The sequence below is a fragment of the Rhinoraja longicauda genome, chromosome 17, assembly GCF_053455715.1.
Source record: "Rhinoraja longicauda isolate Sanriku21f chromosome 17, sRhiLon1.1, whole genome shotgun sequence".
Taxonomy (NCBI): domain Eukaryota; kingdom Metazoa; phylum Chordata; class Chondrichthyes; order Rajiformes; family Arhynchobatidae; genus Rhinoraja; species Rhinoraja longicauda.
In genome coordinates, this window is record NC_135969.1 from 46,480,364 (window position 1) to 46,597,006 (window position 116,643).

At 44.9% G+C, this 116,643-nt stretch overlaps 2 protein-coding genes across 4 annotated transcripts in view; both read left to right on the top strand.

Moving 5' to 3' along the window:
* The first annotated feature begins 2,735 nt into the window (after positions 1 to 2,735).
* On the top strand, positions 2,736 to 65,004 carry LOC144601977 (protein bicaudal D homolog 2-like). 2 transcript variants are annotated; one of them, XM_078414653.1, is made up of 8 exons: positions 2,736 to 3,211; positions 25,674 to 25,886; positions 46,634 to 46,786; positions 48,585 to 49,031; positions 49,392 to 50,423; positions 50,796 to 50,947; positions 57,048 to 57,075; positions 60,358 to 60,499. In XM_078414653.1, the coding sequence occupies exons 1-8, from the start codon at positions 3,017 to 3,019 to the stop codon at positions 60,364 to 60,366; spliced, it is 2,229 nt and encodes a 742-aa protein (XP_078270779.1). In that variant the 5' UTR covers positions 2,736 to 3,016; the 3' UTR covers positions 60,367 to 60,499. The 2 variants fall into 2 exon arrangements, with proteins under 2 accessions (XP_078270779.1, XP_078270778.1); XM_078414652.1 differs by lacking the exon at positions 57,048 to 57,075 and having other exon boundaries at positions 2,738 to 3,211; positions 60,358 to 65,004.
* A 19,275-nt stretch (positions 65,005 to 84,279) lies between these two features.
* The window catches only part of LOC144601978 (FYVE, RhoGEF and PH domain-containing protein 3-like), a 143,149-nt gene continuing 110,785 nt past the window's right edge, over positions 84,280 to 116,643 (top strand). For both annotated transcript variants that reach the window (XM_078414654.1, XM_078414655.1), the window contains exon 1: positions 84,280 to 84,511. In XM_078414654.1, coding sequence (XP_078270780.1) covers positions 84,439 to 84,511 — 73 coding nt within the window. In that variant the 5' untranslated portion in view covers positions 84,280 to 84,438. The remainder of the gene's footprint in view (positions 84,512 to 116,643) is intronic.

Sequence of the window (116,643 nt, forward strand, 5' to 3'; positions counted from 1 at the left end):
CGTGTCCAACCCCTTAATAATCTTATACGTTTCGATAAGATCTCCTCTCATCTTTCTAAATTCCAGTGTATACAAGCCTATTCGCTCCAGTCTTTCAACATATGATAGTCCCGCCATTCCGGGAATTAACCTAGTAAACCTACGCTGCACGCCCTCAATAGCAAGAATATCCTTCCTCAAATTTGGAGACCAAAACTGCACACAGTACTCCAGGTGCGGTCTCACTAGGGCCCTGTACAACTGCAGAAGGACCTCTTTGCTCCTATACTCAACTCCTCTTCAGTATTAGGAACATTCCATTGGCTTTCTTCACTGCCTGCTGTACCTGCATACTTACTTTCAGTGACTGATGCAAGAGGACACCCAGATCTCGTTGTACGTCCCCTGTTCCTAACTTGACACCATTCAGATAATACTCAGCCTTCCTATTCTTACCACCAAAGTGGATAACCTCACACTTATCCACATTAAACTGCATCTGCCATGCATCCGCCCACTCACACAACCTGTCCAAGTCACCCTGCAACCTCATAGCATCTTCCTCACAGTTCACACTACCACCCAGCTTTGTATCATCTGCAAATTTGCTAATGGTACTTTTAATCCCTTCATCCAAGTCATTAATGTATATGTCAGGGGGGCGGGACACCAGTGCTCTCTTTCTTCTTAATGATGTTCCAAACAGTTGATTTTGGTAAGCTTAAGGTTTGGCTGATGTCTCTAACAATTTTATTCTTGTTTTTCAGTCACATAATGGCTTATTTGATTTTCATTGGCACATCTTTGGTCGTCATGTTGATAAGCAGCTAAAAAGTTTCCAAAGGTGATGGAAAGGCTGGAGGAAAGACTAGGTGCTGAGAGCTCTCTTATACCTGCATTAAGGAGGTATTTAAACATACTTGAGCAATTACAAACACCTGTGAAGTCATGTGTCCCTAACATTATGGTGCCCTGAAAAGGGGGGACCATGTATAAACACAGCTGTAATTTCTACATGGTGAAACCAAAATGTATAAAAATGGCCTTTATTAAAATCTGACAATGTGCACTTTAGCCTCAAGTGATGTTTTCTATTACAAATCTCAAATTGTGGAGTACAGAGGCAAATAAATAAATGATGCGTCTTTATCCCAAATATTATGTAAATTTAAGGTGAGAGGGGGAAGATTGAAAGGGACTTAAGGGGCCTACTTTTCACATCGAGGTTGGTGAGTATGTGGAATGAGCGGCCATAGAAAGTGGTAGAGATGGGTACAAATATAACATTTAAAGGTTTGGATAGGAAAGGTTTGGAGTGATATGGGCCATGCGCAAACAAGTGGAACTAGCTCGGTTAGGCAACTTGGTCAGCAGAGACAAGTTGGGGCAAGCAGCCTATGCCTTCAGTACCTGGAACTGTACATCAGTTCACATTTATAGATTCAGGAGGGGGGGGGGGAATAAAGTTTATATGTCAGCAAATATTATTAATGTAATCAATAAATTAAATTGATTGCAGAAAACCATTTGGGAAACTTTTAGTATTCAGATGTGTTAATAGTCAAGACGTTTGTAATTTAAATGATAAGCAATTTGAGTAAAGTAATTTATTTTTGGTATATACTGTGTTGTCTGGTTTTAAATTTTTGCATTATTTTAAAAAAACTATTTATTCTGACAAAAAAATATTGACCATTGTACAAGGATGACAATGCTAAATATTACCTAATTGAAAGCCCAACATGTTTCATACTTCAAATTCAGAATTATTGCACTATCATGTTTTTCAAGAATAATAGTGATGTAAATACTTGGAAATGGGCATCAGTTATTTTTGTTTTAAAGTCATGGTTATACTGCATGGAAACAAGCCTTTCAGCCCTACTTGTCCATTTTGATCAAGATGACCCATCCAAGCCAGTCCCACCTGCCCGCTTTTGGCCCATATCCTGCTAAACCTTTCCTATCCATGTACTCACCCGTCTTTTTATAGTACCTGCCTCAACTACCTCCTCTGGCAGCTCGTTCCAAATATCCACCATCTTCTGAAGGGAAAATCTGTCCTTGGATTCCGATTACATCTTTCCCCTCTCACCTTAAACCAATGTCCTCTGGTTCTGGATTTCCCCTGCTTTTGGTAAACGTTTTAGTGGATGTCAATTGGTGCAACAGTCACACATCGGCGTGGGGCGGGTATGGGGGAGGAGGATGCTCATTTCCACCTCCTTTGTGTCAGAATCACCTGCTAATGTGGCGTTAAACGGCCTCCTGTGTGGTCTCCAGCGAAGCCTGGCACACTGCAGCGGGAACATCAGCTCCGCACCCACACAATCTGCAGTTCCCTCCTGGACTCCGGCCTATTTCACTGAATTCCACCTCCAGGTGCCATGTCCATGAGCTTTCTTTCAGCAGGTTACAGTCCATGGGCTGCTGAGTCGGTGACAAATATTAACGTACAACAGTTCCGATGAATATTGAGGTTTTCGAGCGGGAAGTGAGGGAGCGCCCTGTGGGTGTGAGGGAGCGCCCCATATGGGTGTGAGGGAGCGTCCCACTGGTGTGAGGGAGCACCCCACAGCTGTGGGTGTGAGGGAGCGTCCCGCTGGTGTGAGGGAGCACCCCACAGCTGTGGGGGTGAGGGAGCGGTTCCCGGAGCGTCCGTTGGCAGAGAGGATGGCGCGCAGCAGTTTGAACGTGTGGCAGTTGAAGCGCGCGCCCAGGCCCCGCACATCCCCTCACTGCAAGCCGAGGCGCGGGCACGAGCAGCAGCCGAGGCGCGGGCACGAGCCGGGTGAGTGAAAAGAGGAGAAGCGCGCCGCAAGGGCGGGCGTGGGGTGGCGTTCCTCGCCCAGCCCCTTCCATTGTGTCTCCTCCTCCTCCGCCTGACGTGGGTCAGAGCTGAGCTGAGCCGAGTGGCCATGGTGGAGGGCGAGCGGCGCTCTGAGGCGGCTGGCCGGGCGACGCTCTGAGGCGGCTGACGGCGGCCCCCGGAGCCCGGCCCCGCTGAGCACGAAGGCAGGCGGGCAGGAGGGCCAGCATGGAGGGCGAGCAGCAGCTCCTCACTGAGGTGGAGCGGCTGAACCGCGAGCTGAGCGAGACGACGGAGGAGAAGATGCAGGCGGCTGAGTATGGGCTGGTGGTGCTGGAGGAGAAGCAGGCGCTCAAGCTGCAGTATGACGAGCTGGAGAGCGAGTACGAGACGGTCCGCCAGGAGCTGGAGCAGCTGCGAGAGGTGAGGCTTCTCCGCAAGAACAAAGAGTCATTGGCATTTAAGGGTCTCGACCCGAAACGTCACCCATTCCTTCTCTCCAGGTGCTGGCTCGAATGGCCTACTCCTGCACCTATTTTCTATGTTTTCTCTCCAGAGATGCTGCTTGTCCCGCTGAGTTACTCCAGCATTTTGTGTCTGTCTTCGGTCTAAACCAGCATCTGCAGTTCCTTCCTACACAAACAGGAATGCATTGAGCTGATCTCGCCAGGGCTGGTGTCCACCCGCAAACGAACGCCCAGCCCTTGACACAATCCGCAGCTTGCTAATAGCTCACATCCTCCAATCCCCCGCTACAACTGGGGGTGGTGGGTGGGTGGGTGGGGGAGAGGCATTTGTCCTGGACTTTGTCTTTCATTCCTTTGATCTCTATCTGGGATCCACCAGCATATCCCCGGGAGGCACATCCCCTCCCGTCTGCCATTACGAGATGACGAACAACTGCCATATCTCCACCCCCCTCCTGTTCAAAAATGTTGGCTGTACATTGACTTGAGTTTGTTGAGGGAAGGGCTTTGTCGGGATTTTTTTATTCACACGCAATGCCGAATGTCAATTTTAACACTTGACGTAGTAAAACAAAAAGCAAAACTATTATTGTGCCATGGGTATAATGTTCGGTCTAAACCAGCATACGCAGTCCCTTATCTATTCCAATAGATATATCCAGATGAAGGCAGACAATATATTCTGCAGCTATGCTGTAATTAGTCATTTGGAAATTCTTGAATACTGTGACTCATCTTGACTTCCACTCGAGAAAACATTGCGCTTTCTGGCGCCTGCGTCAAGCATGTTGGATTAATTTAGGAAAATCATGGGCTTGGATTGACCCTATTGCCACACGTGGTATATCAACGCAGCCCTATTGTATACTGCAATAAACAAATTTAAGTGAAATAACATTCATAGTTTATTTTGCTTTGAACTGATTATCCACTTTCATTTTTATCTTGGAGGAAGTAAACAAATTTGAATAAGAGAATTATCTGCAGAACAGGGAAATCTCTTTGCATTGTCTGCTCAGTCCTAAACTAAATAGTTTTAAACAATACACTTGAAATGTGCATTTTAGAAACATAGAAAATAGGTGCAGGAGTAGGCCATTCAGCCCTTCGAGCCAGCACCGCCATTCAATATGATCATGGCTGATCATCCAAAATCAGCACCCCATTCCTGCTATTTCCCCATATCCTTTGATTCTGTTATCCTGAAGATCTATATCTAACTCTCTTGAAAACATCCAGTAAATTGGCCTCCACTGCTTTATGTGGCAGAGAATTCCACAAATTCACAACTCTCTGGGTGAAAAAGCTTTTCCACATCTCGGTCCGAAATGGCCTACCACTTATTGTTAAACTGTGACCCCTGGTTCTGGACTCCCCTAACATCAGGAACATTTTTTCCTGCATCTAACCTGTCCAATCCCTTAAAAAAATGTATATGTTTCTATAAGATCCCCTCTCATCCTTCTAAATTCCAGTGAAAACAAGCCCAGTCGACCCATTCTTTCATCACATGTCAATCCAGCCATCCTGGGAATTAACCTGGTGAACCTACGCTTCACTCTCTCAATAGCAACAATGTCCTTCCTCAAATTAGGAGACCAAAACTGCACACAATACTCCAGGTGTGGTCTCATTGGGGCCCTGCACAACTGCAGTAGGACCTCCTTGCTCCTACACTCAAATCCTCTTGCAATGAAAGACAAAAGACAATAGGTGCAGGAGTAGGCCATTCAGCCCTTCGAGCCAGCACCGCCATTCAATGCGATCATGGCTGATCACTCTCAATCAGTACCCCGTTCCTGCCTTCTCCCCATACCCCCTCACTCCGCTATCCTTAAGAGCTCTATCCAGCTCTCTCTTGAAAGCATCCAACGAACTGGCCTCCACTGCCTTCTGAGGCAGAGAATTCCACACCTTCACCACTCTGACTGAAAAAGTTCTTCCTCATCTCCGTTCTAAATGGCCTACCCCTTATTCTTAAACTGTGGCCCCTTGTTCTGGACTCCCCCAACATTGGGAACATGTTTCCTGCCTCTAATGTGTCCAATCCCCTAATTATCTTATATGTTTAAATAAGATCCCCCCTCATCCTTCTAAATTCCAGTGTATACAAGCCTAATTGCTCCAGCCTTTCAACATACGACAGTCCCGCCATTCCGGGAATTAACCTAGTGAACCTACGCTGCACGCCCTCAATAGCAAGAATATCCTTCCTCAAATTTGGAGACCAAAACTGCACACAGTACTCCAGGTGCGGTCTCACCAGGGCCCGGTACAACTGTAGAAGGACCTCTTTGCTCCTATACTCAACTCCTCTTGTTATGAAGGCCAACATTCCATTGGCTTTCTTCACTGCCTGTTGTACCTGCATGCTTCCTTTCAGTGACTGATGCACTAGGACACCCAGATCTCGTTGAACATCCCCTCTTCCTAACTTGACACCATTCAGATAATAATCTGCCTTTCTATTCTTACTTCCAAAGTGAATAACCTCACACTTTTCTACATTAAACTGCATCGGCCATGTATCCGCCCACTCACACAACCTGTCCAAGTCACCCTGCAGCCTTATTGCATCTTCCTCACAATTCACACTACCCCCAGCTTAGTTTCATCTGCAAATTTGCTAATGGTACTTTTAATCCCTTCATCTAAGTCATTAATGTATATCGTAAATAGCTGGGGTCCCAGCACCGAACCTTGCGGTACCCCACTGGTCACTGCCTGCCATTCCGAAAGGGACCTATTTATCCCCACTCTTTGCTTTCTGTCTGTCAACCAATTTTCTATCCATGTCAGTACCCTACCCCCAATACCATGTGCTCTAATTTTGCCCACTAATCTCCTATGTGGGACCTTGTCGAAGGCTTTCTGAAAATGCCATCAGCTTTCTTCACTACCTGCTGTACCTGCATGCTTACTTTCAGTGACTGATGTACAAGGACACCCAGGTCTTGTTGCACCTCCCCTTTTCCTAACCTGACACTATTCCGATAGTCTGAAGAAGGGTCTCGACCCGAAACGTCACCCATTCCTTCTCTCCCGAGATGCTGCCTGACCTGCTGAGTTACTCCAGCATTTTGTGAATAAATTGATTTGTACCAGCATCTGCAGTTATTTTCTTATACTATTCCGATAATATTCTGCCTTTCTGTACTCCAGCACTTTGTCTTTTTTAGAAAAACAGATGATGTTTCAGATGAATGACCTTTGACAAACCTTGGGAGGTCAAATGTTAGGGGAAAGCATACTGTTAATGGCCAGTCCCCTAACATCTGAGGGATTTTGGTCCATAGCTCCCTGAAAGTGGCAACACATGTATATAGCGGTAATGAAGGCATAGAGTATGTTTGCTGCCATTGGTGGGGGCATTGCGTATAAGAGTCAGTAAGTCATGATGCAGCTTTGCAGGACTTTAGGCCAAATTTGGAGTATTGCATAAAGTTCTAGCCACCCCATTACAGGAAGAATGTGGAGGCTTTGGAGATGGTGCAAAGCAGGAATGGGGTACTGATTTTGGATGATCAGCCACAATTATATTGAAAGGCGGTGCTGACTCAAAGGGCCGAATGGCCAACTCCTGTACCTATTTTCTACGTTTCTATTGGAGGGTATTAGCAATAAGGAGAGGGCTTCAAGGGTGGACAAACTTGGATTGTTGCTTGTGGAAAGTCAGAGGCTGAAGGGAGACATGAAGGGAGACATCTCCCCAGGGTAGAAATATCAAAAACTAGAGGGCAGAGCATTAAGGTAAGCGGGGCAAAGTTTAAGGGAGAGGTGACAGGCAAGTCTTTTTTTACATAGAGGGTGGTAGGTGCCTTCAGGCACTGTGGTGGTGGAGGCAGATATAATAGTGGCATTCTAGAGGCTTTTAGATGGGCATGTGGATACTCAGGGAATGGAGGGGTTTGGGTCATGTGCAAGCAGATGAGATAAATTTAGCTTGGCATCATGTTTGGCACAGACATTGTGGGCTGAAGGGCATGTGCTCTATCTGTAACACCAATCAATTAAAAAAAACAATATTTAAGTAGATGGTATTGCATAGTTCTCTTAAAAGAATGTTTTGTCTGGATCTATGGAAATACTTTCTCTCTCCACAGATACTGCTTTACGTGCTGAGTATTTCCATTCTCTGATTTATACATCCTTGTTAATTTCAAATCCCTTCAATCCTTTGAGGAGTCAATCGGTTAAGTCGATACAGAAACAAGTGTTCTGAACTTAAAGAAAGGTAACTTTGAGGGTATGAGGCGTGAATTGTCCAAGATAGACTGGCGATTGATGCTGAAAGGGTTGACGGTGGACATGCAATGGAAGGCATTTAAAGGTCGCATGGATGAACTACAACAAGTGTTCATCCCAGTTTGGCAAAAGAACAAACCAGGAAAGGTAGTGCATCCGTGGCTAACAAGGGAAATCAAGGATAGTATTAAAACAAAAGATGAAGCATACAGATTAGCCAGAAAAAGTAGCATACCAGAGGACTGGGAGAAATTCAGAGTCCAGCAGAGGAGGACAAAGGGCTTAATTAGGAAAGGGAAAATAGATTATGAGGGAAAACTGGCAAGGAACATAAAAACAGACTGCAAAAGCTTTTATAGATATGTCAAGAGGAAAAGATTAGTTAAGGCAAATGTAGGTCCCTTGCAGTCGGAAACAGGTGAATTGATCATAGGGAACAAGGAGATGGCAGACCAATTGAACAAATATTTTGGTTCTGTCTTCACTAAGGAAGACATAAACCGTCTGCCGGAAATAGCGGGGGAATGGGGGTCTAATGAGATGGAGGAACTGAGGGAAATCCAGGTTAGTCGGGAAGTGGTGTTAGGTAAATTAAATGGATTAAAGGCAGATAAATCCCCAGGGCCAGATAGGCTGCATCCCAGAGTGCTTAAGGAAGTAGCCTCAGAAATAGTGGATGCATTAGTGATAATTTTTCAAAACTCTTTAGATTCTGGAGTAGTTCCTGAGGACTGGAGGGTAGCTAATGTAACCCCACTTTTTAAAAAGGGAGGGAGAGAGAAAACGGGGATTTATAGACCAGTTAGCCTAACATCGGTAGTGGGGAAAATGCTAGAGTCAGTTATTAAAGATGTGATAGCATTACATTTGGAAAGTGGTGATATCATCGGACAAAGTCAGCATGGATTTACCAAAGGCAAATCATGTCTGACGAATCTTATAGAATTTTTCGAGGAGGTAACTAGTAGAGTGGATAAGGGGGAACCAGTCGATGTGTTATATCTGGACATTCAGAAGGCCTTCGACAAGGTCCCACATAGGAGATTGGTGTACAAACTTAAAGCACACGGTATTGAGGGTTCAGTGTTGAGGTGGATAGAAAATTGGTTGGCGGACAGGAAGCAAAGAGTAGGAATAAACGGGTCCTTTTCGGAATGGCAGGCAGTGACTAGTGGGGTACCGCAAGGCTCAGTGCTGGGACCCCAGTTATTTACAGTGTATATTAATGATTTGGACGAGGGAATTGAATGCAACATCTCTAAGTTTGCGGATGACACGAAGCTGGGTGGCAGTGTTAGCTGCGAGGAGGATGCTAGGAGGCTGCAGAGTGACTTGGATAGATTAGGCGAGTGGGCAAATGCATGGCAGATGCAATATAATGTGGATAAATGTGAGGTTATCCACTTTGGCGGCAAGAACAGGAAAGCAGAGTATTACCTGAATGGTGACCGTTTGGGAGAAGGGGAGATGCAACGGGACCTGGGTGTCATGGTGCACCAGTCATTGAAAGCAAGCATGCAGGTGCAGCAGGCAGTGAAGAAAGCGAATGGTATGTTGGCATTCATAGCAAGAGGATTTGAGTTTAGGAGTAGGGAGGTTCTGCTGCAGTTGTACAGGGCCTTGGTGAGACCGCACCTGGAGTATTGTGTGCAGTTTTGGTCTCCTAACCTGAGGAAAGACGTTCTTGCCTTAGAGGGAGTACAGAGAAGGTTCACCAGATTGATCCCTGGGATGGCGGGACTTACATATGAGGAAAGACTGGATAGACTGGGCTTGTACTCGCTGGAATTTAGAAGACTGAGGGGGGATCTTATAGAAACATATAAAATTCTTAAGGGGTTGGAGAGGCTAGATGCGGGAAGATTGTTCCCGATGTTGGGGGAGTCCAGAACCAGGGGTCACAGCTTAAGGATAAGGGGGAAGTCTTTTAGGACCGAGATGAGAAAACATTTCTTCACACAGAGAGTGGTGAGTCTGTGGAATTCTCTGCCACAGAAGGTAGTTGAGGCCAGTTCATTGGCTATATTTAAGAGGGAGTTAGATGTGGCCCTTTTTGCTAAAGGGATCAGGGGGTATGGAGAGAAGGCAGGTACAGGCTACTGAGCTGAATGATCAGCCATGATCATATTGAATGGCTCGAAGGGCCGAATGGCCTACTCCTGCACCTATTTTCTATGTTTCTATGATACAATTATCCCTGTTCATTCAGGGACAATATATCATGCAGGAGGGTATTACACATCTTTTCAACTCTTGCCCCAACTTGAGGAAAAAGACTAGTCTGTCTTACAAATGACAGTGTGGTTTGTTGACATACCACAACAGTTTTTGCATCACCAACTTGCCTCTTTTCTTTTCCAAAGATGATTAATTTTGTTATTCATGTCGTATACTTTTATTTTTACAATATTTGAAATGTTTCAACTTTGAAAATGAAGAAAATTGCTGATTAAATGAATAATCAAGTTATAATAGTTACAGGATTTTTTTTCTGGTAACAAATGGGAGCTATCAACCTTTGTGTTGCTAAATTGTCTGTTTGAAGTTTGAAATTTATAATGCAAGTAATATTTTGAGGCAATGCAATATTTTATGACATGTTTGTGTCAACAATTGTTGATTTTATTAATGTTTGCAATTAGAAGTTGCAGTTTCTGACATGTCTGTGACATTTATAAGATCTCCAAGAAATGGATAAATGTATTGGGTTGCTAATATTTTCATCTGAAGAAGGTTCAAGACCTGAAACGTCACCCATTCCCTCTCTCCTATATGCTGCCTGACCTGCTGAGTTACTCCAGCATTTTGTGATACCTTTTCATCAAAAAATATCAGTTAAAAAAATGTCACTCCATAAGACTAGTTGAGGGGGGGGGGGGGGGGGGTTTATACTCTTCCCATATAACTGCCCGAGTGTATGCGATTATTGTAGTTGCTAACTCCTCATGGGAACAAATAGCAATCTTTTTGTAATTGGCATGTTGGAAATCCCTTTCTCTCTCATTAAAATGACAAAACGATTAAATGCTTCCTTTTTCCCCGGCATGTATTTGACCGTGGTATTCCATTCCAATTACTTGTTTACTTTCATTAACAATTACAAATTATTAAAAAAGTAAGTAGAGGCTGGGCTTAGTCTTGAAATAATTAGCCATTCAAAGTACTGTTTTATATCAGTATGTCAACATTGGTGATGTATTATCAGGTTGAATATATAAAAACATATCTGTGTAGTCAATGAAAACGAATGACACAAATATTGTCTCTGTAGCCTCATTACTTCAGAACAAATCGTGTTTAGTACTTCTACAGGAAAATGTTTGAGTACATTATGCAACTAGTTTGTGCCTGGTAATTCCCGTTTATTGGTTAAAACTGCATGCTTGGTATACATTGTTTGATTTTAAACAAAATGCCAAACATAAGAGGACGATTCAGCTGGAGAACACATAACTCTTGTAAAGCTTCTTTGCCAGATTCTGGAGTTTGCCAGGTTCTGTAAATTGTAAAGGAATTTGTTTTCAAGATATACAATAAGTTGTAAGCTCTTTTGCTCCGATTTTTTTTAAACTTCTGATAATTTTATTTTGTCTAATTGCTCAGATTTTTAAAAAGAAGCTTGCTAGTTGTCTGTCTTTGAAGCTTGCACTCACCTGAAGTGATTTCCTGGGCTCCCCTGTGGTTAAGGAAGGCACCAAGTCCTGGTTGAAGCTGCCATGCCCTTGTGGGATATCAGTGACGGGGAAGTGTACAACACATGAACAGGTCGTTTTGCTCCTGATGTCTGTGCTGACCTTGATGCCAATTTAAAATAATCCCATCTGCCTGCATGTAGTGAATCCGCATCTGCAGTTCCATGTCCCTCCATTCTTTGCAGGATTATACAGGAATATGATTATTTATGAAGGTCTCTGATATTCAGAAGCATTTAACAATATTGTTTAAACTTCATGGCTTAACAGTTAAAAAGGAGCACATAAAAAGACTTAACATTTAAATCAAAATACAATTGAGTTTTTTTTTGTTTTATTAAAATGCACGGGTCACTGGATGAGCAGTTCAATGGGCAAACTTCCCAATCTAAATGCTGGGAAATCTGTGGAACATTACATCCCATCCCATCCCAGGAATCCATGGGGGGGGGGGGGGGGGGGTCCCAATAATGGAAGTCACTTGCTCTGACAGTGATAGTTAAGGTGGAATCTCTTGAAATAATTACACTTGGCAGTCCTGGTTTCCTGGACAGTTACAGAGGTATCAGTAGCTCAGAGGGATGTTGTCAGCTTTCAAATGAAAGGAGTGAGGTGTTATTTCACCGTAGAAATATTTGATTACTGTTGCAGTGATTTACTTTTGTGCAATGCCTGTAATGTACAGTTATATCTCAAGTGCTTTAGTTGGGAGAAGAAAGCATTTGTTTAAAGTAAGGAATTTTAAGGAGAAATTCAGAGTCACAGATTTGTGGGGAAAATCCAAAGTTTGAAATCTAAATGTATAGCTAGAGGCATAATCACAAATGTTGGTTGGGGGATGGGAATTGAGGAATGCCCAAGAAGCCAGAATTAGAAGATTGCAGAACTCTTGAAGGAGGAGATTAGAGATATAAGAGATTAGAGGTATAATTTGGGGAAATTTGAAGATGAGAATTTTAAGATAATGGATTGGAATAGAATGCAGTTTAACAAGTGTGGTGGTTGACTGAGTAGGACTGGATGTAGATGGAGAGATGAAAAGAAGAGCAGAGGATGTCACATCAAGATACGCCACCAAAGACCTATTTTTCATGAAGTGGAGCACTTCATTTCAGTACTGTTTTCAGGGTGGTGCTTTGTGGATTGGGAGATATAACAAAATTAGTTCAAAGGTAGACACAAAATGCTGGAGTAACTCAGCGGGTCAGGCAGCATCTCTGGAGAGAAGGAGTGGGTGACATTTCAGTCTGAAGAAGGGTCTCGGCCCGGAACGTCACCCACTCCGTCTCTTCAGAGATGCTGCCTGACCCGCTGAGTTACTCCAGCATTTTGTGTCTACCTTCGATTTAAACCAGCATCTGCAGTTTTCTTTCCTAACAAAGTTAGTTTCTTATTCTCAAATGTGAAAATTACTTCCATTGTGTAAACTTCATTTTGGAGTTGTTTTATGAATTATATATATATATATGCATTTCATTTGTTATGTGAAGTTTTGTGTCTAAAATTGAACCAAATAAAATGTAACATAAAACAGGCTATCCTGCTGCTATTCAGCATTCTGATGAAGGGTCTTGACCAGAAACGTCATCTATTCCTTTTCTCCAGAGATGCTACCTGACCTGCTGAGTTACTCCAGCATAGAAACATAGAAAATAAGTGCAGAAGTCGGCCATTCAGCCTTTCGAGCCAGCACTGCCATTCAATATGATCATGGTTGATCATCCAAAATCAGTCCCCCGTTCCTGCTTTTTCCCCATATCCCTTGATTCCGTTTGCCCTAAGAACTAAATCTCTCTCTCTTGACAACATCCAGTGAATTGGCTTCCACTGCCTTCTGTGGCAGAGAATACCACAGATTCACAACTCTGGGTGAAAATGTTTTGTCCTCATCTCAGTCCCAAATGGCGACCCCTTATTCTTAAACTGTGATCCCTGGTTTTGGACTCTCCCAACACCGGCAACATTTTTCCTGCATGTAGCCTGTCCAATCCCGTAAGAGTTTTATATGTTTCTAAAAGATCTCCTCTACTCCTCTCATCCTTCTAAATTCCAGTGAATACAAGCCCAGTCGACCTGAACAGCAGGTTAATTGGGCACTTTAAATTGTCCCTTTATGTAGGTGACTGGTAGAATCTGAAGGAAGTTGATTGGAATGTGGGATATATAAAATGTAATTAGTATGAATGATGCTACACACTTGCCGGGCAGTTGGACTGTTTCCATGCTGTGTGACTTTATTCATTTTGTTAAAGACCTACATGGCCTTGACAAAAATTCTTCCTTTTATTTTCTAAAAAGAGGTGCTTGTGCATGTACAGCAACGTAACTGTGAGACTTTGGATTTCTTTTGTATACTTGCACAATTGTCACAATATAAATGCTGACTGAAGACATGAAAGTAGAAGCTAATTGTGAGTTGGAATCAAATCCTGATCAATAATGGGCCCATGAGTTGTTACTGAAAGTTTGATACAGATATTTCTTGAATTGGGTTAAAGAGGCTTGTTTATTTAAAAAAAAATTAAGGTCAAAATCTGTTGTGCAGATTCTACATTTAACTGATTAATGGAGTTATTTTATCTGATAATGAAAATAATATGCAATGTTATTTTCATCAAAGCAAATACTGGGAATACATTGTTTTCAATGCAATGTAGGGACAAAGTAAATCAAAAATGTATTTGTTTGGTTGACAAATCAAATGCTTCAGTTGATGGCTTCCTGTCTATATTAAATGGATTATGATATCTGCAAAGGTTCTTTAACCATCAGCCCTGGTCTACAAAACAACCACCTGACAATAAAAGGTTCACAATGAGACCACACCTGATGTAACATTCACAGTTTGCCATCCAGGAGGTTCTGAGATATGGATTACTGCTGCAGGCACCTTAAAATTCTAGAGAGATACCACCAATGCTTTCACTGTAAAATCCTTCAAAGCTACTAGCAAGATAGGTAATCCACTGTCGGTGTCTTCTTCCAGGCATAAATCCAGAGCATTGCAGTCCTAATTATATGGAGTAACTCTAGGCAAGGTGCAGTCTTTGGATCCTTGACACCGGCCTTCCAGACTCGTGTCCTATGTAGACAGGGGAAGATTTCTTGATTGTTTTAGAAGGCTTCTGAGTAAAAAAACATGAGAATCCCTGGTCTATGATCACTCAAAATGGAGTGGGATCATTTTGGACAAATAGGATTTGAGAGCCTTAAGCCTGTGTCAGGAACATAGAAGCCCAGTATAAATGCAAAGGAGTATATCGTCTCAGGCACACCCCGTCTATGGCAAAATCTGGAGAACATGTTGGCTTCATTGAGAGAACTGGAATGGAAGTAAATCATCCTCGATTGCCAGGGGTTGCTTTAGAAGGGACAATGAGGAATCTGCCAAATGTGTAATTTTTATAGAATGTGCAAAGAAAATGTAAATTTCCATATAATAGTGTTTTTTTAACTATTTTCATTCTGTTTATTAATTTTAATTTTGAGATATTTTTATACTATGATTTAAGTTGCTTAAATGTAAAATTTAAATTGAGTGAATACCTTGGGCCATAGTGATTTATAATGATTTACAATAATAAATTGTCTAGTTAGAGATCATGCTCTTGTCTATTTTGCCAATGTGTGGAAGAAATTAATAACTTATAATTTGTTGTGCTATTGGGATATCTTTCAAACATTTTATGATTAAATAGTTTAGTTTAGTGATACAGAGTGGAAGCAGGCCCTTTGGCCCACCGTGTCCGTGCCGACCAGCGATCCCCGCACATTAACACTATCCTACTCCCACTAGGGGACAATTTTTACATTTACCAATCCAATTAACCTACAAACCTGTATGTCTTTGGAGTGTGGGAGGAAACCGAAGATCTCGGAGAAAACCCACGCAGATCACGGGGAGAACGTACAAACTCCTTACAGACAGCACCCATAGTCAGGATCGAACCCGTGTCTCCGGTGCTATATTCGCTGTAAGGCAGCAACTCTACTGCTGCGCCACAGTGACCGCCCTTAATTTGGGAAGTGTGTAGAAATTCCAAGTAAAATATGCTATAAATGTTGCACCTACGAATTAGAAATTTGTTGTTCTATTAAGATTAATCATAAAATGCATCACTTATGTCACATGAAGTCACTGGCAGAACTGTACTTTGGATGACAATAGATCTTAATAGCTTTGACCTTTTGAGTTACTGTTCTATAAAAAATAAGGCATTCATTTGAATCAAAAAGCTAGAAAACTTAAACAGCTGGTCAGGAGAAGAAACGAAGGTTTCAGGAATTGACCCTTCTGATTAAGTATTTTTGGCATTTTCTGTGTTTTCAGATTTGCATCATCTGCAGTTTTATCTAGATTATTTGTCCGTTTGGTTGAGAATTTGTAGATGTGGATGTCCCTAGCACGATATTTATTTTCTGTCTAAAAATGGACGGGAGATATTGCCTTTGCAGTTAATATAGATCATGTAGATGTGGGTCTGGAATTTCATTCCCCAGATAAGGTGTCAGATTTCCTTCTCGGAGGGATGGTAGATGATTTTTTTTTGGACATTCTGGTAGTTTCAAGGTCACCAATAACACTTCTCAATAAAGATGTGGTACTTGGATATGGATTCCAATATATTAACAAATCTTTTATATTTTATGATTTAATTTAAATGTTAAGTATGCACAATCCTTTTCATTCTTTTGTTTTTACTTTACCTTTTAACTTCATTGTTGTTTATGTGTTCTGTTATCAAATGTCTTGCCAGGCGATTGCAAATTAAATCTCTTTATTAATATGAAAGAATTTTGAGTACATTTGAATTTCAAAGTAAAATATCTAGATTAAAATCTACAATGTACTGAATACTACTACATTCCGACTGAACAGAGCTTGGTTTCTGATCTGCATACTGATGAATGCAGCTTTTTGTATGCTTGGTGTTGGACATGCAAAACAGGTAGCAGCTGCATTTCCACAACATGAAGCTGAATAATTGCTATCTTACGTGCATGATCATGCCTTATGCTATAGTCAACTGTGGGGGAGGGAAAAGAAAATCAGCTGTCTGATGGGTGGTAACTCTCAGCTGGTGCGTTCATAATATTAGATGTACTGTAGTTCTGCCAAACGGTGTGTCTTTTGTAAACCTTTTCAGCTGCGTGTATCTCTGCCAATTGATCGTACAATTAACTCAAACTTTTAATTACAAAGGGACTGAATTATAGCTTAATCCTTTATTAATTCTCCAATAAAAAGGATGAATTATCATTCCACTAAAAGGATTCAGAATTTGGAACAATGTCCACACCAATAGTCGAATTTGAGTTGCAGTACTGGCAGCGTTCTTCAGAATGGTGATAAAATGTGAAAGTGGCATAAAGGGGTGTTGCATTTGCACTCTTGCTTTCATCCATTTATCTGTCCAGCTGATTTAAATTGGCTAACCCGAATCAAATACATACAGTTTGAAATGTTCACTCCTGTCTACATTTCTTGCATGACTTTGCAAAGTACAATTGGTAGCTAAAAAATTATGATCACAAAATATATAGGTGAATATGAATCCTGGATAAGTGAAACGTGATATGTTACTTTGTCTTGCTTATTAAAGATTGATTAAAGCAGTTTCTAGTACAGGCACCATCGCACATCCCATGTTACTAGGAATCAAACTGAGCTTTCTCTTTGGTATTGGAAGCCTGCAAAATTTTCATGGGACAAAAGATTAAAATTTTCTTGGATTTTGATACCTTATTGGATGTTGGTATTTTAAAGTAAATGCAGATGATTATTTTTGCTCCGCTATTTGCAGTTTAGATTTTTTTGCGTTATTTCCTCAAGGATTTTTCTTTTGTTTTGATACAAAGAGCCCTTGGGGTTGATTTGGGAAGTAATGTGAAGGAAGACCTACAGTATTGGAATACCTCTTGGATGCAGAGATGTGAATAAATCTCATCTGTCACAGCATTCCTCTGTGTAAAACACAGTTTAGATTTTGTTTGGCCTGGATTGCCTGCAGTCACATCTGTCCAGTTGTGAAGCAAAGAATTGATTCTTGGGGACTGGCAATAAACATGCAAATTATGCAAAGTGTTTAAAAGTGGAGAAGAGTTGCATTGGACTGATTGAGAGTTTGCTTGTAATGGCCTCTGCCTTGCACGTTCACAGTTGAAATTCCTTGGGGATTAAGCTTTTTGTTTCACATTGTAGATTAAAGTTCTTAATCTCATGCAAAATGTAGTTGAAAGGTACATACCAAAACCCTCAATAACTGGAGAATTCTTTGGTTTGCAAAGGAGCGCTAAAATGGTTCATCATTTTCATCTACACAGTGGAATAGCAATCAGCCACCAGGTTATTGAGCTTCAAATTTGTCCAGACAAAATGCACCCATTTTAAAGCAAGGGATACAAGAGGAGCCATTATCAGTCCGACCTCATCTCTAAACATTAAGGGAGCTAGTATTCTCATCTTTATCTGATTGACATTCATACATGGGATAGTAATCTAATGTGTTGGATAATAAGAGGACAGCACAGTGTTGTAGTGTATTGTAACTCTCTCATTTCTAACAACCTGGAGTTGGTGTGCTCTGTGCGGAGTTTGCACATTCTCCCTGTAATTGTGTGGATTTCCCCTGATGCATCGCATTCTTTAAACGTCCCAAAAAGTGGTTATTGCATTAATTAGCTGATGTAAGTGTGGAGAGGTAGTAGGAGAATGATGATGGTGTGAATGGGATTGTGTAGAAAGTACGTCACAGGGAATAAGAGGGGGGTTTCTGAGAGACAGCATGGAATTGTTGCATCAAGTCCCCATCCCACCCCGCCTTCTGTATTGTAATGAAGTATGATTAAATCTTATGACCTAAAGCAGTGCCCATAAACACCAGGGCCTCGCTATGCAATATGTTATAAAATGGATAAACCCCTAACATTTAAGATCTTTGCTTTGCGGCTTTACTGCTTTTTTCTGCAAATAACCTGTATACAATATTGGCAAGGAGCCCAGCAAAGAAAACTTCAATTTTTTCCACTGCATTTGTTTTGTTCATTTTTGATTCTTGTGTTCGCATAATCTGTCTTTAAAAAAAAAAGAAGATTGGCTGGTCTATAAAATATGATCTAAATCTTTAGGAAAGAACTGCAGATGCTGGTTTAAATCGAAGGTAGACACAAAATGCTGGAGTAACCCAGCGGGTCAGGCAGCATCTCTGGAGAGAAAGAATGGGTGACGTTTTGGGTCGAGACCCTTCTTCAGACTGATGTCAGGGGAGTGGGCGAGTCGGAGACAGTAAGACTGGTGGGAGAACTGGGAAGGGGGAGGGGATGGAGAGAGAGGGAAAGCAAGAGCTATTTGAAGTTAGAGAAGTCAATGTTCATACCGCTGGGATATAAGCTATCCAAACAAAATATGAGGTGCTGTTCCTCCAATTTGTGCTCGGCCTCTCTCTGACACTGGAGGAGGCCCAGGACAGAAAGGTCAGATTGGGAATGGGAGGGGGAGTTAAAGTGCTGGTCAGGTAGGTTAAGGCCGACTGGGCGGAGGTGTTCGGCAAAACGATCATCGAGCCTGCGCTTGGTCTCACCGATGTACAGTTACTTGTTCTGACAAAATCCTGTTTTTCACATTGCACTTAATTCAATTTTTCCTCAGCTGCTTCTTGCAAAAATATAAAATAATATTGCCTCAAATTAGTTTTGAATTGAATATTTTGGAATTATTTTCTGCCTTTGTCGTGTCCTTGAGTTGGGATTAAGCTAAAGCTGGGATACAACTTGATGCTGGGCTCTAGGCAGCAGCTCCTTAAATGATATTAATTTAGATTCACTAATCAGTGAAAGGAGTTCAAATAGTCAGTGTGCAGTTCTCCTTCCATGGAGCATCGCTTGCCTGTAGAGGCTCCGTAATTTGAACATGTTAATAGGATTGCGGATCCTAATTGTCTTCCTAGAGATAGGGTAATAAAGATGGCTGGAGAAAATGTCTGCCTGGGTTGAGATGGAAATTTCACCGTGTGTATATAAGCGCGTGGAGAAAAGTGGGTGGTATTGGGAGGGTTGGTAGGATTAGATGCAGGGAGTTTATCCAATGTCGGGACTTAAGGAAATTATATTTCCCTTTCTTCCTCCCCCCCCCCCCCCAGTCCATCAAGCCATAGTTTACTCTTTTGCGTTGTGGTATTGTATACCTTTTAACCACCTTTCCCAACCCGTTATGCTGCCTCCCCAGGGTCTTCCACACCACTTATTATCTTTCCATTTATGGTATATTCCCATTAGATTAAAACCGAGAACACCGCCTAACCTGCTGTGCATTTCCAGCATTGGTGAAACAATTAAGGTTTCATGTCCAGGATCCTTCATTTATGATGAAGGATCTGAGACGTGAAATATCATCTATTTCCAGCCTAACCCTGCTGAGTGTTAAATTCAATTCAATTCTATTTGCCCTTTTGTCTGCCCAGCTGACTTGATTAGTATATCTTCTAGCTATCTGAAACTTTCCACGATATGGCTGTTTTTAAAAATCTACAATCTTTATCATGTTTTTAGAACTTCCTTATATTGAGGTCTAAATTATTAATATATTGGACAAAAAAAGCCAAAATAGCAAACTATTTAGAACCCCATCGGATGACAGCAGTCCTGCCACAAAAAAAGAACCATTGATCATGACTATCTGCCAAGTCAGGTTTGAATGTAAAATTGTCTTGTTCTTTCTTGGATCCGATGGAAGGTTTTTACTTTTGATCAACCTACTGTATGGGACCCAGCTGAAATCCATGCGCACAGTAAAAACACTGCCCTCATCAATCCATTTGATCCAATTTTTATCTATGCTGTGATAGCTGGAGAATCATCTGAAAAATACTTTCCTTCTCACACATACACCATTGCTTTACGTTTCCCAAAAATCCAATCGCACATCACTAATCCTTAACATCATCTGAAAATGTCCTGAGTTCCAAGTGTGCAGATGACATCCAGCTCTAACCAACAGCGCTTGATCCAATGATTTGATTTGTCATGCTGCTCGTCTGATACCTAGTCCAGATGAGTATAAATTTCTGATAACTGATTCCCAGCCACTAACATTTTAACGGCAAACAAAATGAAGTGCTGGAGCAGCGCAGTAAGCAGGCAGCTTCTGTGGAGTGGAATGGGCAGACAACATTTTGGGTTAGGATACTAAATGCAGACTGAGAGACAGAAAATTTCCATCATATCTGTTGCACATCCTCATCTGTGCATGTGATCTTTTTGCCTTGCTATTTCAAGGTCAGCTGTTCTGATTTACATACTGTTTTCCATTAATTTAAACTTAGCCAGAACATTGCTGCTGTATGTTGACCTATTTCGCATCCTAATCAGCCTTGGTTCACCTTTGCAGCCTGAGCTCTGGTTGCCAGTTTGTCAATGCCCACTTTAGAATTCCCATCCTTGTTTTGAAATTTTCACTTAGCTCCCAGCCCCACTATCGCTTTCATTCACCATTAGTTCTGTGTTGTGCAGGAAGCAACTGCAGATGCTGGTTTAAACCGAAGATAGACACAAAAAGCTGGAATAACTCGGCGGGACAGGCAGCATTTCAGGAGAGAAGGAATGAGTGATGTTTTGGGTTGACCCTTCTTCTGTGTTCTTGCATATGCCTGATTTTGATTGCTTCTTAACTGACAACTGTCTAAATCATAAACTGCAATTTGCTCCCTAAACATCCCCCCTTTTTCTCTGCTTATCACCCAGATTCCTTAAAATATTTTTGACTGAATTTTTTTTTTGGTCTTGGCTTCCCTCATCATCTTAAGAACCTTAGTGTGGGATATAGTTTGTTAGTTTCTTCTGTGAAGTTCCTCAAATTTACTTAAGGTAGTATATATAAATATAGATTGAAGTGAGAGGTGGTAGTGAGAGAGCAATTTAGTTTTGTATGATCCATCAGGTGTGTTGAATCAGCTGGATCAGTAGATTTTGCTTTCAGGATGAATGGGGGCAGGTGGATAGGCAGTGGTTTTGGTTAGGGGGCCTTCACTTGTTATGCTTAATTTTGTAGGAAATGATAGGGTGGGTAGGAGGAACAAGAAACATTGTTTAAACAGGAGTATGAAAATCTGATTAGTGATTATTGACAGCATTTTCATTAATGGCTTGATGGATGCCCTTCGCCTAGTTTGATTAGTAATTTCTAATTGTGATCAGTGGCCTTCACTACTTAGCTATTGGATTCAGGAAATTGTCTCTGATCATGTGGATGTTGTCTATGACCAGACATTTGTAGTGTGATTGCTATAAAGGTTAGTAGCCTCCTTAGTAAATATGCAAAATATTTGGTGAGCCAAATGAACAACAAATTTGGTTTTGGTTTAGTTCATTGCTATGATGCAGTTGCTTTTGTATTTTTTGAGATCTTGGTTTGTTATGCTGTGGAATAAAATGGCTATTTTGTCATGTAGCGGTAAGAGAAAAAAATGCAAAAAGGACTTGTATCCTCAACTTTCTCCTTGTGGCTGGTGAGGTAAAAATAACTTCAGAGCAGAATAGGACGAGTACATAATGCAAAAAAGTAAGACTGGTATTTATATGTCATCTTTCATGGCTTTGGGAAGTCCCAACGTGGTCTGCATCCAATTAAACGCTTTGAAGTGTACTTAATTTTTCAAACCGAACTTTGTAATGCTAAGTTGTGTTCAACCATCTATTTCTGTATTATGACCTCCATGTAGTTTGTCTTTTTCCCTAGTTTAATGCAACATCCTATGAGTCATAATTGTAAAAAAAGGTCTTCCACTTCCTATGTTTTTCCTGTTTTGCATTGTGAGAGTTTGAATTCAAGATGAAAGAAATGTTTTATAGTTCATAGATTAATGGATCACTACAATTGATTAGGTATTACTGTGGTAACTTTGCAGTTATCAGTCTGTTGAAAAAGCTCTTAATTTCATTAACATTTCACCCCCACTTAATTATTAACAGGGCTGTGTTTTGAGCCCCATGCTCTACTCCCTATTCACACACGACTGTGTTCCTGCATTCGACACTAACACCATTGTCAAGTTTGAAGAAGACACAACGGTGATCTCTAAACACCACCTAGACCAAGGAGCTGATATCAACTTCTGTAGATCACACAACGGGGAATATGCTCCGATCTTTATCAATGGGGACAGTGTGGAGAGAGTGTCCAGCTTCAAGTTTCAAGGCACTCACATTTCGGGGGTTCTCACATGGTCCACTAACACCACTGTGCTGGTCAAGAAGGCACAGCAACGACTGTTCTACCTGAGAACACTGAAAAAGTCTGGTCTGCCCCAACAGCTGCTGACGACCTTCTACTGCTGCACCATAGAGAGCATCCTAACGCATGGCATCCCTGTGTGGTACCTCAGCTGCATGGAGGCAGAGAGGAGAGCTCTTCAGCGGGTAGTCCATAGAGCTCAGAAGACTATTGGAACACAGCAACCAGCCTTGAAGGACATCTACAACACACGATGCCTCAGAAAAGCCACCAGCATTCACAAAGACTCCTCACACCCCTGCAATAGTCCGTTCGAAATTCTACCATCGGGCAGACGCTACAAGGCCTTCTACGCCCGCACCTCCAGACTCAGGAACAGCTTCATCCCCAGGGCCATAGCTGCTATGAACCGGACCTGCTGAGCCGGATGGTCACATCGCACAGTGAACCGGCACAGACCTACTTGAACTTTATACTGTTTTAAATGTGTTTCTAATTTTGTTTCACTGGGTTGTATAAATTTATACTGATTAGCTAATTAATTTATTGTATCGTATGGAAGCCCCATTCCCAATCTCGTTGTACCCCTGTACAATGACAATAAAGATATATTGTATTGTATTATTGGTATCTCTCAAATTTAGAATGTCACTCGACCAAGTGGACCCGTTGGGCCCATTCCTCGTAGAGAGAAGGGGAGAGGGTATGACTGAGTGAGCCCTGGACCCAAAGCCTCTCCTGTATTGTAGCACCCTCTCCTCCCCCACCTCCCCTTTCCCCACGACCCCCCCTTTTCCCCACTCTCTCCCTCCCCATCTCCACTCTAACTCTCCCCCACCTCCCCTTTCCCCACGACCCCCCCTTTTCCCCACTCTCTCCTCCCCCCACCCCCCTTCTCTCCTCCCCACTGCCACTCTCACTCTCCCCCACCTCCCCTTTCCCCACCACCCCCCTTCCCCCCTTCCCCCCAACCCAACCTGCTGTCCCCTTCCTCAGTCCCACTCTCCCTCCCACCCCCACTCTCTCCACCTCCCACCCTCCCTGTCCCCCCACTTACTTTCCCGGAGCGGCGGACTACTGGAGACGGGCAGCGCTGCGGCAGCTGTGGCCTAGCCGAGCTGGGATTACTCGCGACAGTTGTGGGGGAGAGGAGAGGGGAGCCCCTGATTGCGGGCGGGCGGCTCCGCTAATGGAGTCCATCTTGTTTGTGCGAGTGAAGAGAGAGTCCGTGCGTGCCCTACGTCAGACGCACAGCAGTCCTTGGAAAAATGTGTTTAGAAAGGAGATTTTTGAACTTTAAAATGTCTGTTACTTAAAAAATAAGACCGATTTAAATAAAACTTGTTATAAAGAGTCTCCGCGAGAGAGGTGATTAGGTGGCGCAAAAATTGTGGCGCTATGGTTTACCGGTTTGGCAAAATCACAGAAATACATATATTTACATACGGATATATATATATACACACAAGATCTGAGTTTTAGCAGGATAGAAGATAGATAGATATTGTAGTTTTCCCATATGACTATATTTTCTATGAGTTAGATGGTTAGTGAATTAAAAATCAGAATATCATTATAGCACAGATAAAGGCCATGCAAATATTGCTGTGGGCATCTGGCTCATTAGAATAATTCAGTCAATTCTATTTCTCAGTTATTTCCCTGTGGCCCTATTTTTTCTCTCTTCATGTGGCTTTTCAGTTCTCTTTTGAAACCCTTGATTTGACGCGCATACCATAATAAGTGATTCTCTGAGTACAAGCTGTGTTTGTCGGTCTTGAACCAGCGACTAATTTGGAGTAGATCTCAGTTTCCTCTGTCTAAATCCACTGGCAGGTTATTCAGTTGTAAGGATATTGGATTTTTCCTTGTCAACTGAATTTTTTTAGACTTGATGGTGCATAATATAACGAAATGAGAAATAGATTAGGGCAGTGACTCGGCTCTGTTTGACATGGGTTTTCACTGTTATTGGCCCTGCTGTTCGTATCATAGCTTGGTACCATCATGAAGCAAAGGTAAAACGGATGAATTGCTGTGGGCAGATGGATTTGAGGAGGATGTTTTACAGATTTCTCTTGATTGACGATGTGGCTGAAGGTCTTGTAGAGCAGCAGTGCTGCTGTCTGCTATGTTCACACTGAAGCAACAGTTCAACCACTGAGAAGAGGATGTTGTGACGGGCCCTTGACTTGTCCAGTGATTGACTGACTGAAATGAGATGCGTCTGTAGTTACTAATTTTTCTCTTGTTTTTGCTGAGATGTATCTTGCTTCATTGATCATAATTTAAGTATGCATTTTTCTAATTCGCCTTTGAAGCATTGTGGAAAGTAACTGAAATAGTAATGCAACACATTAGTTTTATTTTCTGGAAATGCAGACAGTGAATGCATTTATATTAGATTAACGATCCATTTGCTTAAATAACCCAAGTTAATAAGATCTAATGTTTAGATCCTTAGCAATCTTTTTGAGTGTGACAATTTAATATTTTAGTTTCCGAAAGGTCCAGGTGGGCTTTGAAGGTCACATTACATACAGCAGCAGGAGGAATAAAGATGAGTAATAGTTGATAGACACAAAATGCTGGAGTAACTCAGCGGGACAGGCAGCATCTCTGGAGGGAAGAAATGGGTGACGTTTCGGGTCAAGACCTTTCAGACTGATGTCAGGGGAGTGGGTGGTACAGATATAAAATATAGTCAGAGACGGTAAGATTGGTCGGAGAACTGGGAAGGCGAGAGAGGGAAAACAAGGGTTGCTTGAAGTTAGAGGTCAATGTTCATACCACTGGGGTGTAAGCTGCCCAAGTGAAATATGAGGTGCTGTTCCTCCAATTTGTGCTGGGCCTCACTCTGCCAATGGAGGCCCAGCCCAGTGAGTCATAGTTGAATTGTGTTAATTCTATTTACATACATAATTCTGGACAACTTGTGTCTCAGCAATTCTGAATCTCTGAATAATAGCAATAATGCCACGTGATGTATTGTATTTGTGCTTCTCCCCATCTGCAGTTTAAAGTAATGAAAGCTTAGTAAATGAGCAGGAGCCTTGAATATATTGTACTGCAGATATGTATTAATTTCATAAAGCTGAAATTGTTTGTCCATGAATTCAAATGTGGTCATAATTCTGGACAATGTTTTTAATTGGCCTGTTTTATACACTGTGTGGTTAGTTAGATACAGATGATGTTTAATTCTGTTTATCAGCTCCTAAGATCATTGCCTTGTGTTTTATTTGTTCTTCTAGGCTTTTGGTCAGGCTTATAGTAACCAGAAAAAGGTGGCAGCTGATGGAGAGAGTCGTGAGGAGTCATTGATTCAAGAGTCTGCTTCCAAAGAAGCATATTATGTGGCCAAGATTCTGGAGTTACAGACCGAGCTGAAACAGATGAAAAATGTGCTCACCAATGCCCAGTCTGAAAATGACCATCTCGCTTCCATCACACAGCAGCTGAAGGAGGTAATAAAAAAGACTGATCTTATAACAAATCAACATTTCAACTTCTTGAATCATTTTTTCTGTGCATCGTTTCACCTTTATTTCCCTACTGCCTTGGATCTTCCCTACTCCCTTGAATGCAAGTCTTTGATAAGGTTAGAGTAGTCTGTACCATTCAAACCAGAAAAGTCACCCATTTGATTCTTAGATTTCTGCCTTGTTAACTAATCGTGATAGAAATGGCACAAAAAACACAAAAGATAAAAATGAGCTGGATTTTATTTATACAGACACAAAATTTGAAGTAAATAGTCAAACAAATGTTTGCTAGTTGCTGACAAAGCAAGTCCATTTTTGCTTGGACAAGCCAACATTATAATTGTTTAACAAGTTTAATTGTCCATTTATTTTAAATTCTTTCAAAAAATCCCCCGAGGAAGTGATATTGCATTGTGTAAAATTTTGCCCAGAGGCATAATTTGAAAAATCGTTAAACAGTGGTAAATAGTCATATTGTATTTAATTTTATGTTTGATTAGTGCTTTGATGAACAATGCCATTCTAGATGACAATGAATTTTGAATGAAAGGCCACTCAAAATAGTGTGAGACAAACAATTAAAATTATAGATTTAATGCTATCCAATATTGATTGGCAATAGGCTCAGCCTTCACATAGAAAATAGGTGCAGGAGTAGGCCATTCGGCCCTTCGAGCCTGCACCGCCATTCAATATGTTCATGGCTGATCATCCAGCTCAGTAACCCATACCTGCCTTCTCTCCATACCCCCCCCCGATCCCTTTAGCCACAAGGGCCACATCTAACTCCCTCACGTTCTTTGATTACTCCCTCTTGGTACTATGAGCATTCCAAACTGTTGGCGTTTGCATCTCAAGGGCAGGATAGTCGGTATTATGCTTTTATTCTTCGGAGGAATAAACACACATGCTCTCATACGTCGGTGTTGCTTTAACCGGAAGAGAAGACTTTTATTTTGTTTTCATATGCATTTTATATCTGGTACACCGGTAGTGACGTCAGTATAAGAACACATCTAAACAGTTTCGGTTTAACATCCAACACCCCCACTTGCTCTTATGCTGTGCATTACATTTAACAACATATACAACATAACTTAATCTGATTACATTCTCTGTATCACCACATTTTACACATTTACAGTGTTCAACCTTTCAAAAAAATAATAATTTTGTTGTTATGATTTTACACTCCAAACATATAATCCCTGAATTTCTCAGTTTTAAACTTTGTTGCAGGCTTAGTTAAGATATCTGCAACCATGTCTGCTGTTGGACAATACTCAATGATTACTTTCTTATCACTGAGTGCAGACCGAATGAAATAATACCTAATGTCGATATGTTTGCATCTTTGTCGGTTCACTGGGTTCTTTGATAAAGCAATCGCACCTTGATTGTCCTCAAAGATTTTCACTGGCTCGTACTGGCAATCTTTGTCCATTCCTTTCAATAGCTGCACAAGATACAAGCTCTCTTGTGTAGTAGCCGCCATTGCCATATATTCGGCTTCACATGTGGATAAGGCTACTGTCTGCTGTTTCTTGGGTTTCCATGAAATAACAGGCCCATTTTCAGACAAACTAAAACAATATCCTGTTGTGCTTCGCCTGTCGTTTTGATCTGCCGCCCAGTCAGCGTCACTGTATGCAACAAGTTTGAGTTTTTCCTCTCTTTTCTTGTAACACAGCTCCTGGTTTATAGTACCCTTTAAGTACCTCAACACATGTTTGGTAGTTATCTTATGTTGTTCTTTAGGCTCTGCTAGATATTGTGACAGTTTACTGACAATCCAGCTTAAATCAGGCCTTGTACATGTCATCACATATATCAAGCTGCCTACCACTTCCCTGTATTGTGTTGGATTAACAGGCTCATCATCATCATAAAAGTTTTGTTTCTGTTCACATGGAGTTAACCTTGTTTTACAGTCAGACATTCCAAACTTCTCCAGTATTTTTGCTATGTACCTCTTTTGGTTCATTTTTATTTCTCCCTCTGTCTGTGAAAAATCAATGCCTAGAAAATGTCTAAGTTTCCCAAGATCTTTCATCTTAAACTTTGCACTTAGCATTTCTTTCACACCATTGAGAGATTCTTTATCACTGGCAGCAATAATTAGGTCGTCAACCCACATGATCAGAATTATTCTCTCATTTTCAGTCTCTTTATTGTACACGCAGTGATCTGCTGGATTTTTTGCGAAACCATTTTTACTGAGATGATCATGCAGCATCTTGTTCCAGTTCCGTCCTGACTGTTTCAGTCCATACAGTGATTTGTTAAGTTTGCAGACCAGCTTTTTACCTGTGTCTGTTTTCACTTCAAATCCTTCAGGTTGTTCAATATACAGCTCACAATCAATTGGAGCATGTAGATAAGCTGTTTTCACATCCATCTGGTGTAATTCCAAATCGTACTGAGCTGCTAGCTGCATCAGACTGTGCACTGATGTCATGTTAGCTGTTGGGGAAAACGTCTCCTTGTAATCTATTCCTACTACTTGACTATACCCCTTTGCAACATACCTGGCTTTGTATGTCTCAGTCTTATCTGAAGATTCTTTTACTGCAAACACCCACTTCCCCCCCACTGCATTTTTGCCCTGTGGTATTGTGGTTAGAGTGTGTGTGTCATTTTCTTTGAGAGATTTGATTTCCTCCTTCATAGCTTTAGCCCAAATGTCAGATTTTGATGAGCTCATAGCTTCTTTGAAGGTTTGTGGAACATTATACATCACTCTGTAGCAGTAGTCTACATTTACATTTATCTGGTCACCCTCTTTTACTTTACACTCATAGTCTCGTAAGTACTGTGGGCTTTTCCTTTCTCTCAGGATAGCGTGTGCTCTGACTATTTTCACCCTGTCCAGTTTGAGTGTTGCTATCACTCTCAGTAGTATCCGTGTGAGACTTCAGTGTCACTTCTGGACTCTGATCAGTCACCTCTGCGTTCGGTCTGGGGGATGTTAATCTCTTCCCAGGATGGTCATCATCACTCATCTCCATATCTGTCTGAGTTTGGCATTCAGTTACACTTTTTGTTATGAACTTCACTAGTCTGTTTTTGAGAACTCGCCCTGTCTCTGGGTAGTAGACTAAGTATGCAGGGCTGTTTTTGTCATAACCTACAAAAATCCCTTTTTCACATCTTGAGTCTAACTTCTTTTTGACTTGTTTGTATGAGAAACAGACTGATCCAAACTTCTTCATTTTTGAAAGATTAGGCTTTCTGCCTGTCACCATGTAGTGTGGAGTCTGACCAACACGTTTGTTGTAGCATCTGTTGCGGATTACTGCAGCAGTCATTACAGCATATATCCACAATTCTTTCGGTAGGTTACTCTCGAGTAGCATGCACCTTGCCATTTCAAATAGCGTTCTCCAGTTTCTCTCAGCTGTCCCATTTTGATGGGGGGAGTAAGGTGCGGAGGTTTCATGCCTTATGGCATTTCTACTGAGCAATGATTGGAAATCTGCTGCTGTGAACTCTGCCATTATCAGATCTTATGCACTTAATTTTTCCATAGGGGGCCGCGTCCGCTATGAACTTTTCTGTAGCTTTTATAGTGTCACGTTTTGTTTTCAAGAAGTAAACAAACACTTCTGAGTAGTCATCTGTGAAAGTTTGTATGTATTTGTATCCATCTTTTGCTTCTGGCTCTATAGGGCCAGCCAAATCAGTATGCACTAACTCAAGTGCTTCTTTAGCCCTTACATCAAGTCAAGTCAAATTTATTTGTCACATACACATACTCGATGTGCAGTGAAATGAAAGTGGCAATGCCTGCGGGTTGTGCACAAAAAAAATCTGGCTCTCTGTTCCTGCTCTGTGCAAATTTGCCTTTTATACAGACCTCACAGTTGAGTTTGGACTTATCAACTTTACCTTTGATTTTCATGCCCTCTGTTACCCTCTCTAACTGTGATACATCATCATAGTTACAGTGACCAAGTATCTCGTGCCATGTTTGAATATCATAACACCCGTGACATCCGTCATTAGTTTTATGACTTAGTGTTTAGATAGTATAGTCTGTCGTACTCCTTAATGTCGAACTTGGTGCCGTTCTTGTGGATGAGCTTGTTGCTGCCTTGGCGAAAGATCACCGAAGCTCCGGTGGTCGTTGCTGCCTTGACAGAAGATGTCCTGTGGGAATGATGGGATGTACAACGCCTTTCTCAGCGTCGTCCTCACACGACGGCCCTCGCTGTCTCTCAGGTACACCTCTGCTTTGCCTTTCCTCTGTGCGACACCGCTCGTCCTTGTCCCATCAGCCAACTCGATGAAGTGTTTGGCGGGCTGGAAAGTCTCATCAAAGTTCTTAAACTTTTCAATGTCTGTGATTATGTGTGACGTTGTTGCGCCCGTGTCGACCGTAAGCCCTTTACGAGTCTCTTCACTTGCCTGCCAGTCATTTATTTTGAATGCAAATGTGTGGTCGTTGGAGTCGGATGCTTGTTTCATGTTGTCTCGCTTTTTCTTTCTGCAGTTTGCCTCCTTATGAGTGGGGCTCTTGCAAAAACTGCACCACTGTCTCTGTTCTTTACCGCTGCGCTCTCCGCTGCATTCCCACGCTTTGTGTCCCGCTAAATCTTTCAGTGCTCTCGTAGCTTCTCAACTTGGTCTTAAACTCACCAAAAGTTGTCTTCTCATCACCCTGTGTTATGTGGATGGCAAATGGCTTAAATGTCTCTGGCAAGCCTTTCAGAATCATGGCAATCAGCAGCCCGTCACTAAGAGTCTCTCCGGCTTTTCTTAGTGCTGTAATCGCCGTTTCTGCACGAATAATGTATTCTGTTACACTTTCGTTTATGGCCTTTTTCAGCGACGTCAGCTCGGTGTAGAGGCCGATCACTCGCGGCTTCCCTGTGTCCGCGTAATGGCTCCTCAGTACCTGCAACGCTTTTCTCCCGTCGTCCGCCGCTTCTCTCATAATGAGTGACAAACTTTTGTCGTCTAGCACTTGTATCAACTCGGCGTAGGCTTTTTCGTTTTTCTCGGCTTCCCCGTCGTCTTCTTCGTCGGTAGCCGGCTCGTACAGAATTGTTGACTTTAAGCCTTGTAGCCGCAGGTGGCCTAAAAACTTTGTTTCCCATAATTTGTAATTCTTTTCATCTCCGTCGAAGCATAATCTGTTCCATCGGCTTCCACCATCCCTCCTGGGCCCATAACCTGTTGGCGTTTGCATCTCAAGGGCAGGATAGTCGGTATTATGCTTTTATTCTTCGGAGGAATAAACACACATGCTCTCATACGTCGGTGTTGCTTTAACCGGAAGAGAAGACTTTTATTTTTTTTCATATGCATTTTATATCTGGTACACCGGTAGTGACGTCAGTATAAGAGCACATCTAAACAGTTTCGGTTTAACATCTAACACAAACAATGTATCCATAGACCCAGGTGAAGACACAGTGTCCCTTATCAGGTATTCCCCTCCAAATTAAACTACTGCACATTTTGCAAGTCATCAACTTGGAAACCAATCATGGTACCCCCAGATTCTTGTAATTTTGGAGCAAGAAGTGTCTATTTCCCTTCCAACTACACACGGCAAGGGTAGGGATGTTGACCTATTTATATTTCCAAAGATCTAACTAACCTTATTTTGATGGCAGAACATCAACTCATTCAGGATTATGCAGCTGTGGCGGACTAGACCACTCCTTGGGTCAGTCCGCTCGTTACGTGACGGACAGGCGAAAGGGGTTAAAAGCCAGACCAAGGGAAGGCGTTCCTCATCCCTTGGAGAACTACGCTGTGGGCAGGAGCTCACAGCCTAATAAAAGAATCTTACTAAACACTGCCTGGCGTCTTGCCTTTTCTCTGGCCTCCGCCAGGCCACTACATTGGTGACCTCGACGGACATCACACGTAGTGATGTCAAACGATAATGTGCAACCCGGTCCTGCCGACCTCGTGCAACCCGGTCCTGCCGCCCTCGGTCCTGCCGACCTCGAGGCCGTCTCCCTCAAACTCCCGACCCTGTGGACCGAAGAGCCTGAGGTCTGGTTTCAGCAGGCAGAGGCACAGTTTGCTGTGCGAGGGGTAACCGTCGACTTGACGAAGTACTTTTATGTCGTCGGCGCCCTGGACCAGGCGACAGCAAGGCGAGTAAAGCCTTACCTTAATGACCCCCCCGCGGATGACAAATATAAGGGCCTTAAAGAACTCCTTATCAGGAGGTTCGGCCTCAGCGACGCCGAGAGGGCAACTCGCGTTATGAGCCAGGGGGGGCTCGGGGACCGACGGCCGTCGGCCCTTCTGGAGGACATGCTCGCCCTTATGGGCAACCACCCGCCCTGTTTCTTATTCAAGCAGGCCTACCTGCGGCAGCTCCCGGTCGACCTCCGTTCTCAGCTCGCTGAGGACCCCTTCACCGACACGCAGCGGCTGGGCGAGCGCGCTGATCAAATCTGGATGTCCCGTCGGGAGGACCTGGAAGCCCTAGCCGTCTTTTCGGCGGCGTCGGAAGGCCAACAGCAAGCTGGGGCCGTCGTCGACCCCGTTTCAGGTCGACCCCGTTTCAGGGCGACCCCCGCGGCGAAATCCAGCCGCCATCAGGCACCCAGGTGCCGGCACGCCCTTCTCGCACGGCCCGCCGACAATTCAGCCAGACGCCACCAGAGGTCGCTGGTGGTCGGCCCAAGCAGCACCACCTCCAATACCGCTGGAGACCACCGGAGGTCGCTGGTGGGCATCCCAGTCTGCACCACCACCGGACACCAGCAAAGGCGGCTGGTGCTATTATCACCGTCGTTGGGGACCGAACGCCAAGCAATGTCGCCTACCCTGTGCCTTTCCGGGAAACGCGAGGGCCGGCCGTCAGTGATCCCTTCGGCGGCCGGCCAGATCCATCGTGTGTTCGCCCGGGATCGCCGCACCGGGGGTCGGTTCCTCGTCGACACTGGAGCAGAGGTGAGCGTCCTACCTCCTTCCACCGCCGATATCCATACGGGCAAACGCGGCCCCCTCCTCACTGCGGCTAACGGTAGCCCCATCAACACTTACGGGGTCTGCCAGCTCGCCCTTAACTTCGGCGACAGCTGGTTCACGTGGCGGTTCATCATTGCCGATGTTTCCCAGCCGCTGCTGGGCGCCGACTTCCTGCGGGCGCATTCCATGCTCGTGGATGTCAGGCGGCAGCGCCTGGTGCACTCCAGCACGCTGAGGCCGGTCTCCCCCAACGTCGGACACCTGTCGTCCGTGGATGCGACGTACGCGCGCATCCTGGCGGACTTCCCGGACATTGTGGAAACCCACTTCTCCTCCTCCGCTCCCAAGCACGGGGTGCAACATCACATCCCCACCACCGGGCCACCCGTGCACGCCCGAGCGCGGCGTCTCGCTCCAAACAAGCTCCGTCTAGCTCGAGAGGAGTTTCGTCAGATGGAGTCAATGGGCATCGTGCGCCTTTCCGATAGCCCGTGGGCGTCACCACTCCACTTGGTCCCCAAGGCGGACGGGGGTTGGCGACCGTGCGGGGACTATCGGCGCTTAAATGACGCGACCGTTCCCGACAGGTACCCGGTTCCGCACATCCAGGACTTTAATGCCCACCTGGCCGGAGCATCCGTGTTCTCCAAGGTGGACCTTGTGCGTGGATATAATCAAATCCCGGTCCACCCCGATGACATCCCCAAGACTGCCATCATCACCCCGTTCGGCCTAATCGAGTTCCTACGGATGCCGTTCGGGTTGAAGAACGCCGCACAGGCCTTCCAACGGCTTATGGACTGTGTGTGCAGTGGCCTGGAATTCGTCTTTGTGTACTTGGACGACGTACTCGTGGCCAGCCGCTCGAAGCAGGAGCACTGCACCCACCTCCGCCAGCTGTGTAAACGCCTCAGCGAGTACGGGTTGTCAATCAATACTTCCAAGTGCCGTTTTGGGGTGACGGCCATCGATTTCCTCGGCCATCGGGTGACCCCACAAGGGGTGGTACCTCTTCCGGACAGGGTCGAAGCTGTCCGCCGTTTCCCCCGACCGACCACTGTCAAGGGCCTGCAGGAATTCGCTGGGATGGTCTCGTTCTATCACCGCTTCCTGCCGTCGGTGGCCAGAACTATGCGCCCACTCTTCCACCTCATGGCTGGTCGCCGCAAGGAGGTCGAATGGGACGATGAAGCAGGAGCGGCCTTTGAGCAGGCTAAGGAGGCCCTAGCCAGGGCCACGATGCTCGTCCATCCTAAGGAGGATGCCCCAACCGCCCTTACCGTGGACGCTTCTGAGGTGGCGGTCGGTGCGGTGCTAGAGCAGCACATCGACGGGTGTTGGCGGCCACTCGCCTTCTTTAGCAGGCACCTCAGCGGGGCCCAACGGCATTACAGCGCGTTCGACCGGGAGCTCCTCGCCCTCTACCTCGCGGTACGCCACTTTCGGTACTTCCTAGAGGGGAGACCCTTCACCGCGTTCACAGACCACAAGCCACTCACCTTTGCGTTCGCCAAGGTTTCGGATCCGTGGTCTGCGCGGCAACAGAGACAATTGGCTTATGTGTTGGAATACACCACCTCAATTTGGTTCGTGGAGGGAAAAAACAACAGGGTGGCCGACGCCCTGTCTAGACCCGCGATCCACGCCGTCCTACAAATGGCCGGGGGGGATCGACTATTCCGCCCTAGCAGCCGCACAGCTGGGGGACGAGGAGATGGCCGCCTATCGTACAGCCGTGTCCGGCCTGCAGCTGGAGGACATTGTCTGTGGCCCCGGGGATACAACACTGTTGTGCGACACCTCCACTGGCCTGCTGCGGCCCATCGTCCCTGTCGTCTGGCGTCGCAGGGTATTCGAGGTGCTCCACGGGCTGTCTCACCCCTCCATTCGGGCGACGGTGGCCCTTGTATCCTCCCGTTTCATGTGGCACGGGCTGCGCAAGCAGGTCGCACACTGGGCACGCACCTGCATCCCGTGACAAACTTCAAAAATCCAGCGACACGTGCGTGCGCCTCTGCAAGAGTTTCGTGTCCCTCGGCAGCGCTTCGACCACATTCATGTGGACATCGTAGGGCCGCTGCCGCCGTCCCGGGGCATGACCCACCTCTTCACTGTGGTAGATCGCTTCACGCGGTGGCCGGAGGCAATTCCGCTGGCAGACACCTCGACGGCCACCTGCGCGCGGGCCTTGGCGGCGCACTGGATCGCCCGGTTCGGGGTGCCACTGGACATTACATCCGACCGGGGGCCACAGTTCACTTCGGAACTGTGGTCGGCCATGGCAAGACTCTTGGGTGTCAGCCTACACCACACTACGAACGGGTTGGTGGAACGCTTTCACCGCCAGCTGAAAGCTGCCCTGAAGACTCGGCTCACGGGCCCAGACTGGGTGGACGCCCTGCCGTGGGTTTTGCTGGGGATCCGCACCGCACCCAAGGAGGACTTGGCCTCCTCCTCCGCCGAGTTGGTGTACGGGGCCCCCTTGACGGTTCCCGGGGAGTTCATCCCACCAGCGCAGGGTCGAGTGGAGCAGCCTTCTGACGCCCTGCAACGTCTTCGGCAGACGGTGGGCAGGCTGGCACCTGTGCCCACGTCACGTCATGGGACATTCCAGCCACACGTCCCTGCCGCTCTGGAGGACTGCCAGTTTGTGTTCCTGCGCAGGGACGCACACCGATCACTTCTCCAGCGGCCGTACGAGGGCCCCTTCCGGGTCCTGCAACACGGCTCGGCCACATTCGTTCTGGACATGGGGGGGTCGCAGAGAGACTGTTTCGGTCGCACGGCTGAAGCCGGCACACGTGGACATTGATCGGCCGGTGCCGGTTGCACAGCCCCGCCCGCGCGGTCGCCCCCCGTCCAAGCTACCCCCTCCAGTGTCTGCTACGACCCCTCCACCTGTCGGTCAGTCGCCGGTCCCTGCGCCGGTCATGGTGCGCACCCGGGCTGGTCGCCTCGTGCGCCCTCCTGTCCGTTTTGTACCTCCGGTTCTTGGGGGGGGGGTCCTGTGGCGGATCAGACCACTCCTTGGGTCAGCCCCCTCGTTACGTGACGGACAGGCGAAAGGGGTTAAAAGCCAGACCAAGGGAAGGCGTTCCTCATCCCTTGGAGAACTACGCTGTGGGCAGGAGCTCACAGCCTAATAAAAGAATCTTACTAAACACTGCCTGGCGTCTTGCCTTTTCTCTGGCCTCCGCCAGGCCACTACACAGCAAACATAATCTTTGTTTTACATCAGCCAATGCAAGTGACAGCTTTGCTTCATATTTATTTTTTCCTCTTATTTGACAGTCAAAAATACAAGTATATCATAGAAGATAGACACCAAAAGCTGGAGTAACTCGGCGGGTCAGACAGCATCTCTGGAGAGAAGGAATGGGTGACTTTTCGGGTCGAGACTCTTCTTCAAGAAGACACGTCACCCATTAGTTACTCCAGCTTTTTGTGTCTTTCTTAGGTTTAAACCAGCATCTGCAATTCCTTCTTACAGTATTTCATAGAAGTACTTTCAGCTAAAATTCAACAATTGACCAAACAAAAATCAACATTGTATCAAGAGGTGTAGGAAGGAACTGCAGATGCTGGTTTAAACCGAAGATAGACACAAAAAGCTGGAGTAACTCAGCAGGACAGGCAGCATCTCTGGAGAGAAGGAATGGGTGCGTTTCGGGTCGAGACCCTTCTTCAGACTCTCCAGAGATACTGTCTGTCCGGCGGTTGTGGCACTGGAATGTGGGGGGGGGGGGGGGGGGGGGGGGGGGGGGAGGAAGAAGGGCGGGTTTTGTTTGTAGTTTGGTTACCTAAAATTGGAGAATTCAATGTTCATGTTCATACCATTATACAAACACACATCAACAGTTTGCACTGCCAGTAAGTTTTGGCTTTTTCTTGGGCAATTTCAGTAATTGAACCACCATCTGGTGACTTTTCAAGAAGATTACAATGAAGAAAAGATGGAATAAGGATCATCAGAACAATTAATCTAGTGTGATTCCAGGGGTTAATGTACATTCCAAAATGCTCAATAAAACAAAATAGATGGTTGAGTGTTTTATTGTTACATTTTCCAAAATTGAACAATGAAATTGTTACTAGGAGCCTGAGTCCGAACAGTTGGATCCAGGAGTATGAGTTTGTGTGTCATTTTGACAACTAATTAGTTTAAATTCAAATCATTAAATATATGTATTTTTTATAATTGTTGTTTTCTGTAATGATAATCATGAAACTTTCAAATTATCTGAGCTCATTGGGTCACTGATGTCTTTCAGGACAGACAATCTGTGGCCTTTATCCAACAGATGTGAGATTGTAGACTCCCTCGCCAATGTGGATAACTCCAACTGGGTCCTCACTTCAGGAACTATTAGCGATGGGCAATAAATATGGCTGTGCACGTTAAGTGAATGAATTTTTAAAAGGTCACAACCTAGTTTAATAGAAATCTTATAATCCAGGCAGTTTCAAAATAGAGATCATGTCAGAAATGTAGCATTGACATGTGTTGTGTTCACTCTGAAATTCGGTTACATTGACCTTGTTTACTAAAGCTGAGCCATATTTAGAGCATATGATTAATATATATAGAGGGGCGTGGCTGTGTTCTGCAGCTGCGGCTCACCGGCAGTCTCCGTTTTTTGTTGTGTTTTTTTGTCATTGTTGATGTTAAATGTACGTTTTGTTTTATTTTTAATTCTGTGTATGTAGGGGGGTGGTGGGGGGGTTGGGGGAAACCTTTTTTTAAATCTCCTCCTCAACGGAGATGCGACCTTTACCGTGTCGTATCTCCGTTCGCGCAACGGCCTAACATCGTGGAGTCGGCGGCCTCCAGCTGGGATCGACCTCGAAGACTCCGGTCGCAGGGCCTGGACTTACCATCTCGGAGGCTTCGGCCGTGGGCCCTGCAGACCGCAACATCGGGAGCTCGCAGGTCCCTGGCTGGCGACCGGCTTTTGGGAGTTCCAGCCGTAGCAGCTTCGACCACCCCGAAGCACGAGGCACGATCGACCCGCCCGCAGGCCCTTCATCACCCTGCGTGGCTCGGCCGCAGCACTTTACATCGCCCGGTGGGGGCTCAGGACTCTCATCGCCCTGCGTGGCTCGGCCGCGGCATTTTCCATCGCCCGGTGGGGGCTCAGGACTTTCATCGGCCTGCTCGGCTCGACCCTGGGACTTTCCATCGCCCGGTGGGGGCTTCAAGGGGTTGGGAGCCTCGACTGCCTCGTGGCGCCACGGGAGAAGAACGAGGAGGAGATAAGACTTTGCCTTCCATCACAGTGAGGGTATGCCTAGAGCAATCACTGTGATGGCTGTTTTGTGTAAAAAATTGTGTCTGTGTGTCTTGTGTTCTTTAATGTCTACTGCCGGACCCTGACGTGAGAGGACGCTGGCGTTGATTATTCGCCGCTTTTCCGTCAGGATAGTTTGTCTGTTTGTCTGTTTGTTTCTATGTTAATTGTATTTGTAAAGCGCTTTGTGCATGTGTTAAGGCGCTATATAAAATAAATATATTATTATTATTATTATATTTTCTCAAATGTCTTTTAAATATTTACAATGTTATAAGTTGATTAGGAATCAATATGCTTATACTAAAACAGTTATTTGGTTGCTTTCTAATCTTGATTACTTTTTGTATAGGCGTTTCATATGTTGATATTTGGTGAAATGTTCTATTTAGTTTTAATTCTGAAGAATCTGGCCAGCATGTTGACTGTTTCAACCCACGCTCAAGGAATTTATAGTTTTCTAACTGTAATGTTGATAATACTATGGGAATGAAAACTCCCAAAATACAGAAAAGCTTATTTGGAAATGAAAAAATGTTTCTTGATTGCTCAAACTTACTGTTTTGCTCATGTTATTTTGACCTGTGGAAAAGTACTCTCAAAATTAGTCACAATAGCACAGCTGGTGGAGCTGTTGCCTCACGGCACCAGAGACCCAGGTTCAACCCTGAGCTCAGGTGCTTCTGTGTGGAGTTTGCATGTTCACCCTGTGACCTCATGGATTTCCCCTGGGTGCTCTAGTTTCTTCCCACATCCCAAAGATGTGCAGGCTAATAAGTTAATTGGTCACTGTAAAAGTTGCCCCTAGATGTGTATGGAGTGGCCGAGTGAAGTGGGATAACATAGAACTAGTGTGTTGATGTGATCAATAGTCGGCATGGACTCACCGGGCCGAAGGGCCTGTTGCCATGTTGTGTTTGTCTACCGTCAAGCTAAACTATTTGTATTTGTCACACAGGAAATTGCTTTGCTCTCTGCAACAACCTCAATGTTTCTCTATCAATTTGTCTGACAAAGTCCAATTCTTATAATAAATGGCTCACGATATTCATTCTATCTGTAAATTAACATGTATTCATATACTTGCAGTAATATATATGCATTTAATTAGTTTGTCATCCTAAAACGTTTTTTATTGTACATTGGTATTTTAATTCTCATTGTAGAGCTGTCAGTTTTTTCTTTCCTTGATCCACAAGGAAGAATGAACTGAATCTGACTGTGGTTCAATTCAGTACAGCTGTGGCTAGAGATCAGCTGTCTGAAAAGAAATTATCTTTCAACCTTTATATTTAACTATACCCAAGTGTTCAAAGGTTTCAAAGATAGCTTAGATCAGCCCAAGTTGGCTCTTGATTCTCTTTCATTCCTCTTCTAGGGTACAATAATTTTGGTAAATGTTCCACAGCGAACAAAATGGGAACGACTTTTTTTGCAACCATCCAACTTGTGGCAGGAAAATAAACTATAGTTCTAAGACCTCCACAAGTGCGGTTCTCAAGGGGACGGGGGGGGGGGGGGGGGGGGGGGAATGCCCAGGGAAAACTAGGCAGCAAGCACGTAGCCTGTTGGTATTGTGAGATTTTTTGAAAGGCAACTTCAAAGTCAAGTTTTGTTATTCAGACAAGCATTACAGCACGTAATGTGGAATAGGAATACTTTATTGTCACATGTGACTAGGCACAGTGAGATTCTTTGCTTGCATACACAACGTATACAAATAGCAGCCACCTACAGCACTGACAAAGTTACAAAGCACGCCGGCTCCCCCTTTTGTCCCCCACCCCCCAACAGTTCCCCCACACCGGGTCCCCATTGTCCTTTGTCCCCTCCTTCCCCTATTGTCCATTGTCCTCCCCACACCCCCCTCAAGGCGGTCCCCCACGCCGGGTCCACCATTGTTCTTCCCCTCCCTCACGGTGGCCCGCCACACTCTCATCGACCGTCAGCCTGCGAGGCATCGTCCCCGCCGAGGCCCCATCATTGTGAGGCTTCACTGGTGTTGAAGCCCCACTTCATGCCTCCATGGTGCCGACCCGGGCCCCAGCCGCGGGCTCTGTTGGCTGCTTCGCCCGACCCGGGCTTCTACCCGTGACAATTGGTTTTAAAAAAATGTAAATCAGATTTTTAATTTTAGACTTCTAAGTCCAAAAGTACTTAAATATACTTTCCCCAAGAAAATCCTGCATAATGTAGGATTATATATTACTGCAAAGGGGATCCAGCACCCCCTGCTGCTATCACGAGAGTCAAAGTTTCCATTATTTATGTATGTGGATGCTTTTGAGAGGGGACCAGAGCTGTGGTAACCTTGATCCTCAGCTCTTTTCTTGTGGCTGGAAGTTATACACATCTCCCCTGACTATTGCGTTGTATGGCCCAATGCCACCATAAACTTTGTGATGTTTAATGACTTAACCCACGATTAATCGACCGTGTAGAAAACTGCTCAACTGTGTTAGCACTATAAAAGTCAGGACTAATCCTTTTGGCCTAATTACTGCCCAATCAGTTTGCTCTCAATAACAGTGAAGTGATAGAAGGTGTTGGTGACAATGTTATCTACTTGTCAATGTCAGCAATTCTTGCTATTGAGGGAGTGCAGTTTAGGTTCACCAGGTTAATTCCCAGGATGGCGGGACTGACATATGAGGAAAGAATGGGTTGACTAGGCTTGTATTAACTGGAATGTAGAAAGATGAGCGGGATTCATATAGAAACATAAAAGTCTTAAGGGATTGGACAGGCTAGATGAAGGAAAAATGTTTCTGATGTTGGGGGAGTCCAGAACCAGGGATCACAGTTTAAGAATAAGGGGTAGGCCATTTAGGACTGAGATGAGGAATAGACAATAGGTGCAGTAGTAGGCCATTCGGCCCTTTGAGCCAGCACCACCATTCAATGTGATCATGGCTGATCATTCTCAATTAGTACTCCGTTCCTGCCTTCTCCCCATACCCCCTGACTCGGCCATCCTTAAGAGCTCTATCTAGCTCTCTCTTGAATGCATTCAGAGAATTGGCCTCCACTGCCTTCTGCGACAGAGAATTCCACAGATTTACAACTCTGACTGAAAAAGTTTTTCCTCATCTCCGATCCAAATGGCCTGCCCCTTATTCTTAAACTGTGGCCTCATGTTCTGGACTCCCCCAACATTGGGAATATGTTTCCTGCCTCTAACGTGTCCAACCCCTTAATAATCTTATGTTTCGATAAGATCCCCTCTCATCCTTCTAAATTCCAATGTATACAAGCCTAGTCGCTCCAGTCTTTCAACATATGACAGTCCCGGCATTCCGGGAATTAACCTAATAAACCTACGCTGCACGCCCTCAATAGCAAGAACATCCTTCCTCAAATTTGGAGACCAAAACTGCACACAGTACTCCAGGTGCAGTCTCAATAGGGCCCTGTACAACTACAGAAGGACCTCTTTGCTCCTATACTCAACTCCTCTTGTTATGAAGGCCAACATTCCATTGGCTTTCTTGACTGCCTGCCTTACCTCCATGCTTCCTTTCAGTGACTGATGCACTAGGACACCCAAATCTCGTTGCACGTCCCCTTTTCCTAACTTGACACCATTCAGATAATAATCTGCCTTCCTATTCTTACCACCAAAGTAGATAACCTCACACTTATCCACATTAAACTGCATCTGCCATGCATCCGCCCACTCACACAACCTGTCCAAGTCTCCCTGCAACCTCATAGCATCTTCCTCACAGTTCACATTACCACCCAGCTTTGTATCATCTGCAAATTTGCTAATGGTACTTTTAATCCCTTCATCCAAGTCATTAATGTATATTGTAAATAGATGCGGTCCCAGCACCGAGCCTTGCGGTACCCCACTAGTCACTGCCTGCCATTCTGAAAGGGACCCATTTATCCCCACTCTTTGCTTTCTGTCTGCCAACCAATTTTCTATCCATGTCAGTACCCTACCCCCAATACCATGTGCTCTAATTTTGCCCACTAATCTCCTATGTGGGACCTTGTTGAAGGCTTTCTCCCCTGTCAATCTTACTAGTTACATCCTCAAAAAATTCCAGAAGATTAGTCAAGCATGATTTCCCCTTCGTAAATCCAAGCTGACTCAGAACGATCCTGTTACTGCTATCCAAATGCTCCGCAACTTCGTCTTTTATAATTGACTCCAGCATCTTCCCCACCACTGATGTTAGACTAACTGGTCTATAATTTCCTGTTTTCTCTCCCTCCTTTCTTAAAAAGTGGGATAACATTAGCTACCCTCCAATCCACAGGAACTGATCCTGAATCTATAGAACATTGGAAAATGATCACCAATGCGTCCACCAATTTCTAGTCACCTCCTTAAGTACCCTGGGATGCAGACCATCAGGCCCTGGGGATTTATCAGCCTTCAGTCCCATCAGTCTACCCAATACCATTTCCTGCCTAATGTGAATTTCCTTCAGTTCCTCCGTCACCTTAGGATCTCTGGCCACTAGAACATCTGGGAGATTGTTTGTATCTTCCTTAGTGAAGACAGATCCAGGTTCAAGTACCGGTTCAACTTGTCTGCCATTTCCTTGTTCCCCATAATAAATTCCCCTGCTTCTGTCTTCAAGGGACCCACATTTGCTTTGACTATTTTTTAACTCTTCACATACCTAAAAAAGCTTTTACTATCCTCCTTTATATTATTGGCTAGCTTACCCTCGTACCTCATCTTTTCTCCCCGTATTGCCTTTTTAGTTATCTTCTGTTGCTCTTTAAAAGAGTCCCAATCCTCTGGCTTCCCACTCTTCTTTGCTATGTTATACTTCTGCTCTTTTATTTTTATGCTGTCCTTGACTTTCCTTGTCAGCCACTGGTGCCTCTTACTCCCCTTAGAATCTTTCCTCCTCTTTCGGATAAATTGATCCTGCAACTTCTGCATTATTCCCAGGAATACCTGCCATTGCTGTTCCACCGTCTTTCCTGCTAGGGCTTCCTTCCAGTCAATTTTGGCCAGCTCATGCCTCTGTAATCCCCTTTGCTATACTGTAATACTGACACTTCCGATTTTACCTTCTCCTTCTCAATTTGTAGAGTAAAACTTTTCATATTATGATCACTGCCTCCTAATGGCTCTTTTACCTCGAGTCCCCTTATCAGATCAGGTTCATTACACAACACTAAATCCCAGAATTGCCTTCTCCCTAGTAGGCTCCAGTACAAGCTGTTCGAAGAATCCATCTCGGAGGCACTCCACAAACTCTCTTTCCTGGGGTCCATTACCAACCTGATTTTCCCAGTCTACCTGCATGTTGAAATCTCCCATAACCACCGTAGCATTACATTTGCAACATGCCACTTTTAGCTCTTGATTCAACTTGCATCCTATGTCGAGGCTATGTCGAGGTTTGGGGGCCTATAGATAACTCCCATTAGGGTCTTTTTACCCTTACAATTCCTCATTTTTATCCATACTGATTCTACATCTCCTGATTCTATGTCACCCCTTGCAAGGGAGTGAATATCATTCCTCACCAACAGAGCGACCCCACCCCCTCTGCCCACCTGTCTGTCTTTTCTAAACATTGTGTACCCCTGAATATTCAGTTCCCAGCCCTGGTCCTCTTGTAGCCATGTCTCAATGATTCCCACAACATCATACTTGCCAATGTCTAACTGAGCCTCAAGCTCATCCACTTTATTTGTTATACTTCGCGTATTTAAATACAACACTTTAACTTCGGTATTCACCTCCCCTCTCACACTGGTCACAATTGGCCCTGACCTTACTCTCTTATCCCATCTAGAACTTCCCTTCCCATTTATTCGGGAGTCCTTTGCAATTTCTCCTGTATTCGCTTCCCCTTTAATTCCATCTTTATATTCCCAATTTGTCAACCCCTCCCCCCCCCACGACTTAGTTTAAAGCCACACTTGTAGCACTAGCAAACCTGCCTGCCAGAATGTTGGTCCCCCTGCTGTTAAGGTGTAACCCGTCCCTTTTGTACAGGTCACCCCTACCCCAGAAGAGGTCCCAGTGGTCTAGAAATCTAAATCCCTGCTCCCTGCACCAGCCCCTCAGCCATACATTCATATCCCCGATCTCTCTGTTCCTGCCCTCACCAGCACGAGGTACAGGTAGCAGTCCAGAGATAACCACCCTCGACGTCCTACTTCTCAGTCTTCTTCCTAACTCTCTAAACTCACGATGCAGTATCTCCTTCCTTTTCCTCCTGACGTCGTTAGTGCCCATGTGCACGACTACTTCCGGTTGATCGCCTTCCCTCGCTAGGATGTCCTGAAGCCAGTCCGTGATGTCTTGAACCCTGGCACCAGGAAGGATACAGACCATCCTCAAGTCCAGCCTGTCGCCACAGAATTTACTGTCCGTACCTCTATGGCTCCTCCTGACTTCGGTCTCCCCGGTCGAGTCTCCTTGCCTGGATTAGAGCCACCAACCTGCCCATCACTCGGACTGGAAGCGTCTTCTGCCTGACAGCTCCCAAGAGGGTGCACCTGTTTGCAATAGGCACAGCCACCGGGGACTCCTGTAGTCTATGTTCACTCCCCTTTGAAACAGTCTCCCACCTTCGCTCGACCTGGACCCTTGGCGTGACAGCCTCATAGTAGGTCCTGTCCAGGAAACTCTCGCATTCCCGGATGGCCCAGAGGTCATCCAGCTGCTTTTCCAACTCCACCACACGTCCATTCAGGGGCTGCACCTGGACACTGTTCTTGCAGGTGTAGCTCCCAGAAGCTCCAGCGGTGTCCCCACCTTCCCACATCCTGCAGGAAACACTGCACCAACTTATCTACCATTACTTTAGTGTCTAAAAACAAATCAGGCTCAAAAACAAGTGTAACCTCCTCACCTCGCCGAAGACTCGCAGCCAAAGACTCGCACTTTTCTCACAGGGCACTTCCCTCGACAGGGCTGCACCCCTTGTGCAAGCCTTGTTTATATCAGTCACTAAATTGACTAATTGGCCAATTTACCAGACTTCTAATTTAATTGATCAGCCAATCCACGTACTCACTCCTATCCTGCCTTCCTCTGACGAGCTTGGAGGTATGCACTTCACTGATTGCCTGCTAGCTTCCCTTTGGCGCTCTTTTTAAACGGACTTTTACCTTCAATTAACACTTACTTTCTTTCAGGCAACGGTCGTCCTTGCTCCTGCTCTCCCGACCTTTACTGACTGACAACCTTTTCACCCAGAGAGTTGTGAATCTGTGGAATTCTCTGCCACAGAAGGCAGTGGAGGCCAATTCACTGGATGTTCTCAAGAGAGAGTTAGATTTAGCTCTGGGCTAATGGAATCAAGGGATATGGGGAAAAAGCAGGAATGGGGTACAGATTTTGGATGATCTGCCGTGTTCATATTGAATGGCGGCGCTGGCTCAAAGGGCCGAATGACCTACTCCTGCACCTATTTTCTATGTTTCTATCCATGTTTCCTTGTGACATAGATGGAAGCCCTTTGGCCCATTGAGTCCAATTCAGTTTACTGAGCAAACCCCTTCTCCCACTTAGATCATAAGTAATAGTAGAATTAGGCCATTCGGCCCATTAAGTGTACTCCGCCTTTCAATCATGGCTGATCTATCTCTCCCTCCTAACCCCATTCTCCTGCCTTCTCCCCATAACCTCTGACACCCATACTAATTAAGAAACCTATTGTCACAGTAGCCTATTCTCTCTACTTTCCCATCAATTCTAGCACCAGGCTACATCAGTTTCAGTCAGAGTTGTAAATCTGTGGAATTCAAGGATAGCGGAGTCAGGGGGTATGGGGAGAAGGCAGGAATGGGGTACTGATTGAGAATGATCAGCCATGATCACATTGAATGGTGGTGCTGGCTCGAAGGGCCGAATGGTCTACTCCTGCACCTATTGTCTATCAGGAGTAGATTTGTTGAGGACAATTAAAAATAATAATAATATATTCCTTTATTCGGCCCGCACCGGGGAAATTTACAGTGTTACAGCAGCAAAGTGGATAGCAAGAGATCATTCATTGTAAAGACAAGGATAAATTGTCATCAGTTACTGACCTGCACATTTTAAGTACGTGATAGGAAACCAGAACACCAGGAGATAATCAACATAGTCACAGACTCACAGTGAGAATGTGTAAGCTCCACCCAAACATACATTTGCACTAATTCTACATGACTCCCATTTTTATTCTCCACACATTCACATCAAATCCACCAAGATTCTATCACTCACCTATACAGAAAAGGCAATTAACGGCACTTTGTAGGATGAGAAAGTCATTGCTGAAGCAAAATGCACAGTAATGTTGGTGTTGTGTAAACAATGAAATTCTATCTGAATTGGTTGACATTAAAATATTTTAAACTGCTTTAGGGGTTGCATATATTTTACATTCATTGGACTTTCTTGAATAAGGATAAAGATTTAGTGTTTTAATTTAATGCACTACCACAATGAAGCTAGCATTTAGAATTGCCGTATGTGTTACAGGTTTTCAGATTGGCTAATGTCTGTCAATACATGTTTTTTGTTTCTAGAGCAATCAGGTTGTGGAGTTGCAAAGAAATCGCCTGCGTGATGATATTAAAGAATATAAATTTCGTGAAACAAGACTTCTGCAGGATTATTCTGAACTTGAAGAGGAAAATATCTCTCTTCAGAAACAAGTCTCGGTGCTTAAACAAAATCAGGTGAGTAATAAAATCTGTTCAGAATTCTGTATTGGAGCAGGTACAAAGGATTTGCAGAAATTGCTGAGAAGTTGTAGGGATCTTTATAACTTGGCTTGAAGCTCAGTTTTTCTACAAAAGTGAAGCATTGTGATAGGTGGTGGGATTACTTGATGTCTTAAAACAATGAAAACACAGGATTGAAATGCAATCATTTTCAATTTATAGACAAAGGGAAAAAAAACAAATTATGAATGCAAAATATTTGTATCAAAACTGATTTGGCGATGGAATCCACATGTAGGCTGAAAGCTATCCTGGAACACCGAAGTTGTGGACAGTCCAGTTCGGAGAGAGGAAAGGTTGGGAAAATAAATTTGAAGAAGGCTACAAAGTCAACAGGAAAGCCAGAGCTAATGTTTGAGAGGAAATTTGTACTCTGTATAGCTGGCATTAAATCATAATACAGCACAGGAATAGGCCCTTTGGGCTACAATGTCTGTGTTGAACATAATACCAGGATAAACTAATGTCATCTGCCTGAATATGATCCATAGCCCTCCATTCCCTATGTATGTCCTTGTAACAGGGCCCTAGTGAGACCGCACCTAGAGTACTGTATGCAGTTTTGGTCTCCAAATTTGAGGAAGGATATTCTTGCTATTGAGGATGTGCAGCGTAAGTTTACTAGGTTAATTCCTGGAATGGCGGGACTGTCATATGTTGAAAGACTGGAGCGACTAGGCTTGTATACACTGGAATTTAGAAGGATGAGAGGAGATCTTATCGAAACATATAAGATTATTAAGGGGTTGGATACGTTAGAGGCGGGAAACATGTTCCCAATGTTGGGGGAGTCCAGAACAAGGGGCCACAGTTTAAGAATAAGGTGTAGGCCATTTAGAACTGAGATGAGGAAAAACTTTTTCAGTCAGAGAGTTGTGAATCTGTGGAATTCTCTGCCTCAGAAGGCAGTGGAGGCCAATTCTCTGAATGCATTCAAGAGAGAGCTAGATAGAGCTCTTAAGGATAGCGGAGTCAGGGGATATGGGGAGAAGGCAGGAACGGGGTACTGATTGAGAATGATCAGCCATGATCACATTGAATGGCGGCGCTGGCTCGAAGGGCCGAATGGCCTCCTCCTGCACCCATTGTCTATTGTCTAAAAGACTCTTAAATGCCATTTTAATACCACTTAAAGGCAAGCTATATCCTCACGCACTTACATAAGTTATCTATTTGACGCATGCATAAAGGGAGCTGTTTGAGATGTGACAAGAGGCGAACCTGTTTGGAGACATTTGAACATGAAAGATGAGAACGGCTTCTTGAAGTCTGCAACACATGCAAGGACTTTGGCAGGAAAGGAGTGTTGGAGATGGGGTGGGAGTTTGTGAAGACTAGGGAATCAAGAACCTTTTTGAGGAGAGAAAGTCCAAGAAATAGGAACTTTGTGCTTCAAAATAAAACAATATTATGGACCAGAGCATTACCATGTTGTTTTTGTTTTGGATGAATTAAGAATTAAAAATAAAAGCAACATAAAACATAATTTGAAATGCACTTTTAAAACTCATTCGTATGCACCAAAAGAAGCTTTGTAGGTGCCATTTTTTCTGTTTCAACATTTAGTTAATGAATCTGTCAGTAGTTTAAGCAAAGAGGATGCATTTTGAGTTTGTCTATTTACCCTCGCGCCATAAAAAGTAAATTGGATATAAATGTGGGAAGAGTTTGTGAAAGTTCCATTTTACTGTTAATTTGTTTACCGGTGAAATACCGGTCAGGAAATGGAGTTAATGATCTTATTATGATGCAGGTTGAATTTGAAAGTCTGAAACATGAAATTAAAAGGCTTGAAGAAGAGACGGAGTTCCTTAACAGTCAGCTGGAAGATGCTATCAGACTAAAAGAAATAGCAGAACGGCAACTTGAAGAATCTTTGGAGACGCTGAAGAATGAGCGGGAGCAGAAGAATAACATGCGCAAAGAATTATCTCACTATATGAACATCAGTGATTCAATGTACACCAGCCAACTGAATATCTCTCTGGATGGATTGAAGTTTAGCGATGATTGTAATGAACCAAACAACGATGAACTAATTAATGGTTTTGAAAACGGCCTGACGAAATTGAATGGTGACAATAAGCTGTCCACTCCTAAGAAAAATGATCATTTCAAGCCAGCACCAAGCTTGGTGTCTGATTTACTAAGTGAGCTGAATTTATCTGAAATGCAGAAACTGAAACAGCAGCTGATGCAGGTATGTGACTTTCAGTTAATTATTAGTGACGAGCAGCTTTTTGGCACTTTTTATCATGCATGTGACTAGATCAAATTTAGAAATATTTCAACATCTTGTTTTCTACACAAAGCTTTTCTAGGTTAAGTATGGACAAGTAAATAACTGCCTTAGAATATTTTCACTGATTCGCGGAGGTGTCTGAGTGAACCTTTGGTTAAATTTATTTTTCTTGTTAAGTTCATTTCTGTGAGATATCTCTGTAATCGTCTAAATTATAACACAAAAGCAAAAGTATTTCATCTGTTGAGAACATTAAAGGTTGTGGTAGGGTTATAAATCTTTTTGTTTTCAATATTTTTTGATTATTTGCAATTTTAGGTGGAAAGGGATAAGACCACATTACTTACAACTCTCCAGGAGTCACAAAAGCAGCTGGAACATACAAGAGGTGCCTTGTCAGAACAGAATGAAAAGATCAACAGACTCACCGAGCATGTCAGTGCCATGAAGAAACTCCAGGCTAGTAAAGAACGACAGAGTGCACTTGATAATGAGAAAGAGCGAGACAGCCATGAAGATGGCGATTACTACGAGGTAGATATCAATGGCCCTGAGATTTTGGAGTGCAAGTACAAGGTGGCTATAGCTGATGTAAATGAACTTAAAGAAGAACTCAAAAACTTGAAGGCCACATACTCTGATAATGAGAATAAATATGAGAAAGAGAAGACCAGGAACGAAAGTGAAATCCAGTCCTTGACAGAGAAACTTGAAATACTAGAAAAAACTAATAAAGAAGAGCAGGAGCAGATTATCTGCCTGGAAAAGGAGCTGAAGAAAGTGAGTGAGGTAGCTGAAGGAACTCAAGGTAGCTTGACTGTGGCACAAGATGAACTGGTCACCTTCAGTGAAGAACTAGCAAATCTGTACAACCATGTTTGTATCTGCAACAACGAGACGCCCAACCGAGTAATACTGGATTACTTTAAAGAAGGTCACGATGTCCACAGCTGTTCAGAAGGTAAAGAGAGAAGATCTCCAGTTCTGCTTACCAAGGGCCTTTTCCCACGAGAGATGGGAAAAGTTGAAAATAACAACAGTGGAGACATTGTACCAGCTTCTGCTTCATCTTTGCCCTCACCTGTGTCTTGTTCTAGTGATCCACGCAAAGAACCAATGAATATTTACAACCTGATTGCTGTCATTCGTGACCAAATCAAGCATCTTCAGAAAGCAGTTGATAGATCAACAGAACTATCCAAACAACGTGCTGCTTCCCATGAACTGGGGGCAATGGCAGACAAAGACAAAGAAGTTTTTATGGATGAGATCTTGAAACTGAGGTCCTTGTTGAGTACCAAGAGAGAACAAATAGCAACGCTGAGAGCTGTGCTCAAAGCAAACAAGCAGGTAGATAAATCATTATTTTTAAGTAATATGTTAAAGTAATGGGTGGTGAACTGTAAGCCTCACGCATCTAATTCAAAATCAAGGATAAATATTAGTTGTTAGAATTGACCAGGTATTTGGATTATCAACAACTAATTTTAATCAGTTAGTTATCTATGTTATTACGCTTGCTAATTTTAGGTGTAAAATGAATAATCACGATAAATGTAGTAATAATATGCAGTTTTTGAATAGCTATTATAATTTACATAATACAAAGAACAGTGAGTCTTTACTGGGGTTTGACTGAATTATTCAGGATATATTGTTAGTTTAAGTAAAATATGCATCTAAGTTTCATCTTTCTAAGAGTAGAATAATGTTTATTTTCAGACTGCTGAAGTGGCCCTTTCAAATTTGAAGAGTAAATATGAAATTGAGAAATCCATGGTTACTGAGACAATTATGAAACTACGTAATGAGCTTAAAGCTTTAAAAGAGGACGCTGCTACCTTTTCATCTCTAAGAGCTATGTTTGCCACCAGGTAAAATTTACCTTAAATTTTTGTTTGAGACAATATTCAGCTTTTTCTATACGATGCAATCGAACTTTATTTATCCCAGGAGGGAAATTGGTCTGCCAATGGTCATAAAACACTTGTTTTACTTGTCTTATTTCCTATTCTGACATTTTATTGACAATTTGTAATTGTGTGTGCACACCTTGGGATTCGATTATCTAAACATGTACAGTTTTATTCTACTTTGTGATATTTAGAAAATGTTTCACTACATTTGCAACTTTAATAATAATTTACAAAAAGCCAAAAAGGACATGGTTACATTTATTTTATCATTTTCAATGACAGCTGGTTCCATCAACTTTATTTCATTTCATTTGTGATCCTCAATGTAGATCCTCTAGTGTATGCTACACTATACCCCCAAGGTAGAGCAACATCTTTAATTTGTCCAAAGGTTTATATTTGTTCATCCTCTGGACACCTAAGTGACCTTAAGTAACTATTAAACTGACAACTATTAAATTGATTCTAGATGAATTGGAAATATTTTACCAAGGCAGAGATTGACAGATTCTTGATTAGTCAGGGTGTGAAGGGTTGTGGGGAGAAGGCAGGAGAATGAGAGGGAAAGATAGATCAGCCATGATTGAATAGCAGTGTAAACAAGATGGGCCGAATGGCCTACTTATGCTCTAATGAAAAATTCTTGAGATGCTCCGTAGGGAGCAAAGTTGTGTGATCTGGATGTTAGAACATAGAACACAGCTGGTCATTAACTCTAGCACATACTGTACTACATTATTTGTTGCATAGACTGAAAGATTTCATTAATTGTCAGCTTGAGACGACTCTTCTGGCTTCGTTTCTGCTTTTGCACGTTTCCATCTTGTGCTTCTCCTGTCACTTTGCCACACATTGCATTAGGGTTAGGGTTGAATTCCACAGATTCACAACTCTCTGGGTGAAAATGTTTTTCCTCATCTCAGTCCTAAATGGCCTACCCCTTATTCTTAAACTGTGACCCCTGGTTCTGGACTCCCCCAACATCGGGAACATTTTTCCTGCATCTAGCCTGTCCAATCCTTTAAGGATTTTATATGTTTCTATAAGATCCCCTCTCATCCTTCTAAATTCCAGTGAATGCAAGCTCAGTAGACCCATTCTTTCATCATATGTCAGTCCCGCCATCCTGGGAATTAACCTGGTGAACCTATGCTGCACTCCCTCAATAGCAATAATGTCCTTCCTCAAATTAGGAGACCGAAACTGCACACAATATTCCAGGTGCGGTATCACCAGGGCCCTGTACAACTGCAGTAGGACCTCCTTGCTCCTAAATTCAAATCCTCTTGCAATGAAGGCCAACATTCTGATTTTTTAAAAAGTCAAGATGGAAAAAACTGTACTTTTTTCAGGCCTAATTTCATGAATTTTAAAGATGGTTATGTTGCATAAATAGCCTGCCGTAGACTAGTATTTTTCGTTGGATGTGGACTTCATTTAAAAAAAAATTTAAATCACAATCAAAAACCACAAATTTAAAACCACGCTGTGGAGAGAAATCTGAACAAACAATTTTGGAAGTTTTTCAAAATGTTCGTTTAATTAAAACACCAAGAAGGAATGACACAAGCTGGAGTAACTCAGCGGGACAGGCAGCATCTCTGGGGAGAAAGGTGACGTTTTGGGTCGAGACCCTTCTTCAGAGTGGTTATGGATAAGGGACTTCTTGCACAAGAAGGAATGACAGATGTGTTCACAACCATGAAACAATAGAACTCAAGTTTTTTCCCATTTTTAGTGATATATCAACAATGGAATAACCAAGACTATAAAAATTGCTCAATTTTATTGGCATCAAAATATAGGCATTTTTAAAGGAAAGAGCTACTCAAAAATCAAAATAATATGTGGTTTGAATAGTTTGTAGCAATGTTCTTTGGTATGCCCAGGGTCCTGGAGTGTTAACATAGCATGGGGGATCGGAATGATCTCATCAGCCCCTGACTTCTGAATTTTAATGAGTGTCTGCCTGGTGGAATACCTCATTAGCTGGCCTGAGCACACTCGTAATGTTGGTTGCAAGCTCAAGGATAATTTTAATTCCCTCAATTGTGTTTCATTTTAATTTTTTGTTGGTTTTAGCAAATTTAGTTTGTCATGTGATTATAGTTAATACAAACAAAGTGGTGATTGTTTGAATGATCACCATTTTTGATTCTTGCTCTGCCTTCACAATTGATTTGAATTTTAAAATATGAATTTCTGCTATGGCATTGTTAATATATCATTAATTTGTTACCGTTTTCAAATGTTCACAAATAGCTTTCTTTCACTGGTTTCAGATACTGCATTAGCATTCAGAAAGGTATTGCCTCATTGTATTCACATCTGTGTTTGACAGTCTGGGCTTTACACACACACGCATGCACAGAACAAATGGGAATGCAGACTAACAGCACAAGGGGAAGTGGGCACTTTCACTTAAATGCATATTGTAGCGTCCTTTACTATACATTATGTTATGTATATTCACATAGCTTTCAGTCCTTTTTGAATACAAATGGAATGAGAGCTTCAGAAAGTCTTTCAAAATGGAAGAAATCCGCTTGTTCTTTGAAAAGGTAATTTTGAAATACCAGGATGGGAAAATCATTACATAAACATATGAAAGAAAAAAGACAGATTAATTGTTTATTAACTGAAATGTGCAAAAACAAGCTTAATCATTTTATTTATTATCGATGCCAGGTTATTAAAAAATTAATCCCATTAAAAGCAGTCTTAATTGTTAAGCAATAATGAAACACCTTTTTTGAATAGTGCAAAACAGGTCTCACAATTCACTCCCAAGCCTACAAACACCAGCTGCAGCACTACAAAGATGCCCTCTCCCGCGCCCAATCCACCTACTACTCTCAAATAATTCACTCTGGCTCCGGAAACCCAAAAACACTCTTCTCTACAATAAACAAACTCCTCAGCCCCCTGGACACCATCTCCCAATCATTCACAGTTGACAAATGCACCACTTTCCTTTCATTCTTCCAAAGCAAAATAGACAACATCTACAGCACCTTAACCACCAACGCACCTGCTCCCCCTCAAACCACCTGCCCCCCCTTATCCTGTCAACCCCTGCCTCAGTTCTCCCCAGTCTCCACCACCGACCTCTCTGACCTCTTCACAGGAATAAAAACTGCCACCTGCTCTCTGGACCCCATCCCCTCCAGCTTTGTCAAGGCCTGCCTTCCTGCTCTCTCTCCACTTATCACTGCAACAATAAACTCCTCCCTGTCCACTGGCATCATCCCGCCATCCCTCAAAATCGCTGCTGTCACCCCCATTCTGAAAAAACCTGAGAGCAGGCAGTGAATCATCTGGAAAGATGGCCTTTGTTGCATCTACACCTCCCCATGCTACTTACTGTTTCAGTTTTTCCCAATTCTCCTCCCTCCCTGCTCTCTCATTGTATATTGTCATTGTCCTATCCTGGCTTGTTCTACAGACTGAAAGGGATAGAGTTAATAGGTTGACAAATAGAGTGATACAGTATGGAAACGGGACCTTCGGCCCAACTTGACCACAACATGTCCAAGCTACACTAGTCCCACCTGCCTGCGCTTGGTCCATATCCCTCTAAACCCGTCCTATCTATGTACCTGTCTAACTGTTTCTTAAATGTTGGGGTAGTCCCAGCCTCAACTACCTCCTCTGGCAGCTTGTTCCATACACCCACAACCCTTTGCGTGAAAAAGTTACCCCTCAGATTCCTATTAAATCTTTTCCCCTTCACCTTGAAGTCCTCTGGTCCTCGATTCCCCTACTCTGGGCAAGAGACTCTGCATCTACCCGATCTATTCCTCTCATAATTTTATACACCTCTATAAGATCACCCCTCATCCTTCTGCGCTCCAAGGAATAGAGACCTAGCCTACTCAACTCCTCCCTATAGCTCACACTCTCTAGTCCTGGCAACATCCTCATAAATTTTCTAAACCCTTTCAAGCTTGACAATATCTTTCCTCTAACATGGTGCCCAGAACTGAACACAATATTCTAAATGCGGTCTCACCAATGTCTTGTACAACTGCAACGTGGCCTCCCAACTTCTATCAGTAGTCAGTACTAATTAGTAATAGAGGAAGCATACAGTTTGAAAACATACCCATTGTTTCTGCCTGTTCATGTCCCACCGAATTAATTTCCACCTACCTCGACACCATCCAATCCCCCTGGTCAAATCCCTCCATACCTACATCCAAGACACCTCACATGCTCTCCGTCTCCTCAATAACTTCCGGTTTCCAGGCCCCCACTCTCTCATCTTTACCATGGATGTCCAGTCACTCTACACTTCCATCCCCCACAAGGATGGTCTTGAAGCCCTCCGTTTCTTCCTCGACCGTAGAACCAGCCAATCCCCATCTACTAACACTCTCCTCCGCCTAGCAGAGCTGGTTCTTACCCTTAACAACTTCTCCTTTGACTCCTCCCACTTCCTCCAAACCAGAGGCGTTGCTATGGGCACTCACATGGGCCCTAGCTATGCCTGCCTCTTTGTCGGGTACGTCGAACAATCCCTGTTCCAGACGTACACCAGCCCCATTCCCGAACTCTACCTCCGCTACATTGACGACTGCATTGGTGCTACCTCTTGTACCTGTGCAGAACTCACTGACCATAAATTTCACCACTAATTTCCATCCTGCTCTTTAATATACTTGGACTGTCACCGACATCTCCCTACCGTTTCTGGATCTCACCATCTCCATCACAGGAGACAGACTAGTGACTGACATCTACTACAAACCTACTGACACCCACAGCTATCTGGACTACACTTCTTCCCACCCTGACTCCTGCAAAAAGTCTATCCCCTACTCCCAATTCCTTCGTCTACGCCGCATCTGCGTCCAGGATGAGGTGTTCCATACTCGGGCATCAGAGATGTCCTCATTCTTTAGGAAACGAGGGTTCCCCTTTTCCATTATAAATGAGGCTCTCACTCGGGTCTCCTCTATATCCAGTAACTCCGCTCTTGCTTCCTCTCTCCCCATTCGTAACAAGGATAGAGTCCCCCTTGTCCTCGCCTTCCACCCCATCAGCCGTCATATACAACAAATTATCCGCCAACATTTCCGTCACCTCCAACGGGATCCCACCACTGGCCACATCTTCCCATCTCCACCCCTTTCTGCTTTCCGCAGAGACCGTTCCCTCCTTAACTCCTTCCCACCCAAACCACCCCCTCCCCAGTTACTTTCCCCTTGCAACCGCAGGAGATGCAACACCTGTCCGTTTACCTCTCCCCTCGACTCCATCCAAGGACCCAAACAGTCTTTCCAGGTGAGACAGAGGTTCACCTGCACCTCCTCCAACTTCATCTATTGTATCCGCTGTTCCAGATGCCAATTTCTCTACATCGGTGAGACCAAACGCAGGCTTGGCGATCGTTTCACTCAACACCTTCGCTCAGTCTGCCTTAACCAACCTGATCTCCTGGTGGCTCAGCACTTCACCTCCCCCTCCCACACTGACCTTTCTGTCATGGGCCTCCTCCATTGTCATAGCGAGGCCCAGTGCAAATTGGAGGAACAGCATCACATATTTCGCTTGGGCAGTTTACACCCCAGCGGTATGAACATTGACTTCTCCAACTTCAGATAGTTGCTCTGTCTCTCTCTTTCCCCTCCTTCCCAGTTCTCACACTGTCATCCTGTCTCCTACTATATTCTATCTTTATCCCGCCCCCTCCCCTGACATCAGTCTAAAGAAGGCTCTCGACCCGAAACGTCACCCATTCCTTCTCTCCTGAGATGCTGCCTGACCCGCTGAGTTACTCCAGCATTTTGTGTTTACCTACAGTTTGAATGAGCACTATTGATGAAAATAAGTCTTTGACAATTATTTTTCTAGTATTCTTTGTCACAGCCATGGGTACTGATTACAATTTGCTATATTGACTGGGAAATATTAAAGGGTGTAGGAAGGTGAACTTGTGGTATGACGTGGAGCTGACTGTGGCTAAGTGGACTGAAGGAACACCTTATTTGCTGAAATCTTTAATTTCGCAGTGAGATTTTCTTCTTCTAACCATACATAATTTATTATGCTTCAGGTTATTAAACTCCACAAAGATTGATCAGGTAGGATAAATGCAGGTGTTTATTTCTGCGGCTTGTGTTGCAAATGCTGCAGTGACTGCATGCTGGCTTTTTGTACTGTAGTGTGAGAGTTGTGGAAGTTCTACTGCCCTCTGCTGGCTTTATTATGGAATCCATCTGCGACAAAGTCTCCATTTTGGCTTCCTAATGGCTGAAAGAAATCGTCTTATCTTTGCACTCTGTTTTCATCCTCTTCTGAGGTCACCTCAACCAGTACATATTTTAATAAATATTTGTGTCAGAAGCAAATTGTTTTTCAAAAAGTCAACAATTTAAAATAGTTTTTTTTAAAGAAAAAATCATTAATTTTCACTTACCAATAAATATTTGGCCAAATTAACAATTTTTTGGGCAAAAATAATGGAAATTTCTGATATTTATAAAATGATTAACATATATTTAGAGTTACTAGATTTTTAATTTGCTGCTTTTATGGAATTGTTTTATCCTGGGAGATGCTTCCTCAGCAACAGTCATGTATAAGTAATTGTAGTTTTATAAAGGACCACACAATGAGTGTAGGACTGAACAAATTAAGTCTGAAAGCAGATTCTTGCACTTTTAACCTAAATTGCAGTATAATTAGTAATAGCCATACCCAGGAACTGTAGATTCCAGCTACTATAACAGCAGTTTAGCACTAATGGTGCACACATGATGAAGCAGGAAAATCTGAAGTAATTTTGGTTACACCAAGAAATTCAGATTTTAATTTTCCATTCTTCTTCAAAGTAAGGTTTGTAATTTAATTAGTTAAAATCTATTCCTGGAATATTGCAGCATAAATTGTAGTTGGTGCTAGGTTATACATTGTAATTTATGTTAAAACCTACCTGAAAATACCTGATCATTTGTTGTGATGAGTACTTGAATTAGCAGCACCCATTGCAAGGTGACTTCTCGTGACCAACACTTGACCAGCAGGATGGGAAAGAGCTCACAAGGGGTTTAAGCATTTTTTCCTAATTGAAGATTTAATTTCATTAGGTTTCTCAATATATCTATCTCCAAAGCTTCATGTTAAATCCCACTGTTCATAGAAAATGAGAGATTTGCCATTTGGGTGCCAGCAATTATACCTGTCTTAAATGCCAGGTTTGATCTCACATACACATTGACATTTGTTTCCATTGTATTCCATGGGTCAAAATTTGCTGACGGGTGTACAACTGGGTGCCAACCTAGCCAGTTAGCAGTGTCTCAAAGCTTACCTGCTTGTGAGAGAAGAAATTGAGGATTGTTCAGAAGGTTGTTCAGACGTTTCTGAAGCCCTGGAATTGTTTTAAACTGGATAATCCAAGTAATTAGTTTAATGGTAAGGTGCCCATGATAGATTGCCCCTGCCCCAGAACCGGCATTCAGTTACCCAGAGGCTTAGTCTAACACCCTGTAGCAGTCGGGCTAAATGCCACCCGGCCAACTGAAACTTAAATTCAGTTAATATTTTAGATTTTTTTAAATAAGGCCATTAGTAATAATAACCACAAAACCATTAGAACTTTCCTTTAAAAAAAAAAGATCTTATTCATCAATGAACTTTAGGGAAGATCAGCCGCCTTCAGCTAGCCGATGCTCAATGTCACCCACTCCTCGCCACTCAGTTGTGCAATGGCTGCTGTGTTCAAATAGAAGCAAAGTCCAGATGCTGGAGCATTGTGCAGATCCAGCTGGATGATTGTTCTGGAGGGTCTTGGCATGAAATGTTGATTCTCCATTGTTACTGCAGGAGCTGCTGAGTAATTCTGTACTTTGTTTTTGTTTTGTTCTTCCAGCGTCATCTTATTGTCCCTTTTTAAAAAACAGAAAATAGATAATATTGGTGAGACCACATAGCATTGTTGATGCTGGTTTTGTACATGACAAAGTGTGCTCAACCCAGTCAATGTGGCAATCCCCACCTCGTTTAGAGGGAGGGCTGTCTCTGGCTAATCAAGCAATTGCCTGATGTAGTCCTACTCACAGGACCTCACACACAATGTGTTGGCTCTTCCACTACAATCCCTGTTTAAGCCATGGCATCTAGTTAAACATGGGGTAGGACACCCTGATCATCATCTACTCTCCTCCTTCTGATATATTGGTATTCCACATTGAACAATCGGACAAAGTATTGGTAGTACAGGTTATAAAGTATACTCTGGCTGTGAAGCATGGCCTGGTACCAGTTCCACTGAGGTGGGAGGCTAAAACATTGCTGCCCGACTGGGTGTGCAGCTGGTCATTTTACCACTGCTATCGCAGATGGGATAAGCAAATCTGGCACAGCCTGAGGATTGGAGATCTGTATCTGTGCCTTGGAGTTTAGGCTATAACTGTACTTTTAAAAATAAAAACAGATTCACATTCAACTTAAATTTCAATTTTTATATGCATGATTTCTTAATTCATCTTGTACTGTAAGGAGGAATTTATGTGCTTGGATTATGTACAACAGTGACTGTCATTGTGATGATACGTTTATCAAGTTAAAAACTAAATTCAACTACAAAGCAAATTACCATGGAACATTCTAATATAAATGCTGAAATCTCTCTTTAATAACTGGTCAAATACCAAATTTGATCAACGTGTAATTGTCAGAAAAGTTTATCAGCAGTGAAAGTAAATTTTAAAGTTGCCTGGTATAATAAGGCAGCAGTAGGTGACTCTCTGAATTGGAATATCTGTTTTACTGTTTTATTTCCAATACAATTTCATAACTGCTTATTGCTACATTAATTCAGCGTATCTGGTCTTGTCTTTACTGTTACTTGGTGTGAATGTAAATACCTAGTTAAATGTAATCTGTTTAAGGTATTTGGAGGTTTGCACCGTGTCAGGTATTTGCACTATGGTACCTGATTCATTATTCATTTTCTCTTCAATCTGATACCCAAGTTTTAATCTTGTGTTTGTGTCTGGGTAATCTCAGTTTCTTGTGTAAAAAAATAGTTTTACACTTTTTTTTTATAGTGGTGAAGTAATATGCAATATAAATATTGAAATGTATTTTTGGCATCTTACAGATTAATATATGCAAGGCCATATTAATTACAGCATTGCCATATGTATTCTGATATTTAATCAGACACTAAGTTGTTTGTAACTGTATCAAGCTTTAAATATTTTCTTTATTGAATGTTGATTTTCGTAATCATTTGACAGTGGAGCTTCAGTGTAAACCGACTGAAATAAATGAACAGTAGAACCTAACTAGCAGTAGTTAACAGAATAGTTAACTTTATATTTTTGTGAAAGTAGCCAGTTATTAATTTTGTGTTTCAGATGCGATGACTATGTGAACCAGCTTGATGAAATGCAGCGCCAGCTTGCCGCTGCGGAAGATGAAAAGAAAACACTGAATTCTCTTCTCCGCATGGCCATTCAGCAGAAACTGGCACTGACACAGCGGCTGGAGGACTTGGAGTTCGACCATGAACAGTCCAAGCGTGGACGAACCAAATCATGGACCAAAACTAGAGGGAGCAACCCGAGTGTAAGTCACATGCGCTCTTGTGTTGTCAAACAAGAGGGTGTAAGTGTGGGTAACCAGGTGTATTGCAGTGAGAAGTACAAAATCTACTGTGATTGACGGTGGGACATTGTAGGGGCTTCGTATGTTGGATAATAAATAGATGTAACCTTTGTGCTACATGGCTTCCCTGCCCCATTTTCCTCGTGTTGCCACGAGTTCATGTGTATTGGAGTGTTCACTGTTAATTCACATGGATGTGAAGTGACTGCAGTAGTGTAGCCTAACCTTCTTGTGATATAGGGCTTTTTAATCTTGATACCTGTTGATTATGTGGGTAACATGGTATCTTGGGGGAGTGTGTTCCTCTCGTCAGGCTGCTCCAGCACCACAGTCTGAAGTCTGTACAGCACAAATGTGCTTTTCTTTCCTCCACCCAGCTTTAATTTGCACTTCACCTTCTTGACAAAAGCTCCATTTAATAATGTTGCTCATGTTTACAGTATTTGATATATGCAAATTTATTCCTTTCTAAAATAAATCCTCCAAAATGATGTGCAGTTTTATAAATGTTTTGGAAGAACATTTGTGATTACTTAAAATCTTGGAGTTTTCTATTTACTAAAGCTATTTGAGTACATTAGTGAATAAATTGATATCCCAAGCAAGAGATTGAGTTAATATATTTCTCTGTATATACCAGTGTTCAGAAAAACCGTGAACTGCTTCACTGTTTATACCTCTAGTATTTGCACCTGTGAACTTCAAAATGTAGTCTTGAATTTATTATTGAAATGAGCACAGATAGTGTGGAACTCCCCATTCTCTGTAATAATGTAGAACAAGAAACAGTCCTAATGACTAGAATTGCAAAAATAGAGATGAGTACGTTCATTTTTATTTTAAAACAATGTGCTTCAGATTCAGATGCACGTTCTGCAAAATACACAGCCTTCCAGTGCTGTTATTGCAAATAAGCACAAATTAGAATATATACATAAGAGACTGAAGGTATACCAAGTTTCATTAAAATACACTTGTCATCATATAAATAAATGTTTTAACATGAATCCCTGTCTTACCTGTCACTTATGCTTGAGCTTGTATCTGCAAGAAAATTATCCTGAATCCTGCGTTCTCCTCACTGATTGATGCAGCTTTGTTTCACCAAACCATTGCCCACAAATAGTTAGATTTAATAACAAAAAGAAAATTCAATGCTTAGTTATTGTTCCCAGAAAAATTCACGATTAACTATCAAATCATATCTTCAATCATATTTTATAATGGTTTAATATCTCGACTCTCTTTTTTCTTTCGGATTACCAAGAATTTTCCATTTCCCACTTTTAACAACAAATCTAGCATAAAATTACGGATATTTCTTGCAATCCTATTCAGTTTTATTCAAATATAATTATAATCACTATTGGTTGGAATGCAGTGAATAATGCATTGTCACAACCTGAACTCCATAATGTGGGCAGACAAACTAAATAGACTTTGCTTAGAGAGCAGTGATTATACAATCCACTTAGTTGTGTATGTTGAGTTATGATTTTTGTTCATTCCTGTGCTGTTGGCATTGGGATAGGATGTCATGGTTGAAATAATCGGACTTGTGTTGCCCCTGGAGCTTCTATCAGTGGGTTGGTATGTGGTATTTAGCTGTATGGGAACTTGAAAAACATCTTAAAGCAGAATTTTGTGATGATATAATTTAATGATATTTTTTGAAACTAATTAGATTATTTTAAAATTTAATCCCGATTGCTTGTTGTATTTGCCATTGAAATTTTGTATACAAGAGATCTTGGTTGAATTCAATCCGGCTTCAGTCTCTTATGCTGCACAATTCTTTGAAGGCCTTTGATCTACTTAATTGTATTAAACTATTAATAAATGCCAGTGGTTTAACTCAACCCAGCATTTAGGAATGTGACACTAAACACTGTTGCTCAATTTAAAGCAGATTCTGGTGTTTCAGGAAACCTTTTGATGCAGACGCTTCCCTATAGTAATGGCAAAAGTAAACAATCACCAAATTTGCAAATGAGATTTTTTGAAGTTACTTGGTGAGATGTTTAATGTATTTTAGAAGTATAAACCGATTTTGTGACATGGCAATGTGTCCAAGTTTGAAAATTTTGGGATATGCATTTGTTAGATAACGGCTGTAATACACAGCAAGAGAAATCAATATATTGCCTACCTCTGTTAGCAGGCTGTCGTTTGTCTTCTGGCTGTATTTGGCTGTGTTGCTACTCCTAGCAGCCTGCAAATAATGATCTGCATGTTTCTAATCTAATGGCTCTGTAAACCGATTCCTGTGACGAGATCTCTGCATGACCACTATAAGGTCACTCAATACTTGTGAGGTTAGCTTCCTATAAATGGCTCGTACTGTATTAAACTTTATGCTAACAAATAATTCAAAATGGCCGTTTTCTCAGACAACTAACAGTTTGCTCTATACATTAATAGACTAATATTCCTAGCAAACCTTGTGCTATGCATTCTTTGTGAATTGCTCCTTGTGCAAGAGTTTATTTTTAATAAGAATTTTGGCTAATTTTTTTTGTATCTTCCCTTTTTCAGCGATAAAATAGTCCCTGGAGAAGGACTTTCTGACCAAGAATTCAGTTTATTTTTAAATTGCTTCTCTAGTTTGTTGCACAAAAGGCTATGAAAGACCTAGATAGTAAAGGCAGTTAGTTTGGTGCATTTTTGTATTAAAATTGCAAATATGAACAAAAGCATTATTAAAGTTGCTGCTGGAGGAAGAGAAACTCACAAGTGTTGAAGCAAACTTCAGTGATTTGATTAACCTAAGGCTTTATAGAATATTACACAATTTTGAGACGGTGTTATGGTATTATATGTTTTGTTGCAATTATTCAGTGTTTTTAATCAGATGTTATACCTGTGCACTTTTGATATATATATTTCTTTTTATTCTTAGAATGGCAGAAAATGCTGTGATTTGTGGATAACTCTCTTGCCGGTAGTGTCTTTTTTTGATGTGATAGATTTCTGCATCAGCATGCTGCAGAAAAGTTGGTTTTATTTTTAACCTGTGGTCAAATTAAATATTACACTACCGGGATTTGTGCTTCAGCATTTTCTCCATTGAATTTGTTTCTTTACTGATGTTAACTGCCATGTTCTAAAATCCAGGGGCGTTCTGAGGTTTTCATGGATATTATTCTTAGGAATAGTTCAATGTAACAAGGAAAAAACTTGACTTGCTCTGGTACTGGTAATAGAAACTTATAAAGTTATATTACCAACTAATGCCAGATTTTTGGGTTTATTAAAACAAAATCAAGTATCATTGATTTAACAGAATTTTCTACAAGATGCGCCAAATAAATTCCAAATTGGAATTGTATCATTATTTCTCATTTTGTTTATTGTGCCAAACTTGGTACGTCTAGAGGTAATATCTAAGGTATTTGTTGTGGGGTGTTCTGTTTCCATGCCTTGTTTTTGTTAATTCTGCCAGTGGTGCCTTTGATAATTTCACCAGTGCTTGATCCTACAATAATGTTTTTGCAAAGTATTTAAATTTCACAAAGAAAGCATAGAGCAATAAGTGCAACGGACAGCCCCTTCCTTTTGCACAGAATTTCCACTGTAGTCTTAATTTTATAAATTGTATGAAATTCTCTTTTGTCAGTGATACTTAAGAAATGCAGATTCATGCAATTTCAGGGGATACTTATTTTGGGAACCAAATCTAATGACTTTGGACTCCCGACGAACAATTTAAATTGTATTAACATATTTGTGTTTGCAGTACGGAAGACTGTGTCATCTATATCTTAGCTTTGTTTGGTGATGGTCGCAAGTAACTGGTATGTTGACAGAAAGTATTAAGTCATAATTTACCAACCGTGTAATCATTGTGTAAATTCAGCAAACAGAAAATAGATGCTGCATCAACAAGCCACGCCACTTGGTAAAAATGGTCATGTTTGTTGAGGCCAGGTTTTGACAAATCAGGTCAAATTTAAAATAAGATTAAATTAAGTGCAATTTAAATGATGAATTTTAGCATTGTTATGGAAGATATTTTCTGTTCGCTGGAAGAATGGTTTTTTAACCCGTTTTACAGTATAGTTATGCTCAGTTACATTATAAGATATACTTCAAGTGGGTATTTATTTGAAGCAATGTCACAGTACTGTATTCTTTATATGTGCATTATCATTTAGTGGTAGGTTGGCCTAAACAATGTAACATGCATGTGTGCCAGCCTAGAAACCTTTACACAGCTTTTCTTTATAATTAAATTGAATTCAAGATTTTTAAAATAGCACAAAGCTAAATGTGTTATAAACTGAGATGTTTGACATTGGACTAGCAAATGTGTAAAGCATGGGGAGAGGCTTATTGCTCAAGGATCAAATCTGTGTAAAGGTAATCCTATTGGCTATGTCAATAAATGTGATCACAAAGACATGACTCTGGCTGTTTCTTATTTTTAAATTCAATTGGAAGTAAATTGGTTTGTTTATTTCCTTGCAGACATTGCCTTTGGAAGTCGGTGATTTGAAACAAGTGATTAAATGGTGGGATGAAGATTAAAAAATAGTTAATCAGGTTCTTGGGGCCAAATAAGTTCAAAGCCTCAGGGATTCTTTATAAACACTCACTGAAATAATCCAGGTTATCACACTTGTCTGTACCCAGTCATTGATTGGCACATACTTTCACTTTTAAAATGTTTCCATCTCAAACACCATAGGTAAAATTATCACCGTTCAGGCCAATATGTAAAGGAGAAAAGGTTTTGAAACAGCTTAAATAAGCAATAAACGGTTATATAACCAGTTACTAAACCTGAAATGTAGTGAGGAAGGCAACAAGAGACTGAAGTAGAAGATAAATGGCTGAGAGATACTGCAGGGATGTATTTCTGAAGCTTTATGCGGCACCAGGCAGACCGTTTTGGGCCCCAGATCTGAGGAAGGATGTGTTATTGGAGGAGGTTTACAAGAATGATCCTGGGATGATTGGGTACGAGGAGCATTTGGTAGCTCTGGGTCTGTATTTGTTGGAGTTTAGAAGGATGATAGGGGGTCGCATTGAAACCTACAGAATATTGAAGGGCCTAGAAAGAGCAGACATGGAAAAGATGTTCCCAGTAATGTAAGAGTTAAGAGGGCTTACATTTAGAATGAAGATGAGGAGGAATTTCTTCAGCCAGAGGGTGGCGAATCTGTGGAATCCTTTGCCAAAGAAGGCAATGGAGGCTGTGAAGTCTTTGTGTTTTTAAAGCGGAGTTTTTAAAGTATTTGATTAAGGGTGTTAAAGGGAAAAGGCCAGGAGAATGGGGTAGGGGGATAATTAGATTGGCAATGATCGAATAGCAGAGTAGACTCGATGGGCTGAATGGCCTAATTCTGCAGTGTATTATGGAAAGAGGCCCCACTGTCTGCCATGAACCATCAATCAACCTTGAGTGTAAACACGTGCCCTAAGAGTACAGTCTGATGCAATCCTGTGAGTTTGCCACTATTCTTTAGGACATCATAAAAGGTAAACTAATTAGACAGTCACAAATCAACACAGAATCAGACCTTTTGGCCTGTCGGGTCCAAACTGATCATCAACCACCCATTTGCACTAATCCTACGTCAAAAGCATGCTCTACATTTTCCAAAAGCATGCTCTACATTTTCATCAGCTAATGCCCCCACGGATTCTACCACTCACCAACACACTGGGGGCAATTTACAGAGATTAATTAAGCTACCCATGTCTTTGGAATGGGAGAGGAGACTGGAACACTTGGAGGAAGCCCATGTGGTCACAAAGGGAGTGCAAACTCCACACAGCAACCCAGGGCAAGGATGGGATGGGCTCCACAAGTCTGGTTATACGATCAGTGCTATAACGCGTCCAATGCAAGGTAACAACTGGAAACTCAAAAATGCAAATAAAAGTGCTATACTAATATTTTGGGTGAGAGAAACGTGCGCACACTAGGGTGAGGGGCAAGGGAAAGAGAGGGAGTTGGGCAGTGGTATTACTTAAAATTTGAGAATTCAATGCTCATAACGTTGTGTTGTAAGCTGCCCAGGTGCAATATGAGATGCTATTCTTCCACTTTGAGTGGCCTCGCTCTGGCACCGGAGGAGGCCCAGGACTGAAAGTTTGGTTTTGGAAGGGGAATTAAAATGGTTTGCAACTGGGAGATCCAGCGGGAAGGGGTGGAAAGGGTTGAGTGGATCAAGGAGATACGGGGAGATTGGTCTCTGCGGAAATGAGTGTTTTCTCATTCTGGTTACAGATCCCTCCCATTTTCTGTCTGTAATGTTTTAAAAAGTCGTTGCAAATAAGAATCTCTATTTTATATCTATGATATGGTCACACTCCTCAATACCGCTGTAATCTCCTTCAATCCTATAACTTTCAGGTAACTGCTCTGTTGCTTGTCACTTTACCATCTCTTGTTCCATTGGTAACCTTGCTTGCTGGTAATGATTCACAACTTCACCTCTCTCTTCAAAACTTAAGCCATTGATTAATCTGTTGATCAACTGTCTAATACTTATCCATTGAATGTTGTTTGACCATACCTCTGTGAAGTTATGTCATTTAAAAAGTTTATTGATTTATATTATTTAGACAATGAATTTATAAATATAGACTCGGCTTGCACTATATTTAAGGGAGATATTCATTTGTTCATTGTCCTAAATTGCCTTTTAAACTTTGAACCATTGATGAGAAGGTATAAGCAATTTCGGACAAAATCTTATGGATTGATAGAATTCTATGTACAGGAATATATTTAAAACAAAGAAATGGTCAAATTACAGTAACCTGTACCATGTTGTACAATATTTTGTGAAATTATGCAGTTTATATTTTGGTGTAGAGTCTGAAATTGGCACAGAATAGAAATAATGATCACAACCTTACTCTGCAAAAGGATTGAAAACGTTCTTTAACATAAGAAAAAAAAATCTGAAATACTTCCTTCAATAATTTTATATTTTAATATGCTTAAGAAGTCTGTCATAAAATAAAAAATGTAATTATTCACATTAAAGTGACTTTACTAACATATGTTAGATGCTAGAATTTGGAGGCATGTTGTTTTAATATGTTTCATTGCTGCTCTAAGTCCACAGATTCAAATTGAATCCAGTGCGATGTGTTGTGAATGAGGGCAGGATATTGGCATTGATAAGGTTTACCAGCAGGGGGCAATGAAGCTACAAAAAGTGCAGATTCTGGAAATCAGAATCAAACACAAAATGCTGACAGAAGGGTCTCGACCGAAACGTCACATTTTCCTTTTCTCCAGAGATGCTGCCTGACCTGCTGAGTGTCTCCAGCTTTTTGTTTCTGTCTTCTGCTGAAAACAATCAGTAGGCCAGGCAGCAGCAACAGAGAGAAACAGAGTAAGTATTTGAGATCGATAACCTTTCTTTGGAAGTGAGAAAATATTACTGCTTAAAGATGTCTGTTTTCTATCTTTCACTAGTTTTGAAGGTCACCAGCCTAGGATGTTAACTCTACTTGTAGATGTGTCGATCTTGCTGCGTGTATCAAGCATTTTCTATTTGTTAGATCCACATTTTATCTGTGAGTAAACTGTTCTAAGTTGGTCTAGCAATATTTTAATTAAATCATATTTGGGAATTTGAAATGAGTGAAAGACCAATTCTATAAATAGATACTTTGTACTGAAGTTGAGGAAGCTAGTAATCCTTAGATGCCACTTGACCCACTGAGTTGCTCCAGCACTTTGTAGGCCAGCATCTGTAGCTCGCATCAACCTCCATGCATCTTCCGCCTGAAGAAGAAAGGATGGTCTGGATAAAGTGGGCTTGTGTAGAACATGCATGTAGGCATTTTGGGTTGAAAGGTGAGTTTGATCTTCAAGTTCGACAGCTGATAAACTGCAGGACAGAGAGGTGAATGTACGCTGTGCTACAGCAAAACAAAATACTTGCTAAGAATTAAATCTTATATTGAAGGTTAATAACTAGTTTATTGATGTTTATAACATTGCAGCTGTCCTATCTCACTGCCAGGAAATTACATGAACTTGATCAGACTGTTTGAAATCTTGGCATCACATTTGATTCCAAATTGAGCAATGAGCTATGTATGGTATCCTGCCTATTTCCTCCTCATAACATTGCTCTTCACCACTTCTGCCTTGGTTCCTATTTCCACCTCGACACATTACCTGTCCACTGCGCTGGTGACCCCTCACCCAAGACTTTGTTTGGTCTGACATGGCTTTGTGAAGGGGAGGTCTTGGATGACAAATTTGCTGCAATTCTTTCTGGTAATGTGAGGTTATCCACTTTAGTGGCAAGAACAGAAAGGCAGATTATTATCTGAATGGTGTCAGATTAGGAGAAGGGGAGGTGCAACGAGACCCGGGTGTGCTTGTACATCAGTCACTGAAAGTAAGCATGCAGGTACAGTAAGCATGTTGGCTTTTATTCCGAGAGGATTTGAGTTTAGGAGCAAGGAGGTCCTTCGGCAGTAATATACAGGGCCCTGATGAGACCACACCTGGAGTATTGTGTGCAATTTTTGTCTCCTAATTTGAGGAAGGACATTCTTGCTATTGAGGGACTGCAGCGTAGGTTCACCAGGTTAATTTCCGGGATGGCTGGACTGACATATGACGAAAAAATGGTTCGACTGGACTTGTATTTTCTGGAATTTAGAAGGATGAGAGGGGATCTTATAGAAACGTATAACATTCTTAAAGGATTGGACAGGCTAGATGCTGGAAAAATGTTCCCGGTGTTGGGGGAGTCCAGAACCAGGGGTCACAGTTTAAGAATCAGGGGTAGGCCATTTAGGACTGAGATGAGGAAAACCTTTTTCACCCAGAGAGTTGTGAATCTGAGGAATTCTCTGCCACAGAAGGCAGTGGATGTTTTCAAGACAGAGTTAGATTTACTTCTTGGGGCTAAGGGAATCAAGGGATATGGGGAAAAAGCCGGAACGGGGTACTGATTTTGGATGATCAGCCGTGATCACATTGAATAGCTGTGTAGAAAAATAACTGCAGAATAGCTGTGCTGGCTCGAAGGGCCGAATGGCCTACTCCTGCATCTATTTTATATATTTCTTTGTTTCTTTGAAGAAGTAAATAGCAGGACAGAGGAGAGTCAGTAGATGTTGTTTACTTAGATTTTCAGAAAGCCCTTGATAAGGTGCTACACGTGAGGCTGTTGAGGAAGATGAGAGCCAGGGTATCAAAGGGCAGATACTGGCGTGGATAGCAGGTTGGCTGGATGGCAGAAGACACAGAGTGGCAATAAAGGGGGCTTTTTCTGGTTGGTTACCAGTGACTAGTGAAATTCCACAGGGGTCGGTGTTGGGACTGCTACTCTTCACTTTGTATATTAATGATTTGGACGAGGGGATTGAAGGCTTTGTGGCAAAGTGTGCTGATGATATGAAAATAGGTGGAGGGACAGGTAGTGTAGAGGAACCAGGGACTCTGCATAAGAACTTGGACAGGTTGGGAGAGTGGGCAGAGAAGTGGCAGATGGAATATAGTGTGGCAAAATTTGGAGTCATGCATTTTGGTAGGAATAAAGGCGTAGACTATTTTCTAAATGGGGTGAGAATCCAGAAATCGGATGTGCAAAGGGACTTGGGAGTGCTGGTGCAGGATTCCCAAAAAGTTAATCTGCAAGTCAATAGTCAATAGTCAATAGTCGTTTATTTGTCACATACACATAAATGTGTAGTAAAATGAAACATTACCCGCAGTTGAACAATAAGACCAATAAGATTAATCAATAAAAATGCAATAACACATACAATCACAACTAACACCAAACAAAAAGAAACATCCATCACAGTGAGTCTCCTCCAGTCCCTCGTCACTGTGATGGAAGGCCAGAATGTCTTTTTCTCTTCCCTGCCGTCTTGTCCCGCGGTCAGGCTGTTGGAGTCGAATCGGTAGTAAAGAAAGCAAACGCAATGCGAGCATTTAATTTGATAGGGCTTGTATACAAAAACAGGGATGTAATGCTGAGGCACTAGAAGGCTCTAGTAAGGCTGCACTTGGAATATTGTGGGCAAATTTGGGCCCCATATCTGAGGAAGGATGTGCTGGTTCTGGAGAGGGTCCAGAGGAGGTTTACAAGAACGATCCCAGGAATGAGTAGGATGGCACGGTGGCGCAACGGTAGAGTTGCTGCCTTACAGCGAATGCAGCGCCGGAGACCCGGGTTCGATCCCGACTAAGGGTGCTGTCTGTACGGAGTTTGTACGTTCTCCCCGTGACCTGTGTGGGTTTTCTACGAGATCTTCGGTTTCCTCCTGCACTCCAAAGATGTGCAGGTTTGTAGGTTAATTGGCTTGGTAAATGTAAAAATTGTCCCTAGTGGGTATAGGATAGTGTTAATGTGCGGGGATCGCTGGTCGGCACGGACCCGGTGGGCCGAAAGGGCCTGTTTCCGCGCTGTATCTCTAAACTAAACTAAACCTATGATGAGTATTTGTCGGCACTGGACCTGTACTCGCTGGAGTTTAGAAGAATGAGGGGAGATCTCATTGAAACACAGAATAGTGAAAGGCTTGGATGGAATGGATGTGAAGAGGCTGCTTCCACTAGTGGGAGAGTCTAGGACTAGAGGTCACAGCCTCAGAATTAAAGGACATTCTTTTAGGAAGGAGATTGGGAGTAATTTCTTTAGTCAGAGGGTGGTGAATCTGTGGAATTCTTTGCCACAGTAGGCTGTAGAGGCCGCCAGTGGATATTTTTAAGGCAGAGACAGATAGATTCCTGATTAGTACAGGTGTCGGAGGTTGTGGGGAGAAGGCAGGAGAATGGGGTTAGGAGGGAGAGGTAGATGAGTCATGATTGAATGGCAGAGTAGATTTGATGGGCAGAATGACCTAATTCTACTGCTATTCCTTATACACTTATGACCATGTCTATTCCAAAACACTGCTGGGCATTCCCTCATTCTGTTCTTTGAGCTTGCAGTCATTCAGTCTCTGCAAGCACAGCCCTAACGTGCAATTCCATGTCCCCCACATCTCCGGAGCTTACTGATCCACGCTGCTTTCCAGATGATCGGTGATTTGTGTGCGGAGACAGAGTGTGTGCAATCTATCCAACTGCATTTTGAACATGCCGCATGGACATCAAGTGAAGCGGGTCAAAAGAACGTTGTCTTGATATTAAATAAAGGGTTGAATATTAACAAGTATCAGTGATGGCAATTCAAATTAGACGTTGGAAAAGTAAGAGTTTAAAAAAACTGAGTGATTCATAGGAAGTTGGCTGGTGAGTTGTCAAAGAATAGGAAGTAGAAGGAAGAAGGATCTCGACCCGAGACGTCTCCTCTCCATGTTCCCTAGAGACTATGCCTGCCTGCTGAGTTACTTCAGCACTCTGTGAAACGTCACCTATCCATGTTCTCCAGAGATGCTGCCTGAGCCGCTGAGTTACTCCAGCATTCTGTGAAACGTCACCTACCCATGTTCTCCAGAGATCATAATCATAGTTTATTACCCAAGTATGTTTTACAACATATGAGGAATTTGATTTGCCATTCAGTCATACCAATAAAAAGCAACAAAACACACAAAATACATTTTAACATAAACATCCACCACAGTGACTACTCCACATTCCTTACTGTGATGGAAGGCAAAAATAAAAGTTCAATCTCTTCCCTTTGTTCTCCCGCGGTCGAGCGCCTCGAGCCTTCCATTGACGGAACGAACTTGACTCCTGCAGCTGGTGGTCGGACCCTCCACATCGGGGGGGTCTCAGCTCCCCCGCGACGGGCGATCGGACCCCGGGTGGGGGCTGGATGAACCTTCAGCGACTTGGAGCTTCCCGACATTAGTCTTTACCCGAGACTGCGAGCTCCTCAATGTTGAAGTCCCCAGGCTGCAGTTGGAGCGTCGATCCCAGGCAAGGGATCGCAGGCCTCGATGGTAAGTCCACGGCCCCGCGGTGGGGATCAAAATGTCCGTCTCGTGCAAGGCCGCCAGCTCCATGATGTATGACCAAAGAGCGACCGGAGATACGTTCTGGAAAACAATTGTATTTCCGGCAAGGACACCTATTCATGATCTCCAGAGATGTTGCCTGACCCGCTGAGTTACCCCAGCACTTTGTGTCTTTTTGAATATTCCTACTATCTTAAATATTTTCTTGCTATCTTAAATGGGATTGTACAAAAAATTAAATGCAATTCCAAAAAGAAGCATAAGAAATTAAAAAACAAGTTATTATTTGGATTAAATTATAATTGTCCATTATATTGTTCAAATATAATACATAATTGAAGATAATTAGTAATGAAGTAATGTAGATTCTGACATGTGGGAAGTGTGGAAACCGCTGATTCACAGTGGATTGTGCAGTAAGTGCATGCATATTGAGGTTTGCTGGGAGTTAATGAACTATGCTCTGAACCGCAGCCACTGGGATGCATCGGGATGTGAGAAAGCTACCTGGACATCTTATCATATCCCCGAGATTAATTGCGATAGGTTTGGTCAGTGAGAAGTATGACCATGTGAAGGTCCAGAAGGAGGCATTAGAAGTTCAGCCCGTGCACTTGTCCAACGGTTTTAAGATTCTTGCAGTCGTTGTGCATTGGGATAGAGGCTCCAGTGAGAATGAGTAAACTCACAATTAGACACTCAGATCGTGGAAACAACACAATATGATGGAAATGTGTTTTGAGATGCTGAAATTAGGGGAATTAATGTTTCCGATTGAGACTTTGTAACAATTGCCATTCCTTCCTGACTGCACATCTCTATTCCATACCATAAACAACAGCTGGAAGAACTCATAAATCAGGCAGTATCTGTGGAAGGAATGGGGAGACAATGTTTTGCATCAGAGCTCTTCGTCAGACTACCTCTATTTCATGTTTGATGTATCTACCCTGCTAATGGGACAGGTCTGTTGCAGAAGAGTTGACCACAGACTAGTCAAACAACCTGACATCATTTAGTTTAGCTTTAGTTTAGAGATACAGCATGGAAACAGGCCCTTCGGCCCACCGAGTCCACACCAACCAGCCATCCCTGCACACTCGCGCTATCCTACACACACTACTGACAGTTTATACCAAACTAATTAACCTACAAACCTGCACGTCATTTGGAGTGTGGGAGGAAACCGAAGATGTCGGAGAAAACCCACGCGGGGAGAACGTATAAACTCCGTACAGGCAGCACCAGTGGCAGGATGGAACCTGGGTCTCTGGTGCTGTGAGGCAGCAGCTCTACCCGCTGCACCACTGTGCCGCACAATCGTTCTCCCCACACATTGATGCTGAGAGTCTGCAGTGTTGATTGGACTATTGATTGAAATGTCATCATTGGCAAGCACAATAGCAACAAACTTTTGTTCATTCCATTTTATCTGTAATTTTTAACAAACAGACTGTGCAAAGTACCAATACAGGATAATAAAAATAAATCAACAATTGAAAAACACTCAAAACTTCAGTATGAAGCTCCATTCTTAAATGAAATATTGGAGAGCTACACAGTCATTACAACTACTTAAACAGGGAAACAACGACCACTTATGGAAACATAACAAAATAGGTGCAGGAGTAGGCCATTCGGCCCTTCAACATGATCATGGCTGATCATCTAAAATCAGTACCCTGTTCCTGCTTTTTCCCCATATCCCTTGATTCCTTTAGCCCGAAGAGCTAAATCTATCTACACTTATTGTGTAACTATAAACCTTTTAATGAAGTGGGCTGTTTCCTCAATATTAGTTATTCATGTTATAATGTATGGAACTGGCTCAGTTTGCTTCCCATCAATGTGTGATGAGGAGGAGTTATCTATTTCTCAAAACTGCATGATCATAACGTTTTAATCTTCCAATGCTTAGAAATGCACAAAGAGCAATTCAACATCTCCACCAGTTGTGTGGAGGCAAGTAAGGTCACTAATGAAGTGCTGTTTACAATGGGGACTTTATATCTTGGTCCAGTGAGTCATATGATGAGCATATCTGTATGAAGATCAGGAAACAAATGACACCACAACTTCAGCCAATAAAAACTAAATTTGATACCTAACGTTTTCTTGGGAGAACATTAAAGATCTCTGTGCACAAAGAGTAAATGAGTTTACATAAAGCTTTTGGGTAAATGTAAAGCAGGACAATCAGGACTGAGCATTTAAGGACAGGTTACACTCGTGTGCTGGTGATTCCACAAAACAGATTGTGGTGGAAGATTACCGCTGTTCCTGAACTAGTGACTCCAAAGGAAATTACTTTGCAAATGGAAGCCATTGTACTGTCCAAAACAATGGACAGGCAACTGTTTGACCTGACATAATCTCTTGGTGTAGCATTCACACAACAAGTAGTTAATTGGCACCTTGCAGCTCATCAGGAGTGTGGGATGATAGTGGTACAGTTTTTGCCAGACTGGGCTTGTTAACAGTGGGATCAGCAGCTGATATCCTTAACCAAGGAGAGTCAAAGGTTGCCAAAGAAATTGATTTTTACAGACGACCATGATTAAGAGTCAAGACAAGTGCTGATGGAGAATAAAGGAAACAATGGGAGAAAAAGACAAAGGAATATAAAGGAAACTTAATTTAATATTCTTAAAGATCCTTTAACAATAATTGGCCAGAGGAAAAAGGTTGAACAAATTGTTTAATGGATTTGTCATTGTTGCATAAACAAATTTTCAGTAATGAAAGAGGCATTTGCATTCTAACCCCAACTTTCTGAGTTTAAACCACAATTATGTGAACATGTAGTAAGCACTTAAAAATAGAACCAAAGGGCACAGCCTCAAAGTGAAAGGACATACTTTCAGAATGGAGATGAGGAGGAATTTCTTCAGCCAGAGGGTGGTGAATGTGTGGAATTCATTGCCATGGACAGTTGTAGAGGCCGTCACTGGGTATTTTTAAAGTGGAGATTGACAGGTTCTTGATAGGTTCATGATTAGTAAGCATGTCAAACGTTACGATGAGAAGGCAGGAGAATGGGGTTGAGAAGGAAAAATAGATCCGCCATGATTGAATGGCACAGCATGTGATGGGATGAATGGCCCAATTCTACACCTGTGTCTTATGGCCTTACAATGAGGAGGCAGAGGGCAGAGTGCCCCTTGTATTGTGGGACCTGGAAGGGCGGTACAAGTTGCCCGAGATGTTTCTGAGACTTGTAGATCCATTTTCTTGCTCCCCTGAACTTACTAGTTATTTTTTGCCCAATGAATAGCCCAGTATTTCAACAGATGTCAGAAGGTCATAGGTGATAAGAGTAGAATTAGGCCATTCGGCCCATCATCTACTCTGCCATTCAATCATGGCTGATGTATCTCTCCCTCCTAACCCCATTCTCCTGCCTTTTCCCCATAACCTCTATCACCTGTACTAATCAAAAATCTATCCCTTAAAAAAAATCCACTTACTTGGCCTCCACAATAAACCTTTCTGTGAAAAAGAATTTCACAGATTCATCGCCCTCTGACTAAAGAAATTTCTCATCTCCTTCCTAAAAGAACGTCCTTTAATTCTAAGGCTATGTCCTTTATTCCTAGACTCTCCCACTGGTGGAAACATCCACTCTATCCAAGCCTTTCACTATTCTGTATGTTTCAATGAGGTCCCCCCTCATTCTTCTAAACTCCAACGAGTACAGGCCCAGTGCCGACAAAAGCTCATCATAGGTTAACCTACTCATTCCTGGGATCATTCTTGTAAACCTCCTTTGGAATTTATCCAGAGCCATCCTTCCTCAGATTATGGGGCCCAAAATATTCCAAATGCGGCCTTATCTGTACCTTATAGAGCCTCAACATTACATCCCTGTTTTTGTATACAAGCCCTCTTGAAGTAATGTTATAACCAGGTGTAGATCATCATTTGGCATTGTTGACTTGGCTGTAGATGGTTGCAGACATATTCAGCCTGTCTTATACTTATGTACTGGGCCTCACCATTGTTGAAGGTAGGGATACTCTAGGGTTGTCCCCTCCCATCAGCTCTGTGTCCATCAGCAAGCACAACGGGATGGTCAGGAAAGTGGACTAAATGTAAATGGTGTGATATAAAATAGACTTTACTTTTAGATAAGGTCATTTATCCCCATGATAATTGTCAAAACTTAGAACTACATTTTAATGTTTTTGTAATTTCACTGCAACCTAGATTTTTAATATTCCACGATGGAATTTTTATTTTAGGCAATTGTGTCTCCATTAATATTTTACTTTGAAATGAAAATGATTTCCCATTAGAAAGATGGAACTCTCCGGAAAAGTGCGTGCTTGCACAGATAATTATGTTGTTTTTGTTCTGGCATTGTGTTGGTTTTGGAAACTTGCACCCTGTGAATTTATTTTGTGATTTATATTTTTGTTTCTGCTTTTGATGAATTGCTTATTCATTGATTTTATCCTGAGAACAGCTGTACTGCCTCCAGCTGACCTGCAGTCACTTTGTACAATGCACTGAGGTAGAACAGATGGCCCAGAGTCACAGACTGGGTGTACAGCCCCTGCATTAGACCGCCGCAGCAGGTTGTACGGTGGTCAATCATTTCCCGGTGTCTGTCTTGGAGCAACGTTATGCTTTGTGATAAATGCTTGCTGTTTTTATCATTTGCATTTATTTGTAATCTTGGCAGAATAAAACAAATGGAGCAAATTTATGAAATAATCTAATGTATTATAATATCTAATGTATTATAATATCTAATGTATTTATAATAGTGCATCTTAAAATAATAACATGATGGTCACACCAATACAAGAGTAATTAGCTGGGGTGAGTAATAATGTTTTATGTCTTGATATTGTTGAGTGATGTAATTGTCAGGGGGAGGGGTGGCAGGGAGAAACAAGAGACTGTGTCGAAGACCAGCAAGGTAAGGAACACAGAGAGAGAGAAGGCTGGGAGGAATGGACCTGGTCCAGAATATGAATGAAAAGGTGCACTTGAATGGATATGGAAGATATTCAAGTCACATACAAGTGAAGGCACAAGAGAACCCAAATGCTGGAATCTTCAGCAAAATCAAAGTGCTCCAGATACAAGTCACAAGGGTTAGAAGAGACATTTTGGTGCAAACAAAGGACACAATAAAGTATACTAAAGCTAAAGAAATCCATGAGATTGACTTGTAGACATTGGTGAAGTAATGTCCAGGTTTGGAGATTACTTTGAGTAATGTTTTTTACAAGTTTTGATTTTCCTCTGAATTAAAACCAAAGCAGGGAAAACGAGTAGACCTGTACTCACTGGAGTTTAGAAGAATGAGGGGGGACCTCATTGAAACATACAGAATCGTGAAAGGCTTGGGTAGAGTGGATGTGAAGAGGATGTTTCCACTAGTGGGAGAGTCTAGGACTAGAGATCACAGCCTCAGAATTAAAGGAAGTTCTTTTAGGAATCTTCTTCTTGCGTTTGAGGCAGCAGAAGTTATGTGCCGGCCTCCAGGCGCTGTAGCCAGTGCAATGTGCTGTTGTCGAGGGGCGTGAGGTCTACCCCTCCACCAGGGGGACGGAGGACAGTGCAGTCAAATATGCCGTGCTGCGCTGTTTGCTGGTCTGCTCCACACACGCAGGCTGCTGATGAACGCAACCCCCAACGATGCATGTTGGCGTTGAACCGAATGAAATGAGGAGAAATTTATTTAGTCAGAGAGAAACATAGAAAATAGGTGCAGGAGTAGGCCATTCAGCCCTTCGAGCCTGCACCGCCATTCAATATGATCATGGCTGATCATCCAACTCAGTATCCCGTACCTGCCTTCTCTCCATACCCCCTGATCCCTTTAGCCATAAGGGCCACATCTAACTCCCTCTTAAATATAGCCAATGAACTGGCCTCAACTACCTTCTGTGGCAGAGAATTCCACAGATTCACCACTCTCTGTGTGAAAAAAAACATTCTCATCTCGGTCCTAAAAGACTTCCCCCTTATCCTTAAACTGTGACCTCTTGTTCTGGACTTCCCCAACATCGGGAACAATCTTCCTGCATCTAGCCTGTCCAACCCCTTAAGAATTTTGTAAGTTTCTATAAGATCCCCCCTCAATCTTCTAAATTCCAGCGAGTACAAGCCGAGTCTATCCAGTCTTTCTTCATATGAAAGTCCTGCCATCCCAGTGGTGAATCTGTGGAATTCTTTGCCACAGAAGGCTGGAGAGGCCAAGTCAGTAGTTATATTTAAGGCAGTAATAGATAGATTCTTGATTATTGCGGGTGTCAGGGGTTATGGGGAGAAGGCAGGAGAATGGGGTTAGGAGGGAGAGATAGATCAGCCGTGATTGAATGGTGGAGGAGACTTGATGGGCCGAATGGCCTAATTCTACTATCACATGACCTTATGACCTGGAGGAATAACCAGAAGCTGTGAAGTAAAATTATTGGACATGTAGGCAATAGAAATATTGGTGTGTTTGGTCAAGACAAGGTATAATCTTGGAATTAAACCCACATTGTGTTTGTGAAACAGTTTGTTCCATCTTCTCCTATCCTCCAGAACTCTGGAAAGTTCAAGTATGTTTTCATTTCTCTTTTGGTAGTTACTCAAATCCTCTGGCATTGTCGTTTCAAAGAGTGTTTCTGATGGTGAAATTTGCTGCATTAAAATAATCATCTACATTTCCCTTTTGAATCTTTTGGCCAATGATCTTAAACCTGCTCCCAGTTGTTACGGTTACTCTTGGTCTTTCTTCTTCACTGCTCTATAAAAGCTGATCAAAGCTCGTCATGGTTCAGCGTTTCTTAGCCGTTTCTGCTTCAAGGAGAACTTTCCGCTTCATCCTGATTTCACCTTCACTAAAGCCCCATCATCTTTGCTGCAATTTGACTTGTGTTGAAACAAAGCTGGACCCTCCTTAGTCATTAGGACAGATTTACCATTCTTTCCTTTGAACCACATGCCTTCATTTATACAACTCCCAATTCCATTTTTGTAGCTTTATCAGCCCGTTTGCAAAGATGCACATCAAAAATATAGTCGGTATATTTCCTATGACTTAAAAAATCTTGTTATCAACTCTAGTAGCATTTTATGAAAGTGTCATTATGATAGAGTCTTGAAGCGCACTGATGAGTTCCCCGAATCTTCATCCTCCGGCAGCTGCAACACGACTATTTTGGAAGAACAATGGAAGGATGAGGCATGTCGCAGCCGAGTAACTTGCTGTCCATAGTTGTGGTCTCTGGGGTGAGCTTGTTTGCTGTCTGCCAGGACCTTGCCTGTAGACTGAAGCAGTGCAGGCGACGTGGGTCATCAGAATAAGACTTGTGAATTTCCTTATTAAAAAACGTTCTCTGTGAACTGATGACACTTTCTGTTTGTGCCTCTAGACACAAGTTCGACATAATCCAGTTATTGATACTGCAACCTATATAACCAATGAAAAACATTTTCCTTGTGTGATTGTCCAAATAAAATGATCTACAATTCTGATTTCTAGTTCAAATTTATGTGCATTTACTGTATTTAATAACATTATTTTCATCAGTATTTTTATTGTGGTATAAATTATGTTAGTCATAAATGAACTAATATTCGTGCAACTGTACTGTTTTATTTGGTTTGCACCGTCCATTTTGGTTTTATGTGAGTCTCAATAAAAACATGAATAAATTTATATGTTTCTATAAGATTCCCTCTCATCCTTCTAAACTCCAGTGAATACAAGCCTAGTCTTTTCAATCTTTCCTCATATGTTAGTCCCGCCATCCCAGGGATCAATCTCGTGAACCTACACTGCACTGCCTCAATTACAAGGATGTCCTTCCTCAAATTAGGAGACCAAAATTGTACACAATACTCCAGATGTGGTCTTACCAGGGCCCTATACAACTGCAGAACCTCTATACTCCTATACTGAAATCCTCTCGTTAAAGGCCAACATGCCATTACCTTCACTGCCTGTTGTACCTGCACGCCAACTTTCAGTGATTGGTGTACAAGGACACCCAGGTCTCGCTGCACTTCACCCTTACCTAACCTGACACATTGAGATAATAATCTGCCTCCTTGTTTTTGCCGCCAAAATGGATAACCTCACATTTATCTACATTATACTGCATCTGCCACGCATCTGCCCACTCACTCAACCTGTCCAGGTCACCCTGCAACCTCCTAACATCCTCTTCGCAGTTCACACTGCTACCCAGCTTTGCGTCATCTGCAAACTTGCTAGTGTTACTTCTAATTCCTTCATCCAAATCATTAATATATATGGTAAATAGTTGCGGCCCAAACACCGAGCCTTGCGGCACTCCACTCGCCACTGCCTGCCATTCTGAAAAGGACCCGTTTACTCCTACTCTTTGCTTCCTGTCTGCCAACCAATTTTCTATCCATGTCAAAACCCTACCCCAAATCCCTGTGCTCTAATTTTGCTCACCAATCTCCCCTGTGGGACCTTATCAAAGGCTTTCTGAAAGTCTAGATACACTACATCCACTGGCTCCCCCTCATCCATTTTACTTGTCACATCCTCAGAAAATTCCAGAAGATTAGTCAGGCATGATTTCCTTTTTATAAATCCATGCTGTCTTGGACCAATCCTTTTACTGCTATCCAAATGCACTGTTATTACCTCTTTAACAATTGACTCCAGCATCTTCCCCACCACCGATGTCAGGCTAACTGGTCTGTAATTCCTCGTTTTCTCTCTCGCTCTCGCGAGACAGGCGGCATCTCTGGAGAACATGGATAGGTGACTTTTCACAGAGTGCTGGAGTAACTCAGCGGGTCAGGCAGCATCTCTGGAGAACATGGATAGTTGACGCTTCACAGAGTGCCGGAGCAACTCAGCGGGTCAGGCAGCATCTCTGGAGCGAAGGAATGGGTGACCAAGGGTCTCAGCCCGAAATGTCACCCATTCCTTCTCTCCAGAGATGATGCCTATCCCACTGAGTTACTCCAGCTTTTTGGGTCCATAAACTATGACCACATGTCTCCTTATTCTTCCATCGCATGCCAACCTTTGCATTATCCTTCACTGAATTCCCAAAATGATCACTTAAATTCATCTGACTAATTTATCTCAACAGAATCAAAAACTTCTCTAGAAATCATTGGTCGTTCTAATAATAAAAGGGTGATAAGCTTTAACACAAATGCCTAAATAACATTTTCAAATATCTGTGTGCCACATTTCACATAAATCTTAGTTAACAGTATTTTATGGATTATTTCTAATATCCTTTAGATCTCCAACAGAATGTAATAAAGTAGAATTCTGGTTGATGGGTTTTTTTCTCAACCAATCATGATAACACCAATAACGTTTGAATAATACATGTTATTAGAAGATCAGCAAATCTGCGAGGAGCAGAAAGTGGGCAATTTATTTGTGTCTTCTCACAGCAACAGAAATTCACGCCTGATGAGATACATACATTAAGCATTCATGCTTACAACCCTGAACTCGAGGAATTGCTCCGGCAGCTTTTAACCTTTTACTGTCTGAAACATTTTCTTTATCTTAAGGTTAAAATTTAGCATTTTTCATTTCATTTCTAATGCTTGGACAATCTCACAGCATGCGTGCATGCATCTGTTTAAGAGGTTTTGTGGTGTAGTGATTGTTGTAATGTAGAACGTGGCAGCCAATGTGTGGGGCTCAGACCTAGCACATTGCCAGTAACTGGGTCATCAGCTCCACATGGGGTTTAAAAAAAAAAAATTTTTTTAATTTTATTTACAAAAATAAATGTAATCAATTATTGCAAAAATAATATATACAATACAAAACAATACCAAACAAACTCACCACCATATTACAAAATTACCCAATTATCTAAACAAATATTCTTAAATGTCAAATACATTCTTAAACAACTCTCTCACCACCCCCCGCGGTGCCCAGCGGTCCTAGTAATCCCCATGGACCCCGTGGACAGTGCATAGTCCCTCTCTAGTACCACCCAGGCGCGGACGTAACCCCGGAAAAGGGGCAGGCAGCCGGCTCGGGCAGAGCCCTCCCGCCTGGCGCCGTGACTCGCGGACGGCCAGCTTGGTGAGGGGAAGTGTTGGCTGCCACACTGGAGGGACATTCACAGCTCTGGTCATGGTTGTGGTTGCTCTTTCTCCTGAAAACTCTGGTTTGGGAAAACATATACATCTATTTTAGGATAGAATGATACGGTTATTAGTTTACTGAATCTTTAATCCCATGGATTGGTGTGAAATGTCACCTATCATTGTTCTCCAGAGATGCTGCCTGACCCGCTGAGTTACTCCAGCACTCTGTGAAACGTCACCTATCCATGTTCTCCACAGATGCTGCCTGGCCCGCCGAGTTCTCCAGCACTCTGTGAAACGTCACCTATCCATGTTCTCCGAGTGATCCATTGTAACTTGAGATTGATGCAAAACAACAATCCCTGGAGCTTCCGTTCAGAGTCGCCTCTGTCCTGTCAGATACAGGCTCGGATTTTGGTTTCTAATGTCAACTATCAAAAAACGTCTGCTATTTACAGAACGACAACGGCACTAGCCTGCAGTATACACGTGCGGTAGAAACGGAACTGCCGATGGAGTAACTCAGCGGGTCAGGTCAGGCAGCATCTGTGGGGAACATGGATAGATGACGCTTTGGGTCGGGACCGTTCCTCAGGTTCAGACACCACTCCAGTAGTTCACTGAAGGATCTAAAGTGGTTGTACTGGGGTCAGGATTGTGGAAGGCGCTGCGGTGACGTATTTGCTGAAGTGTTGATACATCGGCGCCTATGCCGTTCTCCTTTAATTGTTCACTGAATTCTCCGTCCTCTCTCCAGCAACAAGTCAATAATCGTTGAAAGCAAATTTCTGTTGTGTGAAACATCAACGTGTAGAGAACGGGGACACAAGGAACTGCAGATGCTGGAGTCTCAAGCAAAACACAAAGTGCTGGAGGAACGCTGCGGGTCAGGCAGCATCTGTGGAAGGGATGGAGGGATGAAGAGTCCCGACTCCACAGATGCTGCCCGACCCGCAGCACTTTGTGTTCGGTACAAAGTGGGATCCACAGGAGACAAAGTAGCGGGGACGCGACTGGAATTCAGTGGATGAAGGAAATACTGGTGGGAGGGGTGGGGTTATGGGGGGGAGGGGAGGGTTGGGGGTGGGAGAAGTGGGGGGAGGGGAGGTTGGGGGTGGGGCTGAGGGGGTGGGGCTGAGGGGGAGGGGTTGTGGGGAGGGGCTGTGGGGAGGGGCTGGTGGGGTTGAGGGGGAGGGGGGGCTGTGGGGAGGGGCTGGTGGGGTTGAGGGGGAGGGGCTGAGGTTGTGGGGGAGGGGCTGTGGGGAGGGGCTGGTGGGGTTGAGGGGGAGGGGGGGCTGTGGGGAGGGGCTGGTGGGGTTGAGGGGGAGGGGGGGGCTGTGGGGAGGGGCTGGTGGGGTTGAGGGGGAGGGGGGGGCTGAGGGGGAGGGGCTGTGGGGAGGGGCTGTGGGGTTGAGGGGGAGGGGGGCTGTGGGGAGGGGCTGGTGGGGTTGAGGGGGAGGGGGGGCTGAGGGGGAGGGGCTGTGGGGAGGGGCTGGTGGGGTTGAGGGGGAGGGGGGGCTGAGAGGGAGGGGCTGTGGCGCTGAGGGGGAGGGGGGGCTGTGGGGAGGGGCTGTGGGGTTGAGGGGGAGGGGGGGCTGAGGGGGAGGGGCTGTGGGGAGGGGCTGGTGGGGTTGAGGGGGAGGGGGGGCTGAGAGGGAGGGGCTGTGGCGCTGAGGGGGAGGGGGGGCTGAGGGGGAGGGGCTGTGGCGCTGACCGTCTGCAGGCAGCGAGTGAGAGACCGATTGTCCGCGGACATTTCTTGGCCGCCGTGCGCGCGCCCGCGGGGGCGAGGATTCCCGGCGCGTGCCCGCGCTGCCCGGGCGCGCGCAGGACGCGGGAGCGGAGCCGGGAGACGAGCAGCGGCGGCGGCGAGGATGCAGCCGGGTAGCGGAGCCGGGACCGGGGGCGGGGGCGCCGCGGACAGCGAACCCCCACATCCCGGGGCCGGTGGGTGACGGGGCGCCTCCGGGGGGGGGAAGACAGACAGACAGAGGGTGGGTGGAGAGAGAGGGGGGGACTGAGGGGGAGGGGGTGCCCGCGTTTGTAAACGTGTCGCCGCCACAACCCGACCGGGCGGGGAACCGAACCCGCCGTCACTTTCACTCAGTGGTCGCTGGCCGGGTGTTTGCGCATCGCCGCGGGCGGGCGGGCGGGCGGGCGGGCGGGCTGACACCTCCTCAGCCGGGGACGGGACGGAGTCTCCCCCCCCCCCCCCCCCATGTCCACCCTCCTGTGTTCCCCCCCCCCCCCCTTGTCCTCTCTCCCCTCCATGTCTACCCCCCCCCCCCCTTGTCTACCCTGTCCCCCCCGCGGGCCGAGCCTCCCCCACCAGTGTGGCGCTGGGGCTGACACATTAGCGATGGGGAGAGAGCTGCGGGTTGGTGGAATTATTCTGAATATAACATTCCCTCGCACATTAACCAATCGTTGCCCATCAGTAACTCGACCCTGCACAGTGTGGGACATGACCAATGTGGGTGTCCCAGTTGTTCAAGTCAACATTGTGTACATCCCCTGGTCAATATTGCGTGTACCCCATGGTGTATAGGTCAACATTGTGTATGTCCCAACGTGTACACCTCCAATACTGTATATCCCATGGTGTCTGGGTCAACATTGTGTATGCCCCAACGCGTACACCTCCAATACTGTGTATATCCCATGGTGTACAGGTCAACATTGTGTACACCCTATCGTGTATGGTTCCAGTATCACAAAATGCTGGAGTAACTCAGTGGGTCAGGCAGCATCTCAGGAGAGAAGGAATGGGTGACGTTTCAGGTCGAGACCCTTCTTCAGACTGATGTCAGGGGAGGGGATGGCACAAAGAAAGGATGTAGTTGGAGACAGGAAGACAGTGGGAGAACTGGGAAGGGGGAGGGGAAAGAGAGGGTCTAAAGTTAGAGAAGTCAATGTTCATACCATTGGGCTGCAAGCTGCCCAAGCGAAATTTGAGGTGTTCCTCCAATTTGCAGTGGGCCTCACTCTGACAATGGAGGAGGCCCATGACAGAAAGGTCAGACTGGGAGTGGGAGGGGGAGGGGAAGTTGAAGTGCTGAGCCACCGGGAGAACAGGTTGGTTAAGGCGGACTGAGCGGAAGGTTCTAGTATTGTGTGTACCCCATTGTGTACGTCCAATACTGAGTACACCCCCTGGTGTGTGATATAGTACTTTATTGGTCAGAAGTATTGAGGTACTGTGAAATTCATTTTTCTATACAGTTCAGTATGTATCGCTACACATAAGCACCAATACATATGAGATGGGCCAATATTGTGTACACCCCATTGTGTGCAGGTCAACATTGTGTATACCCCATTGTGTATTGGTCCAGTATTGTGTATACTTCATGGTGTATGGGGCTAGCATTCTAACTCTGACAAGTTTCCGGTTGAGACTGTCACCCATTTGGAGTTTCAGACAAGATTATTTCTGTAAGGTAGTCACAAAATGCTGGGGTAACTCAGCGGGATGGGCAGCATCTCTGAAGAGAAGGAATGGGTGACGTTTTGGGTCGAGACCCTTCTTCAAACTGAAGACCCATCTTCAGTCTGAAGAAGGGTCACGACCCGAAACGTCTCCCGTTCCTTCTCTCCAGAGATGCTGCCTGTCCTGCTGAGTTACTCCAGTATTTTTGTCTACCTTTGATTTAAACCAGCATCTGCAGTTCTTTCCTACACAAGATTATTTCTGTTACAGCTTTTGATAAAACTGACAACAAGCCCCAAGCTGTAACAAAGGGTGTGTGCTTTGGTCTGATGATCAATGGCAGCAACTATCCTTTGGTCTCTGGGTGATGATTGAGGTGATCAGTGATCACATAACTAGGAGCAATGGGTGGGTGAGATTAGGATTCTGGGCAGCACTTGAAGTTGTAGAGAAAGGCCTGCAGCTGGAGACTGATGGGCATGGTGACTGGGACCAGGGCAACAATGAGGATGTGGGTAGACACTAAGTACTGGAGTCATGAAAGGCCTGGATAGAATGGATGTGGAGAGGATGTTTCCACTGGTGGGAGAGTCAAGGACCAGAGGTCACAGCCTCAGAATTAAAGGGTGCTCTTTTAGTAAGGAGGTGAGGAGGAACTTTTTTAGTCAGAGGTTGGTTAATCTGTGGAACTCATTGCCACAGAGGGCTGTGGAAGCCAAGTCAGTGGATATTTTTAAGGCAGAGATAGACAAATTCTTGTTTAGAACGGGTGTCAGGGGTTATGGGGAGAAGGCAGGAAAATGGGATTAGGAGGCAGAGATCAGCCATGATTGAATAGCGGAATAGACTCGATGGGCTGAATGGCCTAATTCTACTCCTATAACTTGTGAACTCTGGGTCAGGCAGCATCTCTGGAGAAAAGGCATGGGTGACATTTTGAGACCAATCTTCACTTGTGTACTCGGGGAGCACTGAGTTACTCCAGGTTTTTGTGTCCATCTTCGGTGTAAACCAGCATCTGCTGTTCCATCCAGCACATTGTATCCTGTACTGATGGGTTCAAGATTAGTCTTATATATTTTGGAGTATTGTACATTACAGTTAGCTAGCAAAATCATTGTCAGATAAAAGCTGAAAAGAAAATCAGTTGGGACATTGATTAGAAACAACAACAGCTGATAAATCAGAAATGATCTTAAATCTTCTGTTTTTTAGCTTGAAGAAGATAATTAAATGTCGTTCTGTCTTGCAGTCTTTGACCTGTAGAGATTGACCTCTCAGTTCTTGATGGAATCTGTCCACTCTCTATAATCTCCAGCTCTCCCCTGTCACCCTGTGTCATGCACCCTGTCTCCCCTCACCCTGTGTCATGTACCCCATCTCCCCTCACCCTGTCACCCTGTGTCATGTACCCCATCTCCCCTCACCCTGTCACCCTGTGTCATGTACCCCATCTCCCCTCACCCTGTCACCCTGTGTCCTGCACCTTGTCTCCCTGTGTCCTGCACCCCATCTCCCCTCACACTGTCTCCCTGTGTCCTGCACCTTGTCTCCCTGTGTCCTGCACCTTGTCTCCCTGTGTCCTGCACCCCATCTCCCCTCACCCTGTCACCCTGTGTCATGTACCCCATCTCCCCTCACCCTGTCTCCCTGTGTCCTGCACCCCATCTCCCCTCACCCTGTCTCCCTGTGTCCTGCACCCCATCTCCTGTCACCCTGTGTCATGTACCCCATCTCCCCTCACCCTGTCACCCTGTGTCCTGCACCTTGTCTCCCTGTGTCCTGCACCCCATCTCCCCTCACACTGTCTCCCTGTGTCCTGCAACCCATCTCCCCTCACACTGTCTCCCTGTGTCATGTACCCCATCTCCCCTCACCTTGTCTCCCTGTGTCCTGCACCTTGTCTCCCTGTGTCCTGCACCCCATCTCCCCTCACACTGTCACCCTGTGTCATGCACCCTGTCTCCCCTCACCCTGTGTCCTGCACCATGTCTCCCTGTGTCCTGCACCTTGTCTCCCTGTGTCCTGCACCCCATCTCCCCTCACCCTGTCACCCTGTGTCATGTACCCCATCTCCCCTCACCCTGTCACCCTGTGTCATGTACCCCATCTCCCCTCACCTTGTCACCCTGTGTCATGCACCCCATCTCCCCTCACCTTGTCTCCCTGTCCTGCACCCTGTCTCCCTGTGTCCTGCACCTCGTCTTCCTGTGTCCGTCTCCCCTGTGTCCGTCTCCCCTGTGTATCTCCCTGTCTCTCTGTAATCCCTGTCCTTCCAGGCCTTTACAAGGCGCTGCATTGCAGTGGCCATGTAAAACCACTTTACATGGAACCAACATGGAACAATAGTGAACATGTTCCTTTAGATCAGAAGGGAATCCCCTGGGGCAGAAGTGCAAGCAGATGTCCCGGGAGCTGAGGGTGACTGAGGGGGAGCGCGGTGCTGGGGTGTGAGGCTGGCTCTGCCCTCCTCTCCTTCCAAGACCCTGCTGATGGTTCTCAGAGGACAACGGGAAGGAGTTAGTGTGAAGGGAAGTGGAATGAATATTGATGTTCACGGATGTGTTGTGAAGCGTGGTGAAGAGAGTGGGACTGCACTGATGGCATTGGAGGAGTGGCAATACTGGGGCTGCAATTGTCACCCTGCTGAGACCAGGAGCCTGAGATAGGGCAGAGAGGGGCCTGAGATGGGGGCAGAGAGGGGCTTGAGATGGGGGCAAAGAGGGGCCTGAGATGGGGGCAGAGAGGGGCTTGAGATGGCAAAGAGGGGCCTGAGATGGGGGCAGAGAGGGGCCTGAGATGGGGGCAGAGAGGGGGCTGAGATGGGAGCAGAGAGGAGCCAAGGCATCTGGGAAGGTATTGACGTCATCCGTGAGTTTGTGAGTCGTGATATTATTTTCTCAGAAAAGCTATGAGCTTGAGCATTGCACATGATGCAGACATCCCTCGCCAGCTCTGGTTAGACCATGTGAGGCTTTGTCTTTTATTTCCAAATCATCCCATTATTCCAGAATCTTCCTCATGCAAACTTAAATCTGACCTGTTTCTTTTTTAATTGTTTTCTGCTGGTATCTCAATCCTTCTCAGAATAAGACAGATCCATGTTCCCCAGAGATGCTGCTTGACCCGCTGAGTTACTCCAGCACGCCGTGTCTTTTCTCGAACAAGGATCTCACGGATCTCCTGTTCATTGTTGTCCAGACAAAACCCATTATTCTGTTTCTGATTGTCTGTGCTTTCCTGGCCAGCATCCCATCCTCGGCCCTCTCTTCACTTCACAAAGTCAACGGTGTCAGATCTCACGCTGTTTCTATCACCTGTTGACTGTTTGTTTGTTTGGGTTCAGTTTATTATTCTCACGTGCACCGAGATACAGCGAGAAGGGTTCTGCATGCTATCCAATTACGTCACATCATACTGTACATGAGTACTCTCCAACCAATCGCAGGTACAGCAGGTAGAGTAATGGGACCAGTCCCAGAGTGCAGAGTGGTGGTTCACCACGAGTGTGACATTTCCAGTGAATGCCATGAGGTATGTGGCAAGATGGGGACTTCGCCCCAGGGGGCAGTTCTGTGGTTTGACAACTGCGGAGGAGAAGGTTTTCCTGAATCTGGTGGTATGGCTTTCAAGCTTTTGATGGGAGCAACGAGAAAAGGAAAGACTAGGGTGAAAATGGTCCTTGATTGAGTTGGCTGCTTTCCTGAGGCAACGTGAACTGTAGATGGAGTCAATGGTGGGGAGTCTGGTCTGTGTGATGGACTGGGCTACATCAAAAATTCTGCAATTCCTTGCAGTCTTGGGCAGAACTGTTCCCAAACCAAGCCGAGAAACATCCCAACATCATGCTTTCTGTGAATATAGACACAAAAACCTGGAGTAACTCAGCGGGTCAGACCGCATCTCTGGAGAAAAGGAATAGGTGACATTTCGGGTCGAGACCCTTCTTCAGACCTGAAACGTCACCTATTCCTTTTCTCCAGAGATGCTGTCTGACCCGCTGAGTTACTCCAACATTTTGTGTCTATCTTCGGTTTAAACCAGCATCTGCAGTTAAGATTTTAAATATGAATTAGAGACTTTTGAACTGGAGGTGCAGTGGACCAAACCACAGAACACATACTGTGCAGGCCCTCCTGCACAGTATGTGTTCTGTGGTTTGGTCCACTGCACCTCCAGTTCAAAAGTCTCTAATTCATATTTAAAATCTTTCTTGATCTCATCCTTCCTTGGGTCTTTCAGCTCCCTGTGATGTCCCTAGCTCCCACCTCCACCTGTGTCTGTTGTCCCCATCTCCCACCTCCACCTGTATCTGTTGCCCCCAGCTCCACCTGTCTGTTGTTCCCACCTCCACCTGTCTGTTGTCCCCACCTCCACCTGTCTGTTGTCCCCACCTCCACCTGTCTGTTGTCCCCACCTCCACCTGTCTGTTGTCCCCATCTCCCACCTCCACCTGTCTGTTGCCCCCACCTCCACCTGTCTGTTGTCCCCACCTCCACCTGTCTGTTGACTCCATCTTCCACCTCCACCTATCTGTTGCCCCCAGCTCCACCTGTGTCTGTTGCCCCCAGCTCCACCTATGTCTGTTGCCCCCAGCTCCACCTGTCTGTTGATCCCACCTCCACCTGTCTGTTGATCTCACCTCCACCTGTCTGTTGATCTCACCTCCACCTGTGCCACATTCCTTTCACTCCCACCATTAGTGCATCTCCTCGCTGTTGGCAACTGTGTCTTTGACCTGGTCCATGTTGTGGAATTCTGAGATTTGTTCTCTGAACTCTGTCTCTTTACCTGTGTTTATTTTAGCCACCTATGATTTATATTAGTCTGAGCGTGGGCGCGGCGTGCTTTCCCAAGTAAAGACATTTATAAATGCAAACTTCTCTTTGATTTGGAGTTGGGTTTACTCCACCATACACCCACCGTGTTGAAATATTCAGCTCCGTGAAATCCCATGTACATTTTGATATTGGCATTTAAGAGACTTTTGGAGAGGTGGGTGGATATGGGTTATGTGCCAGTAGATAAGAGCTGGTCTTGGCACCATGTTCAGCACGGACATTGTGGGCTGAATGGCCTGTTCTTGTCCCAACCTGAAAGGTAACCTATCTATGTTCTCAGTGGATGCTGCCTGGCCCGCTGAGTTACGACATCTTATGAGTTGCATTTAATGTGTGTTAGCTGGGCAGGAGTTTGTCGTTTGCCAGTTCTGAACATTGAAAGGATCTGGATTTTTATTGGCAGCGTAACCTCACCTATATTCAGAATAAAGTTCGCTTTTATTAATGTATTTTAAATCATACTTTTTGAAGTAAAAAAAAAGAGATTTGCTGGAGTTTATTGTTGGCCTTGGAGACTTGTTGGCATGTGGACCTAACACGAGAAGCCTGAAAACAGAGGTTCCTCCCAGTAATTTATCCGTAAATGTCCCCAAATCCAGCTCCCTGGAATATGCTCTCCTGGCTGAAATTGTAGTGTGGAAAATGTTTAGAAATTATGCTGAGTGGAATTTATTTTAATGCAGTCCCACACCAGCTGGTTTTGATGCAAATTGCTAGCAATCTGTACAGGCAAAGTCAAGCACTGTAGCTGTGTGATTAGACCACTTTGTGTGTTGAATGGGTTATAATTATTTTAATGGATCGTGAGCCAGTCGTATTCAAATCGCAGTTGACGGTAATTGGGTGGGAGTTCAGGAACAGGAGCTTCATTCTCCAACCAATTCCATCCTTCAGTGAGATCTTGGCTGATGTGTGGACCACATCCGTGCTGTATCCAAAACCTTCAAATAACTCCTTGAAGTCAAGCGAATATACAGTTCTTAATGTCTCGTAATGATAGCACATATCATGCAGGTAGATCTATGTGGAATCCTTCCAAGACTGATGTATTCTTGCAGGTGACCATATTATGCTCAAAACAAATACTTCAGTTGTAAATGATTAAAATAGTGGGAGCAATGCGGTGGAGAGGCTGGGTTACTGCACATCCCCATGTAATTCATGTCATGAGTTAGAACTATTTAATACTTCTTGATAGGTTCTTGATTTGATAGCTATTTAATACTCTGACTGTAATGATGTTGGACGGTGGAAGTGGGCTACAAGATAACAAGTGATATCTGTAGTGGTGAAGTATGTGCTCTTTACGTTACTAAGATAGTATTTTGGTAAGTTGGTATTTTCAAAACACAGTGAGCAAGCCAGCGATCAGCTTGTAGGCTGCCTGTTACTCATCTTGTCTCTCCAGCTACTGAAAGTGGCTGTGTAGGTAAACACTGAATGGTCGTTTGGGTGTGAGTGCTCTGTACTGTGCTGGAATAATGATGTGGAATCCTACAGGGAGTTTAACAATAGAAGTCTGCCAAAACTCACATGCAGGAAATACCTTTCCGTTCTGTACAACCCTGAACGTATATATCTTTAAAAAAAAACTATATGTTGAAACAAAGTGGTGATGTAAGTTTGTTGCTCTTTTGTAGAGGAAAGTACTATTTCCAATAAACTTGTTCTATTGATGGAAAATATACTGGGAAGGCAAAGTGGAAAATGGGTTCATCAGATCATAAGTGATAGAATAGAGTTAGGCCCTTCAACCCATCAAGTCTACTCCACCATTTAATCATGGCTGATCTATCTCTCCCTCGTAACCCCACTCGCCTGCCTTCTCCCCATAACCCCTGACACCCGGACTAAAAATAACAAGTTGCCTGTAATGTCCACTTGAACCCCGTTTGACCTCCACGTGCCAGGAGAGGTCAAACACTGCAGCCTGATAAAGGCGTCGTGTGGAATCGTACTCAGTGAAGAAAACAATCTCCATCTGTGCCGTTTGTTGGTAAACTCGTGCGGTTACTCCAAATGCATTCTGCGTATCCTTTACAAAACGGCATTCAAATGTTGTCTTGGATCTTGGATGTTTATTTACTTAAAATTGCCTCTCATAATTCATCATTGCCTGAAAGTAAAGACTCTCCACTAACAGTCGAACTAAAATGTAGCAGGAATCTGTCAAGGTGGTACTGAGTGCAGTGGCACTGGCCTTATAAAACAACCCAGTGGAGGGAGCAGAGATTACATCAACTTCCAAGATGATGTAAAATTTATCTTTGTTCATAAACATCTGTCAAAGTGTACTTGCAGTTTACAACACAGATATTCACATGCTATCCGTATGATGCTTGCTTGAAAGTCAGATTGCTCAGCCACAGGGATTTACTTGAATCAAGGAGAAGGCACAGAGATGTTCTATTTATAAAGTTTGTAGCTTTCAGTGCAAGACTATTTTATGACTCTCACAGGTAGACACAAAGTGCTGGAGTAACTCAGCGGGTCAGGCAGCATCTGTGGAGAACATGGATAGGTGACATTTCACAGAGCGCTGGAGTAACTCAGCGGGTCAGGCAGCATCTCGGGAGAGAAGGAATGGGTGACGTTTCGCGTGGAGACCCTCAGACTGATGTCAGGGGAGGGGGCGGGACAAAGACTCACAGCTACATTTTGTTTTTGCAGTGCCTGCAACGTTGCTTATTGGCGCTGTCGAGATGTGATATAGATCTGTTTATATGGGAGACTGTGCCTTTGGAAGTCCCTGTTCTTTTTAAGGGTATACTTGATGAAATTGTACATGGGTTTATCCAACAAAATTTGATGTTTGGCTGAGTTATTACTTAATTTGGTTACCTCTTAACTGGAATGAAAAATAAATTATCAAATCCAAATTCTTAAACAATTTTATAAAATATTTATATTGCTATTATACGTTAAATTATTCCAACTAATTACTCCCCAGATTGTAACACAAAATGCTGGAGTAACTCCTCAGCGGGACAGGCAGCATCTCTGGAGAGAAGGAATGGGTAACGTTTCGGGTCGAGAACCTAATGCAAGAGATGCTGCCTGTCCCGCTGAATTACTCCAGCTTTTTGTGTCTGTTTTCGGTTTAAACGAGCATCCGCAGTTCATTCCTACACAGGAATAAAATATAATATTCTTTGAGAATATCCTTTTCATATGGGTGAAAATTTACTTGTAATGATGTGCTAAGAAAGTACTAATGGATACGAATGCTGAGAAAGTACTAAATAATACTTGTGCCAAAAAATGACTAAATGATACTGGTTCTGAGCTTCATGAGGATTTGAGCATAATTTATGGCTGAATGTGGAAACGACGGTCTGTTTTCCTACGGTGTTATGTCTGAAAGAGCCTAAATGTTGATGCTTGCAAACTTTGTATGACCCAATCCTCCTCTGTGATTGAGGCGTGCGTTTATGTTGCAAGGCGATGGTTTGTTTCAGAATGGCCGGGGTGTGAAGGTGTTTCTCATCTCCGTGCAATACAGCGCAGTGCCCCAGGTAGACACTGGGGGCAGCAGTGAGTTCCCCACAAGTGATCGGCACACAAGGTTGGTGAGTCAGGGAGAACATCCTGATTCACCTGATGCTTCCAGGCACAACATCTGCTGGTTTAGACACAAGATGCTGGAGTAACCCAAGGGGACAGGTGTAAACCAGCATCTGCAGTTCTTTCCTACATCTGCTGAGGTAGCATCATGAACGTGCAGTGGGTTTGGGCTAGGGTTTCCAACTGTCCCGTATTAGCCGGGACATCCTGTATTTTGGGCTAAATTGGTTTGCCCCGTCTGGGACCGCCCTTGTCCCATATTAGGCCCGGACACTGTAGGCCCGGGGGCCACTGTAGGCCCGGGGGACACTGTAGGCCCGGGGGCTGCTGTAGGCCCAGACACTGTAGGCCCGGGGGCTGCTGTAGGCCCGGACACTGTAGGCCCGGGGGCCACTGTAGGCCCGGACACAGTAGCCCGGGGGCCGCTGTAGGCCCGGACACTGTAGGCCCGGACACTGTAGGCCCGGGGGCCACTGTAGGCCTGGACACTAGGCCCACGGGCCGCTGTAGGCCCGGACACTGTAGGCCTGGGGCCCGCTGTAGGCCAGGACACTGTAGGCCCGGCCACTGTAGGCTAACGGAGTGTGTTTGGGGAGCGGGGCCGAGTGCGTTCGCTTGACGGAGGTTGCGTAGCAACACGCCTCCCGGCCCGGGCGGCCGCCATTGGTGGAGCGGGAGCACGTGGCCGCTGGCTGGGTGAGGTCACGTGGGGCACGGGGCGGTGACGTCACCTTTTGTCCCTTATTTGGGAGTGAGAAAGTTGGCAACCCTAGTTTGGACAGAGAGGGGCAGCAAGTTCAGGACTCTGAGGAGAAGGATGGTGAGTGTAGTGAAAAGCCAAGATTATGCATTAAATCCATTGTGGATCCATTCTACATAACGAGACACATCACAAGGACAAAGGTTGGTGGGAATGGACAAATTAATTATACATTGGGTGATGTAAGTTGGGACAACAGGTTAATTAACTGAAGAGGCTTTATACTCAAATAATATTTGATTTAATAAGGCCAAGGCATCAGTCAACTAACTAATGAAACAGCAGGTCACTATTGGGGATTAATGACCAGGGCAACAAGTGATGTGATGCATCACAGATAGACACAAAGTGCTGGAGTAACTCAGCGGGACAGGCAGCATCTGTGGAGAGAAGGAATGGGTGACGTTTCAGGTCGAGACCCTTCTTCAAACCTTCTCCAGCGACGCTGCCTCGCTGAGTTACTCCAGCATTGTGTGTCTTCAGTGTAAACCAACCTCTGCAGTTCACTGCCTACACATATGTGATGGATGCATCAAACCTTTTTTTGTTTTTTTCTGAAAGGAACAAAAACAACTTACTCTGGAGCTGAATCTCGAATATAAAGAGTGAAGCTGGGAATACAAGACTGGGACTGGGGCAGCTGGCTTCAACATCTGTAGGTCATTACCATTCCACACAACTGACAGCACATCTGGAATTTGCCGACTTGCAGAGCCTCACACAGAGGTCCCAGGCAGCGAGCTGAGGCCACAGCTGGAGAGCGGGCTGGTCACCACACAGCAGCAGTGGGAGGGAGGTGCTGAGGAGATTGTCAGGGGCAGACAGCTTCAGGTGTGAGGAGATGCTGTGTTTGTTTCGGAGCAGAGAAGGCTGGGAGGGGGGGGGGATCTGATAGAGCCATATAAAAGTACAAGAGGTCAGATAGGGTATCTGGCAAGAGACCCTTCCCTGTGGCTGAGATGTCCAAAACCAGGCAGTGCCTCAGAAGGCAGTGGAGGCCAATTCTCTGAATGCATTCAAGAGAGAGCTAGATAGAGCTCTTAAGGATAGCGGAGTCAGGGGGTATGGGGAGAAGGCAGGAACGGGGTACTGATTGAGAATGATCAGCCGTGATCACATTGAATGGCGGTGCTGGCTCAAAGGGCCGAATGGCCTCCTCCTGCACCTATTGTCTATGGCCTGTTTGTCAGGGGTAGGAGGTTCAGAGGAGACAGGAAATGTTTTGTCAGAGGCCCAGGCAACACTCCCCACTACTAATAGCCAGGGTGTTACAGCTGGGGACCCAATGCTGGCAAACACCATCAATGTGATGGATAGTGGATGGTCAGTGTGGGCACAGTGGTCAGTGTGGGCACAGTGGTCAGTGTGGGCACAGTGGTCAGTGTGGGCACAGTGGTCAGTGTGGTCAGTGGGCACAGTGGTCAGTGTGGACACTGGGCACAGTGGTCAGTGTGGACACTGGGCACAGTGGTCAGTGTGGGCACAGTGGTCAGTGTGGGCACAGTGGCCAGTGTGGGCACAGTGGTCAGTGTGGGCACAGTGGTCAGTGTGGACACGGCACAGTGGACAGCATGGGCACAGTGGTCAGTGTGAGCACAGTGGTCAGTGTGGACACGGCACAATGGTCAGTGTGGACACAGTGGTCAGTGTGGACACTGGGCACAGTAGTCAGTGTGGGCACAGTGGTCAGTATGGGCACAGTGGTCAGTGTGGACACTGGTCAGCATGGGCACACTGGGCACAGTGGTCAGTGTGGACACAGTGGTCAGTGTGGACACTGGCACAGTGGTCAGTGTGGGCACAGTGGTCAGTGTGGGCACAGTGGTCAGTGTGGACACTGGTCAGCATGGGCACACTGGGCACAGTGGTCAGTGTGGGCACAGTGGTCAGTGTGGACACTGGGCACAGTAGTCAGTGTGGGCACAGTGGTCAGTGTGGGCACAGTGGTCAGTGTGGACACTGGTCAGCATGGGCACACTGGGCACAGTGGTCAGTGTGGGCACAGTGATCAGTGTGGACACAGTGGTCAGCGTGGACACAGTGGTCAGTGTGGACACTGGGCACAGTAGTCAGTGTGGGCACAGTGGTCAGTGTGGACACAGTGGTCAGCGTGGGCACACTGGGCACAGTGGTCAGTGTGGACACAGTGGTCAGTGTGGACACTGGGCACAGTGGATACAGTGGACACTGGTCAGTGTGGGCACACTGGGCACAGTGGTCAGTGTGGACACACTAGGCACAGTGGTCAGTGTGGGCGCAGTGGTCAGTGTGGGCACAGTGGACACAGTGGTCAGTGTGGACACAGTGGTCAGCGTGGACACACTGGGCACAGTGGTCAGTGTGGGCACAGTGGTCAGTGTGGGCACACTGGGCACAGTGGACAGTGTGGGCACAGTGGTCAGCATGGGCACACTGGGCACAGTGGTCAGTGTGGACACTGGGCACAGTGGTCAGCGTGGACACTGGGCACAGTGGTCAGTGTGGGCACACTGGGCACAGTGGACAGTGTGGGCACAGTGGTCAGCATGGGCACACTGGGCACAGTGGTCAGTGTGGACACTGGGCACAGTGGTCAGTGTGGACACTGGGCACAGTGGTCAGCGTGGACACTGGGCACAGTGGTCAGTGTGGGCACACTGGGCACAGTGGACAGTGTGGGGACAGTTAGCTGCAGGACCTGTCTCTGTCCAGCACCACTCCTGCACTCAGCCCTTCTATGGAATTCAGATACATAATTGAGAGGCCACTGATTTAAGGTTTTATACGAACTATGCACATTCTAAAAATCAAATTCTGTGTTGTATGAATATGAATTTAATGGCGCACAGAGTCATAATTAATGTCCATCTGTCCACAAAACAGTTGTGTGTGTGTGTGCCTGTGTGTGTGCCTGTGTGTTTGCCTGTGTGTGTTTGCCTGTGTGTGTATCAGTGTGCGCGCGCGTGCCAGTGTAAGTGGAAGTGTGTGTGGCAGTGCATGTGTCCTTCCTTGTGTGTGTGTGTAGATATGTGTATGTGTATATATATGTGTGTGTATAGATATATGTGTGTGTAGATATACGTGTGTGTAGATATATGTGTGTGTGTAGATATAAGTGTGTATGTGTGTAAGTGTGTGTAGATATATGTGTAGATATACGTGTGTGTGTGTGTATGTGTGTAAGTGTGTGTAGATATATGTGTGTAGATATATGTGTAGATATATGTGTGTATGTGTAGATATACGTGTGTGTGTATGTGTAAGTAGATATACGTGTGTGTAGATATACGTGTGTGTGTAGATATACGTGTGTGTGTGTAGATATACGTGTATGTGGATATACGTGTGTGTGGATATATGTGTGTGTGTAGATACAAGTGTGTGTGCAGATATATATGTGTGTGTGTGTGTGTGGATATACATGTGTGCCTGTGTATGTGTGAGTTGGTATTGTAAATCCTTCACGTTTCAAAATATATTGGTCCATAAAATTAAAAAAGCGACTAATATTTCAGCTTCTATCTGAATTACATGTGAATGTTCTAATCTTTAATACTTTAATAAAATGTATTAAAATTGTAGGTGTATTTTTATCATCTTGGTTTTATATCGGAGGCTTGCAGACTGTGTTTGCAGACTGCAGCCTCCCTGGTCTGACCCTCACTGCTCAGTGGCGGGGTGGGAGGAGCAGGGGGTGGGGAGGGGGAGGGGTGGGAGGGGTGGGTGGTGGAGGGGGGTGGGGAGGGGTGGGAGGAGCGGGTGGTGGGGAGGGGGGGAGGGGCAGGGGGTGTGGAGGGATAGGAGTGGTGAGTGGGGAGGGGTGGCAAGCGGGGAGGGAGAGGGTGGGGAGGGGCAGGGGGAGGGGTGGGGAGGGGGAGGGGTGGGGAGCAGGGAGGGGGAGGGGGAGGGAGAGGGGTGGGGGGCAGGGGGAGGGGTGGAGAGGAGCGGGGAGAGGTGCGGAGCAGGGAGCGGGCAGGGGGAGGGGTGGAGAGGAGCGGGGAGGGGTGGAGGGGAGCGGGGAGGGGTGGGGAGCGGGGAGGGGTGGGGAGGGGTGGAGAGGAGTGGGGAGCGGGGAGGGGTGCGGAGCAGGGAGCGGGCAGGGGGAGGGGTGGAGAGGAGTGGGGAGCGGGGTGGGGAGGGGTGCCACAACTGATCTCTGGGTGGTCACTCTATCGGGGAGATGGTGCCCCACTCGACAGTTCATCAGTCGCCCGGCCTTGTTCCCTGGACATTGCTGTCACTGCCTGAAGATGGTTTGTGGAACTTCACATTGTTTTGCAAATTTATGTCGGAACCACTTTAAGAGTTTTATCCGAGTTGTTTTTAGTTTAGTTTTAAACTAAAACTATCAAACCTGAAGACTTTTATGCAAGTCTTACTGCATCTTCAATGGGAATATGAAAGTGAGTCAATGATATTTGTGAATTTGAGATATTGTAATTTGCACCAGGTTTGTTTACCTTGGTCCTGTGTACATCTTCTTTAGTCAGAGGGTGAATCTGTGGAATTCTTTACCACAGACGGCTGTAGAGGCCAAGTCAGCAAATATTTTTCAGGCTGAGATTGACAGATGCTTGATTAGTACAGGTGTCAGGGGTCATGAGGAGAAGGCAGGAGAATGGGGTTAGGAGAGAAAGATGGACCAGCCATGATTGAATGGTGGAGTAGACTGGATGGGCTAAACGGCCTAATTCTGCTCCTTGAACTTCTGAACTTTGCTGATAACATAGTTCATTTTCGGGTAACATTTGGAATGTCTTTCTTATTCTCATCTGGTTGGCATCCGTCCACCAGCGGGAGATGGAGCGGCTTTGATATTGTCCTGTTTGGGGAGTGAATGTTTCTCCTGTGGCTCCATCTCCTGTAGTTGACCAGCCTGCCCATGACAGGTAGACCCTCCTAGTCTGAACAAGGGTCTCAACCTGAAATGTCACCCATCCCTTCTCTCCAGAGATGCTGCCTGACCCGCTGAATTACTCCAGCACTCTGTGAAACGTCACCTATCCATGTTCTCCACATATGCTGCCTGACCCGCTGAGTTACTCCAGCACTCTGAGACGTCACCCATCCCTTCTCTCCAGAGGTGCTGTTTGACCCGCTGAGTTATTCCAGCATTTTGTGTCTATCTCAGGTAGACCCTCCCACAGCTTCACAGGTGAGGTGATCTCTGGCCATTGGATTGTTATTCCCATCACCATTGTCATTCCCATCACCATTGGCAATTCTTCCAAATATTTCTAAAATAATCTGATGTAAGTGTCTTGTCGAGGGAGCGGATGCTGTGTTTGTATTCTGTAACTGCTCCCAGCTGATGAGTTGGGCTCGTGCACTCTGTGACCAGCACAGTATAACGTGGAACAGGTCACGCCAAGTTTGTCATTCCTGGAGTGCACTGTCATTGCCGGAGCCACCATCAGTCACACAAACTTTTTCACACAGAGAGTTGTGATTCTGTGGAATTCTCTGCCTCAGAAGGCAGTAGAGGCTGGTTCACTGGATGCATTCAAAAGAGAGTTGGATAGAGCTCTTAGGGCTAACGGAATCAAGGGATTTGGGGAGAAGGCAGGAACGGGGTACTGATTGTGAATGATCAGCCATGATCACAATGAATGGCGGTGCTGGCTCAAGGGCCAAATGGTCTCCTCATGCGCCTATTGTCTATGTATCTATGCGACTATGTACGACGGATGTTGGAATTCCTGTTGAATAACTTTGGAAAGTTTTGCTGAGGAAAAGGATGTAGTTGTGAAAAGGATTTTGGCAAATGTCTGATCAAAGACAGGAAGGGAAACCAAAAACAATGAGGTGAAAGAAGATTAAAGACGATGGGAATTCCTTCAGAACACCCGTACAATATTACACATATGTGGCAGCACACTTTATACTGATAATGAGAAACAGTGCCTTGAATGCTGGAAGTCTGATCCATAAAATAAATAATGGGAAATACTCAGGAGGTGTGACAGCGTCTCTAGACGGAGGGGAGTTGAGCGTTTCACGATGACCTTTCATCAGGACTGGGGTACATTGCTGAAGATGAGTGGATGGTGCGTGGGTGGCCAGATCAGATTTCTTTGTGCCCATAATCCAACCCTCCATCCACTCTCTAACCTCTCCCTGTATGCCAGACGTATTCCTAGTCTGAAGAAGTTCTGACCCGTAATATTACCTATTCCTTTCCTCCAGAGAATCTGCCTGACCCGCTGAGTTACTCCAGCACTCTGTGAAACGTCACCTATCCATGTTCTCCACAGATGCTGCCTGACCCGCTGCGTTACTCCAGCACTCTGTGAAACGTCACCTATCCATGTTCTCCACAGATGCTGCCTGACCCGCTGAGTTACTCCAGCATTCTGTGTTTAACCCCACTATGGTAGTACCACTCCCAGTTAAACATTGCCTTGATGTCTTGGGCAGTCACACAAGCTTCATCTCAGAAGTTCACCTTGTTTATACAAAGTTGGAATGCGGTCTGCAACCAAATAGTTTTGCCCAAAGCCCCAACTAATCCTCACTGGATTATCAGAGGCAAGGAGCAATGGAGTTATACAGCAGGGAAACAGGCCCTTCGGCCCAACTTGTCCATGTCACCGTTGCCTGACCCACTTGCCTGCACCTGGCCCATATCCCTCTTAACCTTTACTATCGATGTACCTGTCAAAGAATCTTTTGTATGTCATAATTGTTCCTGCCTCTATCACGCCCTTTGGCAGCTCCCTGCATTTATGCATCTCTCTGGGCATGGGAACCAAAAGTCACCCCTCCAGTCCCTTTAAAATGTTCCCCTCTCACCTGAAAATGAGGACCTCTAGTTTCAGACTCCCCTGCCTGAGGGCAAAGATTCACCTTATTTATATGCCGAATGGTTTTATTTATCTGTGTAAGGTCTCCCCGCAGCCTTCTGCGCTCCAGGGAAAATAGGTCCAACCTCTCCTTATAACAAACCTCCAGACACGGTGATACTCCTGTGAATCTTTGCTGCATCCATTCCAGTTTAATTGCAAGGTGAGCAGAACTGTACACAGTACTCCAAATGTGGCCTGTCGTACCATTGCAACATCATGTCCCAACTGCTGAACTTAATACCCTGACTGATGAAGGCAAGCATGCCAAACATGTGCTGACTACCTGTGTCTCCACTCTCCCGGAACTATGAACCTGCACCCCTCAATCTCTCTATTCCACAGCACTCCCCAAGACTGCGTTTTACACAGTAAGCCCTGCCTTGATTTGTCTTTCCAAATTGCAGCACCTCGCATTTATCTGTGGAACTCCATCTGCCTGTCCATTTAGGATGAGATTTCACCCAGAGAGTTGTGAATCTGTGGAATTCTCTGCCACAGGAAGCAGTGGAGCCCAATTCACTGGATGTTTTCAAGAAAAAGTTAGATTTAGCTCTTAGAACTAATGGAATCAAGGGATATGGGGAAAAAGCAGGAACGGGCTACTGATTGTGGATGATCAGCCATGATCATATTGAATGATCGTGCTGGCTCCAAGGGTCGAATGGCCTCCTCCTGCACCTATTTTCTGTTTCTATGAAAAGTCCTTGTACATTGACTTTAAACTTGAAGTCAAGAGTTAATACTGTAACCAAGTTGCTATTGCGTGAACTAGGTCAGCAGTGGACTGTGGGCTTGGCAGTTCCAATCCAGCTCAACACAGTCTGATGCTGGAGGCTGACATCGTGATAATTATTTTTATCAGCCTGACCCACGGCTGGTCAGTGGAGTGTAAGCACTCACATTCTATAGCTTCAACTAAATGGTCATTTGGCAACCTGTTATCTATTTGTGAAACAGAGGAATTGTTGAGGAAAACAGGAGTGCATCAATCTGTGGATGTTTGCACCAATCTGAGGAAGGAGCGATTGTGAAGCCTCTTTGTAACAAGGGATGTTAGAGCTGTCTGTGATCCATGAGAAGGGAAAGCAGTGACAGCACATTCAAAAACTCGCCTTTTTTGCCATTTTTTGCTCCTTGTTATTAACTTAGAAAATGAGACCTGTGTTTCAAGTTTGGTCCGGAGTTTATCTTATTTTAATGAATATATTGTTAACGTGACGTGCAAGCTGTGTCGATGATCGGTGTGATCAGTCAAATCTTATCTGGAGTTTCTGTTCCAATTGATACATCCGACTTTCCACTTCATTGCTGAACAGAGCTGCATTCATAACGTGCTCAACGTCTTGTCCTCAGAAGTTAGTTGAATAAAACATTGTTTGCATCTTGCAGTCTTCTGTGACAGTAAACATTCTGGACTAGAATGTTTGATTTGTGGTGGCTGACTGGAATGAGATGACAAACCTGCAGAGGAGATGATTGGATGGCACTGAAAGGTTCCAACTTTGTTTAAATGAGCAGCCCATTTCAACACTGCACCCAAGAGGAAAGGGAACTGAACAGTTTGCAAAAGGCCATTAATAATGTGTTATATCTGGACTTCCAGAAGGCTTTCGACAAGGTCCCACATAAGAGATTAGTATGCAAACTTAAAGCACATGGTATTGTGGGTTCAGTATTGATGTGGATAGAGAACTGGCTGGCAGACAGGAAGCAAAGAGTAGGAATAAACGGGTCCTTTTCAGAATGGCAGGCAGTGACTAGTGGGGTACCGCAAGGCTCAGTGCTGGGACCCCAGCTATTTACAATATATATTAATGATTTGGACGAGGGAATTGAATGCAACATCTCCAAGTTTGCGGGTGACACGAAGCTGGGGGGCAATGTTAGCTGTGAGGAGAATGCTAGGAGGCTGCAACGCGACTTGGATAGGTTAGGTGAGTGGGCAAATGCATGGCAGATGCAGTATAATGTGGATAAATGTGAGGTTATCCACTGGTGGCAAGAACAGGAAAGCAGACTATTATCTGAATGGTGGCCGATTGGAGAAGGGGAGATGCAGCGAGACCTGGGTGTCGTGGTGCACCAGTCATTGAAAGTAGGCATGCAGGTGCAGCAGGCAGTGAAGAAAGCGAATGGTATGTTGGCATTCATAGCGAGGGGATTTGAGTATAGGAGCGGGGAGGTTCTGTTGCACACCTCTGTTGAGACCACACCTCGAGTATTGCGTACAGTTTTGGTCTCCTAATGTGAGGAAAGACATTCTTGCCATAGAGGGAGTACAGAGAAGGTTCACCAGATTGATTCCTGGGATGGCAGGACTTCCATATGAAGAAAGACTGGATAGACTCGGCTTGTACTCGCTGGAATGTAGAAGATTGAGGGGGGATCTTATAGAAACTTGCAAAATTCTTAAGGGGTTGGACAGGCTAGATGCAGGAAGATTGTTCCCAATGTTGGGGAAGTCCAGAACAAGGGGTCACAGTTTAAGGATAAGGGGGAAGTCTTTTAGGACCGAGATGAGAATGTTTTTTTTCACACAGAGAGTGGTGAATCTGTGGAATTCTCTGCCACAGAAGGTAGTTGAGGCCAGTTCATTGGCTATATTTAAGAGGGAGTTAGATGTGGCCCTTGTGGCTAAAGGGATCAGGGGGTATGGAGAGAAGGCAGGTACGGGATACTGAGTTGGATGATCAGCCATGATCATATTGGCAGTTCCAATCCAGCTCAACACAGTCTGATGCTGGAGGCTGACATCGTGATAATTATTTTTATCAGCCTGACCCACGGCTGGTCAGTGGAGTGTCAGGCTCGAGGGGCCGAATGGCCTACTCCTGCACCTATTTTCTATGTTAATTATGCTGCCCATGTCTCGGAAAGTATTTTAACTTCCCATGCTAGCAAGTAATTCCCAGAACAAAGCCATTCTGCCTGTTGTTCAGGTGCAGTGCTACTGGCTCGCTGTGCTGTGAAGTTGCACCATCGTTTTGCTGATTTGCTTCTGGTCAACGTAAACCCCATATCTGAGGAAGGATGTGCTGGCTCTAGAGAGGGTCCAGAGGAGGTTTACAAGAATGATCCCAGGAATGAGTGCATATAATGAGCATTTGTCAGCACTGGGCCTGTACTTGCTGGTGTTTAGAAGAATGAGGTGGGGGGGGGGACCTCACTGAAACATACAGAATAATGAAAGGCTTGGATAGAGTGGAATTGGAGAGGATGTTTCCACTAGTGGGAGAGTCTAGGAGTAGAGGTCACAGCCTCAGAGCTAAAGGATGTTCCTTTAGGAAGGAGATGAGAAGGAATTTCTTTATACCAGAGGGTGGTGAATCTGTGGAATTCATTGTCACAAAAGGCTGTGGAGACCAAGTCAATGGATATTTTTAAGGCAGTGACAGATAGATTCTTGATTAGAACAGGTGTCAGAAGTTAGGGGGAGAAGGCAGGAAAATGGGGTTAGGAGGAAGAGATAGATCAGCCATGATTGATGGGACGAATGGCATAATTCTGTTCCTATCACTTATGACCTAATGACATCTACAAGTTGAACACCACCATGACCACATCTGAAGATGCTGCACAATTATTGAGATGTGCAAGAGCAAGTGTGGCTTTGGCCACGGCACCAAATGTGCAAGGGCAAGTGTGGCTTTGGGCATGGCACCAAATGTGCAAGGGCAAGTGTGGCTTTGGGCATGGCACCAAATGTGCAAGGGCAAGTGTGGCTTTGGCCACGGCACCAAATGTGCAAGGGCAAGTGTGGCTTTGGGCATGGCACCAAATGTGCAAGGGCAAATGTGGCTTTGGCCACGGCACCAAATGTGCAAGGGCAAGTGTGGCTTTGGGCATGGCACCAAATGTGCAAGGGCAAGTGTGGCTTTGGGCAAGTGTGGCTTTGGGCAAGTGTGGCTTTGGGCAAGTGTGGCTTTGGGCAAGTGTGGCTTTGGCCACGGCACCAAATGTGCAAGAGCAAGTGTGGCTTTGGGCAAGTGTGGCTTTGGGCAAGTGTGGCTTTGGGCAAGTGGCTTTGGGCAAGTGTGGCTTTGGGCAAGTGTGGCTTTGGGCACGTGTGGCTTTGGGCAAGTGTGGCTTTGGCCACGGCACCAAATGTGATATTGAATGAGAAGCAAAACAAAAGATAAATTAATGTGAAGACTCATCTTTGCAGCTGATCATATTCCTCTGAAAGATATGTGGGGTTACTTAGAGAGGGAACAGGTGAGGAAACTATGGCAGCAAGTAGTCAACTAAATATAAATGTAGTCAGCCTCATATTGACAATTGTTTGACAATTGACAATTACACAAACGTAAAACAAATATGCCAGTAATAATCAAATTCCTCGTATATTGCAAAACATACTTGGCTAATAAAGTATGATTATGATTATGAATAATTATAAATGTAAAACCATTGAGGCATAGTCAGGAAACAGTGATGTAATGATGCGAAGTGCAAGCACTGAGACATGTTGGGGGGCAGTCATGGGTCAGTCATGGGTCCCCACCCCAAACATCACATATCATTGTGGCACGTTTACCTCATGGCAACTGCGGGGATTGGAATGGGTTTTGGTGTTGGGAACTGTGTTGAGGAGCTGGTTAAATCTCATTAATCCTCTCACAAGGGGTCCTGGTGATTTTATTGTCAGCATTGGTCGAGGTCTGGCTCACCTCACACCTGCCTCACAGGTTGAAATCAATGCATGTGTGAGCTCTTCATTGGGTTACCCTGAATGGCCAAGTGAACAGAGAAACATAGACAATAGGTGCAGGAGTAGGCCATTCGTCCCCTCAATATGATCATGGCTGATCATCCAGAATCAGTACCCCGTTCCTGCATTCTCCCCGTATCCCTGGATTCCATTAGCCCTAAGAACTAACAGAATCAAGTTAATACGTACATAGCAAATTATCAAGGTGGGAAACAAAGCAGGGGTTACACAATAAACAATGTTTGTCACAAGTTAAGGACATGTGCACGATAAATGTGCAAACATTTTATAATTTATTCACAAAATGCTGGAGTAACTCAGCAGGTCAGGCAACATCTCAGGAGAGAAGGAATGGGTGACGTTTCGGGTCGAGACCCTTCTTCAGACTGATGTCAGGGGGGCGGGACAAAGGAAGGATATAGGTGGAGACAGGAAGATAGAGGAAGAACTGGGAAGGGGAGGGGAAGAGAGGGACAGAGGAACTATCTAAAGTTGAAGAAGTCAATGTTCATACCGCTGGGCTGCAAACTGCCCAAGCGAAATATGAGGTGCTGTTCCTCCAATTTCAAATCACCCTCCAACATTTCCGTCACCTCCAACAGGACCCCACTACTGGCAACATCTTCCCATCCCCTCCCCTTACTGCGTTCCGCAAAGACCGTTCCCTCCATAACTCCCTGGTCCACTCGTCCCTTCCTACCCAAACCTCCCCATTCTTTGCAACCGCAGGAGATGCAACACCTGTCAGCGTTAACCAATCTGATCTCCCGGTGGCTGATCACTTCAACTCCCCCTCCCACTCCCAGTCTGACTTTTCTGACATGGGCCTCCTCCAGTGCCATAGTGAGGCACAATGGAAATTGGAGGAACAGCACCTCAACATGCTGGAGTAACTCAGCGGGTCAGGCAGCATCTGTGGAGAACATGGATAGGTGACGTTTCACAGAGTGCTGGAGTAACACAGCGGGTCAGGCAGCATCTGTGGAGAACATGAATAGGTGACGTTTCACAGAGTGCTGGAGTAAATCAGCGGGTCAGGCAGCATCTGTGGAGAACATGGATAGGTGACGTTTCACAGAGTGCTGGAGCAACAGTGGGTCAGGGAGCAACTCAGTGGGTCAGGCAGCATCTCTGGAGAGAGGGAATGGGTGACTTTTCGGGTTGAGCCCCTTCGTCTAGTTTTCAAGAGAGAGTTAGATCTAGCTCTTAATGCTGAAGGAATCCAGGGATATCGGGGAAAAAGCAGAAACGGGGTACTGATTTTGGATTATCAGTCATGATCATATTGATGGCAGTGCTGACTCGAAGGGCCGAATGGCGTATTCCTGCACCTATTTTCTATGTTTCATTCCTTCTCTCTAGAGATGCTGCCTGTCCTGCTGAGTTATTCCAGCATGTTGTGTCCATCTTCGGTCTAAACCACCACCTGCAGTTCCTTCCTACACGTAACTTGCTAAACCTTCATTTCCTGTCTGTTGTTTGTTTCTTTTCTTCTTGTAATATTTCAATATAATAAACCAATAACTGGTTAATTTTACTCTTGAAGATGATCATGGAGCTGGGGATCGCCAGTGGGATGGGTCGTTGGTGCTGGGGATCGCCAGTGAGATGGGTCGTTGGTGCTGGGGATCGCCAGTGGGATGAGGAATTGATGCAGGGATCGCCAGTGAGATGGGTCGTTGGTGCTGGGGACTGCCAGTGAGATGGGTCGTTGGTGCTGGGGATCGCCAGTGAGATGGGTCGTTGGTGCTGGGGATCGCCAGTGAGATGGGTCGTTGGTGCTGCAGTCGCCAGTGGGATGGGTTAATATTGCATGGTGTCGGGGTTATTTGCCCAGAGTGCGCGGTGCACCAATCGCTGCTGGGATATCGGGTGTAAGTTAGATCTTTGTCCGTCTCATTCCTTTTATGGTTTGGTCGTTTTTTGATCTGAACTACTGGCAAGTTTATGTTCCACTGTCGACAAGTGGATGAGAAGCCAACGCACTCTTGCTAAACTAAAGCTGATTTATATCTTGCTTCTTGGATGAAATAAGTTATGATAAACGTCATGTACTTTTAGTGTAATTACCATTTAATTTGTGGCATGTTAGTACATTGCCTCTGGCTCTGACTGTTGACAAGGACTGGCCAGACACACGCAGGTGAGAGCCGGGAATTCCCCACAGAATTTCCTTCCTACTTTGTTTCTGTTTCATTCATGTTATATTGCGGAGCGGTGTGTGGGCTGTTGTTTCCGTGTCAATAGGTCCACAAACTGACAGAATGGTGCAGCGGGTAGTGCCGCTGCCTCACAGCACCAGAGATCCAGGTTTGATCCTGACTGCAGGTGCTGTCTGATTGGAGTTTGTATGTTCTCCCTGTGACCATGTGGGTTTTCTCCAGGTGCCCCGGTTTCCTCCCACACTTCAAAAGCACACAGGTTTTTGTAGGCTAATTGGCTTCTATAAATTGCCTGCTAGTGTGTAGGGAGTGGATGGGAAAAGGGGATAATATTGAACTAGTGTGAACCATGGTCAGAGTGGACTGAAGGGCCTGTTTCCACGCTGTATCTCCAAACTAAATAAACACAACTAAGCACGTTGAAAGCAAGCAGATTCCTGGCGTTGGTCCAACCCGTTGGGGCTTGAGTTGGTTGTGTCATTCCTCTTCCCTTCTTTGGTCAACAACTCATACTAAAGATGAATTAACTGCACATGTTGAGAATAGTTGATTTCCACTGAGTGGAGAACTTCATGCTTTGAATTAAAACCATTTCAATTTAGAATACTTCACGATGTAAAAGCTTGTGACTCGAGTGGGGAATCGCTCAGTGAGGGCCTGTAAATCATTTGGATTTGGCCTTTGGCAGAATAATTCACAACACCAAAGGGGACGGTAATCTACTGTGGAGGTGCAGAGATTAGAAAGGACAGATGCAATGGAGATTATGGCAGGTCATGAGAAGGTCATAAGGAATAGGAGTAGAATTAGGCCATTCGGCCCATCATGTCTCCTCTGCCAATCTATCTCTTCTTCCTAACCCCATTCTCCTGCCTTCTCCCCATATCCCCTGACACCCGTACTAATCAAGAATCTATCTCTGCCTTAACAATATCCACTGACTTAGCCTCCACAGCTGTCTGTGGCAACGAATCCCACAGATTCACCTCCCTCTGACTAAAGACATTTCTCCTCGTCTGGTTGCATCAACTGTAAGAGTTTAAAAGTGGCCGAACAGAGAGGTTCATGATTGCAGTACAGTGAGAAAAGGATGGTATGTTTTATAAACATTCACGGATTGGTCAACTGATGAACAAAGATGAGACTTGTTGGAGGCTTGAGTTGGTCTGATCTGGTGTTGGAAACAAAGAGGGGAGTGGCAGAGATGATCAGTAACAAGGGCAGTGACTATGGGTGGAGATAAACTGAACTAATGTTACATCTGGATAACCTGCATCAGCATTGTGCGTTCCGACAGAAACAGAGTAAGTGCCTGCAGTTGTGGAGTGAAGTGTACAGTGGCCCCAGTTGTGCAGTGTGCAGTGTACAGTGGCCCCAGTTGTGGAGTGAAGTGTACAGTGGCCCCAGTTGTGGAGTGAAGTGTACAGTGGCCCCAGTTGTGGAGTGAAGTGTACAGTGGCCCCAGTTGTGCAGTGTGAAGTGTACAGTGGCCCCAGTTGTGCAGTGTGAAGTGTACAGTGGCCCCAGTTGTGCAGTGTGAAGTGTACAGTGGCCCCAGTTGTGGAGTGAAGTGTACAGTGGCCCCAGTTGTGAAGTGTACAGTGGCCCCAATTGTGCAGTGTGAAGTGTACAGTGGCCCCAGTTGTGGAGTGTGACGTGTACAGTGGCCCCAGTTGTGGAGTGAACAGTGGCCCCAGTTGTGGAGTGAAATGTACAGTGGCCCCAGTTGTGGAGTGAAGTGTACAGTGGCCCCAGTTGTGAAGTGTACAGTGGCCCCAGTTGTGGAGTGAAGTGTACAGTGGCCCCAGTTGTGGAGTGAAGTGTACAGTGGCCCCAGTTGTGAAGCGTACAGTGGCCCCAGTTGTGGAGTGAAGTGTACAGTGGCCCCAGTTGTGGAGTGAAGTGTACAGTGGCCCCAGTTGTGGAGTGAAGTGTACAGTGGCCCCAGTTGTGAAGTGTACAGTGGCCCCAGTTGTGGAGTGTGAAGTGTACAGTGGCCCCAGTTGTGGAGTGAAGTGTACAGTGGCCCCAGTTGTGGAGTGAAGTGTACAGTGGCCCCAGTTGTGAAGTGTACAGTGGCCCCAGTTGTGGAGTGTGAAGTGTACAGTGGCTCTAGATGTGCAGTGTGAAGTGTACAGTGGCCCCAGTTGTGGAGTGTGAAGTGTACAGTGGCCCCAGTTGTGGAGTGTGAAGTGTACAGTGGCCCCAGTTGTGAAGTGTACAGTGGCCCCAGTTGTGGAGTGTGAAGTGTACAGTGGCCCCAGTTGTGAAGTGTACAGTGGCCCCAGTTGTGGAATGTGAAGTGTACAGTGGCCCCAGTTGTGAAGTGTACAGTGGCCCCAGTTGTGGAGTGAAGTGTACAGTGGCCCCAGTTGTGAAGTGTACAGTGGCCCCAGTTGTGGAGTGTGAAGTGTACAGTGGCTCTAGATGTGCAGTGTGAAGTGTACAGTGGCCCCAGTTGTGGAGTGTGAAGTGTACAGTGGCCCCAGTTGTGCAGTGTGAAGTGTACAGTGGCCCCAGTTGTGGAGTGAAGTGTACAGTGGCCCCAGTTGTGAAGTGTACAGTGGCCCCAGTTGTGGAGTGAAGTGTACAGTGGCCCCAGTTGTGGAGTGAAGTGTACAGTGGCCCCAGTTGTGAAGCGTACAGTGGCCCCAGTTGTGGAGTGAAGTGTACAGTGGCCCCAGTTGTGGAGTGAAGTGTACAGTGGCCCCAGTTGTGGAGTGAAGTGTACAGTGGCCCCAGTTGTGAAGTGTACAGTGGCCCCAGTTGTGGAGTGTGAAGTGTACAGTGGCTCTAGATGTGCAGTGTGAAGTGTACAGTGGCCCCAGTTGTGGAGTGTGAAGTGTACAGTGGCCCCAGTTGTGGAGTGTGAAGTGTACAGTGGCCCCAGTTGTGAAGTGTACAGTGGCCCCAGTTGTGGAGTGTGAAGTGTACAGTGGCCCCAGTTGTGAAGTGTACAGTGGCCCCAGTTGTGGAGTGAAGTGTACAGTGGCCCCAGTTGTGAAGTGTACAGTGGCCCCAGTTGTGGAGTGTGAAGTGTACAGTGGCCCCAGTTGTGGAGTGTGAAGTGTACAGTGGCCCCAGTTGTGGAGAGTGAAGTGTACAGTGGCCCCAGTTGTGCAGTGTGAAGTGTACAGTGGCCCCAGTTGTGGAGTGTGAAGTGTACAGTGGCCCCAGTTGTGAAGTATACAGTGGCCCCAGTTGTGGAGTGTGAAGTGTACAGTGGCCCCAGTTGTGGAGTGTGAAGTGTACAGTGGCCCCAGTTGTGAAGTGTACAGTGGCCCCAGTTGTGGAGTGTGAAGTGTACAGTGGCCCCAGTTGTGGAGTGTGAAGTGTACAGTGGCCCCAGTTGTGGAGAGTGAAGTGTACAGTGGCCCCAGTTGTGCAGTGTGAAGTGTACAGTGGCCCCAGTTGTGAAGTGTACAGTGGCCCCAGTTGTGGAGTGTGAAGTGTACAGTGGCCCCAGTTGTGCAGTGTGAAGTGTACAGTGGCCCCAGTTGTGGAGTGTGAAGTGTACAGTGGCCCCAGTTGTGGAGTGTGAAGTGTACAGTGGCCCCAGTTGTGGAGTGTGAAGTGTACAGTGGCCCCAGTTGTGGAGTGTGAAGTGTACAGTGGCCCCAGTTGTGGAGTGTGAAGTGTACAGTGGCCCCAGTTGTGGAGTGTGAAGTGTACAGTGGCTCTAGATGGAGGATGATGTGCTCTCCTTCTTCTTGCGTTTGAGGCAGCAGAGGTTATGTAACGCCCTCCATGCGCTGTAGCCAGTGCAATGTGCTGTTGTCGAGGGCCGTGAGGTCTACCCCTCCACCAGGGGGACGGAGGACAGTGCAGTCGGTCATGCCGTGCTGCGCTGTTTGCCGGTCTGCTCCACACGCAGGCTGCTGATGGACGCAACCCCCAACGAACCGGCTGACCCCTGTGCGGAGCAGGTTCAGGGCGACCCACTCTTTGCGGGGCATGTCTGAGCCGGGTGGGGCTGTGGTGTTCGGTGCGACAGTGAATTGAGGAGGTGGCGATATCTGTTCCCAGCTGGTTCTCCATGCTCCTAGTATGTTGAAACCGGAGCCACAGAGGGTCGCTGCGTGACGGGAGAAAGGGCGACGAGACGACAGGCGTTGAGGTCCCAGTTGCTGTGAATCCTGGGCGAGGTGGTGCAAAGGATGTTTGGCGTCTGATGGGGCCTTGCACACCAGCCTATGAGTGAAGAACTCTGCCAAGCTTGGCGGGTGCGATACCTGCGAGCACCAGCAGGAGATCCGTGGGAGTAGGGCGTAGGCAGCCGGTGATGATCCGCATGGTGTCGTTGAGGGTGGCGTCTAGCTTGCTGGTATGAGCGCTGCGGCACCATGCTGGGGCGGCATACTCAGAGGTCGGGCTTTGTTGCAATCTTGCCCCAGGCCCTGGACGGAGTGGGAGCAGGAGAGAGGACTGAAGTAACTCAGCGGGTCAGGCAGCATCTGTGGAGAACATGGATAGGTGACGTTTAGGGTCGAGACTCTTCTTCAGACTTTGCCCACCTGTACTGTGGCAACTCGTAAAGCTTGAGGCACTTGCACTGATGTAGAGAGGGCCAGTAACTGAGTCTAAATCTAAATAGACATTTGGTTTACTTGTCATTTCATATTCACATCATTGAAATTCAAAGCGAAAACATGAAAACTGCTGTTGGATTTTAAGTAAACCTCTATTTAAATTTAGCACAGCGCGGTATACCATTAACTTGTGTATCTTCAATGATCAGTGAACAACTCGGCCTTCAGAATTGACATTGATCTGTTTTAAAGTGAAAGTGTATTTTTCCCACCTCTGGAGATGGTTTAACTCTTGATGTACGTGATCTCGGGCCACATTGTGAAAATGAAAGTGCTTCATGTTTTCCACGAGCCGGGGTAGGTGAAACCCCAGCAATGTCCAGTCACAGTGCGGGCAGCCAGTGTGACTGGTATCTCACTGGAGCAACCAGTGTGGCTGGTATCTCACTGGAACAGCCAGTGTGGCTGGTATCTCACTGGAACAGCCAGTGTGGCTGGTATCTCACTGGAACAGCCAGTGTGGCTGGTATCTCACTGGAACAGCCAGTGTGGCTGGTATCTCACTGGAACAGCCAGTGTGGCTGGTATCTCACTGGAACAGCCAGTGTGGCTGGTATCTCAAGATCCACCTGGAATATTTACCGCCTTCTCCTCCCAAGCCCCACTTCACCATCTACACCTGGGGATGTTCCATATGGACTCTACTCTGCCAATATTACTCCGCTGCACAAGGAGGGAGCAAAGCAGAATAGTGGGAACTATAGGCCGGTTAGTCTGACTTCAGTGGTTGGTAAGATTTTAGAGTCCACGATAAAGGATGAGGTTACGGAGCACTTAGAAGTTCACGATAAAATAGGCCAAAGTCAGCATGGCTTTGTGAAGGGGAGTCTTACTTGAAAAACTTGCTGGAACTCTTTATTGAAGTAAATAGCAGGACAGACAGTCAGCAGATGTTGTTGAATTAGATTTTCAGAAATCCTTTGATAAGGCTGCTAAGGAAGATGAGAGCCAGGGTATCAAAAGGCAGATACTGGCGTGGATAGCATGTTGGCTGGATGGCAGAAGACAAAGAGTGGCAATAAAGGGGGCTTTTTCTGGTTGTCTAATGTTACAGACCAAATGCAGTCATAACCTCTGACACCCGCACTAATCAAGAATCTGTCTATCTCTGACTTAACTATATCCGCTGACCTGGTCTCCACAGCCCTCTGTGGCAAGGAATTACACAGTTTCACCACCCTCTGACTATATAAATTCCTCCTCATCTCCTTCCTAAAAGAACTTCCTTTAATTCTGAGGCTGTGACCTCTAGTCCTAGGCTCTCCCACTAGTGGAAACATCCTCTCCACATCCACTCTATCCAGGCCTTTCACTATTCTGTATGCTTCAATGAGGTCCCCCCTCGTTCTTCTAAACCCCAGCGAGTACAGGCCCAGTGCCGACAAACGCTCATCATAGGTTAAGTATAGGGTCTCGACCCGAAACGTCACCCATTCCTTCTCTCCTGAGATGCTGCCTGACCTGCTGAGTTACTTCAGCATTTTGTGAAATAAATCTCATCATAGGTTAACCTACTCATTCCTGGGATCATTCTTGTAAACCTCCTCTGGACCCTCTCCAGAGCCAGCACATCCTTCCTCAGATATGGGGCCCAGAATTGCTCACAATATTCCAAATGCGGCCTGACCAGCGCCTTATACAGCCCCAGCATCACACACCCCCCTGTGACCAGCGCCTTGTACAGCCCCAGCATCACACACACCCCTGTGACCAGCGCCTTGTACAGCCCCAGCATCACACACACCCCTGTGACCAGCGCCTTGTACAGCCCCAGCATCACACACCCCTGTGACCAGCGCCTTGTACAGCCCCAGCATCACACACCCCCTGTGACCAGCGCCTTACTACAGCCCCAGCATCACACACCCCCCCTGTGACCAGCGCCTTATACAGCCCCAGCATCACACACATCCCTGTGACCAGCACCTTGTACAGCCCCAGCATCACACACCCCCCTGTGACCAGCGCCTTGTACAGCCCCAGCATCACACACCCCCCCTGTGAACAGCGCCTTGTAGAGCCTCAGCATCACACACATCCCTGTGACCCAGCGCCTTGTACAGCCCCAGCATCACATCCGTTTTTGTATTCCAGCCCTCTCGAAATAAATGCAAGCATTGCGTTTCCTTTGACAACAAAGTTCTCAGTGATGTGAAACAGAGGTATCTCTGTCATTTACAGCTCCAGACAGCAATGTATTGAATGCTGCACAGTTCACCCAGGGCATGTATCCCACACTGTCCTCTGGGAAATCACAGGCACAGTCCAGCCCCTCCCTCCCCCCCCTCCACCCCACTCCCCACTTCCTTCACTGCCCCGCCTCCACTCACCCCCTCCCCACCTCCCCTCCCCACCTCCACTCCCCTCCCCACCTCCACTCCCCCTCCCCACCTCTCCCCCTCCCACCTCCCCTCCCCACCTTCCCCCCTCCCCTCCCACCTTCCCCCCTCCCCTCCCCATCCCCTCTCCCCACCTCCTCTCCCCTTCCCATCTTCCCCTCCCTCCCTCCTCTCCCATCCCCTCTCCCGCTCCCTCTCCCCACCTCCCCTCCCCACCTCCCCCCTCCCCTCTTCCCCCCCCCTCCCCCCCTCCCATTTCCCCTCCCCTCCCCCTCCCATCTCCCCTCCCCCACCTCCCTCCTCCCATCTCCCCTCCCCACCTCTCATCTCCCCTCCCCATCTCTCTGTCATTTTGGCAGAGGGCATGTTTCTGGGTAACGTTTGCTTCCCCGCAGTTTCACCGCAGTTATGTGAAACATCCAGGCACATTTGGCAATCGAATGGGGAGAGACATTTTAACACATTTCAGGATCAGGATGAGTGAAATTTATGAAAATAATTTTAGTCATTTTGTTTGATTTGGTAGAAAATTTAATTCTTGAAGGAGCAACTTCTTTATGTATCTCGTTTATTATCGTGACTGCTGTGGAGTTTTTCCAAAAGCAAGCACTTATTTAAAACTTTTAATTCATTAGTGGGATGTTTTCCTAAAGAGGGACATGTTTACAACATTACAGAAGTGTCTCCGTGCCTGAGCTTTGTGGGGTCACTGGCAGCTTCCAGGGTGCCTGTACCAGCCAGGATTTGCTGCACACCTCCCCCCCTCTCTCTGTCTCCCCACTGCTCTCTCCCACATCTCTCTCTGTCTCTCTGTCTCTCTGTCTCTCTGTCTCTCTGTCTCTCTCTCTCCCTCTCTCTC

Excerpts from the sequence above, each read along its gene's own strand:
- LOC144601977 (XM_078414652.1), top strand. The coding sequence starts at position 3,017 with ATGGAGGGCGAGCAGCAGCTCCTCACTGAGGTGGAGCGGCTGAACCGC. Across the intron at positions 25,887-46,633 it reads TCACACAGCAGCTGAAGGAG|AGCAATCAGGTTGTGGAGTT; the intron begins GTAATAAAAAAG and ends TTTTGTTTCTAG. Across the intron at positions 50,948-60,357 it reads AGAGCTATGTTTGCCACCAG|ATGCGATGACTATGTGAACC; the intron begins GTAAAATTTACC and ends TTTGTGTTTCAG.